We start from the raw sequence: 120,351 nt of genomic DNA on the forward strand, positions 1-120,351 counted from the left end.
AGTGCAGAGCTTTGACACACCGCTGAGGATTACAAAGTGAATGTGAGGTCATGTAAATGTGATTACTGCAGGGGCCGTAGCTGGATCTTCGCTGACCAGTGGTATCTCTTTAAAGGAGGGTGGGGGGGAGTATTGGGTGATGTCACCGCTACCTGTCTGACTGACTGAGTGATTAATCACCAGGGGGCTCAGAGTGGGAGGAGAGGGCGACAGGGATCGGATTGGAATGAGGGAGGGAGGGGCAGAAGACTGATCAATCACAATGATTGACAGGCTCTATCTGAGGATCATCATCCCTCGAGGATACGGGGAGGGGGGGGGGGGCTACATCTCTACAGTCACAGACACAGGCAGCACAGACACACGCACATTTTACGCATATGATGTACATTGAGTCACACGGATGGGAACAAATGAGCATCGGAACTGACATGCAGTTTGTGCACATACGCGCACAAAATGCACACAAACGCATCTTGACGAGTGCACACAAATTGCCATCACAGCACAACCGACACGTGGGTGCTGGTCCCCCCCCCCACCCACCCACCCTTTGAGTTATTGTGTCAGCATGGGAGAAATACACCCAGATACAGGTCTGATTATAATAACCTGAGTATGGAGGGATTTACTGCCGTGCTACACACACACACACACACACACACACACACACATAGAGTTTGTGATCATCACCATAAATTAATGTCAGCACTGCATTCCCATCATGATATCTTGCAAGGTGGGGGGTGGGGGTGGGGGTCATGGACAGAGATATACAGTGCAAGGGTAGATTTAATGCTACCACGTGTGGCGGTGTGCACAAATACCGAGAAGAGCAGTATACACATACGAAAAAGTTCAGCATCCTATCTTTCCAGGGAAACTAAATGAATATTCACAAACTCCACTCGCCCTCCCCCTCCTCTCTTTGTTCTTTGTTATTCCTCTCAAACCCCCCCTCTCCTCCTCTGTTACTGTATCATACACCTCAGGCTGATTAGTGGTAAATTATTGCTGTTTCAAAGAGAGAGAGACATCTGCCACTGGCCAGGGCCGACACATGGAAGCCCACCCAGGACCCCCGGGCAGCAGGCAGCCACTAGAGAAACCACAGCCCACCATCAGAGCTTCTCCCTGAGGTCTCATCAGTTTACCCCCCATCCAACAGTAGAAATTAGCTTGCTCTACATTCCAACTTGTTCCTTATATCTCATCATTTTTTTCCACTTCCGTTCTTCTTATAGACATTTAATTAACCTGGATTAAAGAGACGTTTGCATAAAAAAAATAAAAAAAATCTATATCCCTCCCATCCATCCCACATTTTACCCCTCATCCCCTCCCCCAAAGGTTGTAGCATTACAATAGGAGTAGTGTGTATCATTCAAAGAAGCTCTCCCTCCCCACAGTTAAGAGGTAACAAGATGCTCCTCATTGATATCTGCTCCTGATTACATCTGTGTGTCTGAGTGTGGTTTTGTGTGTGTGTGTGTGTGTGTGTGTGTGTGTGTGTGTGCATTGGGGGTATAATGGTATGCACCATTTGCAGGTCAATATATACCACAATATCTACACTATAGGGGAGGGGTCACGGTTTGGATCGTATTAAAGGAAAACAAAAGAAAACAATGTATTTTTGAAATTCTCACACAAACACTTACATATGTCAGTAAGAAGAGACAAGAACAAAAGGCACTAAAGGAACAAAAGGCAATGTGTCTCCAACTTCAGAACAAAACACATATTCATTACTGGGGAGCATTGTTGTGATGTGGTTTACAAAAGTACAGATATCACAGTGTACAAAGACCCGACGATGAAAGTCTTGTATTCATATTTGAATCCAGTATAAGAGAGGCATTATCAGCAAAATAAACTTTCATATATAAAAGGATCTCAGGGTTATATCTCCAAAGAACGACTGGATCATTATCACTGATGGATTAACATATAAACATAATTTTAACTGAGCGGCTTCAAGGTTTAATAACAATGTTTTATAAATGCTTTATGGATTTTAAATCAGAATCTCTATGTGATTGGTAACTCTTTTATGAGACTGTTGAATGACAGATTGGATTGTGTAAACAATGTGGTGGTGGAGCAGTAGAAGTATACAGAATAAATCCTCTCATCCTCTTTCACAAACGCACCAGCAGAGAATAGTCAGCATATTCTGCAGCTCCTCTTAGGTTTAATCCACACTGATCATTTTTAGTTTTAAAACACATCACTTTTGCTACATTTACCTCTGGAGTTTACTCTACTCTAGAGTTCTCACATCCCTAAAACAGAGACCTTTGAAAATGCTGCTGTTTAGTTTGAACTATATAAAAAAAAACTGTGTTGCATTGTATTGAGCTGAAACAGACTTCTTGAAATGTTTGTCTCCCAACTGGATGTTTTCACCTCGTTGAACCTAGCCTTAATATAGATAATAAATCACAAGTGTTGCCGACCTTGTTGTCTTTGCCAACAACTGTTGTGTAGATGAATGCAGCATTTTATAATGTTGTTTGAGTCTCACCACTTTCATTTGTGGTGTTTTCCAGACACAGCTGTTATAGTCAAATAGTACTTACTGCACAAAAATCAACAAACAGATGAACAATTAGTGATTAGCAGGTGAACAGACTGGGGCAGCTGAAGAACTGAAAACGATATTTCCCTCAGGAGCTGATGGGAAGGAAAACTACAACCAGAGAAGCAAATATTGGATTTGGAGTCATTACATGGACAGATCACAACTATTAACGAATGCCAATGTTGCTCGGTGTATGATGAGGGTTGAATTTTGCAAGCAGGTTTGTTGAATCAACTTTCTTTCTTACCAAATGTAGTTTAAACATAACTTAACACAATTTAACACAATATACCTCTTGCCGAGTGAAGGAATAAAGTTTCATGCTGAACTCACAACATTTTTCTTCTAGACTGGCACAGCTGTAATTACTTTAAGATGATAATAAATACACCAGTGTTGTCTTCACAACTTGTTGCTGCGGGTTAAAATATTTAGTTGCTGACTATAAATACACTGTGATGGGTTAAGAAGACTGCGGTTTTAAGGTTTGCAGATGAGTAGGAAACCAATTAACTCAATGACGAAGTAATTTGTGAATTAACTGTGTGTGTGTCTGCACTTTCATGCATGAGTGAATTACAACTGAGTTAAGCAGTGGGACAGAAATATTCCCAGAGTGGCTTAAATTCCTTGAGCCAGTGACCCTCTGCCTGCAGTGTCATAAGGCCATATGCTTCACAGACAATACGGAGAAGACACACACACACACACACACACACACACACACACACACACACACACACAAACAATTCACTGCCACAGTTTGGCAACATTTAAGGAGGAGCTCGAAGAGGTATTGTTAACGTTAACCATTGTGTCTTACTCTGAAGGGATGGTGAGAGACAATTGCTGTGTGTTCCTGTGGTGGTGGTGGTGGTGGTGGTGGTGGAGATGGGGAGGGGGAGATGGGGAGGGTGGGGGGCAGCAAAGTCTTTGTAGTGAAGTGAGGACCCATAGAGACCCCAATGAATATATGGTCTTAAGTAGCAGATTGTGTGTGGGCGCTTCAACATTTGCTCTGTGTCATTTGAAAGGCATCTAACGTCAACTGTCGGACAAAGAAAAGAAACACCCACAATTCTTTGGGCCATCACTGACAGTTCAGGGGTTTCCGTTAAGTGTGATGCAATGAAATTGTAGGTCAAATCTGTGCCCGTGCTCGTAATACTGAGTGTGGGAGCTTTATCTCATCAGACCACTGTTACTTTGTCTGAGAGATAAGGAGCAGATAAGTTTTCTCCTCTCAGTGTGAACCTGCCATTAGTTCAAGATATTTAATTGTTGAGTGGAGGGGATCTGTCAACCTCCACACTATGAGAACTGGAAGTGGATCCCCATCTTCACCTCATGATATTTCACTCGTATACTTGAGTCTTGCTGGCCTAGGGCTAGGGGAAGCACAGTCATAACTTATCTGTCTGACTTTTGGACCATGGGTAATGATGCAGCAAATGTAAACCATGTCCACGCTTACCGTGACACTGGTGAGGAGATGTAAAGTCCACTTCATGTTGGTTTTTACACATGCAGTCCAGTTTATGAGTCATTACAGTTCAGCCTGTGTGTGTTAGCTGTGTCCCAGTTCAGGAGTTGCATCCTTGGTCTGTGACAAAAAGACAAAAAAAAGAAAATACACATTTTAGCTTAAGGGGGATTTTCATTTTGCGTCCTGTTACCGGCTCCTGTTGCCTAGCAGCCCTGACAACACATCATTTTCTCTCGGTTTTAACAGTTGTAGCCTACCGTTAGCAGTTGAGCTGAGATGAAACACAACACTTACATTTTAAAGTCTAATCCTCAGGCTCTTTGTGCATTGTTTGCTTTCATTACCAGCTCGAAACGAATCCTGGGATAATTTGGGCTACAAAGGATTCAGCCGTTGGATTCAGGAAAAGAAGGAGCCATCAAAATGGGATAGCCAGCTGTACCGATGTGATGCAACCAGTCCTTTTGAAGAATGTGCTGCCCTGAACTGGGACACAGTCAATATCTTCTCTGGCTCCTTATGAAATGTATTAAAATAATCCTGATGAGTGATGATGTCACTATGGCATCATCAAGTTCAGGTCTCTACAACCTTTAGAGGGAAATACCTGTCTATAAGTGGTTAAAGCCAGATCTGTGGAAGATTTTTGGATCTGTTTGTTTTTTTGCTCTCCGGGTCCCCCTATAGTTACAGAGTGTAATTTCCTTTTACGGTATTGTCATAAATACAAGTGAAGAATAGAGTCCTGGAATAGAGTCCTATACTCATGGATGACAATACACATGTATTCGTTGACAAGCTGAAGTCTATGTGACCAGCAAAGGCGTTACTCACGAGTCCAGCAACAAGTCGTGAAGGACAAAGTTGTCTTTGCTTCCTGTCTTTTCTTTAAAGGGATACTTCACCCAAAATCGATAATTCACCAATTTTCTACTCATCGTCATGCCAAGGAAGGGTTTGAAGAACTTTCTGAGTCATCAAAACGCCTTTGGAGGTCCAGGGGGGGTCCGGCTGGCAACAGATTTTCATATACAGTAATGGTGGTGGATAGTGCTCACGTTTGAATCGTCTTCCATGTTTACATGATACATCCAATGGTTTATAACGACATTTGGGTCAGTACAGACAAGCAGTATGCAGGTATTTGGATGTTTCATAGTGTGTGTTTTGGACGATTCAAAAGTGAACACCATCCACCGCCATTATATGAAAATCCGTTGCCAGCCAAAAGCGTTTTGATAACTCCGAAAGTTCTCCAAACCCTTCCTTGGCATGACAGAGTAGAAAATTGGTGAATTATCGATTTTGGATGAAGTATCCCTAAGCTGTCACCAACAAGTATACAAGACAGTCCAAGATACCCTAATACAACGTGTTGGCAATGAGTGTTACATAGTGCACTACCAGGCCAGCCAGGGACTCTGTGTCCTGTTACAAGTCAAAATCATTTTGAAATATTATAAGGTACAGTAGTTACATAATGTTGCTTCAAATGCTTCACTTGTTCATTAGCTAGTTACTAACGTTCCTCTATAAAACCAAAACAATGAATTGGAAAAATGCTAAAATGATCACTCATCAATATGGGCACCAACTTTCACATACATCTTGCAATGTGAATTGCCACTAAATAATATTGATTATAGCAGATTTATGTATGTACCATGTTAGTGGTTGCTTATCTACTTGTCATTCCACTAAATAAATGGTCTCTAAATGTTGGGAGTAATGTACCAGTGGAGTGAAATAAATGAGGCAATGTATTATGGTACCCTGCTAGCTAGTGGGGTGATCTGTGCTGACAGCCTTGTTTTGTTTTGAGTCATCCTTGTATGGAGAATCACACCCACCGGGCCAACAGGAATTACCCTCACTCTACGGATCGCAAATTAATCTTAATTAGAAGTAATTATGAAGCGAGGTGGTCTCTTCCTCTTCCTTTTATCTCCACTTATCTTCCTCTGTTGCGTAAGAAACTCTCTTCATAGCGTGAACATTTCTGACAAGAGCCTTCTGACAGGAGAGAGAAAGCAGACATGGTTTTCCCATCTCATTTGCAGCAGCGGGGTCTGTTCATCTGAATATCAAATAGCATGTCGCCAAGTGGTGACAGACATTTCAGTCACAGACATGATGGGTTATATTGAATACTACAGACACACATACACACACACACACACGCACATACACACAAAAAAAACAGAGAACAGATTTTTTTAACAGAAGAGTTTTTGACAGTTATGTGTTTTAGTTCTGCTTAACAAGTTGGTCGTTACCAACTTTCGAGAACGTTCAGATGTTGTTTTGCATAAACTGCTGTGATGAAAATGTGGAAGATCTCTCCTTTCCCTCCCAGCTTCCTCTACTCTCCAACCAACACAGATGCCTCCATCTATCAGTCTTCACTGTCGACAAGCCAAAGCCACACTCCCTCCTTTGATCTCTCTGCAGGGTGCTTTGTGTGTGTGTGTGTGTGTGTGTGTGTGTGTGTGTGTGTGTGTGTGTGTGCCCCCATCTGTGTCTGGGTGCCCATCTGTAGGTTACCACACACCCCTGCCTCTCCTGCCTCCAGGCTATAAGACCAGCTCAGGACTAGTATTCAGCAGCCAGGAATCCCATTGAGCACCCCCATATCTGCTTTAAAGCTGCAAGAGGTGAGCTTTTATATTAAAATAAATCTACATAAATCCATAAATCCTCATAACCTGAATCAGTTAAGTAGAGCGGTTATGAAGAGCTATTAAGACACATCTTTTATTCCTCAAGATTGAGATGCCAGTGATTTGTCCACAGTGGTTTAGTTATCAGTATATTTTTTGTACGATACAGCTATTTAAAAAATGCAGCCTTTTCAAAAAACAAAAGCTGAGTCTTATTGTGCCCTCAGCTGCTTTAGTCATATTAGCCCTCAACCAATGACTCTGGTTATTTATCCCCCCCTGGGACATCACACACCTCTCACCATCTGGAGGAGCCACAATTCATTTACATTGTAGATTGAAAGAAAACTTTGTGGGGTGTTTTTCCTCATGTGTTTAGCCTCCGTAACATTATTTTCTATTTCTATTTTCTTTCAGTATACTGAATTTGCCCCCTCTCCCCCTTCCACATTGGTAAACAGCATCCCTATAAACGCCTTCTGTAGATCAATGTCATTTCTCTGTGGAGGCCAGCTTCAAACTGGCCTGATAAAAAAAAGAAAAGAAAAGCACAATTAACCAACTGGACGATGCTTTCGTCATGCCACTGCCAAGCACATAAACCAGAGTTTGTAATTCATGTGCTTGATATGTGTGGGTAGGTTATATGACAGTTACTGGGGTGATATTTAGAATTGTTAAGGAAGTTATGAGACCTTTCTATATCTGTCTGTTTAGATTTTTGCACAAAGCACTGAAGCAATTTGTACACCATACTGTGTTGAAATCTATACAATTTGGTGCGGAACTGGACAGTTATGGAAGAAAATGCACAAGCAGCATTTAGGGGTGCTTAGATCAGTATTTGCTTCAACATACAATTAATAATATTACACTATAACAATAGCTGTTGTTGCATGGTGATGAGAAAATTCTATAATTATGGAGCTGTAGGAATTATAATGCTGACTACTTCGCCTTTCTTTGTCTGTTATAAGAACATAACAGATGCGTATCTCTCTTTCTCATATGACCATTGTCACATTAAAGGCAGAGATCTGATTGATTTTATCCATAAAAGATATTGATTAGTGTAGTTTTAAATCTGCCAGCTGTACAGTTTTAGACTCGTCCTACCACTGCAGGAGGGATTTAAGTGGATTTTCTTAAACAGTCCATGCGGCATGGTGGAGACACTGTATTTCCCATAAATGTTAAGATGAATGACTGAGTTGTCTCTCTGGGTTTAGACTCCAGTCCACTGAAAAGCATCATGAGATGCTGCCTCCTCCATATGACCCTGATAAAGGCGAAATATCCTACAGAAAATGTTGACAGGGATTATTTTGAGGTTAAGTCAGTAACTCTGTAAAGTGATACCTAGGAAACACTCAGGTTCCATTTCCAGAGAAGTTCGTCCTCCAGTCATGTGCATTAGTCCTCACCACTAGATGTCTCACTATCGAACAATATGTCCCAATCTGATAAAGCCAGGACTCAGTGGATGAGGTATTCATGCAATGTAGCAAGAGTTATAGGGACACAGAGATGCTACATTTGGTCGTGACACCATCATTGATATTGGGATTATGGGTAAATAAGAACTCATATCCACATTTTAGTCAGTGGTTCAAAAGTAGCTAGCTATTATTACTACTTTGATGCAATCATTTTTTAAATTAGGCTAACATAGGAATAACAATGAGAAATTTGAAATGATTGAGACACACCAACAGAGAATTATCCCCTGCTTTCCTTTGCAACTTTAGTATCTTACAGCTCACTGTTTTCTAGAATCAAACAAAGAAGCTTTCATTCACATTAGCAAACAGCAGTTTTAAATAAAACATCTGTAAAAACCCAACATGTCTTCCTGCTCAGTCCAAAATAGCAAATAAATAGCCTAAGAGCAGAACAAGAAAATGTATCTGATGTGGAAGAAACTGGAGTTCTTCAAATGGCCTCTTCAGGCTGCCTCCAAATGCAACGCAAGCCAATTTATCAGCTGAAAGAACATGTTTACAGCTTTGTGCAAAAAACAATTTTGGTCTCTATAGCTAATTATTTCCTCTGTGACAACTAGATACAGGGTGTTAATTTTTACAACTGACCCATTTAAGTTTGAGTAGGGCCTGCCGTCACAGTTGGCTAGCTGCTCAGAATCTTGCAACGACGCTTCAATGTAACTTTTTTGAAGCGAGTGACATTTTGGTAGGGCCGGTTTTATATTAGCACTAATTAGCAGGTACCATAGGCTATCTGCTCACCATACCAGACATAGCTTATCAACCAATTAGTCAGCCTTCCCCTTGAGTAAACCTTCAAGATAGACAACCTGCCAACAATCAAACATTTGCTAAAGTTATTACTGTAATAGTAAAGGTGAATTTTAAAACTGCTCATTTGAAATGTCTGACATCATGCTATGTCAGCTATGTTTATCTTCATGCACAGAGACTATGGTTGCAGCTATTGTTTGGCAGTGTGGGGCATTTAGCGGCTAAAGAGCCAGATACAGTATTTCCCTCAGGCATTAATGGAGACCACTACAGAGCTGAAGGTTAGTGAATATTAGATTTATCAGGTCACCAGGGACATGACTCCCAATAAATGACTTAGTTGGTTTCTGTCTCTCGGATGGGTTGAAAGAGAAGTCAGCCGTTTGCTAACACAATAACCATATCAACTTCATTTTAATCTCTCAGTGTTGCACTCATGCTGCCCCCAAATAGCCAAAAAAGTGAGTTGATGATGCTTGGATGACTAAAAGATTAAGGGTGATCATGTTTATTGCTTTTTTTTTAAGGCTACAGAATGCAAACTCTTTATTTCCACCTCAAAAACACCCAGATTAATATCTTTTGCAGTGACACTTCTTCTTCTTTATCCACTTCGTGCCTTGGTGGCACATAGGGCCTCCACAGAGCGCTTCCACTTCTCCCGGTCGACAGACTTTTGCAGTGACACACACATATGAAAACATAGGCCTCATACAGTATGTATCCACACTCATATGTAGGCCTACATCTTAACTGACTCTTTACACAACAGGATGACCTGCTGGTATGGAGAAACTGTGAACACAAAAACAAAACTGTGATGGCCACTGGAGCCCCCCCCCCCCCACACACACACACACACTGATAATTTCCCTGACAACAGTTGTGTAATGTAAATGCACAACAGCAGGCTATTTATCAGTCAATGTGTTAGCTGACTATTAGTTTGTATACATATATAGGATTAACTGTACTCCTGTGTGTGTGAGTTTGTGTGTATTGGTCAGCATTTGTGTGTGTGTGTGTGTGTGTGTGTGTGTGTGTGTGTGTGTGTGTGTGAGAGAGAGAGAGAGAGAGAGAGAGAGAGAGAGAGAGAGAGAGAGAGAGAGAGAGAGAGAGAGAGCATGTGCAATGCCTCAAGAATGCTCAGGAAAGCTGCCTTGCCAAATATCAGCTATGTAATTGCATCATTTTCTTCAAGTCTCTTCCTGAACTACTATCTCGGCACCTCCCTAAATCTCTACTTTTTTCTTTTCCTCTCTTCCTCTCTCTCTTCCTCTTACTCCCATGATGTATGACACCCTTTCCCCACATCGTTCTCCTCATATTCATTATTTTTGCACTGCATCTTTTGTCCTCCATTCTCCCCTCTTCTTCTCTCTTTCTCCTGCAGACACTTGCTATTTCCTTGATTTCTGACACACCACATACTGTATACCCCTCTCTTTTTCACACTCACACCCTCTCCCTCTCTCTTTCTCTCTCTCTCTCCAGGGTACAATCTGTGCTGACAGCCTGTTCCTTCACAATTGATTTCTACCCAGAATGCAATAAAAGTCACTGAAGAGAGAAGAGGAGCAACAGAGTAACAACCGCTTGTTAATCAGTGTTGCTGATGGGTGTGTGTGCAATTTGGGATGAGCTCTTATGTTCACTCAAATATGCAAAGCATTAGGTCGATTTACCTGTTACAGTGGCAGTGTGTTTGTTACATGTGAAACCATGGCGGTTTACTCACTGGAGTTATGCAGTATTGAGTCTGATTGACATTTGAATTAATTTCCTGTCACCTTGATGCTTTTTCTAAAACTGCTAATCATTAGCTGTGCAGCTGTTTGATTAAAATCAATTGATTGGTTTGTTTTTGCGCACATGCCTATAGACAATTGGGGAAACATGATGGCTGCTCATTGGCCCAGGAACATATACAAAGGTTACATATTATACACTACTATAGGTTCAGAGGAAGTTGATGATTGTGATGGTATGCAGTTTTGATGTCCTTGTTACAGTAAGTGACAGTTAAACTGTCTCCAGTGCATTACTGGAAAACCTAATCTCTCTATGATAGTAAATATCCTTAATTTAATTAGCAACAGTCAATATCAAGACAGCTGTAAAGAAAGAGAGAAAACAACTTCAGGCATTATCTCTTGATCATGTCATAAACTATAGCCTATATTTTAAACTTTTCCTGTTTTATTTAAAGGGATAGTTCAACATTTTGGCAAATGCCTCATTGCCATAATCCCTATAGTTTTAGGAGTAGGTTTGTTACCTTTAATTGTCGGTGCAAGCTATATTTAGAATGGCGGAGCAGAGCCTCTATCTTCTCAGAGCTATGCTATGCAGGCTAATGGGATTTCTTGGTTTCCCTAATCAAATACACAATCCAACAACTCCAAAAGGCTCTGGTGGACAAGTTGTGACCTGCACATTCACCACGCTATGAGATGATAACGGAACATTACGAGACAGAGTTGTTTTCCAGGTAAATTCATGCAAAACAGCTGATGCGTGTTCCCATCGAGGGCAGTTTTTCAACAGCAGTCTCTGCATTTACCTCTAAAACTTGTAACGTTCCGTTATTATCTCATAGCGTGGTGAATGTGCAGGTCACAACTTGTCCACGAGAGCGTTTTGGAGTTGTTGGATTGTGTATTTGATGAGTTTGATGAATGTGTACATTTCTCTAGACTTACTTTAAAAACAAAAACAACATGAAAATCATACCATCTGGGACCTTTAACACAAAAACCTGATCAAACCTGTGTGTGTATGGTTTGATCAAATGTTATTGACAGGCAACACAAGCTGCCATCAGAACCACATGCTTCTAAACTCTGATTGGTGCATGCATGGCATAAGTGTGTCCCTGAACGACCCCTTCACTTATATTACAGTAAGAAGCAAACAGAGAAAATTGATTTTCACAGTTTTAAAGACTAAATTCACTAAATTCAAAATGTGATATTGCATACAAAAATGTGTTATTTTGTGCCAGATTTCTTTTTCAAGATCTCTATGGTGTTTGCCTTCACCTCCCAAAAAATGCCATTTCAATGGTGTAACACAAAGGAATTTACTTTCGCGTTTGTATAGGATGAGGCAAAATGAATGACAGGTAACAATACACAAAGAAACTAAAACTATCTCCATTACCAGACACCACGAGAGGGAAGTGAGAAAATGTGACTTTTGTATTTTTTGGGGAATTGACCCTTTGAAAACTCAGCATTGAATGAGGTGGAGGGTCAGACAAAGAAAATGAAACTGTATATGTGTATGTGTTGTGTGTGCAGCTCCATGTGCAGTGGCTTGATGTAATGAGCATCTGGACTGAAAGGCAATCCTCTCACTTACCGTGTGTGTGTGTGTGTGTGTGTGTGTGTGTGTGTGTCAGTAGGAGGTCAACACCATCCAGTGGGTAGCAGCTGTCACTTTTCCTCTCCAGCCTCCCAGATTACATCAAGTGAACCTGTGGCCACACCAGACACCGCAGACACTGTGATGGGTGGGTCCCAGACTAGGTGTTCATTGATCAGTCTGGAAGGTCAGAGTCGGTTTGGAGCGGAGGAGGGTGACCCAGGAAGGTGGTGAAGGAGGGGGTGCGGGGGTTGACACTTGTCATCTCCTTTCTCCCCCCACCCCCACCCCCCCGCCCGTGGCCATCCCCGCTCTCTTGCTCCATTATTTCTTTTTTTTTTGCTCCTTTACCTTAAACATATTGACCAACCACCTGTTTTGTTTTTATTAATATTCCTGTCATAAATGTATTGGTATATTAATGTAGTTACAATGAGACTCCATGCATTCTCTCTCTCACTAATCTGCAGGACATGGTGATTGTCAGCATTCACATCCTCATGTTCATCACATCTGAACATGTGTTATGAGTCCAAGTGTGTCTGATTGGTAAACATATGCATGCACTCACACCTACTATACTGCATTATACCTTTATCTGATCTTGGAATAAATGTGGTCTTTTTTTTCCTAATCTGCATTTTCTGTATGATAAATCCATATGCTGCACTTTGCTGCTGCCCCATGGGTATCATTACAGCTGCATTTAATCAGATCTAATCTAATGATTAGAAGCAACCACATTGTCAAAATGCAATGCTGTTAAAACACACATCATGTTATACCAAAGGCTGCTGGGGAAGAAAAGCAGCATAGGCTGAATAACAGTCTGTGATTTTAAAGAAAGAAAATATCAAACTCCTTTACTTCTGACAAACTGAGCTGCCCCACCTATGATACCCCTGAGATATCTAGGGATGAAAATGTGAGAAGAGAATGGATAGTTATATTTGGGAGCGGTGACAGAGGTTTAAACTGGACAGCGAGGTCATGGATGATGATGAGATGTTGTATCATTTCTGTAGTCTGTTAAAGAAATAGCTCCATATTTTGAGAAATGCACTGATGTGATACCTTGTTGATACATTCGGACCAGAGTCAGGCACTGGTGACACATGAAATGCAATCCACAGGGGCCAGCCGGTGTAAGACATCTGTGAATATGAAGGCTTCTCAGATACCAAGAAAAAAATATAATTATGATGCTGTGAGACTGCATATTACAACTCTGGAAGGTTCCCCACAGCATTTGTTTGATATTTTGACAATCATGGGATAAACAGAAGACAGAAAAAGTCCATGTTATGAATGATGGTGAGTTTGGGATGAAGCCAAAACAGTGGTGTTAGAGGTGTCATGTGGTGGTAAATGTGAAACTTTAACTCAAAGACTGGACTGTTTCTCCTACTGGACTATTTCTTAGTCAGGTGCACTGCTGGTTGCTACAAAGTTACAACCGTCTACTAAACTCACTGTACTGGGTCAAGAAATGCTCCAGCACATAACCTCGTGGGTTCAGCCTTTGAATAAAGAGCTTATTGAAAGGAGGCAGTGGGATGCTTCCTGGGCACCTTCCACTGAAAGGTCCTCCAGACATGTCCAACGGGTAGAAGGCCTCAGGGTAGACCCATAATATACTGGAGAGATTATATATCCCATCTGGCCTGGGAACGCTCTCTGGATCCCCAAGGCAGAGCCGGAAAATCTTGCTACTTGAGTAGGACGTCTGGAGAGGGGGGCTACTTTGCTTGACCTGCTGCCACTGTGACCTGACCTTGGATAAGCTGAGAAAAATGGATGGATGGATGGAAAACCACAACGTTTAGATGGTTCAATCTGTTAAATACTAAGCCTTTATGCTAGACTAAATTAAAGTGTCCATGAACCTACACTTTTTTTTGCTTTGCACAGTGCTTTTACATAAATGTAACGCAGATCAACACCATCATTTTCCATATAGTGTACTGCATGGGAACAAATATCACTTAATTGGAACCTCATGGGTGATAACATTTCTCTAATCCTATGAGACTGCCACTTGCATGTCTGTACCGTCAGGGTGTTTTTTTAAGGAGGAAAAAATAGCGGCAGATCAGAGCCACAGCTCACATCACAAGTTACACCTCCCATTTTCATGCAAACAAGGTTCACTAATCCATAGGGGAATTACTGTAAATGAGCTATTTCTCACATGCTCTCCACCACAACACATCCATGTGAGGATCTGCATAGATATAACATTTTCCATATCACTAAATTTACATTTAAATGTCAGTGAAATATTGCTATTTAATAGGAAAGTGCACATGTTTTGTCTGTGCAAATGACTGACAGCGTGGGGGGACTCCTTAAACTCACTTAATCCACTTATTTTATCTAAAAAGACAATTTTCTTTGTACATCTTAAGGAGCCGGGCCTCGCACCCATTCACTTTTGATGATTAATTCAAAGCAGGGCGGCAGATTAAGTATTTCAAAGTATGTAACCAGGCAGAAGACAGAGAGGAGTGAGATGAAAGCACAGAGAGAAAGAGAGATCCCGAACAGGACAAGCTGAGACAGAGAAAGTGATACAGATGGGGAAACTGAATGATTGCTTCTGTTTCTCCAGTCTGTTGGTTCTGTCTTTGTAGGCTATGGCTCCTGGGAAATGGTGGGTATAACCCTCTAAAGTCTCCCCGTTTCATGTAGGGTCGAGATCTTTTTGATCAGGGGTGACTGAGGATAAAAGCGCAAGAGGAAAGGGGGGTGTTGGGGGGAGTGGGAGAAAAGTAGGCAAGAGTTAAACTGAGGAGAGAAGAATAGAGGATGAGTGACAGAAGATAGGGATTAAGAGTATGAGGAGGGATAGGGGTGTGTGTGTGTGTGTGTGTGTGTGTCTGAGTTTGATGGGAAGATGAAGTGGACAGACAAGGATTTCACGGTGTCTGCTTCCCCGCCGCGCCGCAGGAGGAACTTCAGAGGAGCAGTTATAGGAAGGATGTTTCCCAATCATCATCCTCGAGAGTGTGAGCGTGTGCAAAAGTTTGTGCGACATGATTTCATGAGTCGAAAAAAGGCAGCGGGCGAAATGGTTTCATATGGCAGGAAAGACAAGTGTCAGCAGTTGTTGGTGTGCGTGCGTGTGTGTATGTGCAGCTGTTGAGGACACAGACATACACACACACACACACACATACATACTATGACATGGCAAACAGAGCTGCTTCTATATTAACTCTCTCAGAGGGGAGGGCTCTACATCACAGGCTTGATATTGATTACAGAGACTATGATGCATTGAAGACACCAGATACTGCAGCCATATGTCCATGAAATGACACCCCCACACCCCCCACGCACATCTCTCCTTATTGTGTGGATGATTTCCCTATTACAGCCTACATCCCTTTCCAGGCAGCATAACACACACAACCACGCACCAAAAACACACATGTTATTATTATGTTTGTAGAACGGTGTCATCTTATGAAATCAGTGTCATAACCTGCTGCTGCTCTCATAAGAGTCCCTCTGCAGAGCTGCGCGGTTTTTTTTTGAGTGCGCTGCGCCTTTAAACGGTGGGCGTGGCTCCGCTACTACGACCCGCCCCTTTATGCATAACAGCCAACCCTGCCTCTCCCGGATCATATAGTGCAGTAGTCTGCAAAGAAAAGTGACCACAGCCGAAAGCCCCACGCAGCCCTGCGAGCGGCGGGACTGCGACCAAACCGACTCACCATCCTCCGCGCTGACTGTTTAGTGTTTACCACCGGAAGGCGACACCGACACCGAGCAGCGGAGGGAAGCTCGCGTTTTTCCCAAACACATTTTCTCGTTGAGGGTGGACCTGTGTGGTTTGCTGCTTTTTTTGTTGTTGTTGTTGTTTTGTGGACACTTTAAATTGCGCACGGCGGATCTATGAGGACGCAGGCAGGTTTTTCACTCTCAGCACCAGGTAAAACTCTTATCAGTATCTCACTTTTTAAAAAAAAATAGGCCTTCGTTATTCCATGGAAACTTTCACCGCGTCGGGATGTTAGAAAAAAGAAAAGAAAAGAAAAGAAAAGAAAGAAACGCACGGGAACAGGGAGCGGATTTAAAGGGGGAGGAGGGTTCAGGTGACAAACGAATGCTCGGAGTTTGGAGTTTTTTGTTGTCGTTGCTTGCTTTAATTAACTGTTGGGCGCTTGTGGGTCGCAGCTGAATTTCTTTGAGCTTGATAAGGAGTTGGACCGAGGAGGAGCTAAAAGCGACTATAGGCTACTTTACATACAACTCCTCCGTGCTCGAACGGCTTCATTGGCGCAGGCAGGGCCGAGGTACCTGTCTCACCAATTAATCAATTTCAGTCTAATTTAATCACTCTTATTTTCTGCTGAGCAGTCATTTGCACCCACCCCACCGCTTGTAACCCCCCCTCTCCCCTCCCTCTCTCTGCCTGTCACAGTATACTACTAAAACAGTGTTATGTAATGAAACACTGTTGCGAAACTTGAACTTCTCAGCAGCAGCAGCAGCAGCAGCAGCAGCAGCAGCAGCAGCAGCACAACGGAGTAGTTTAACTTTAACTCTGCAGTATTTAGCCTAAGCATAAGATGGTTTGTGTTAATGTCCACTCTTGGGTGCGTTCAGTGACCTCATACCATGTCCTCACACGTGTTTTATTTAGCTGCCCCCTACTCACCTTTAAATTAGAGGGTGGTCTATTATGAATATCAGACACTATAATTATCCAGCATGGTGCAGCAGTATAGTAGGCTACATGGGCACTAAATAAGCCCTTCCCACTCCAGAGGGCATCATGTCCACGGACAGGGAGTGTGATTATTTTGATGAGAATAAGGCTCAGTTCTGATACAACTATTGGCTCTGTCCCCGTGCAGACCGAGGATACAGGGAGTGATTCACCCCCCGCGACCACCACCACCAGCCTGCAGCCCCCATGCCGGGCATAAGCTCCACCGCGCCTCGTTATGAAAACTGGGACATGGACCACCTCGATCATTACCAACATTATTTCTACGACGACCACGACGATGAGGATTTCTTCAAGTCCACGGCGCCCAGCGAGGACATATGGAAGAAATTCGAGCTGGTACCGACCCCGCCCATGTCCCCCATCCGAGCGGTGGAAGGGTCGGGCAGGGTCGGGCTGCTGTACCCGTCTCTAGGGGACAAGCTGGAGTGGGTCTCTCAGTTCTTGGGGCAGGAGGATGAGCAGCAGCAGCAGCAGCAGCAACAGCAGCAGGACCTGCCTTGCAAGCTGACCGCGACCAACGACTCCTTCGGGAACCTGAGCTCCATCATCATCCAGGACTGCATGTGGAGCGGCTTCTCCGCCGGCCAGCAGCTGGAGAGAGTTATAGGGGAGCGCTGCGCCTCCTGTCCCGGGACGGGGGCGGCTGCCGCGAAAGTCGCTGCCGGCTCTGCGGTTCCGTCCCCGGGGAGAGCGCAGTGTGCAGCCGCCGACACGCCAGCCCTCAGCGGCTTGGCGGCGGACTGCGTGGACCCCGCTGCGGTGCTCACTTTCCCGTTAACCGGTGGATGCAAGAAGCAAGTGTCGTCTGGTTCCGAGTCTCACACCGACTCATCAGGTCAGTAGCAGATGCAACACAGAACTTTTACTTTGAAAATCACAATTCTAGCTTTTCTTTTGCCCCAAGTTTTTAATCTTGAGTGATCAGTAGATTTATACTTTGTGCTTTCTCTCTGCTTATCCACATTTTATTCTAGTTGCCTATTTATTATTATTTTTTATTATTCTTAATTAATTTAATTTCCTTTGCATGCTCAACTATAGGTTTCTAAATGTAGGCTACGTTTGCGTCCCTCATTCAGTCAACGTATAGCTTTGATTATCCGTTATCTAGCAGTAAGGGGCTGGCATGGCACATGATGACTGCATTGCGTTACCTTGGTGCATGCAACACATGCTTGGAGCTCAGAGTGACACGCCCATTGAAACATCTGCTGCTTGGCAGGGCTCCAGCAGGCCAGCTGCTACCTCTCCCTGCTCCTCCAGTCTGACTTATGATAACAATATCTCTCCTCCGCACACTCCCCGGCTCGGATTTAACATGAATTGAGAAGAGAGTTGCACATTATTGGAACTTTATGTAACAAGGAGGGAAAGGAGGAGGTGGGGAGAGGAGGGGCAAATCAACCCTCTTGTTATTATGTCTGGCCCAAATTTTCCCCTTGACTCCAGAGCTCCTTTTTCTTTTTTTTTTTCTTCCATCCGTGAACCCATACTCTGTCGACTTTGGTATGTAGGCTGCCATGTGATGCTGAGCTTGGACCATGCATAATGGTGTGTGGAATGTCACAAAGGGAACTTGTTGCTGCATTCCTCCACTCAACAGGCTGCAGCGCCAATTGTGTCAGTGGGTGGATTTGGTCCCAGTCCTGCCTGCCAGCCAGCCTGGGCTGTGAATAGAGCGGGATTAGCCATTTAGGAGGTCGGCGAGGCCTGCACTATTCTTTGAACACAAGTTTTAAGGCAGTATTTCGCACCGTTTTGAGCGTTTTTAAAGTGAGAAATAAAGCTCCAAAGAAGAGCCAATATAAGAGCTTCTTGCGTGGTTTTGTTACCTGGCACCTGGTAACATGAGAATGTCATCTTTTTGTCATAGAAATGTTGTGTAATATTAGACAGGGAATGTTCCTCCCTCCGAAGCACCTGTCCACCCCCTCGTTACTGTGTTGTTCATGCAGAGATTACTACTATCTGAGCAGGGCGAATCCACAGAGGCGCAATTACTGAAAGTGTTTCAGTTCACAAGAGCATTGGGATGCTCCCCAAGAGCGGAGTCAGTTGGCGGGAATCAGCTCGATAACCCTTCCCTTAAGTTTAATACACCGCTTCCACTCGAGTAAATAGACCAGCAAATGGTCTTTAAAACCTGTGCGCCATTTGATATTAGCTGGCCTGTTTTAACAAGTTGAAGACTTGCTGATTTTTCACCTGAGTGCTCCTCAACGCAGCCTGTCTCTGCCCCTCATCCTCACCGTGTCCACATGAATGAAGAGGGAGAATTTCCACTCGGCGAGTTGACCTAATGTAGTGATGATTCACAGCGTTAGTGAGTGTGTGTATTTTTGTTGTGTGTGTGTGTGAGATCATGCAGGTGTTACGAGGTTGCGGGAAGAGTATTTTTACAGAAGCATTTAATTGGCTTAAGCAGTCAGAGGGACAGAGTTTTGGAGTGAGCTCCATCACTCTCTTGCAGTCTGAGCCACGTGTTTGTTTTTTTCAACAGCCAAGCTTTTTCTTTAATTTTTCTTTTGTGATCAAGTTTTTATTATTTAGTTTTCTTTTTTAACAATATACCCACATTAAATCATATACACAGCCACATAATTCACATATACATACAACCATACATCTCGTAAGCAGTGTAAAAAAGAGAAAAAATATAGTAAAAATGTGAGCTATTGTCCCACCCATAACTTTTTTTTTGTTTAATTGAATTGTTATCTTTTTTTCCTTTCAGATGATGAAGACGACAAAGACGACGATGAGGAGGAGATCGACGTGGTGACGGTGGAGCACAAGCAGCAGCAGCGTAAACCTCGTCGGCTGGTCAACACCCGCAAACCTGTGACCATCACGGTCCGGGCCGACCCCCTCGACCCCGGCATGAAGCGTTTCCACATCTCCATCCACCAACAGCAGCACAACTACGCTGCCCCCTCCCCGGACACTCTCCCCCCGCCGGCCGAACCGCCTCGCAAGAGGGTCCGGCAGGAGGCCTCCGCCCCGGCGGTCCAGCCCCACCAGAACTCTCACTACCACCAGCCGCGGCCGGGCCACGCCCCTCTGAACTTAGACAGCAGGAGGTCTCACGTGACCGTGGCCGGCGTCAGGTCGGAGTCGCCGAACCTCAGCGCCTCCTCTCCCACCTCCTCCACGTCGCCTTCATCCCCCCCTTCCTCCTCCTCCTCCTCCTCTTCTTCCTCCTCATCTCATTCCCAAAGCTCCCCGTCGAAGTCCCACTCCCTGTCCCACCTCTCCAGCCCCCAGTCCTCCGACTGCGAGGACACAGACAAACGCAAGGCGCACAATTTCCTGGAGCGCAAGCGGCGGAACGACCTGCGCTCCCGTTTCCTGTCGCTGCGGGACGAGATCCCGGGCTTGGCGGACTGTCCCAAGACGCCCAAGGTGGCGATCCTGACGCGAGCCACGGAGTACCTGCAGCAGCTGCACACCAGCGAGAGGCAGAAGGCTCAGGAGAGGAAGCAGCTGAAAGCCAAGCAGCTGCAGCTGCTGCAGAGGCTGGCACAGCTCAAACGATCCTGAGTGTCGAGGCGTGGGTCTGCCGCCACCACACACATACACTCACAGAACTAACTGGGACTACATGAAGGAGAAGAGACACTAATGTTCACTTTGATTTGGACACATTGTAGGTGGATTTTTTTTTTTTTCTGTTGTGTTTTTTTCTTCTGTTTTCTGTTTTTGTGGTTTGCACATTAGCTTCTGAGTGATTGACAAGGCCACAAGCCGGTCGGGACAGCAAGCTAGGGACTGATCTCATGAATCTAACGGGCAGACGAATATGTCCATGGTTACTCAATACAGATTTGTCAAACAGTTATGTTTCCCCCTGCTAAAAATATTCAAAACTGTTGCTTGCCACTGGGAGGGCTGCTGTGAAAGCAGCAGCCTCTAGTTGATAAACTGCTACAACTGTGCTGTTAACTGCTGCATGGTCTGGTCAGACGTCTCCTTGTGATAGATGTGCTTGCACAGCTGTGGTATCTCTGCTTTCTATCAGTCTGAAGAGCCCCCTAGAGTTTCTTTCCCCCCTTCTTTTTCAAAATTCTGCATTTTTATGCTGGCATACAACTTGGGTGTGTGCTTTTTTTTTCTTTTCCATTTCCATTTAGTTTTTTGCTCACTGTCTATAGCATTAACCTTCTTCCCTGTCGTTTCCTGTCCTCTTTTTTTTCTTCTTTTTCCCCCCTGTCAGCCTTCTAGCTTTATGCTTGCTGATAACGGAGATGCATGGGGCTGTTGGACTGGACTGAGCCATGCAACAGTGATGTTACAACTGGATGGACACATGTTCTGCACCTCGTAATAGCTCAGGTTAAGGTCAAACTTCTGTGCCTGCAGGTTTCCACCGGTAAACCTGTAGTTTTCTTCTTACATCCGAGATGTTTCGACTGCAGCACCGGTCACAGTAACAGCCATTTATTTTTTTTGTAGCATTTTATTTGGAGGAAAATGAGAAGATGTGTTGCCATGGCAGGCATTGTTTTTGAAATGTATCATATTTTGAAGCAACTATCTGCAAAAAAAAAACAAAACGGTATGAAGATTTTTACCAAGCGTTCACTCTTCTTATTATTGTTGTGCAATGGAGACCAGCCAAAAGGTGAATGTCGGCTTCAGTTAATTAACCAAAAGAAACTCTTAGCTTAAAAAATTGCTTAAATTGAATCTATATCTCAAAGATGCCAACTTCCGCTTGGAAATGAAGCCCACTAATGATTATATTTGTAAACTTTTTTTTTTTTTTTTTTTGCATTTCATGTAATGCCTATAGAAGCCTTTCAATGTATGTAGACTATCCTGTTGGATATTATGTATATAGTTCCCTTACTGTACAGCCCCTTCCAAACCAAAACCAGAGCTGTCTACTGTACTCATCCTAGTTCTTGTTGGGCCTTGCGTGCTAAACCAGGGCCGGGCTTGCTGGCTTTTCAAGGATAACTCAAAGCTTCTATTTTTGTTAATAAAATGATTATGAAAATGTCAAAATAAAACACTTACTGAACATTGATCACACTAGCCACTTTGTCACACCATGTTTTTGTTGTTTTTTTGTAATGCCTACTTGTTTTCATTACTTTTCTGTCTTTTGGGGTTTCTTTATTTGTACAAGTCAAGAGTTGACAAAAGTTTTATACTATATTTTCCTACCGAGTTGTGTTTCAGTGTGAGCTAATGACTATTTTTGTTAGGTAGCCGCCAGGGCTGTATTGGTGGTTATGTGCTGAAAATTGGTATGTGTGGTCTGCTTTCTCTCTCTGTCGGGAGTGGAAAAGCACCTGAAAGCGCTGGTGGTATTCAATCCAATCACTGTAGCTGTGGCATTCACTTAAATGTGGCATGGAGTGTGGGCGGTGGAGGGAGGGCTTAAGAAGATCTACCGGTTTAAACCTCTGGCTCTATAGTCCTAAATGTTACAGCTTTCTCTACCTTTTTTTTCTTCTTCTCAGAACCCGGTGCTCTCTATCATCCCAAAAGCCATGCAACAGAACACTGTAGCCCTGGATCTAGTACTGTAAATGACTTGGATCACAAGTAGCATCGCCTGCTTTCACCAGCACTCAGGAACCTCCCCCCACCCTCCCAAGTAGTCTGTGGGTCCTGTGATAGGCTCATCGACTCTGCTTGAAGGGGAAAACCCTGTAATTTAATATGCTGTATGTATAACATAACCTCATAAAGCACCCTCTGAGATGAAAAGGGAGGATTTAATTCATGATGGTTAAAGAAATAGGCTACTTACAAATATTGTTTCTCTTTATCCTCTGCCTTCTTTATACAAATCACCTGGTTTCAGCACAAACCACCAGTAGCCCTGATTTTCAGTTTGTTTTTCAATAAGGTGCAGCCACAGCAGTGGTTTGCCCCGTGTTTTTGTTTTGTTTAACTTGTATTGATCACTGGTGTCTGCGGTTGGCACAGTCATGGTAGCAGTGGACATTGCTTGCTTACTTTGGGAGTTCAATTATGGTGATTTTGGAGCCTTGTCTCAGCACTTTGTTTTTTTCTGTACCTCATAAGCCTCTATGTATGAAGAGTAAGTCATAAAATTAATAAATTTCATGGTTCGACATCATAAATGAGGTGTTTGTCTTCCCTGTTTCTCCCTTCCACATGCACAAGAACAATAATCATCATCCAACCATAGGCCTATATTACTGCAGCTGGCTAAAGCTACATTCAAATCCAGCATCGCCTTAAACTGAATCATGTTGTTATTGTATTACACTCATTTGTTACAAACCACCTGTATGAGTGAACACGCATCTCCCTCCCCCCCCGGCCACCATTTGTTCTGTGCTGTCTCCAAGGTAACTCATCCTGGCATCTTTGCCATGACAACAAGCATCTTTGCTCAACGTTGCAGAGCCCTGATAGTTTCCATAGAAACAATACCAACGATTCTTCCGCTCACCCTATAAATACATTTCATAGGCATTGTAAATGTTAACCATCAATCTGTTCACAAATGCAGCAACATGAAACAGTAAGCTGTGTGCTCAGACATTTCAATGGGTGAATCGTTTTTTATGAACATTTTAATCCAGTCAAAAACAGAAGGAACCAATCAGCGCGTGATCTGCATCAGGAAGGCTGAGATGTTACGAAAGAGCCACATTTATTAGTCTGAGAACGAAATCGGCCCCATCAATCAGTGTTGCCACAGTAACGGCTGCCTGTTGCTTGGTAACAGAGCCCACCTCTCGAGCCTACGCCGTATGCGCATGCGCGGCGACCGTCAGCTGGTCCCCGGAGCAGCAGCATCATGGCGGCGTCCACTCGTAGCGTGCAGCTCGCCTTGCGGAGAGCGATAGCCCCGTCGTTGGTGGTGATTTTAGGAGCTACCGGCACCGGGAAGTCCAAACTGGCGATAGAGATCGGGAAACGGCTTCGGGGAGAAATAATCAGCGCCGACTCCATGCAGGTAGGAGAAGTGTCACGACGGGGAAATGCGCTGGGAGACCTTGACGGAGCAGCCATAATGCTCTGGATGACGCTCAGATGATTGGAATAAATCGAGTAAAACAAGTTATTCTCGGTATTCTTTACCACGATTAACGAATGCAAACACACAGGCTGTCGTCTAACCTGCCGTTTCACCACGAGAGCCGAGCAGAAAGCTAAATTTAACTGCGCCAGAAAGCAGGCGTTAGCATAACTGCTAACATGACAGTAGTTTTACACCACAACCAGACCTAGCTAGCTTCCACCACGAACAGCCTAAGGTCTGCTCTGACTCCTCACCAGCATTTACCATCCCCTCAGACGTGTAGTGTGTGTCTGTGTGGGGCTTTGCAGGGACACTGCAGCTGGAGACAGTGAAGATACGCCACAAAAATGAGCTCATGAATCCGTGCAACAGGCTTTGTAGTTGTGCAGAGGTCACGGTAGATGAAGAAGAAGGATCAATAGGACTTTCTCAAGACAAGTACACACAAAAGAAAGATATTTGTCAGGATAAAACAGCACTTTATTGAGTCCTAGACTGTCTGTCCACCTCGTGTCCCTTTGTCCTGGTCTGGACCCCATGATATGAAAAGAGGAAAGGTCTTGATTTAGTCTATGATTTAGCCATTTTCATCTAATGATTGTGCATTATCAAGACGCTCCCTTTAGGACAGATGAGTGAAGCACAAACTGTTTATTAAACCAGTGAGGACGTGTAAACCTGTGAAAGAGCAATATTTGCAACTAATGGTGATGGCAGTGATGATAGGTTGTATTGAAAACTATGGGCCAAGTCAAGGGAATTGAAGTATGAACAGGGTAAAAGGAAGCCTAGAAGAAAACGTGAATTCTCTCAATATAATTATCAACTATTAAAGCACCAGAACCCAACAGTGAAAGTAGTTTGTGATACAATAAATAATCAATTCATACTGTATAAATGCTTTTTGAGGAATGATATCAAGTGGCTGATAGGGAGGTTGTAAAGCTTGATAATGTTAGAATCATGAACTAAAACTGAGAGATACGTGAGGTGCTAAATGGTCTTGGAAAATAAACTTGAAAATAAATAGTGCTTTGCTTACTGAGTAAAAATAGCATCTGACTTCATTTCAGTCATTTGTGTAAGAAGCACAGCAGCATGGCACTGAGCTAAATAAATAAAAGGATGAGTGAATGCTGATGAGTCATCGCTGAACTGATCGCTGAGATGTTGTTTATTCAGTTTTTTTTGTGGTTTTCTTCATAGCTAATCCGGTCACAGTTAATCTGGGACAATTTCTTAACATTACATTGAGTGGGAATAGTAGAAGCTGTATGTTAAACAGTATGTTTTCACTTCCCCGTGTGTGTGTGTGTTTGTGTCAGTGAGAGTGTATGTGTGTGTGTGTCGGTGAAGCAGCATTCAAAAACTCCCACGCTTGCGTCCCCCTTCACACTCACACTCCTTTCCCTCAGTCCCGCCCTCCCTTTTTTTGGGTTCCCAGGCTCCGTTGCCGCAGCAACCAGAGGGCGCGCACACAAAAGAAAAGATTGGGTACCAGTTTGAGTCCGGGTCATGCTAGAGCAACGCATGGACACACACACACACACACACACAGGAACACACTCTCACATACACGCACTCTCGCAAATATAGTTTATCCAAATTTCCCAGTGTGCAGCAGTGATTTCTCCGCCCGCAGGATTCAATCACTCATCACATCTTTCATCCTCTTTCTCCTGCTTCAGCACCACCTCGCCTCCCCACCCCACCCCACCCCGCCCCTCTCCTTCCCGCCACTTGGCGTGCGCATTGTCCTTGAGTGTGCGCGTCCCTGCGGAGAGCGACTCTTCCAGCAGTCACCTGGTACTGGGTAAACTGGGTTACGCTAATAACATTTCAGCCCAAAAATATCCCCACCACCACCAGCAGCAGCAGCAGCAGCAGCAGCAGCTGTGGTGGGGAAGAAGCTGGTGGCCTAGTTGCAGTGCGGCTCCACCATCCCTGGTCTGGTTGCTAGTACCCTCCTGTTGGTGTGTGTGACAGCGAGAGAAAGCGAGGGAGACACGCAGACACGGAGTGAGTGAGTGAGAGAGAGAGAGAGACTGCTTATGTGAGAATGAGGCTGTGTATAGGCTAGAACGGGCCTGTGTTGTCTTTGGGATAGGAAACAGTCTGGTCTTGTTTGGGAGAAAGCAGCATTGTGCTGAGCTGGTGCATATTCAGCGCCGCGCTACGCCAGCCCAGCAGCTGATAGTGAATGGGCATGCTGTGGCCACTGGGAAGTGCCTATTGTCCCAGGGAGAATTGGTTCCCACACTCCCTAACACTCCTATTGTGTTATCATCACCCACCCCTCCTGCCCCTGGCCCATGTGCCCCCCCATCCCAGCCCACAGTTCATTGGACATGCAGAGGGATATTATTCACTCGTTAAATGAACATGCTATCTATGGCACACACATACACACACACACAAGTGCTTTGCTGTGCTGCCTACCAGTGTAAACCCGTCGTTCCCAAAGTGCGGTCCAGGCAGGGAGCGGTGGGAGCCTTTAGAGGCTTCCAGCAAAAACTGTCACTGTTCTTTCACACCCTAAAAGCTGGAATTATGGGAAATGTGGGTGTGATTTAAGGTCCGCCAGCCCTCAGTGTTCCCATCAGCCCACCTATTTATGGCAGGATTATGTCACTGGTATCTGCTTGTCTTATAAGTCTTAAATTACCCATTAATTTCAAATCTTACACAGAGAATCAGAGGTTTCTTTGCACCATGTTCACTATTGGATGGATCCAGATCTGGGTTAGTAGTACAGCACTTCATAGGCTGTACTAAATTTAGCTAAACTCAATGCCCTTTTAGATTTAACTTTCTAAGGTTCCGTTTCTTCTGCTGTAAACTTAAAGGTTTTTAGTTTTTGAAATACTAGACTTCAATCTTTAGAAGCTTAAATTCAGCTATAAAATCAGCTGAAAATAAAAAAATCCTTAGAGAGCCGTATAACCCTGTACCTATGGGCTTTTTTGTAATATTAGATAGATGAGGTTCATCTTCATCAGAACATAGTCCAATAGGTTTAACATCAGTGAAAAGATGCATAACGTTTTGATATGTTAAGTTATTTTTATAGAAAGTGCCTTTTTATTTAAATTTATAAGGGAGAGAGAGAAAAGGGGGATGACTCGTAGCGGGCCGTGGGTCGGACCAGGACCCCTGTGGTTAGGACAAAGCCTTTGTGATATATGAGCTCATCAACTGATCCGCTGGGACCAGGGCTAAAGTTTGAATTAAAGTGAGAGCAGATTAAATGCGAGACTTCTATCTATCTATATTAGACCCAAACAATTCATTGAAATATGATCGAAATTATGAACAAATCCACATTGTAGGAGCAGCAGTTTTCATTCAAAAGTAAAAAGCGTGTCACAACAACATACCTGCAGTATCTACACGGCCTATAAATTATACTCTCCTTAAGGGGACAAGTTTTTTCCGTGACAGCGAAATGCAAAAATATCCCCTCCGACTGGAAATAAGCCAAAAATAATGGCAATATGATTTGCATATCATTCAGCCCCCGCGTATTTAATAGAAGAATAACAATCATAAGTTACTGTTGTGCTGATTGTTTGAAATTGCACAAGCTGTAGGATTTAATTGTCTGAATCAGGCTTTTGATGAGCTGACATCATTTGTCAGTCAAGTGCGACCTCAGGGGAGAGCGGGGCGATTCATCAGGCCGCCGTAGACTGACGACGCTCTGCGAGGCATTATTGGTAATAGGAAACAGCTGAAATAGACAGTGACAGCGAGGGGATGGAGTGAGTGCACTTCAGAGGTGATTCATGCGAGGAGTGCTCAGACTGAAACATTAGATCAGCGCACTTAAACCTGTGATCATCGCTCACACGTTGCTGCGGCGAGTTTCCCGTCTCACCCCCCCCCCCACTCCACTTCAAGAAAGCTGGCAGCAGCCGAGCTTTGCCATACTCTCCATGCTGTCATACGTCTGTCACTTCATCCTCGTCTATCACTTCTACAAATCTGCCTACCAACCTAAAGGATCTGAAAGTCCTGTAGCTGCTTTAACCTAAGCACGCTACAAACAAACTGCTGCTACTTTGCACTAGACCACAGTCCATTTCCCACGGTGCCGATTAAGTATGTATCGGGATTCTGTAAGATTTGTTTGTTGTGATATAGTTCAGGTATTACATTACAGATGCTTGATTTCTCGTGGGACACTTGAACGCACCAGCGAGGAGGAGTTTTAAAAGAACAGCCTCTGCTCGATACTTTAAAACTGAACTCTGACAACTTCGTGTTCACTGGATCTCTAGAAAGTTTCAAGCGTGTTTATATTACATGGTGAAATAACTGGATAGTAATTGCTGCTTTGAGGATGGGAAATGAATGTAAATTGCTAATTATTAATGCAAAGTCCATTCAATCATGTGATAATTGGCTAAATCATGCAAAAAAACCCCCACCAGCTCCATTCTGTTATTACTTTATTAAAAGATTAAAATCGTAAAACATTTTCCGCTCTCTAAACAAAGTTTGTGCTCACTGTGCTGTTTGCGCGTGAGCGGATTTCTCACGCTCGCTCACATTCAAGCGTTTAATGTGTTAACTAATAACACATTGTCACCACAAAATAAATTGTTTCAGTGCAGGCTGTTTAAAAAAAAAAGGCGGTGGGTGTGTGCATGGAAGTGATTCACTAAAGGGCCATCGGAGGTCCTTGGGGGCGAGGCAGTGTAACAGGTCATGCACATGAACGCACCATTACATTAGTTTTTAGGGACCATTGGAAGCATTTGGTGGCCGGTGACCCTTTTGCTTTGTGCGCGTACAAAAGACGGAGCTGCCGTGTCCTCTTAGCCGTGGAAGTGGAGACAAAGGAAGACAAATTGTCAGGCTTACTTATTTTCTGAGAAACGGGAGAGAGAGCGGGAGGAAAGCCGCCCTGCGCCGTCTCACCCCGAGGACCGGAGGAGAGGAGAGGGTTTGTCGGAAGTCAACCATTGGATGGTGATGTAGCCGCCGTGATGGTTCCTTATTGGCCAGAGGTTGTTACAGACAGACACACACACACACACCACCTGCTCTGCTTATCTACGCATCAAACACATCCTACACTCAGACTGTGCAGCTATGTGTTATATCCCTCTAATTCGCTCGCAGTCATCCCTCCTCCTCTTTCTCCCATCTCTCTCTGTTTCTGTGCATATCTCTCTATCTCTCTCTCTCTCTCTCTGCCCCCCCTCGTCCTCCTGTCTCTCTCTATCTGTCTGGTGTGGCTATGACCTGTCTGGGCTTTGACGTATGTGTTTGTATTGTAACTGAGGCGATGCTGCTGCCTCCCACATCCGATTTATGATGCATGCTTTTTAAGTAATCTAAGCCTGTGTAGGAGCCGGCCAAAAAACAGAGCTGATTAACTCTTATTTTTGTTGTGTGTGTGTGTATGTGTGTGCGTGTGTGTAGATTGCAGTCGGCGGGTGTGGTGATGCGGCCACTGCTACAGTAAAGCAAAGAGGGAGAGGAGGATGGCAGGATGGAGGAGGAGGAGGAGAAGGAGGTGGGGGGTGCAGGGGAGTGGTGGTGGTGGTGGTGGTGGTGGTGGTGGGGGGGGACAGCGCCATGAATGATTTATTAGTCTGGCATTACTGGGACATTCCCCACAGAGAGACGGGGAGAAGAAGGAAGGATGGAGGGATAAATTGTTGAAGGTTGGTGCCTTGAGGGAGAAGAAGAGAAGGGGTAAAGAAAAAAAAGGGGAAGGGGGGGGGGGGGGGGTGATGGGGGAGGCAGATAGGTGTTGAGTCGTGAGTATAACAGCAGTGGGTTCAGAGGGAGGGATAGAAATGTTGAGCCAGCGTACAGTGTGTCTACAGGGCCGGGGGTCAGAGCAAGGACGAATTACACTGCACCAGGGTCGACCCATTACAACCCAGCCTGCTGTTGTTTCAGACTGGAGCCTTTGACAGTTTGGCATTTTATGGCTGTGAGTATTAAAGGAAATGTAACAATTAAATGAATAAAAAAAGTCAAGGACATGTATTTTTAGAGATTTTTGTATTATGGTGTAATTAAGATCTTCATTCATCAAGATCTTCATCCACTCACTTAAGTTTAAACCACTAATGAAATTGTTAACACGTCGGATCTGATTTAGAAAACACACATTCATGTATTCAGTACCAGTAATCATTTTAAGGACAGTGATCCTAAGACTCACATTCAGGTTATTGGATGATGCAAAAACTCACAACACCGGTTATAGCAGCACGTTCATGTATTTGCAGGCAGATTCTGCAGTGCACGGCCATGTTGATGGCCACCGTACTATAAGGTTTATGGGATTGCACACAAGTCATAACGACAGACACACCCTCACCGTGAACCTGATCACACCAGTGTTTAGAATGATCGTGTTACTTTGCTCATGGCAGCAAATTTTTTCACCTCGACTCAATTGTGGTGAAATTGCAGAGCGACGGTAACCCTGGCAGCACGCTGCCTGCATGCGTTTTTTGTTTTGCTGAACTGCGGCATCTCGCACATGTGTGATCACACCATCTGTATGTCTTCTGTGTCACTTTTCCTGCCAGGAGCTCCTGCTGTTTCTCTACATAGAGTAGAGTTACTTGAATGATGGATTCATTTTCATTATAAAAGTATTGTTATTATTACTATTTATAGAAAATATCAGCTCCTAAAGTGGTTAAAAACTATATTAAAGCAGAAGTAAGCGATATTTTTGTGTTAATATAAGTCTTAAATAGTTATATCTTCCGACAGCAATCACTTACATAGAGTGTTTGGACCGAAACACGGGTCTCTCAGTCACTCTGCTCTGCTCTGAGCCGAGGAGAAAACTTTTCTCGTATCCTACAAGTTTTATCCAATGAGGAGAGAGAACGGCATGAAGGGCTGTGTGTGCAGCCAAGGGATGCGCCTGGATATGGTGACGTAGGGACGAGGACCAATAGATCCATGACGAGGGCGGGGGCTGCTAACTCCATCGGCTGACAAGAAGTTATGGTGCGTTCAAGGCAGCCCGTAACTCGTGTTTTTCCGACCTGTGAAGTCGTACCAGTTCGATCTGGTACGAGTTCACGGGTCGGAAGTTACGAGTGGCCGTTATAGTGCACTTTCACAGGTAAAACAGGTCGGAAAAACACGAGTGGGTTGCCTGGAACGCTACAAAGTCGTAAGTCGTGACTTGAAGCTGTAATTTACGGTTTCAAAAGCCTGCCTGGAACGCAGCATTAGCCCAAACGACCGGATCGCTTACTTCTGCTTTAAGATTTTTTGGGACAACCATTGGTGTCAGTGTGACTATCACCAGGACTTTGATACTTTAATTTGTTGTCTGGGTGCTGTGTTGCCTGTAGTGTAGTTTCACCCTTTCCTTAAGAAAAGTAAAAGAAGAATAGTGATGTTAAATGCTCATCCAAAAAATACAAACATTGTCCTTCCTGTGTGCAAACAGACACACTGACATCCCTCCACTCACAGTTAGATGGTAATAGTCTGAACTTTGCTAATATAAAAAAAACAACAACCAAAAAAGCCTGTGTTTGTTGCTGCAGTTTTAGATGACCCCATTTTCTACAGTGTATTTCAGAGCTACGCTAATGCTAATGTTGGCTATAGCCAAATCATTGGCAGGACTTTCCATTTCACAGTAAATGCCCTCCACTGCTTCCACATTTAAAATTCATTTTGCTGTGATGCCCATTCAGGATCGATGGGAGCTTCACCCATCACCAGCTCACCAACTGTATGTGGACCAGAAATGAAACAACGGATCCACTTCATTAGTGCTGAGAACCAGTCCAGTGGATCAGATGGGTGCACTCCTTCACAATGTTATACATATATTGTACCCATAGTTGTAATCAGAGTAACAGTTTAGATGAATGAAATACCAATACTCACAAACTGCTGGGCTTAAACTACACTGAAGGTCTGCTTCTTCTCCCTCCCCAACCCCCTGGAGTCTTGTTTTATGTCTCAATGGGTGTTTGTTCTCTCTATTTCTTTCTTTTTCTTCATTCCTCTATGTTTCTCTTGCCCTCTTTCTTTCTTTCTTTCTTTTGGTCTCGCCCCCCCCCTCCCCTCTCAATCCCTCGCTCCTCCTTATTTATATGGCAGAGGAACAGCTGTCTCGTGCAGGGCGTAAGGTTGGCCAGGCAGGCCGGCTGCAGGCTCCGCGGAGCTCGAACACTGAGCTCATTGTCTCGCTCACACACTCGCACACAGACACTCCTCTCTCACTCGCAGCACAGGCCACACCGTCACATCCATTCACATCCATTTGAAAAGCGAGACGGGAAAGAGTGGGCAGCTGAACCCACATTAACTGGGCCTCCATTGAAGTACATTAATGTGAATTATGACGTTTGCAATTATAATTAGTCTAATGTGATGAGCCAAATCGCTGAAACATTTCCGCAGTAATTTCCCAGAAAACACCCTTTACACGCCATTTGAGGCTTTTTGAATTTATTTAGTAAGAGTTGATACAAAAGATAACGCCTGGCCTTGTTTATCTGCTCAGTAGTTTGATCTCTTTGCAGTTTAAAGGTGGTTGTAAAGTGTTTGTCCACCTCCTGTAAATCTTGTGCATGCTGGCATTTCCACACACACACACACACACACTGCTCATTAATAGGGAGCTGCTAAGTGCATTTCCTTGTTTGGTCTACACATGGCATGAAATATGACCAACAGTATAGCTGCAACCAAACAACTTGCTCAGCACTAATTCTTCCTCCAGTTTTTTTGTCGTACTTTTACGTCTCTATCGCAATCCTGTCATGTCTTAATTCTTACTTCCAAAAAAAGCTTGACAGTTACTCTTCCTCCTTTTTTTTATTGTGACATCTTTGTTGAGTTTCCTCCAGAAGACATGTAAACAGGATTATGTTGATCTTAATCTTTGACGCCTTTATGTCTCTGAGCTGGATCATCGCTGCAATTTGTCGCTCATTTCCATCACCTTTACTGAAATTCTTCATTTTTTCTCATTTTGTCTGATTTGCTGCTTTCCCTCTAAGCATTTTTCTGTTGACATCTTCAAATTTCTTTTTATTCTTTCTTTTTAATTTAAATGGTAAATGGACTTGCACTTATGTAATGTTTTTCTAGTGCCTGGGACCACTCAAAACTCAAATATACATTCATACATTTTTTTTGTATGGTTACCATGTCTAACCATTGACACACACATTCACAAACTGATGATACATCGGGAGCAAGTGTGGGTTCAGTGTCTTGCACTGCAGTGCACTTGGACCTGCGGGCTGTATAGCCAGGAATCGAACCACCAACCTTCTGGTGGGTGGACGACCTGATCTAATTCCTGAACAACAGCCGCCCTGTCTTCTTCTGCGTGCTTTACTCGCAGGTTTTCTTGTTCTTGCTAAGGTGAAATCTGCGATTCTCTAACATGCAAACACGTAAATGTACATTAAGGAGCTGTTATGTAACAATTAGCTGTGCACTGTCAGCGGCAGGTCAGGATGAACGGAATGAAAGAGATCGTGAGGAAGAGGAGGAGGAGGACAGATGGGACTCAGGAACCAGAGGCTGTTAGTGAAACCATCAAGGTTAAGAAAGTAGAGTAAAAAAAAAAAGATTCGGGCATTATTTTTGTCGAAGCCACGTGTCTCAATATTGTCCTTGGAAGCAGCCGTTGTAGAGGAAAGTTCAGCATGGAGTTCAGTGGGCAGCTGTTCCAAAGCTTTAATCAACATTGCGTCACATCTTCCTTGCACGTGGAGTTGTGCTGAAATCAACACTTTGGAGGAGTCCTTAGATGTGCTCAGGAAAAATGGAAATTCAAACGTCTACATTTCCATGACAACGCCATCGTTTGATGAAGATCATATGATGTAATTGAAAGCTCCAAGACAGCCGCTAAATGGGCCATGCGGCGGGGAGCGTGTTCCGCCAACTTCCACAAAGTTGTGAGCGCATGTTATGAAGAGAGCGTTTGTCCCTTCACCATGCAGGGAACAAAAAGTGTGTTAATGTGGCAGGGGTGGGGCTCAGAATCAGAGACATGTGACCCTCAGTGTGTGTGTGTGTGTCTCTCTCTCTCACACACACACACACACACACACACACAGACAACATAATGCTGTTCTATCTCTTGGAGCATCTCTATCTGACTTTCTCTCTTTCTCACTTTTCTGCTGCTACCTATCATCCTGTGTGTGTGTGTGTGTGAGAGAGAGAGAGAGTGTGAGTGTGTGTGTGTGTGTGTGTGAGAGCAGTGAAGACAGGAGGGGTGGTGGTGGATAATGTGTGCAAATTTGTCGGGGAGCATCCTGTTCTCTGTAACAAGTACACAGTGCTCTTCTGTCTGTTTATCTCCTTTTCTCTGTCATCCTCTCCACTGTTGGTCTCTTGAAAAAAACCCTTTCAACCTTCACATTCATTCATTAATCTCCATCCATCCATCCATCCATCCATGAATCCATCCCTCCCTCGGCTGACAGCGGTGTCGTGCAGAGAAGCCGTGAATAATTTATCAGCCTGGGTTGTTCTGCCCTGCCCTGCTCCCCACTTTTGGCTTGCTGCGGTGCTCAAGAACATTTGGTGAATTGCACGCAAACCCACACGCGCTGTCACCAAGGATATGATCAATAACCTATGCACAGTTGTATTGATTATCTCATGCGCGCATGTGGCTTTAAACAGTCTGTGATATTGTCGCTTTGCAATGTGAGATTTTCGACTACAGGAAGATGCTGTTTAACAAAGTTACGGGGTATTCCAGAGGATGTGGGCACGCCTTGCACCACAAAATGCTTCTTAAGATGAAAAACAAAGCTGAGACAAAATAAGATCATGAGGTCTCATTCTCACTTGCATGTTCTCACTTGCATTAAACAAAAATAACACCAAAAGATCTAAAAAAAAAAAAAAAAAGTTGACTCACCCAAATTGATGTTTTGCCACTGTCTGACTTCAAATGAATTAAGTAAAACCGACGCTGCGACTACAAAAAATGTAAATACCACAACTAAACAACTAAACTCAATCAGAAAGAGCTTTGAAGTATGTAATTATTTGGTAACTTTAGAGTAAGAAAAGTAAGGCATAGGTTTAGGTTTTTATGGCTTAATTAGGTAATGTTGGCTCTATCAGTTTGTTGAAAACAGTGGCTCTTGTAAACTTTAGGTGTTTAAGAACTCTGAAAAGGGGCTTTAAATGTTTTGTTGATGGCTACGTATAGCCTACCTGACCTAGTGCTAAAAGACTGAGGCTAAAGCTACATGTGGTGCATGTCCCAGGCAGAGTAAATATTCTCACCACCTGATAATCCAGGTTCTTATTTTGAATTAAATCTATTTTATTTTTATTTTAACATTAGTGTACAGAAAAGAAAAAATAATTTTATTCCACCCTGATAGATGAGTTAATACACTAATTTTATGACCCAGACGATGTAGCCCAAACTTTGTGCAAAAATCTATTTTCGAGTAAATCATTCATTTCTGTTCATTTTATCAATTTATTCACATGACATTTTTGTTGACACTTTTGGCTTGGCCCAGATGTAATGTTCGGTCGGCTGTCGGTTAGTCATATGCTAGCCTAAAGTTGTAGTCCACCTTAGAGCAGAAACACATATTGTTTGATCAGTATTTCCCACTTTTTCTCTTTGATGCTTGATTTTTGAAGATAAAACCAGATCTTCTTTAAATGCCTCATCTTGCCTCACACTTAAGACATGTAGAGAAATCTAAGCTTTGACAGGCCTGCTGTGCCCAGTCACAATTTCTTATCACACTAATGACACTTCTAGGTTGCAGGTAGATATGGTGTTGTATTATAACCCTCTAATATTAGCATCTCTAAAAAGAACACTGTGTGTGTGTGTGTGTGTGTGTGTGTGTGTGTGTGTGTGTGTTTCGAACCCTGTACTTTCTCATCTTTCCACATCTACACCACATGTTCCAGCTGCACAAACCTCAAAGAGATTTCAGTCAGGAAAATGTCTGAGCCATAGAAGTAAAAAAAATCTAAACTTTCCTCAATGCATGGGAAAAATCAGCTCACGATTGAACTCGTGAGTGACTTTATTCATTCATCTCCTCATGCTGTAAAGGTGATACTCATGTTCATTTGGGATTATGATGCAGTCCCATAGCTGATTGCTCATGATTCCTACTCTAAATTATTGAACAATAAAGTGTTTCACCAAGATGGTTTTTCCCAAATCAAGGCTGAATCCAACCAGAAGCTTCAGTCCAAAGTGTTTGGGACTTTTTTTTTTTTTACTCAGAAGGGTTTCATAAAGTTTTCCTGGCAGCTTCGTGCTGATTCACTTTCTGAGCCACACACACACTTTAAATGGTTGATGGTAGACTACACACAGATGCTAAGCAGAAGACGGGGCAGTAGGAGTGTATTTGCATGATAAATAAGGGGAGATTTTTTATATTTTACCATCTGCAATTTCTTTAGGTCAAATTTTAACTTATGTTTTTCTGCAATTTGGATATTGTTGGTCTACCATGGCCTACATTTAATCTACACTACATTTACTAACTACTTTGGTGTCCTTTGAACCTACAGATGGACCAACGCTTGCTGCATTTTCATTTGTGTCGGCATCCTGTTGGCTCCCTATATGGAAAAAGGCAACATCCACACAATTACGTTATAGTTTTAAAGTTTAGTTTAAAGTGATACGCCAACAATTTTTTTTCATCTCTTGCCTCACTCCCGAGTCCATGACAAGCAGATAGACACCATCCTTTCGACTGTGCGTGCAGTAACAAGTGAGATAGAGCTGTATCGCCCGTAATTAACTTAGCTCAAATGCTGGAAGTGTATAGGTAGTGTTAGCTTGCCTCCTACTCAAGCCGAAATCAGCAGTCAGAAGCTGATTTCATTTTAGCTCTAAACTCTGTAAATATATCACTTTATCAACATTTCAAACATTTTTAGGCGAGAAAGTAGCTGTTTAGATCAGCAGTGTGTCCTTAATTTGTCTAAATACCAGCTGTTTACAATTTTGTTCGGACAAATTCGGCGCTACTCATGCTAGCCGTTGTCACCAACGCACTTCCGGTTACTTCCGGTTACTTCTGGTTACTTCCGGTTACTTCCGGTTACTTTCACAAAATAAAACACCTGTTGCCCTTTACATACAGAAGTGCTTTTACTTTGAAATAGGAAGCAGACCTACCCTCGATGTAGCTAGCTTGAACCAAAATAAACCTTGCTTGAACCCTCCGTCTTGACTGATCTCGTCCCGTTACCGCTCAAGACGCCTTACCGGAGAGTTTTGTCAGCTCTGAGACGAAGATCGGTCCATTTAGAGTTGCTGAAGAGTGTCTCTGATGACTTGGTGGAGGCAGGCTAACACTACCTATCAGAGGTGGCAAAAGTACTCATATTCTGTACTTAAGTAGAAGTACAGATACATGTGTAAAAAAAAATTCTCACACACAGGCATGCACGTGCGCGTACGTACACACAGACACGGGCACATGGACAGGTTGCGCTTTGCTGCTCGTAAATGGTAAATGCGCTATACTGCGCTGATTGTACGGTGCCCCCCCCCCCCCCCCGTCGGATAGTCCGACCACCATCGCTTCCTTCCTCCATGCTGCTGCCTCCATGTCGCTGCTACAGTACAAGTTGGTAACTTGGTTCTCTCTCTACCGTCCCCCCCCTCCCTCCTCCCTCCCTCTTGTTCTCCCTCTTTCCCTCTCTAGTTCGTCACGTCTTTTACCGGTGCTTTTACGTTGTGTAAAAAAAAAAAGTAACAAGCCTGTTTTTACAATGTAAGGAGTAGAAAGTACATATTTTTGCGTATAAATGTAGGGAGTAAAAGTAAAAAGTCACGTAAAGTACAGACACCTGAAAAATCTACTTAAGTACAGTAACGAAGTATTTGTACTTCGTTACTTGCCACCTCTGCTACCTATACACTTCCAGCGTTTGAGCTAAGCTAATTACGGGCGATACGGCTCTATCTCCCTCGTTACTGCACGCACAGTCGAAAGGATGGTGTCTATCTGCTTGTCATGGACTCGGGAGTGAGGCAAGGCACGAAAAAAATGTCGGCGTATCCCTTTAAAGATGTTAGCTACAAGTTTAATTCCTCCCGGCCAGTCGGTCACACTCGCCCGCTCTCACTCCAACCTGTCAAAATTTATAAAACAATAATTTCTATACTACAAAAAAAAAATCAGTAAAATTGATACTTTTATTCTGCACCCTAGACGTTCTGTGGATGTATTATTTTTAAAAAATTAATCGTTTTGATGGTAAAATGGTAAATGGACTTGCACTTTATAGTGCTTTTCTAGTCTATCAGACCACTCAAAGCACTTTACACTGTAGGTCACATTCACCGTTTCACACACACATTCATACAGCGCTAGGCAATCTAACCATTCACACACATTCGTACAACCAATGGACACATTGGGGGGCAAGTGTGGGTTCAGTGTCTTGCCCAAGGACACTTCGACATGCTGTTCTTTTTCAACAGCATTCTGTTGAACTGTGTGTGTGTGGTTGTGTGAGTGGGTGCGCATGTGTGAGTTTAAGTGTGTATGTGGTGAAGATATGATTGTTTACTTGCACTCTTCAATTGATTTTTAATTGATTTTTATATAACTATTTTTACTGTAACTATGTATACCTGTTGTGAAGCACATTGAGTCTGCCTTGTGCATGAAATGCGCTTTATAAAAGTTGAATTGAATTGAATTGTTGCCAGGAGGAGCCTGGAATCGAACCACTGACCTTCCGGTTAGTGGACAACCCACTCTACCTCCTGAGCCACAGCCGATCAAAAAGTATAATCTTTAAGTATCTCATTCTACAATGACATGCAACATCCACAATACTAGATTTTGTGCCCTTTATACAAAGGCTTTTAAAAACACTGCTGCCCCCATTTTATTTAAAAGAAAAAATTACTCGGGAAACTAGAATTAATGATGTAGACCCAGTTGCTTCCTGCTTCAGTCTTGCATATGACTGGTGAATGAATAAAGGGGGAACAACAATGTCCATCCATTCTGTTTGAATGTTTCATACAGCCTTGCAAGGTGGAATAAAGGCACAACAGTCCTGTCCTGAACAGAGTAAAAGAGCTTTTATGTAGCGTTCCTTTTACTTATTCTATCCCTTGCAATTAGTAAAACTGAACAACCAATGACACAGCATTGAAAAGTGGCTCAAAAACACAAACTGAAGAAAGTGTTAATAGCTGACCTCCAAGCTGCTTAAAATAAATACTGCAGCCCTGACAGCTCTGAAAAGAAGAGTAGAGAAAGAGTGGCACAAACTACAGTGACTTCTACATTATGCAGGAGCCTACAAATCTACTGAAGGCTAAATGTGGGGGAGTCACCTTTCTTTGCAGTCACTCCACATGTAGATCCAGTTATCGGCGCTCATCAGTGTCCCGTGTCTTCACAGTACGACCCCTCTACAGCGCACAAGACTCTGAAGCTCTGCACAGGAAGTGAACATAAACTCAGTGGACGCCTTCTCAAAGGAGGATTTTCAAAATAATCAAGGACAATGGAACAAATGTAAACAAGACACACGTTCAAAGGATGAAAAGGTCATGGGGAGAGAGAACTGAACACTGTACAGAGACACTGTACCCCAAAACATCCCTGTAACACTCTGGACTCTGTGTGATCTTGGTGTGCGTGCATGTGTATGAGAGAGTGAGAGTGAGTGTGTGAGAATAAAAATCACGACAGACTACTGTATGACACCCAGCTGACACATTTCACGTGGGAGCACCGCCACCGGGTGATGTAAAATGGACAGAGGAGGTGTGGATGATAATTTTCAGAAATGGTCAGGAGTCGCTTTGTGTGAATGACAGACATCGATCCTGTTTAACAGCCCTGCTTACAGTTTCTGACAATGGCAAATATTTGTTTTATAAAAGCAGCGTTGACCAGGATTTTATGCTTTATTATGCTGGACAGACCACATCTACGGATTCTTATTCTATGCCATTAGTTTTTATATTTATTTCCTGCAAATAATGACACCTGTCTGTAGAAAAGCGAGCATTTATTTGATCATCTCTTTTGTGTCCCCTCAGGTGTACCAGGGCCTCGACATCATCACCAACAAGGTGACGGCCGAGGAGCTCTCCCAGTGCAGACATCACATGATCGGCTTTGTGGACCCGCTAGTTAGCAGCTACACGGTGGTGGACTTCAGGAACAAAGCCCTGGCTCTAATATCCTTTTCCTCAAAACGTGTGAAAGCAGAAGAGCAATGTTTGTTATCTTTAACGCCTCTCCACACACTTTGCCATCACCCCATCACATTTTGGATCCCTTCTTAACAAGTGGTAAATGCTGGGGAAGAATTCACTCGATCCGACTCTTACTAATTGGTCTGTGTCTGTGTGTGTTTGTGTGTAGACGGTGTGCTCTGTCCTTGTTTTGTCAGTGTGTCTCACTGCAGATGTTGCACTGAAAATGAGAAGAGAGACTAGAGATATTTATAGGAGTCTGTGTCAGTGGTGCATCTACACACACACACACACACACACACACACACACACACAGACTACCTTCTTAAATGCTGGCCTTCCTATAATTGTCAGGGCCGCTCATTGGCATCATGCATTTTCTAAATTCCAATCAACCCCAACCTAAACCTCATACCAAGCCCAAACCCTGAAAAACCCTTTGATTCTCTAAGAACTGCCCAAAATGTCCTCACAAGACTGGAACAACCTCACAACCGTGGCTTCAAACAAAAAAATGTACACACACACACACACATACATGCATAGTTTGGGCAGTCACACCCTCCTGCAGACTCCGGCCGTCAAACAGATGTGGAGAGGGGAGGCGATAACTAGGGGCGGTATAAATAGATCAGGATGGCATGCACACACACACTCTCTCTCTCACTTCCACACACACACACACTCTCTCTCACTTCCACACACACACTCTTGCCGAGTGCAGCGAGACGGGATGCGGTAGCTCCAAGAATAGGCTCAGTGCAGCGTGAGGCTGCTGGTGGGAAGAGGGAGAAATGGAAAGAGATGAATACAGATTAAAGGGATAGAAGCAGTGTGGAGGATTTTAAACTGAAGCACGGAGGAGAGACGACGGAGAGGAAGAACGGGAGTGTGAGTGTGTGCGTGTGTGTGTGTGTGTGTGTGTGTAATACCAAGAGAGGGCTGACAAGCTTGAGAAGTTCAAAGACGCAGGAACCTAATGACACATCATCAGCTATCAGCCCCTCACTCAATCATATAATCTCCCTCCTGAAGCCCTCCCTTGTCTCTCCTTTATTGCTCTCAGTCTTCTGGCCCTCTGTCTGTTTTCCCTCCCTCAATTTTCCTCACCACTTGTCAGCGATCCTCACTCTCTTCCCGTCTCTTGTTTCTCCCTCCCTCAAACACAGTGATGCAGCCCTGTGTGTGTGTGTGTGCGTGTGAGAGGGAGAGTGAGAGAGAGAAAGGGGAGGTGAGTGACGATGGCTGAGTGGTTATTTAATTATCCCTGAGTGGAGAAGGTGGGCGACTGGAGGGAGGGAGGGAGGAAGAGAGAGAGAAGGAAAGGTGCAAGATGAGAGAAGATGCGACAGAAAAGGAAAGAGAGTGCAGAAAAGGTGTGGCAGTCAGGCTCTTGTCTGTGTGACCAGTAGGGTTTTTCCATTACTGAACTCCAATATTGATATTTTTGTGTTAATATTGTAGTTGAACCAAACTGTGGCTGAGAGAGAGTTTATAATTGGAAACAGTATTATTGACCCTTTGGTTACAGCTGTCAGTCTTTCTGATTATTGGTTAATCGGCCCATTACATTTCTCTGTGGAGGATAGAGGAACGTTTCCAGGTGGCACAAGCTGATGTGTTAAGCTGACGGATTCATACTGCAGTGACTCCCAGTGCCAGTCTCAGGACCTGTCTCATGAACCAGAAGATGATTAATAGGATTAATGCTTTGTGCTTCATGCTTTGGATGATTTTATGTCTTAGGTCTGGAATATTCATTTGAATCACACAACATGAGATGGTTAGAGGTGAGAAGTCTCATCTTAAAGACGTATGTAGAACAAATTTGAACCAGATTCACTTCAGAAATGCACGTTGCCCTCCACCGTTATTTTGCTAATATTGGTGGCAAAGCACATTGAAATGGTGGTTTAAAAAAAAAGAATGTAAAAGACATGATGACATTTATGTTGTTTTGTGTCTTCATTGGAGGGGTGAGGGACTCTTCAGGCTGAGATAAATAAGTCATTATCAATAGATTAAAGCAGAAGTAAGCGATCTGGTCGTTTTGGCTAACTTCTTGTCAGCTGAGAAGATATAACTATTTAAGACTTATATTAACACAAACATTTCGCTTACTTCTGCTTTAACTTTTCCACTGATTGTCAACATTTTTATTGCAATATTTGACCTTTCTTATGAATTACAACCATTTACTCTTTTTTTAAAAAATAAATATGTAAGTTGAATAAATACATGAAACGTACTGTATATACAGAAACATACCCAAGCAAATGAACAATGCTTTATTTTAAAGAGGAGAAAAAAAAAACACCAATCTTCCTGCCTCATACATATATTTATGTTCAACGATGGCTATAAGAGTGTATCATCATATCACCTGCACTGTACTCACTTATTGTAAACGCTGACAAGAACAAGAAATACAATATTCAGCTTAATACCGCTCTTGCCATCCTCTTTATAAGGTTTCAGTCCACACTGACTGTAAGAGGCATTGTTCTTGTTTATCAAGCGTTCTGCTGTGGCTTATGCTCTTATTAGCCACGCACTGTGTTGATGCCTGGAATCACTAACAGCTTCAGCATGTTGAGATTTGTTGCTGATTTTCTGCCTTTTCTTGTGTTTTATCCCACTGCAGCACATCTGTCATGAGATATTATTAAATTCAGTTTTTCAATGTAATTCTCTGAAACAAACAGCCATTGGCCAGCCAGGTTTTGGATTTTGGATTTTGTGTAGTGGTTTGTCTGTTTTTGCTATTACTTAAATGCAGAACTATGAGTAGAAAGACTCAGAGAGAAAGCTCAATTTACTCTCTCTTATCTGGATCCTCAGTTTTCTTGACTGTGCACATAATACGAGTCCATTAAACAAGTGCCTTAGAAAATGTACCGTTAACATGAATAACCTGAGTAGGTGTTATGTGATTTAGCAAAATGTGAGTTGCAGCCTCTCAGAGTGACTGATTAAATGAAACCTGCTGGAGCTTTTTCAGTGCCGTTATGGTTTAAATGCCACTTAAAGAAGCTCAATGGGTCATTTCAAAGGTGTTATAATTATTGTGCGGCCATCTACATAAAATGTGTGCAGATCAGTTCCCTCCTTAACATACTCAACATAGATGACATGCACAGCAGAAACAAACTGCCAATCATTGTTGGAGGAACAAATTATTACATTGAGTCTCTGCTGTGGAAAGTCCTGCTGGATACAGGGGTGAGTATCATAACGCTACGACACAAACACACTTCCCTCTGTCCTCTGTGTGTCTCTGCCAACACCTGCCATGCCTCCAGTATTTCAAGGTTATCTCCAGACAGTCTCCCACTCTGTTGTTTCTGCAAGGAAACTCATAATTTGCATAGCTCCTAACCTATGAATAATCATTATACGTAGTTCGATATGTATCATATGTCGTAAGTTGAAGCACACAGTCCACACACACACATACATATTTCGACCCATCTGTTACAACAACCTGGCAACTCACAACTGTGAGAATCTCCCATATTTTATCTATTCACTCTGTTGGCAGGTTACGCCACAGTTTATGTTGCTCTCAGTGCTCACTGATACTGTAATGAAAAAGTGTGACTATGATTTCATTACCCAGTTGCCAAGGTATGAAAAATAAGAAAATATATTGTATGTGTATATACAGTTTTTCTTATTTCTCTTTCTATGCATGTTATTTCTGGCCCAAAGCACATGACAATATTTATACAGCTTGAGTCAACTCTAAAACTTTAAATGAAATGTCTGTCGCAGCAGGAGAACGAAGAGTCGGCGGATGGAGGAGATGGGGCTCCAAGCAGAAAATTGGAGCTTGAAAAGCTAGGAGCATCTGAGCTACACAAACAACTGGTAGAAGTGGACCCCAAGATGGCTGCCATGTTACACCCCAATGACAAACGCAAGATTGCCAGGTGAGCATATCTTGCCTCTCACTGGATATTAGTGCTTAAATGGTTTAAATATCTCTTCATTTTACGCGTGTAGCTAAGGATAGGTAAATTAAACACATTTTTTTTCTAGCTTTTAGTATTTTTTTTCTTTAGTTAAGATTAGCTTTTAGTATTTTTTTATGGTTAAGTTGTTTTTGTTAGCAACTTAGTTAGTAGCAAAAGAAACACTGACAACATCAATAAATAACCAATCAAACGTTTGGACACACTTTCCCATTCATTGCTGTGGTGCCTAAACACAGCTAGCTAGCTGTGTGAGCACAGCTTCACAATTATGTTTGAATCTGGAAAAATTAAGAACAGTGATGGGAATAACGACGTTTCTAATGACAGTGCTTTTTTCATTGATCAAAAAAGTTGTTTCCCCTGTTATAACGCCGTTACCGATACTGACAATAAAATGTGCCGTTACTTGCCACTACTTGACTCAAGAAGTCCCGTCACAAAATAATACACCCGTTAAGGTGTACGTTATACAGCCTACATATTTTTTTTTCAGTTCATCAGCTACAGTAGTCGGGGAAAAAAGCTGTTTATCTGTATTGAATAGTGAGTTGGTTAGTTCCAGATAAAGAATACCGCTACCCCACCCTCCATGTGATGTAAGTACAAATGCCCAAAAACAAAACAAATCCTATTAATTTCACAAAAGTAAAATCTCCACATCAGCCATTTCATGTAAAATAGAGGTATACCCATTAATCGGCATTAATAGTACCTTTTATTATTTAATTATTTCAAACTACTTTTATTGGAAGAAGTATCAGCATGCAGTCAGGCTACATCATCTTATTGCACCATATCTAGAGAAGGTTATGGTAACACCATTAACTATCGTTATTGTTGTATTATATTGGCCATTAACAATCCATCAGTCAACCACTAATGTAAAACAATTTTGACTTTTAACTTTGTTCAAATTACATTATTTAAAAAAACCCAAGTAACTCACATTAATTTCAAAAACTGTAAACATTGGAATAATACTACATGTTTATGGAGGTGAGTTTATTTCAGCAGCAGAATTACAGCATTTTTATGAGTGCAATGGGAAACTGTTCTTTTCAACCTTGGGATAATGTGATGTGTAGTGTTTTTCGGTGTGTCATGCGATAACAACATTTTTGAGTTTTCTCATGTTTTGTGTGAGGTCTTGAAGGGCCAATGTTCTGTCTCAGGCTGACAGTCACAGTATACGACCTCCACCCAATCAGCGCTGACAGGACGAGTGTCCGTTGACACAAACACACATACATACACACATACAAAGCTTGATGAGCAGCAGTGAGTGCACTCTGGTCTGTTGTGTGAGCAGGTTAGGTTACCCTGTTCTTCTTGTTGACGGGAGAGGACAGGAATCTTTTTTATTTTAATCATCAACAAAAAAGAGCACAACCAGGCACAGCTAAAGAATCTGGTTTGGAATTAAATCTGACATTTTAAAATCTTGGCTGAAAAATAACTGGACTGGTGATTTCCTCTTTTTATTTTTACAGTTTAACATTTCTGGTGCAGGGATCACCTTTTCCTTTTTAAACTACTCTTGATTTGCTCCTCACAGGGGGAAGCTGAGGTTTTCATTTACAATGGATTATATGGATGAATGAATGATTAACTCAACTCAAGTACAGGAAGATCATAGGAAATTGTATTATTCTGAAAAACCTCTAAAAAATGATTAGTTTGGTTATGTCTGCACAATGTGCAATTTAGAGGTTTATTAAACCTTAACATCTTTGCTTGTATGTTGATCTGCAGGAGCCTGCAAATCCATGAGGAGACAGGCGTCCCTCACAGTCACTGGCTGGAGGAGCAGAGGGGCCAGGAGGGAGGTGATGAGCTTGGGGGGCCACTCAGGTACCCAGACCCCTGCATATTCTGGCTGCACGCAGACATGGAGGGTAAGGAGGGAACGATCGCATCCATTTCCTCGCATTTAAAGAACATAAATGTCGATATTCCTATGAGATCTTCAGTGCAGCATGAAATAAGATTTTTGGTGTGTCTGTCATATTTTTCTGGTACACTTGTTACATATTATTTCCTTTGTTCCCCTGCAGCTCTTGACGAGCGGTTGGATGCCCGTGTTGATGAGATGTTGTCTGCAGGACTGATAGAGGAGCTCAGAGACTTCCATGTCCGCTTTAATCAGCAGAAAGTCCAGGATGACAGGTAAGCAAATCAGCAACGAAACATATCCACTCTCTTGAATAAACACAGTCAACCAGACTCTGTTTTTTTTCAAATTCATCATCTTTTCTTTTATCTCTTGGAGAGCTCCTTAGCTTAGGGCAAAAAACGTTGGAACTGGGATTTTAGGATCGTGGGAATTGTTGCATATGGCTTCTGTTTCTAGCATTTCTGTTTTTTGTTTTTTCTTAGTAGTAATGTGCTACATTTACTTGAGTAACTTTTTGGATAAACTGTACTTGTAAGAGTAGTTATATTAATGCAGCATACGTTTTTTACTCTTACTTGAGACTTTGTATATTGTACTTTTACTCCTACTACTCCGTTACATCAAGGTACATTCCGCTCGCTACTAATTTTTATCGATCCAATGCACGATCTGTTCATTTTATTTTGACAGACATACTTCCAACAGAGGCTGCGTCTCACCAATCAAATGTAGCCATTACTAGCGACGTTTAACTCCGTTTCACCGATCAGACAGAGCCAGGCGGCAACATGACCGCACACAAAGAATTTATGGACAGCTCATAGACATCTGTATGCAAGTTATTGTGGCTGAATTTGCCTTACTTTATGTTACTTTGTAAAGATTTAATATATTGTCTTGGTTGTTAAGTGTTGTTCTTTGGCAACATCTGAATTTGTTCATTGCTATTTTATATTTTTGTGTATTTTATTACAATCATGCGCTGATTACAACAACTACTACAACGAATAAATCATAGGTTACTCAGCAGTTACTCTTGGGGTGATGATGATCCAGACGTTCAGTCTGAAGCCGGAGCTAACTCCTCTCGTCCATGTAACCAGGGCGATGAAGACGGCCAAGTAGCTATCCAGTTATTTATTTCTCCTTCCTGCTCTGACAGGTCACTCTGTTCTGTACCGACCAATTTAGATACAGCCCACACACGGTTGCGAGTTTAGATCAGGCGGGACTAATATTTCTTTTGGATGTCCAGTGATTATTAATAATTGCAGAGATAAAGCCTCTCTGTAGGACCTCAGCACTGCCCGGGGAGTCTGGTGATTGGTGCTTATTACCACAGGGCCTCAGGTAGTTCTCCACACATTTGATGGACATTGTTGTGGTCCTGGAAATAAAATACTCACACTACTATGGTGTCTGTTAAACTGCGGATTAGTTTAACATGATATAGATTGACATTTTGTCTCTCCTTAACAGTAACCACATGATCAGTAGTGAACTGGAGCTGTGTCACTCTCATCATATGGGTCCACTGTTTGCTCTCTTGTTGTATGGTGGTGTTTATGAGCTAGAGCTTCTTATTATATAAATAACTGAACTTACAGTTATGACATGGTGTCCCCACTTGTTTTAAATATGTTTTAAATTGAGCTAGACCCTCTACTGGCCACACACGGATGCATTTTTATGGTTGAAGGGTGTTAATTGGAATTTATTGTAATTCTGGAGGACATTTTTGACCAGTGGAAAAGTATTTTATAAAACACAGAAACCAAAATGTCAGACACAGTGTCAACAGAACATCTGTCAGTGTGTATTATTCGCTTTCTTGCTGTGTAACGTGCAAGTGTGAGTCACGACACACGCTGCACCAGAAGACAATTTGAGAGATAAGGAGTGTCGGTAATTGTCCATGAATTACAACTCACTGCCTTCTATGGAAGATATCATGATTGACATTTTCACTAACAAGCACGCGGGAATTGATTCTGCAAGCTTTTTTTTTTTTTTTACTTTCCAGCAACAAGCACTTTCTCTGGCAGGAACACATTCTCCAATTTAACTCTACCAAGGCATTTCTAGATTTAGCTGCAGCAGCTACCTACTCACCATATGGTGCAATACAGGAGCGTTATATGAGTGTGATTTTATCTTTTATTCACCTATGTGTTATTTTTTTTTCTTCTCATGTGTAAAAATGTATGAATATATGAATCCTGATATTATTGATACTGTGTCAGAATTTGGCATTGACAATGAAATGTTTAAGAGATTTGTGTGCAACATGAAATATGTATAAAGATGTACATGAGCTACACTAATAGCTGAAACAGATATGTGGAAACAGACTGCTGTGTGTGTGTGTGTGTGTGTGTGTGTGTGTGTGTGTGTGTGTGTGTGTGTGTGTGTGTGTGTGTGTGGCAGTAGATATCGATACTTGTATGTGTGTGTTGGGGTGTGGCTGCAGGGAGTTGATGCATTGATGGAACCATGCCCAGGAAGCTGCCAGTTCCCTTCCTTCGTCCCTCCTTTCTTTCATCACCCCATCACCCCATCCCACCTCATCAAACAGCCTCCTCCTCCTCTTTCTCTCTCTCTCTCTCTCTCTCTCCCTCCCTCCCTCCATCTCTGCCACTATTGCCCTCTCAGCAATCTGATCACCCAAGCACTTTACCCCCCTTACTTCTCTCTCTCTCTCTCTGTCTGTCTCTCCTTCACCCTCATGTCTCCATCCCCAGCTGGCTGCTGTGGCCAGACATCAAGGTCAGATCTCTCCCTCCCTCCCTGCCTTTCCCTGTCTTTCTTTTCCTCCCTCCATTGACTCTACATTTCCTGTGCTCAGTCGCTATTCTCAAATTTCTGTCTCTGCCCGTCTAGCCAGATTTATTTTTTGTTATTTCCTCTTCTTGTTTCTGTTAAATGTTACAAGTTATGGGCTAAACATAGTCATTATTATTATTATTGCAATGTTTGGTCTACCATGTGTTTAAAAAAAAAAGAATGAAGTTGCTATAGAAAAAGGCAAAAGAACAAAAAAATAACCTAAAGAAAATATAAAACCCATACAAAAGAAAGTCTATAAATCCAAAGAAATCTCATGTTCGGTGTAATGACCTGAACATTATCAGACAACAAGTCATCTGCAAAGATCATGTGTCTTCGATTTGTCTTTCCTGTTGGCTCCAAAGAAGGATTTTCTTGTTAACTTGGAATGAAATCAGACCATCTGAGAATTAACATAAACTGTGCAGGTCACAATGGTGAATTCAGTGATGTTATCTAAGGAAATGAAATTGTTTTGATCAGGCCGGCCAGAACATGGCAGCTGTAAAAATAAAACTGTGCTGTTTTATTTATTTGGGATGTAAATACAATACAATACAATATAATACAACATTTTTTGCAGTGATACCTGGCTCACTGATCTGTCAGCTGACACAATTTGCCACGAAAGCAGTACCACTGTCATACTGTCAATCATAACGCAGTCACATCAGAGCTATTTTGGTCTTACATGTTTCCTTCTTTATTTCCAATTTTTGTTACGGATAGAGAGTTTTTATTATTTGAGTAGCAATAAGTGCATTTTCCTTGCTACATAGAAATCCACGTGAACAGTGTAAAGAGCATAACAGAAGCAGAGCAGATGATTCTAACAGCATCCAATTCTTCTTCAGCTGTAGTATCAAACAGATCATTTTGTTTTAAAAAAGTGTTTCACATAACACAGACCACCACATATTGATTTTTTTTTTTTTTTTTTTTTTTTTAAACTTTTGGCTTATTTACACTTTCAAAAGAGTTGAACTTTTCACACTGAATTGACTTGCCCTCCGTACACGCATCAAATCAAATCAAATCTTTATTTATAAAGCACTTTTCATACATTAAAAATGTAGCACAAAGTGCTTTACATGTTTAAAAGCAGTCCCCAACCCTACCCCATCCTAGCACATACACATACTGTACACACAAATAAAGTAATCTTAGAAACGTGTGGCTGAATACAGAGGAGCCAGGTCAGGAGACACCATCAGCCGTCTGCGCTGGGTGCTGCAGAAACCACAGACCTGCCTGTCATAGTCTAACCAGACCAGTGGGTCATCCCCATGCGCCTGTCATTCAGGGTGTGCAGCATGCAGCATTCATGCTTTGTGTGTGTCTCCCATTTGTGAGCAATCTGAGTTTGTGGGTTAATATTTGTTTGAAGCGTGTAACATGAAGAAATTAGGCATTTTATACCCCCTCCCCTTAAAGCCCCCCTCCCAATCAAGTGTCACATTTAAGTATATATTTTTTCATGCCTTTATTTGATAGGACAGTTGAGAGAGACAGGAAATGGGAGGTAAAGAGAGGGGGAATGACACGCAGGATAGGGCCGCTAGACGCGGGATTCGAACTGGGGCCGCCTGCAGTGAGGACTGACACATGGGGCGGGTGCTCTACCAACATTGTAGACGGCGCATATAGCAGCTTGTATATCGCTAGCATTTACACAGCACCGTCCATGCCAGAGTGTAAACAGTCTGTATTCCTCAGTGCCATTGTTTCGCTGTTTCCATTTAACATTGATTTTTCGTTAGTGAGGTCAACTGTTATGATAGAATAAAACACACTTTCTTGCACCGGCAGAGAGAAAAATGATACCACAGCTAACCTCTGCTACTTTTGCAATCATTCCAAATTCAGAAAGGATTTGAGGTCATTGAACTTAACACACATTGCAATAGAGGGGCTATTACTACAATCACAGAGGTACAGCTTGGGCTTGAACAGACAGCATTGCTCAAATTGGGATGATATGGTTTGATATTGTTCTGTCTGCACCGTCTGCTGATGTAACCAGCGGCTCCTGCCCCAACCTGATGTCACCCCGGTCAGACTACTATAGTCTCGGCACCTGTGGGTCCTTCTGCCAGTGCCTTTCACTTTTTTTAATATTGTTCTGTCACTTTGTCCCCCGAAGGGCCTCACATCTGCTCAGACAGATATTCTTTGTTCAGGGAGGCAGAGGGAGATGGAGGGGGAGGTGGAGAAGGTGACATGAGTCACCACTGGGTGTCTAGAAATGTCAAGCTGGAGATGGAAACTTTTTGTATTGGTGGGTAACGTCTCTCCTCCTCTCCTCTCCTCTCCTCTCCTCTCCTCTCCTCTCCTCTCCTCTCCTCTCTGCTCCCCTCCTCTCCGCTCTCCTCTCCTCCTCTCCTCTCCTCTCCTCTCTCATCTCCTCTCCTCTCTCCTTTCCTCTCCTCTCCCCTCCTCTCCTCTCCTCTCCTCCCTCCCCTCCTCTCCCTCTCTCCTCTCCTCTCCTCTCCTGTTCTCCTCTCCTCTCCTCTCCTCTCCTCTCCTCTCCTCTCCTCTCTAGTCAGAGCTATCAACATGGGATTTTCCAGTCCATTGGTTTTAAGGAGTTCCATGAGTACCTGACTGCTCCTGAAAGCATCACCCAGCAGGAGAAGTGCACACTACGAGACAAAGGTCTGATCAAAGTCCCAGAGATGGACTTAGATTCACTGGTTGGTCGACTGATTTACAGATCAGCGAGGTGAATGTATTTTTAACAAAAATGTTTCGGCCTCTTCTTGATTCTGTCCAGGTATAGAAGCTGTGAAGATCGCTACAAAACGTTATGCCCGTAAACAGAACAAATGGGTCCGTAACCGCTTCCTTAAACGTGAGTACCTTTCACCCACCTCATCCAGTGTGTCTCTCCTCCACAGTCCACTTCCTTAGCAATCAGCACTCTCTTTAACAAGCTGAGATTCATGCGCTCCATTAGACACACAATAAGCCTCTGAGACACTGTGGTGTGGTGTAGGATTAAGGTTATGTCACAAAACAATCATCAGTTTTAAGTGCAGTTTAATTTGGACAAAATCTGAACTTGTTTTCCTCATAACTTTACTAATGAGACTATATAGTATAATATTTTTATACTTTTGAATCAGTTTTTTGACATTTTGAGAAATTGAATTCTTTATTCTTTATATTACACATTCTTTATATTACACAGGGCGGCTGTGGCTCAGGAGGTAGAGCGGGTCGTCCACTAACCGGAAGGTCGGTGGTTCGATTCCAGGCTCCTCCAGTCAACATGTCGAAGTGTCCTTGGGCAAGACACTGAACCCACACTTGCCCCTCGATGTGTCCATCGGGGTATGAATGTGTGTGAATGCTTAGTTTCCTGCACTATGCACAGTGCTGTATGAATGTGTGTGAAAGGGTGAATGTGACCATTACATTGTAAAGCGCTTTGAGTGGTCCAAGAGACTAGAAAAGCGCTATATAAGTGCAAGTCCATTTACCATTTACCATTTATTTTCATGCCAAGCGTTGGATGAGAAGTTTGATACCTAATAGTGCTGGATAACCTAAAGAAGGGACCAAAGCTCACTGTGTCTCAGTAAGAGAAACAAGAGGTGTATTTCTCTATGTTGTGTTTAAAATTGCATTGTGGTTTGGAATCACTTCCATTTTGCTTAGATGTATAAAGGGTCTGATTGTGTTATATGTATATTTTATGTGTGGACATCTGATTCATTTATTCACTGGCTGAGAATTGGATTTGATTCAACGCCGACTCTGTGATCTGCTGTGACGTTATCGAGCAGATAATGTTTCAAGTTCCATCCCTGGCGTACACCTGCAGCTGACCCTTTTTCAAATACCAAGTCCCCCTGTGGCACCAAATGCATAGAAATGAACTATAGTGGCTGGTTACCTGCCAGAGGGGCTGGCACAGGAGGATGGATTTAAAAATAAGCCAGCACTGCCAAAACCAGCTTGTGTTTGGCAGGTGCTGATTTCCCACCCTGGTTGCTGCCTGTGGAAGTCGGACGTGTTTTAAATGTATATAAAGACTGTGTGTGTTTCTCTGTTCCAAATGGAAACCTGGCCTCTCTGTCCCACCAGCAGCATGCCCTGCAGTAACCCAGCCTCCTAATCCTGTTAGGCCCAAATGGCTTAAGCCACGCCAGGCCCTAAACCTCAATACCCCTCTTTCTGAGTGCCCGCCTACCCGCTGCACACACCATATGGTCTTCATCACATGTGTGTGTGTATATCCGTGCTACTACCCTTTTACATATGCCGTAATCTGTCTGAAGTCGCCTCTGCCTCTGCGCATGTGCGCCAGGCAGTCGGTGTGTATGTGTGTGTGTGTGCTTCCTCACAAGTCTAGGCTCAGGATTTGCCAGACAGTTTTTTTTAGCAACAACAAGTGTAGCTGTTGAGGTGATGGCAAACTTTAAGTGTGAAAGTCTGAAACTTTGTGTCCCATAAAGTTTCTCTTGCCTATAAATGGGAATGAAAGTAGCTACTGATGCAACTCAGCAGTCACCAAAGGTACTGTGAAAATGCTCATGCAGTTTATTTGCGGTTGGTAGGATCTGCTAAAGTTTTAAAGTGTCAAATGTAAAATCTGATATTTTTTATTCTCTGAATTTTGCCTATTTCCTGGGTATTGTCATAATAGTACATTTCACACGCCAACTCAGCTCAAGATATTTGGGAAATGCAACGGCTGAGCCACCTACATCTCTTCAAAAGCTTTAGTCAAACAGAGATGATCCCAAACTCCTGTCTGCAAGTGCAGCCTGTGTAAACATAGAAGAAAGTCCCCTGAAAATCCCTGTAGCTATTGTAGTGCCTGAATGACATCAGGACTGACAGTAGAGCAGGCAGCAAATATGATCAGCACTAAATGTTAAGAGTCTGACACCGCCTCCCACGGACTCTGTAAAGACACCACTTCACTACTATAGAATCTGGTTGAAGCGCTACAGAGTTCTGACACTTGTCAACCAGGATCGTGTTGTTTGTTTTAGTGGAAAACAAACACAGCCAAGCATTTCTAATGATGTCTGATGGCAACATGTTGCAGCTGGTACCAATGAGACGATGAAGCATGTTGCAGAAGTGGTCATGTTGGAGCTGTAGATCCATGAGTCTGAAGGTGTCTTACAGTAGATGCCGTAACACAGCACAGTGGATTAAGATGTGAAGAGGGAAGAGTTTGATTCTCTGTTTTCACAGTGATCAGCACTTTATCTCTCTCTCAAATCTGATTTAAACTAGAAGAAGTGTTACAAAATACTGCACAAGAAATATGAACCTGACTAAATTCAATGGACTGTTCCTCAATGTGAAACATGCACTCCAGCGAGGAAGAGGAGATTATGAAGATCAAGCCCTGAAGAACTTTCCAAAAAGCTTCACTTTCACTAGATCTAGAGAATATGACCATGGTTGACAAATGCCTTTTAAAGGGATACTTCACCCAAAATCAATGACTACAGTTATTGTTGTTGTTTTTTTTAACCAATTTTCTACTCACCGTCATGCCAAGGAAGGGTTCTGAGAACTTTGTTTTGAGTCATCAAAACGCTTTTGGAGGTCCAGGGGGGTCTGGCTGGCAACAGATTTTCATATAATGGTGGATGGTGCTCACTTTTGAATCGTCACTAACACATACTATGAAAAATCCAAATACCTCCATACTGCTCTTCCGTACTGACCCAAGTGTCCTGAAGCCGCCACATGAAAAAGTTGTATGATGTAAACACGGAAGAACATCTTGCAGCAAATCTTGCGCATCTTGCACAGCCACTGGGAGCTACTACTACAACAAGGCTAAAAACAGAGATGAAATAAATGGGACACTTGGTTCAGTACAGATGAGCAGTATGGAGGTATTTGGATGTTTCATAGTGTGTGTTTTGGACAATTCAAAAGTGAACACTATCTGCCGCCATTGTATGAAAATCCGTTGCCAGCCGGACCCCCCCTGGACCTCCAAAGGCGTTTTGATGACTCTGAAAGTTCTCCAAACCCTTCCTTGGCATGACGGTGAGTAGATGATTGGTGAATTATTGATTTTGGGTGAAGTATCCCTTTAAGCAGGCTCAGAGCTCACCAGGATCACACTCCCATATCTATAGATGATTTCTCAGTGCCAGGTCTTCAACATATATTTGCCTAAAGGACGGGCTTTGTCGTCGCTGCCACCCCTGCTCCTTAACCCCGGCTATTCCCGCCTTTCTGTTCTGCGTCGTCTCCGTTCACCTCCCTCTCCCGCTGTGACTGCTGACCTCTTTTATGTTTCATCTGAGCCAACACACACACACACACACACACACACACTCACACAGATGCCAGGAGGCCTCAGCTGAGCAGGCTAATCTCTTGAAGCATTACAGAGCTCCCGGGAATTTGCCCCGACCACACAAACTCAGGCAGCAGGGTCACAGAGGGCTACGCGGACCAAACCAAGCATAGACGGACGGGTGGTTTCAAAGGCAGCGGCGGAAAGACTGGCGCTGGAGAGTTGCGTGTAAATGCACTGGTCCTAAAAAGTCAGTTAAGAGGTAGTGGTGTTGAGATCTCACTGTGTGTATATGGTGTCACCAGATGAGTAGGAGCCGGTTGAATCCAGTCAGGCCCTTTGCAGCCTGTATAGAAGCAGTGAAACCTCCGTTATGAAGCTTATAGAGCTCAGTTCCTATTAGACATTAGTTGTTGATTCAGGTGTTGTATAGTGTGTGTGGTGCTGATGAGCTGTAATGCCAATCCACAGACTTTATGTGGTAATATTAAGTTACATACATCACGTAGCTGCCACCTCTCATGGAATTAACAGCAGAATGAATCAGTGGAATAGATGCAGATGTATAAACATAACATAAACGCAAAAAGCAGCTGCAGGCAGTAAACTGACAAAAACGCTATACGTCGCTAAGCAACACAGTAGTTGTTGATGCTCTCTTGCCGTACTGCGGGTTTGCAACAATCTGTCATTTGTGGAACACACCTGCCCGAGAATCACTCCCCTGTGCAGCCGAGTCGTCCGCAATCTGCTCCAAACCACCAGACTCCTCTGCTCATTCCCCTCGCAGTGCAAAACAAAATCAGTCCGGTCTCTGATCTCGCAAGTTTTTCAAACGCCGAGCTGAACGAGCTGCAGGCACAGCAGCAGGTGGAAGGTGGTGTACGCCTCACTGACAGTAGAAGTGAATGCAGAAGTCGCAGCTGGAGCATCCACCGTCAGTGATTTTAGCATTTAGCAGAACCAGTGTGCACTTGTTGGTCTCACAAAGTGGAAGGTGTGTTTTGATTTGGAGCACTTTTTTTGCCTGGTGGTGCAATAAATCACTGATTGATTAGTTGAGGCAGATGCAAAGTTTTTTGACCGACACTAATCTGAACCTTTGCTCCGTGATCGTGACACCATCTTGAGGTCCATTGCGCAGCAGTGATCATATTGCATAGTTTGACCCACCAGAGGTCCAAATGCACCCGCTGACCCTCGCTCAGCGAATGTAAACATTTGGAGCATGTGAGCTGAGAGCGGATCCTGTCTGTACACAGAGTGGTGTCCTCCAGCAGCCACACACCAGGACACTGCAGCTGCTGCTGCTGCTGCTGCTGCTGCTGCTGCTGACGCACCAGCGGCTTCTCCTCCGCTGCAGCTGCTGTTGTGGCTCTTTCTATCTAAAGAATCATCACTTTATCCACCCCTGGTCAGAGATAAGAGATGAATGGAAACAAACAGGGAGCTTCACTGCTTCTGACACAGTGAAGTAGGTTACAGAAGCTAGGTTGACGACCTGGTTGTTGGCCGGCTCGTAAATACACAGAGTGAGGCGAAATCACACAGCTCAAAGGCACAAGTTTAACCTAGATTTCCAGTTTGTTGTTGAAGCGACAGCAACTGACAGCGAGGGAGCAGGTGGGTGTTGAGTGTCTTAAATACTTTTCAGCAGGTTACGTGCTTCTTGATGGACTCAACTGTGGGTTGCTGTGGGGATTGAATCACCAGGCAGCTCCAGTAAATCATAAGTGAAAAGGCCAGAAATTGAAAGAAACAACTACATGTAATAGAAAAAAATTATCTTTTTCATCATCTTAGTCATGTATGTACATGTACTACATGACCTTTACCACTTGCAGTTTAATTTGGACAAAATCTGAACTTGTTTTCCTCATAACTTTACTAATGAGACTATAGTATAATATTTTTATACTTTTGAATCCATTTTTTTAACATTTCGAAATATTTAACTCTTTGTTTTCATGCCAAGCGTTGGATGAGAAGTTTGATACCTAATATGCTAAGCTAAAGACAAGTGTTGGATAACCTAAAGAAAGGACCAAAGCTCACTGTGTATCAGTAAGAGAAACGAGAGGTGTATTTCTCAAGAACGTCTGTTGTGTTTTAAATTGCATTGTGGTTTGGAATCACTTCCATTTTGCTTAGATGTATAGGCTAAAGGGTCTGATCGTGTTGTGTATATTTCAGGCGTGGACATCTGATTCATTTGTTCACTGGCACCGAATTGAACAGCAGCAATTTGACAGAACAACAGTTGGACAGATGTTGTTGCGTTTTTCAATCCTGTTGCATCTCTGTGCTTAAATTCCTTGTTAGTTATCGACCGCCAAATCGACCAACGCTGACATATTTGCACTAAGTTTGCATCGGCTCTTGTGCAAACACGAAAAATATGGCAATATGGCTGAGAGCGGCTCTTCTCTGTACACAGACCAGGACGCTGCTGCTGCTGCTGCTGCTGTGGCTCTTTCTATCGGAAAAATCATCACGTCATCTGTTACTTCCACCCCTGGTCAGAGATGAAGATGAATGGAAACAACAGGGAGCTTCAGACACAGTGAAGTAGGTTACCGAAGCTAGAGAACGACCTGGTTGTTGGCCGCGCTCGTAAATACGCAGAATGAGGCGAAATCACAATCACACGGCTCAAAGGCACAAGTTTAACCTAGATTTCCAGTTTGTTGTTGAAGCGGCGGCAACTGACAGCGAGGGAGCAGGTGGGTGCTGAGTGTCTTAAATACTTTTCAGCAGGTTACGTGCTTCTTGATGGACTCAACTGCGGTTGCTGTGGGGAGTGAATCACCAGGTCAGTCAGCTCAAATTAAATCAAGATTAATTTCTCCTGCCTTAAAGTGCGCCTGCATGTGGGTGTACGCTTATAGGACGTGCGCTTGTGTGGTTATAAGGAAATGTTTAATTAGTGGATTTAATTACTCATAAAAAAATGTTAATATGAGGTTATATTCATTTTAATAAGTGCCACCTTTTATGCTGAGGATGCCAGCGCCCTCGGAGCTTTTAAGTCCCCAGAGACATGCACATGAGCACACGCGCTCTACCTGTAACCAGAATACGCAGGTGTAGTTTGACTGAGGCCCCGTGAGTGTTAAGTAACAGGGGTGTAGGTATCTTTTAGTCTCAGGGGTGGGTGAGTGAGTGAGGGATGGAGGGTGAGAGGGAGGGAGAAAGAGAGGAGAGGAGAGGGGAGGGGTAGGGGGGGTAGCACATGGGTAGCTGGGTGCATGGAGAGTGAACGTAATCTGATCCAGCTGAGGCAACAGGTGTGGGGCGAGTTTACACCCTTGTCTTCTAGCAAGTGCAAAGCTTTCATAGACACACATAGACACACAGATGCCACCTCCTCCCATGGAGCTAAAGGCAAGTCAGGGTTGTTGTTGTTGCCACGGAGACCTCCCCGTCACCTCCAGTTGCCGAGGAGGGGAAAGGCATGAGGGGACAGGAGCAGGACACGGAGGGTTAAACAGAGATGAGACAATATGCATTTCCAGTAAGTAATTAGTGAAAAGAGGAGAAATTGAAAGAAAAAGTCTAAATTTAATAGAAAAAAAAAAATCATCATCTTTGTCATGTATGTATTTTAAAAGAAGACAGGCCTCCACTGCAGCAGAAATCCCCATAAATAAAGAATAACAGCAGCAGCAGCAGCATGCAACCACACCACCCTTGGTTTGACTCCAGAGCACTCAGGGCTGCTCGTCTCCTACACCACACAAGTGAAAAGCCAAGAAGTATCACAGCTCTGAACTCTGGAGCTCCATACTATATGACCTTGTTGATGCTCGTGATCTTTATCAATATTTTAGAGTAAAAAGAATTCCAAAAATGTTGTTTTGGACAGATGTTGTTGCATTTTCAATCTTGTTGCATTTCTGTGCTTAAGTTCCTTGTTAGTTATCGACCAACAAATCCACCAATGCTGACATATTTACACTCGATTGTGCAAACACCAAAATTTGCTCAAATATGGCAAAAAAAACATTGTTTGGAAAGGAAAAGCTGTTAATAAAAGAGAAAGTTGTCTAAAGATCAATACAAGTTACGACTTAGTTATTATGTTATCTTCAGTTTTGAATATATTTGTATGAAAATACTCTGGAGTGCTGAGATTTGCATTTTATTTTCTTAAAATTTGCATAATGTGTTCTTTAGACAGTTGACTATTTCAGAGACAGTTGACGGGACAGATAGAGACAGGAAAGCAGAGACACACTGGGATTCCCCAGAACTTGCACAACATTGTGATCGGAGTGAAGAAGAACAGAGGCAAAAGAGACATCAACAACCAATGTGCCAAAAAACCATTTAATTACTTCAGCGCCAAGTTTTCTGAACTTCTGCGTGGCCACGTCTTTCAGGAAGCTCTCAGACCTCCGGGACTTTACCTGATCTAGAGACGTCGGACTTGAACGACGGATAACGAGAGAGGGAGAGAAAGTGGAAGTGGGACCGCAGGAAAGAGGAAGGAGGCTGTTGAGTGAGCCAGAGGCAGCTGTCGTGTTCCAGTGTGGAGCGCGGCCAAAGAAGCACAGCTGGGCTGAGGACGCCACACACACACACACACACACACACACACAGTGGTAGCTGAGTTTTTATAGCAAAGCACACACAAGCGCACACCCTCACTCAGCAAACATGAGACAGCAAGCGACTCGTTACAACAGGTGGACCACTGTTTCAACACAACACTGGCAGGCAGCTGCCCAGCGACAGGAGATGCTCTTTCTTGTTGGCAAAGCAAGAGGCAACACTCAAAGGGGGTGTGTGTGTGTGTGTCGTGTGTGTGTGTGTGTGTCGAGTCGAGTCGACCACCCTGCTCTTTGTCCCCTCAGCATTTCTTATCAACCCTCATTCACTGCGGAGTGGATTAGCAGAGTTAGATTTCACCAGATCCCAAACAAAAAGCGAGCGGAGCAGCTAGAGCAGGCTTGAGGGCTTGAGGTGGAGGAGGACGTTCCATCCAGCATCTGGCAACCCACCACACAGAATCTCCCTTTTATTTACCACCACTCCACTCTGCCCCGTAGGGAAGGGAAGGGAAGGGAGGGGAGGGGGAGAGCGCTGAAGGGAGTTGCGGGAGGGGCCGGCGGCGTTGAGATGAAAAGAACAAAGTGAGAGGAGAGACAGTGGCAACAGGAGGGCACCTACTCCAACGCTGCATCTGGTATGGGTATGCCAGGTGACGCTCGCCACCACCACCTGCCTGCTATTGTGCCACAAATACAAAAGACTTCCCCCCTCAAACACACACACATACACACTGTAACCACGGCGATGAAACCTGACGCTTTGATTAACAGTCACTACTGTTTTTTTTTAAAAAAAAAGAAAAACACTACCAGACAAATTGACCCGCTGTAACGACTGCATAAACACACATGCAGGGGAGGCTGGGGGATTATCAGCGCGCACAGAGAAAACACACGGCGGGAGGCTGAGTGTTGCCGGGCGCTCAGACGCCGCCGATGAGGATCTCTGTGTTTATTTTGCCTCTCACTCCCTCTCGTCAGTTATTCAGCTGACCTCCACGTGAAATAAATGAAAATACATCACGTGGTTAAAACGCGGCTAATTGTAAATTAAAGCCGGCAACACGCAAATTTAAAAACCGCAGGGAAAGAAATGTGGCTCATGCCAAAAAAAAACAAACAAAAAAAAAAACAGGTCAAACAAAACCTAAGTGTAGCTACAGCTTCCTGGGCGTGGCTCTGTGAAGACTCCCATTGTTCCCACACACTCAGTCCTCTGACAGAGGCAATGCTGTCGGCCGTGTAGAATGATGACCGGTCATACAGTAACCACTTTGTGTTCCTCAGTAATAATGAAGTCCCAGTAGAGGAACTGCAGTCTGTAGGGTGTCTGCTGCCCTCGTCTCCACAGTTCACACTGTGTATTTAAAGGATTAAGTCATAATTGAGTTGCCTAACTGTGCCTTACAGGTTAATGGGATTCATTTACCTGAGTGTATTTGCACCTGAATAGAGCGGGCAGGTTTGGTTTATGGGTATTGCACACTTTCACGGTTCCTGCTTAATGTATCCTAATGACTTCTTTAGCAGCTGCCCGTCCTCCCTCTATCTAGCGCCACCATGAGGTAGAATTTACTGCCTTTTAAATGAAACGTGTTTACAGCTTATGGACTGGTTTGAGTGAGATGATATATAGACAATCAATGTCTGTCTAAGCATCAGCATGCTGAGGGGGGAATTCCACAGATTTTACACATTAGAGTCTCGAGGAGTGCTGCTGCTGCACCGGGCCGGGGGCTCCGGGGAGGTTTGGGGGCTCCAGAGGGAGCTGCTGGTGTGAACCCTGACGGATCGCCTCAGGGGTCACTTATCCAGAAGACTTGGCAAGTCACTCGTTCAAATTCTCTTCTGAATTTCAGCTTGAAGAAATATTCTGTTTGCTACTCGACGTAAAGGTTTTTTTTTTAAACCCATTTCCCAAGTTGTGATTGCTTCCTGTCCTTGTAGCAGAGCAGATATCCTGGGCCGTGGGTTAAAAATCTTATTGCTAATAAATGAGATGCTAAAGCTTAAGACATCGGTTTAGTTTGTTTTCTTGAAAGTATTTAGCGTAATTTCACTTTATTTTCCACTCTTCCGTTGTATTTCTATATTTTCCGGTCATTTTTTTTCATCTGAGTAAAAAGACAAATCTCAAACTGCACTATAAATGTAATATTTATGTCAGGAGTCTGACTTTGTTTAGATTGCAGCTGTTTCTCTATAGTCTCCATGCATCTTCATTTCCTGTTTGCCTGTGGTGTCTTCAGTCAGTGCAGGGCAGTGGCTCTTGATGCAGACAGGCGCTCAGATAGACGGACAGATACGCCGACAGACTGCTGTTTAGTGCTGAGGCCTGGCCCGGAGACTGCTGACTGATGCAAAATAGAAACACGGGGGTGGAACAGTTAGAGACAGGGAGAGAGAAAGAGAGAGGGAGAGGGAGGGAGGGAGGAAGGGAGAGTGAATGAAAGCCGAAGCGAGACTGATGGCGAAAGAGAGAGGGAGAGATGGTGCACAAGAGAGAAGGGCGGGCGGGAGGAAGGAGGGAGAGACATTATCGAGCCAGTGTGAGTCAGCAGGTTGACAGAGCTTCAGGGTGCAGCTCCAGCACATCACAGCTACTGTAAATCTCCCAGTTTGTACTGGATTCATCCTGAAGTCGCCCCCCCCCCCCCCCGGCCCCCCTGTGAGCTGCAGTCACACACTCTGGGCCCATTTTTGTTTCTTATTAAAGTATAGAATCATTTGCAGGTCAGTAGTTAAACATCAAACACGGATATCAGTATCAGCCTCTTTGATACAAGTTCATCAGTGCTTTGGTTGTCTTGTCTGTGGTAAAAACTACACAGTAGAGCCATGTTGTCACAGATCAAGTTCAAAGTGGCGGTAAGATAGTGGTCGAAACGTTGTCAGAGGCTTTTCCACACGTCAATAAAAATGGATGTGGAAACACTGAATCAAAATATCAGCCTTGAAAAGACCTCGTTGCAATTATTGGCGGCCTGCGATGGCCTCGTAAAAAAAATGCATAATGTGTGCTAAGTGTGTGTTTGACCTGTGTGTGTGTGTCTGTGTGTGTGTAGGGCCCGGAGACAACGTGCCAGCGGTGTACGGCCTGGAAGTGACAGACGTGAGGAGGTGGGAGGAGACGGTGCTGGACCCTGCACTGCAGATACTGGACAGTCTGAGTAAGGTGGGGCCTCAGCCAGACATAAAGTCGCCGCTTCTTCTCCCCTTTTGTTCCTTTTCCCCTTCTTCGCCGCCACTCCCTCTTTAATTGCTTATTTCCATTTTGTTGTTTTCTCCCCCGCCGCGTTTCCCTCGCATCACTTTACTTGTCTCCTTCACCAACATTTGGTTCCTTCCCACGTCCTAATTAGTTCCTGTTTGTTTGCTTGATTTCTTTCTACTTTCCTTGTTCCCTTCCTTTTTTTCCCATCTCCTTTTCATCCCACCGTCACATTTTCCACAATTCTTCTCCATCCTACTTCTCCGTCTTCCCTCGTCTCATCTTCCTGTTTTTCCCTTGATTCGTCCTCTCTGCTTCCTCACTGTCCTTCCTTCATTTCTTTGCGTCTTTTGTCCAGTTCTACCTCATTAAACCCTCTTTTCATCTCCTTTCTTCCTTCCCTCCTCCTTCCTTAATGTGTTCCTGCTCCTTTTCTGTCTTATTTTCATTAATTTCTTTTCATAAGCCCTCATAATTCCTTTTCCCCCACTTAAAAGCTATTTTTGTCTTTATTTGTCATCCCCTCCTTCTTTCTCACCTGCCTCTAGTGTTGCTTCATGTTGCTTTTTGTCCTGCTCAGTGCTGTGCCCAGAATCACCCCCTATTGCCTACTTAGTGCACTATATTAGTCATCCACCATTTAATTTGATTGACTGTAATTGTAAACTGTGTTGCTCACTATGATGTAAACTAATGAAGGGAATAGTGAATGAGTGAACAAAGGAGTGATTTCAAACACAGCTGAATATTTCATCACACTCTACTAATGTTAAACTCTCTGGCTCAACCAATCAGGGTGAGGAGCCAAAGATTCCACCAATCAGAGTGCAGGAGGCGGGGCAGAAAAACAAACGGAGCCTCCACACCTGTGATCTGTGCGACAAAGTGATTATTGGTGACCTCGAGTGGACAGGTGAGGCCGTGAATATGAATATCTGGATTTCTGAAAGTAATTGCATGAGGTTGAATTTTATTTGACAACTACAGTAGCCTAGAAATCTAGACGCAGGGTCGGTCTAGAAACGAGCCATAGGAACTTTTTGAGTCTCGAGCACCGTTTGTGTTCACCAATCACAGCGCTCTATCTGTTTAGAGAGTCTTTGGGCGGGCTTAACGCGATGACGACATACTTGCGACGGTGAAAAACATGACAAGATGGGTTTGGCAAAGGAGCCGTTCGGTTTGAATCGGCGTTGGCATCAACTTTGAAAGAATCAAACTTGTCATTTTCTTTAAAAGTTGAGCAAGAAACTGCACTAAAGTCATTCATTTCGAAGAAGGATGTTTTTGGTGTTTTGCCGACGGGATATGGGAAAAGTTTAATCTACCAACGTCATCCTGCTCTTTGCTCTGATTGGTTGTAGCGCTACCCTATTGCGTGCAGAGGCAGTTTGAAAGACAGCCTTCATCCCGCCCCCTGGATTGAGCCGAGGTCTGCCGGTCGCTTGTCAGGCTACAACTACAGTACTATACTATAAAAATGTAGTTCAAACGAAACAAAATATCGTTTTGACAGAACTGTATAAATCTGGAACACGTCACCCAAACCTCATCCGTTACTCATTTTAGATCAAAATCTAAGTCCAGTCCTGTGCTCTTCTTTGCTCCACCTGCAGCTCACCTGAAGTCCAAGAAGCATCACTATCATGTGAGGAAGAAGAGGAAGTCTGATTTAACCTGTGTTAAGTCCCAACACACTGCTGCAGCGCCTGCTTCTACTGGTGAGACACTCTCAAAGGACACTAGTTGTGCTCCCGTTGCCCCGGGCTGCAGTGAAAACTCTCAGGACTCTTCCCAAGACACCAGGACAACACATAAGGAAGTACCGGTGACATTTTAGCCACTGCACTGACTCCAGCCTACATACCGGTACATTTATTCAGGTTTCCACCGTTGCTCTGCACTAACACAGTCCTTATAGAATCACAAATGCGTCCAAGTGTTTCTTCTGTTTTTATTTTTTTTTCCTGGGAGGGTCCCACTGGGAGAGTTTGAACTTGGGCTGTCGTCTTCCCATTGAGTTCCACTAATCCCTCCGAGCCATAATGTTGCAAAAACATACAAGCTCTTCCAGCCCTGAAAACTCACAACACGGATCTTCACAGAATGAGGATAGCAAAGAAAATATCTGAGACTGTTTTGTGTTTATGGGCTGGGAGTTGGTGGTGAGGACGATTCAACACGATGGATTCAGAAGGATCGACCAATTTTTTTTTGCCTGTGCAGCCAAAGAAACTTTCATCAAGGAATCCTTTGTCGATTTCTCGGTTAAAAACTTGGATTAAATTATTAGAATACGTTTTATTTTTCTATTTCTTGCTGAATGTGCCTTAACTAAAGTAGAGACCTTTCATATGGTTCTCGCTAAATGAAATCCATTAGCATTTCAGGATTAAAGCTTCTCCGTCTCATGCTAAGCCTCATCCCCATGCACTTTTAAAGTCATCCAGCTGGTTTTGAAAATGTTGAATAAACCAGAGGATCTTAAATTTTCTCAAACCAATGAAGCATATTGTGATTTTTTTTTTGTGTCACTAGAGTGGAAAAAAACAAAACCTGCGAAAATTGGATCGGCGAGGTTTTCACATGACATCAGCGCTGGCTTTACCTTTATCTCAGTGGGATACTTACACAGCACATACATTGTGCTTTGTTTGCCAGCTGCCACCTTGTTTTACTGTCATTGAACAGCCTCTTTGTGTGATGAGGACCAGACACATGATTTGTGTTGTAGCCTTTGGAGCTCGTTTCTGCTCTGACAGTGGCATAAACCACCGGCTCAGACACAGCGTGTTTTCCCAGCAGTGATTGCAGGTCTTTGTTTATGTAACAGTGTGTTGTACCCCATTTCAAACCAAACCAAGGTGTGCCGCCTGCCTACTGTAAAAGCACTTACACAATACCTGGCCTCTTTCCAAAAATCTCACTTGGAGCTCCCTTTTCCTCTCCTCACCTGCCACTCTTTCTTCTCTGCTCTGAATCAGAGCAGAATTGTTTGACCTCACAATCCATCATCTCTCTTTTCTTTAAGGTTTGATCCGAGACTCAGACGTATTCTTTCAGTGTGAGTTCAGTTCACAGGCTCCCGGCGTTTGACCTCATCCACATGACTAAAAATATTTCCAGCCATATAATAACTGGAAATGTGCGCGCGTGCAACTGTGTGTGTGTGTGCGCGCGTGTGTGTGTGTGTCCCACATTCCCTGATTCCAAACTGGGTCAGGCCTCAAGCTTACTGGGGACTTACCATACAGTGGGAGTCACACTGATAGTAAAGATCACTGTGCAACTGGTGCCTGGCTTTTACGTATAACCCTCTCTCTGTTGTTGTTCTTTCCTTCTGTTCAACCCCCCCCACTCTCATCTCATCATCTCTATAATTGGGGGTGAGGGACAAAAAAAAGCAAACGCAAGAGTGATCTCTGAATAGGAAACAAGATGGCTCATCAGCCATCTTTTCTTCCTGTGTGTTGTGCTCTCTCATCTCAGGTGCCCCAGTGAGTCCTGCCTGGCACCTCCAGGCACTGCTGAATCATTCCCCATTTAAAGCAGAAAGCTTGCGCAATACAATGACATAAGGCTTCAGCCCCTTGAACTGCACACACACACACACACACACAGTCGCAAGAAGTGAAGAAGTAGGGCATCGGCCACGGTCACAAGGCTAATTAGTGATTTACGCACGGCAATGCATTGGATCATCTACGGGCCCACACACTCACTCTCTCTCACACACACACACACACACACACACACAGTGACTGAACTCATTAGCCACAGACAGTGAGCACAAAGAATCAACACACCAAACCAGCTTTGAAATGAGAAACCTGGAACTACGGTCTCCCACACACACACACACACACACACACACACACACACACACAGAGATAGGTCCTCTTAGAGTTTTCTGCTTTCCTGGGTATTTTGATTTGATGACTGCTCCTTAGACCTCTCCTGTGTGTGTGTGTGTTTGTGTGTTTGTATGTATAGCTGCATCAGTCAACAAGCGTGCACAATAATTCACCCGGTTTCACTGCTCCATTTCTGTCTCTCCCTCTCTGTCAGCCCAGTCCTGCTCAGTAGCTGTATATGTTCACAGAGCACACACTGTCCTATACGTGAGGCCCGAGGTGGGGGAGCTGCAGGCTCACTTACGTAACACAGGCTGCAGCCTATAGACGCTTGTTGTCTGTGTCTGGCCTCTTTGCTGTGGTGTTTTGACCACTGGCTTAACTGCATGTTCTGCAGCCAGTGTGTGCATATTATTAAAACTCTTTATGATTGATATCATGTTAGGTTATACTGGGTTTGGTCTCTCAGTGAGACAGAACAAGCCCTCTTTTAGAGAGGTTTTAGTGGGGTTTAATATGTTATACACTGAGGATATTATAGTATTCTACTCACTATAAGTCAGTAACTAAGTTTATTTATATAGAACCTTTAAAGAGCATCAACGTCACAAAGCGCCTTACAGAGACATTGATGTCCTCCAACATGATAATTAACCTGTTACATATCAAATAATGTTAGCATTGTCATTGCTAGCAGGTTGACCAAACAATGTCAGCTTTCTGTTATATGTATTGAAAGAATTATTTGACATGAAAATAGTTTATATCTTGTAGTTTATAGGCTGTAGCTAGTAGCTAGAGCTAACCAACTACTATAGACAGCATGTTGTTAGCTTGTTTTAGCATGAAGACTGAAGGTGGTAATTAATAAAACAAGGTCATAGCTTTGTTTTATTAATCGTCAATTTGTGTAGTGTGTTTTACTCTATTTTTTTTCCTTTTCTTTCTTTTTTATTTATTTACAGTGTGTTAAAAAGTAAAAGAGAGAAAAAAGAAAGAAACACTGTTTCTTGGCAAGGATCAGTTCCAGATTTACTACTTGTCCCTGAAAAGAGCAAATAAATAGTCTAGACCAAAATCTACCAATGTCACTTTTACAGTCATTATTTTTGTTTGTATGACATAACCACCCTAATCAGGGTTCTTTAGAGGTGCTGTGTTTTATCACCTCGAAACAGAGCCACTCTTGATTTTACCCTTTGTTTTTGATGCTCTGCTAAATTAGCTTCATAATTAGCACACATAGGTATATATTTATTAGTATTTTCCACAATGTCAGCTGTTCAGTCTGTCTTTCTACATGACAAGTCAAACATGTAAAGAAAGCCAAACATGTTTATTTTTTCTTCCATCTTCTCAGTCTGTGTCCCACTGATGCTAAACACATCGTTGAACTTACAAGGCCTCTCCACCCACCCCACATCTCTGTTGTAGTAGTGTGTCATCCAGTGACTGTGCGTCTAGGTAATTTGAAGTCCACTTAATCCTAATCTCTAATCCCATTTGACTAAACATTCTCTGCCATCTGGCCCTGGCGAGACAAAAAAACACACTTGCACGCACCTAGAGACACACAGCGGCAGACATGCAAGCAGCTAATCAGCTAGAACAGCAGCTGCAGTCGGGGACGCCGTCGACTTGACTGCAAAGAAGAAGCTTTATTTTTCTTATACTATCTCCATTGCAAATGTGGAGCATGGTTATAAATAATACAGAAGGTCAAACATTAGGTTGTGGCAAAATGGTAGACACCACATGGTTTAGTGATCTTCCAACAGAACTCTGTGAAATGTGAAGGTCTAAGTAAAGAACGTTTTTGTTTGTCATTGTAAGCAAGACGGTGGCAAAAGGTCAACGATCAGGCTGCCAGCTGCTGTGTGTCGAGCTTCATCCTGACTGCACACTAGTATATCAGGTGTCCTTATTTGTGCCCTTTGACGTTATTGTCTCATTTGTGGTCTCTGAAAAGTTAAGGTGTGTGTGTGTGTGTTGAGCTTCCTCTGTTCAGGGTCAGTGTTTTGGTGTCTATCAGGAAGAGGACAGACTATTTAAAAACGTGTGTGTTGCGTAACCATGTGAGAAACACAACACTGTCAGGTGTGACTTGATCAGATAAAAGAGCATTGTTCGTGTGTGTGTGTGTGTGTGTGTGTGCACATGTGAGAGGTTTGCTTTTTGCATGTTCCACATTAGCAATATAATAAGAAACACACACACCACAACCGCTGCGTACGCTCTAGTGCTAGACGTATATGTGTGTGTGTGTGTTTGTGGTTCGCTAATAGCTGTGTGTTTGTACCTGTATGCATTATGGATTACACACACACACACATGGGCAGAGCTTCCCAATGAGGGATGAGTGTATTGCAGCCTAATCCAGCCCTAAGATGATGTTTTATAACGTTTCAATACGATGTGATGTATGCATGCAGGGCCAAGTGCAGACCATCATTTATTGATGTGTGTGTGTCTCTGTGTGTGTGTGTGTGTGTGTGTGTGTGTGAGAGAGAGAGAGAGAGGGGGTCTATAGGGATGAATGAGGTTCAATGAGTTCATGCAGCTCTCGCTCTCTTTTTGTCGCGCTGTCTGCCTCCTGTGGTGGCCGCCCTAAACCAGAGAGTGACAGAAGGACGAGGGGAGAAGAGATGTGATTAGATGTGAGAAGCCTTTAAGGAAAGTGGCATAGGTGCAGCCTATGCATGGCTTCCTATGGTCTCTCTCCCTCTCTCTCTATTTCTCTCTCTCTGCTGCATATTTCCTGCCTGGTTATGTAATGCGGGGGCCGCTCTGTACTTTTTTCTTTTTTCTTCTACCCTCCCCAATCCAGACCATGACATGCCTTCCTGTTTTTCCAACAACCCACTGAACTCTTTTCCCAGGGCAACGCTTAGGAGGGCATACACACACACACACACACACACACACACATACACGCAATACAGCACATACCCTATTGTCACGTATTGTAACTAATGTGCTTATTTTAGACAAAGCTGCTTACCCTTGATGTATTGTGTCTAGTGGGCTGCATAAATGTCATTGTCTCACTCCTCTCACTCTCTGGGTTCGTGTGGGTGTCAGTGTGTGTGTGTGTGTGTGTGTGTGTGTGTGTGTGTGTGTGTTAGCTGCCTTCACATCATAATAAAGCCTCTCCTCCTCCTCCGTCCTCTTTTTTCATATATCTGTCTATCTGTCTGCTCACTTGTTCTCACCTTTGCTCTCAACAGGAAATGGGTGTGCCAGCTCATAAAGGACCAACAAAGCAGTCTAACCGCCTGCTGTGTGTGTGTGTTCATATTTATTGCATATGTGTGCACAGGGAGAAATGTACTCCCTACAGTGTACTGTATGTGAGACAAAGAGGGTGTGTGTATGTGACTGCGTGTGTGTGTCTGGCTTTCACCATTGTCAGTGGCTTGAGCGCTGGAGCCGGCTTTTTCCCGCCAGTGCGGCGTTTTGTGGGAGGGGTTTGGCTGCCTTCAGCAGCAACAAAGAGCCACAGCTTCCCGCCCAATATGCAAATAGACTCCAAGTGGGCGGGGCAGGGACCCTCCCCTACTGCAGCACTTAACTATATCGCTGCCGAAGTGGAAGTGCAGGCAGGCTGTGTGTGTGTTTCTCATTGTGCTTCTCAAAACATAAGGTCAGAAAGATATGTAACAAGAGTTAAAGGGGTCTAAGAGTCTAAAGTTAGGTTTGTTGCGCAGAATAGCAGCAGTTAAACTATCCATGACTGCATTAACCTTCAGGGGAGCTCACATAATACTAAAATACTGATTAGATTAAATAAGTTCAGTCTTAATTGTTCCTCAGGGGCAGTTTGGTTTGCCACAGTTGCAATAGCACAGACAGTGCACATCATATAAAGTGATATACAATAATAAGAAATAATAAAATCATCTTAACATACAGTGGATATCATCATAGTAAATTACAATACAATGTTCACTTTACAACAAATAGAATCAGTAAATTGATGCATTTGAGAAGCTGTGGAGCAAGAGTTTTTTTTTTCTTCTTTTTTTTTGCATTTTCAATTGATTAATTGTTTACACACAAACAAGATTTGTGTGTCCCTGATTTGTCTTCTTTCCATTTTGTGTACATCAGTGTAAACACACAGCTCATGTGCTGTATCTCTGCTGTCTCTCCAAGCTGGTGTTCATGCAGCACACAACATATTCACTGTGCATCAAGTGCAGATAGACAACAAAGGGTTGGATAGAAATATCCAACTTTAAATTGCTTGTAAGTGTGACTGTGTATTGTTCATCTTTGTTGTGTGTGTCGGCCCTGTGACAGACTGGGGACCTGTCCAGGTGTACTGTCCCTTGCCCTGTGTCAGCTGGAAATGGCTCCACTTAAGTTTTGACTTTTTTATATCGTATTAGCTTTTGCTGTTTATCTAAAATTGAGCACTTTATGGCTTTTCGTCTCATTTCAGCCTCCATCCTCTCCCTCTCTTACCTTTTCTCTCTATCCACCACTTTAGCAGTTAAACTGCTGCATTAACCTTTAAGGGAGCTCACATACAGTGAACTAATTTAATCTAATCAGTATTTCAGTGTTAGTCTTTATTGTCCCTCAGGGGCAGTTTGGTTTGCAACAGTTGTCAACAACACAGACAGTGCAGGGCATATAAAGTAATTCAATAAAAAGTGGCATAAAATCATCTTAATATACAGTGGATATCATCATAGTAAATTATGATGAGCTACAGTATTCAGAAATAAATAAACACTATCGTAATCTGTCATTTTTTATATTAACAATAGATCAAATGACAATGTGTAAGAGGTCACATGTACTGTTTAACCCATACATAACTATCTCACAGCTCTGTGCTTCCTTTCACCTCCACGAGGCATTTTAGTGTCTTTCAGCTCATTGTTTTGGTTTTCCAACCCACAGCTTGAGTGTTTGGTTAAACATGAAGATGAGAAACTACAGTCGAGGTTCCACTGTGGAAAAATCACTGCCACTTTCACATTGTTGTTTTTCCCGAGATTTACATTTTGTTTCACTCGTCGAGATGTTTCCACAGCTGTTTCACCTCCGTCTACTCAGGTCTTCATTCTTCTCCAGCTGTGAACAGCTCCTCTGTTTCCGCTGTGCATAAGTATCAAAAATTAGTGGTTGTTTTTGTTTTTTTTCCCCGCTATTTTCTTTAACAAACACAGCTCCACTTTCGTTGAGACTGGTCTTTTTATTTTAAATAATGACAACAGTGAGATCGTATGTTTCCAAGTAGCTCTAAAGGTAAATGATAACACAACACATTAGCTTCAACTACATGCAATTTGCATTTGCATTGTTCACTGGAGGCTTCATAAACCAAAACAGCCTAACGGTGAACTCTTCAGTTTCATTGTGTTACTGATACTTCGACATGGTATTATACAACAGATGTGTTTTGTGTGTGCCCACTGTGTGTGTGTCTTACAGCACATGACTGACTCATGTTTTACATGCATTACACAGCGCGGACTAATATTAGACTAATAACAGCTGTTACATCCTCTTCAGCCCATTTCTAACAAAGGCCTTATTATATGAACAAGACGTGTGCTTCGACATGCTGAGCAGCAGCAGCAGGCAGGATGGAGGGACTCAACATGGTCCCTCACACCCCATACGCTGCCACATACTCACTGTGACTGGGCTCTCCACCTCTACATGTGTACCCACATGTTTGCCCGATGCCCGTTACAAACTGGATCGTGTTCATCTCAGGTCTGCTGCAGCATCGAGACCCTTCCTCAGCTCTGTGCACCAGAGACTTTAGAGTGATGCAGTATCCAGTGGTCTATCTGCACACATATAGGCTACACCATATGTGATATTTGATCCATAGCTGAAGTTATGTAACGTGCTCTATTGATTCTATAACAAGCATAGTTCTGCGCGTCTTGGCTTTATTATTCAGAAACTGACAGATGCATGCTTGTACATGTGACTGAGGGTGTTTAACTGAACTTACACATGTAATAAGTGAACACTCTTACAGATGATACCTGTTGTTCCTCTGCAATAGGTTCAGATTTTAAAGTAGGTGCATAAATGGTTTAAGGGTATTTTGCTCTATATCATCTTGAGATCCTGATTCGGAGACACGGTCATCACAATGCAAAATATATGATTCATATGCAGGCATTCTGCTGAGCTGCATTCACCCACCTCCGATCTACAGGGAGAGGAGGAAAAAGTCTGAAGGGATCAAAAACCTGTAGAATAAAGAACAGCTTTATAGCAGATGACCCCGCTGTGTGAGGCCGCAAACTAAAACCCCCGAGCTGCACAATAAAGTTGTTCTTCATACTTTAAGTGTTGGTGCCGTTCTGACTTCCTGTGCAGACATATGTTGCGAGTCTTGTGATTTTAGGCTGAAATGACATGAATGGAAACATTCTGTTGACTACATCTGTTCCCTTTAGCTAAAGCCACCGAACAGCCAATTTCCATAGAAAAAAAAAAAAGCAGCTCAGGGAAATTGAATTATCACTGAACTCTACAGTTCAGCATCACACGTACACACTCGGGCACACACAGACTTGTTAAAACACACACAGAAATGTTGCTCAGCATATTTGCGTGCTTCAGGTCTTGCAGAGCAGCAGTTGGTAACAACACCCTGGCTAATTTACATTGCAACAGGTAAAAAGGACAATGACCGTGCACTGATAGGAAGCACGTGGGGACTCATGTGTCCAGAGGTGTGTAAGCGGGAAACAAAGAGAGGGAAAAAGAGACTTGTGTGTGTGTGTGTGTGTGTGTGTGTGTGTGTGTGTGTGTGTGTGTGTGTGTGTGTGTGTGTGTGTGTGTGTGTGTGTGTGTGTGTGTGTGTGTGTGTGTGTGTGTGTGTGTGTGTGTGTGTGTGTGTGTGTGTGTGTGTGTGTGTGTGTGTGTGTGTGTGTGTGTGTGTGTGTGTGTGTGTGTGTGTGTGTGTGTGTGTGGTGGCTCAAAGTTAGATGAAAGGTGGGAGGGGAAGCCAGAGGAGGGAAAACTACTGTTGCATGTGTATCGCGCATGCAACAGTTTGGCTGATAAGGTGTTCCCACCTCAGGACAGTTAACGGGTTAATAGCTGATCCGTTTGGCTGAAGCTGAAGGAGTGAAGGCAACAATGAGGGGAGTTTTGCACAAAGATTTAAGGGGAATTTTGGATGGAATTTGAGCCACATTCAACTGTTTAAGTCATTTGACTTAAAAGAAAATTTCCCTAGTCACAACCTTGTTTGCTCTGCGGGTTTATTTTGTTGCTGAGATAAATTCACTTTCATACAATAAAACCGACTCCTACCTGACCCCTTAAAAACCTTTTTGTATACTTTGGTTCCTCATTTCATTATAAAAGTAGGTGTGAATTACTTCTTTATTGAAACTTAGTGTGTCCTAGACGATTGACAAGGTGTGGGTCAGGTGTTAACCCTTAAATGACTCCACAAGTCTGGTTTTTTAATGAGTTTTAATGCCCCGTGGTGGTCTGAATGCTGTCGCAGAGGCTTTGCCACCCTGACGAGAATCAAACTCAGCAGAAAACACTTACAACATGTAGTCTTTGGCACAAACGGGACAATTTGCAGTTCATTTCCTTCAAATTAAACCAAAAATATCCATCTGCATCACTTCTGTTCATTTTCTGTTGCTCCACAGAGCCACATGGTGTCACATGAGTCTGATTAAATTCTCTTGTTATTTTATATTTTGCATTGTCTATTGAAAAACGGTGAATAACTGACATTTGTTAGGATTAACACAGCTCTGAATTTGAGCGCGTGCCAGAAAGGAAGTAAAGTGAGACACTGGTTCCTTATTTATTACATTGTCAGTTAGGGCACAAAGCCAAACCCCAGACCTGTGGATACTGGTCCACACCCCTCACACTAACACACACACACACACACATACCAAAGTCACTCCCTTTACACACCATGAGATACCACATTTGCCTATTATCCTTTTCCCTTTTTACATCCAGATGACCGTTGTTCCAGGAGTGTCTGTGCTCTGGCTTCCAGCTGCTTCTGTCTCTCAGTCTAAGCTGTGGCTGCATTTTGCCCTATAAGACGCTACACTATCTGCCTGCTGCTCTCTTTTCCATATATATCTTGTGACAGGCTCTCCTGTGTGTCCCTGCCCTACTTTACACCTTACAGCAGTCGCCCCGCACAGAACACAGACCGACTTTACAGCCGAGTGGACTCACAACAGACACTATGACTGCCAGTAAAACTCTAGTTTAATGGTTAGACAACGCTGCTAGTTCAGAAGTTTAGATGATTTCCACAGCTAATGATTACCGTATATACTTTATGATCTCATTATATCATAACATCAGTAGGTCTTCTTGGTGAAAGTGTGCTGCTTCTGTTTTGATACATATTAAAACACATTACTCACACTTATGTCAGCGGTTTGTGCTGTAGCCTTTTGTAAAGTGAACTGCTGCTGCCACCTTGTGGTGAGAAGAGGCGTCATGGCTGATGTGTGTTTAGAGATGGGGGAACATACAGTATACAGTTACTGCAGTTGTTCCCAACCTTTTCTGGCTCGTGACCTCATTTTGACATCACAAATTTCTGGCGATCCTGTCAATCAAGATGAGCCAGCTCAGATATTTTAATATGCTGCATTTTATTCGAACTTGATTTAAATTTAAGAAAGTGAAAGTATATGTGTTTAGGATTGTGTGTGGTGTTTTTATCATAATTTTCAAAAGAACAATAATTAGTTAAAAAAAAAAAAAAAAAAAAAGATCAATTACTAGACATTTCAGGCGACCCCATTTGAATTCTAGGCGACCCCACCTGAGGTCCTGACCCCAAGGTTGAAAAACACTGGTATACTGTGTTAGAGTCAGTCAGTCAGTGTGTCAGCAGCAGCCTGTTGCTTTCAAGCTGCCATAGTAAATCATGTTAAAGTCAGTGTTGGTGATGTCAGGCAGGGTGGAAACTACAACTCACCCCAAATAATGCTGCTTCACGTTAAAAACAAAACATCACCGTGGTATCTCTGTATATCACGTAGGTTCATGTGTTCCTGAACGCATCACACAGACTTCTTGGTTTCGTGCATTTCAGGTCAGTGATGATAAGTGGACTTAGATTTTATTTCCCCACCTAGCTTTTTCCTACATTTTAATTTTTATATTTGTGTTCATTTATCTCCCTCCACACCACTGTCTCCTTACGTTTGTGTGTGTTTACAAGATCTTTTATCACAGGGTGCATGTTTATACACGGTTGCCCGTAAAGTTGGAATAATTTTGTTTTCAGACACATTCCTCCTTTTATTTACTGTTGTAAAGGTTGATTGTTGTAAAAATGTTCACAGTGACATGTTGGGAAGCGATTGATCAATAAAGTTTTGAGAAGATATACACTTTATCTATCAAGAATAAATCACAATGGCACAATCATTTCATGAGAAGAGGTACAAAATATATTTTATTCCAACTTTATGGGCAACCATGTAGTAAGAATGCTTTAAATTTTGTTTGTTTATAATATGTATAACAAACAAAATATATAATAATAGTTTTTTTGTTTTAACCGATTAGTTTTTATTTGCTTTCTCTTCCTTATTTATTTTAATTTATTGCACTGAGGAGTCGAGTTTTTTTACTACCTTCAGTTGTTCTTGATCTTATGTGGGGAATCACTGTTCCACATTTCACCACCCACTCAACTACACACACCATTGCCCTCATTTACTCCACATAACCTTTTGAAGTTGTAATACATGTAATACCACTACCTGCAGCAGTGGAGCTGGTCCACAGTCTGACAGCACTGGTCATGTGACTGAGTCAGAAACTATATGAATCTGTGTGCTGTGCATCATCATAGCTGCTTAATGGTGGACATAAAGGCTTCATCAATGGTAAAGAAATGTATCAACCCCTTTGTAACCATAACTACACTGGCTCCTGTAGTGGACAGAACATCAGCATCTACACAGACACACAACATCAGTTGTTAATGTAATAAATGACAAGTTTATTGTTGCACAAAATGTACAAAATAACAAGCAAATGGACAGCCCCTACCCCCCCGTAATGTCCCGCCCCTCCCTCTGGTTCATTCGCCATAATGAAGCTGAATTTCTGAAACCTATGACTACGGCAAGTCCGATGGTCCAAGCCAAACGCATGGTAATTCTGAGAGACAACACATACCCAATTTCAGCGTCACTGAACAATTAAAAATGAATAAAAACACCTTATTTACACATTTCTGTCAGAACTTTTACAACATGCCATCTATATATTTATACAGAATATGCTTGTGCACATACCCCTGTATAGAAAATATATTATAAGATCAAATTAAATTAGACTAAGGGCTATAGACATCCAAAGTACAGCACTTCTTTTTAAATCTCCTTTTGAATCTTTTTTGTTTTCATTTTTATTTCCCACTTATTGAACGACTTTATCAACCTCGTACTAAAAGAAAGAACTCTAGTTGTATGCAGATGTCGATGCTTGTTTGTATTTTTCCTGGAGGACCCAAGCTGACCATGTAGATGCCCGTTGAGAAAAGCCTCGCATATTTACACTGGACCACTCAGATATCTCTCTCTCTTTAAAATGCATGTGTGCAAATTTGACCACCGTCTCACTTCGCCCTCATGTCTCTAATCCTCATGTATCCTTAAAATGATGATCACATGACTACATGACTCCATCCCCATCAAACCCTCCCCCCTCCCCCTCCTCCTCCTCAAGCCTGGCTCCATGATGCAACAAGAGCGTAAACCAATCAGCTTTGGCACTGGGTGAAGAATTAAGTGTGCTGTGGTTTCCTAAAACGCCTTTCCTGGATCTTACCAAGTCATTAAAAATTGAATTCATCCCTGTTTGTGCACTAACGTGAGACCGCAGAGGAGCTGGAAGCAGATCTGCTGTTCCTCCACTATGAGGTTTAACATATTAGCACAAAAAATAGGGATGAAGAAGCCCTCTGTCACCCTGTCAATTGATATCTAACAAGCTATTACTGTGATATCTAAACCACATTAGCACCATGGAGAGAGAGAGAGAAAGAGAGAGAGTGAACGACATTGTTCAAGTAAAGCCAGACGACTCACAAGATGTTTTGTGCTGGAACATGTACAGCTTTAAGGGCACGTTCACTGTGCGGATGGATGTTTTTGTGCCAAGGGAGAAAAACAAAACACACAAATGCCATAAAATGGGTTGGGCGGGGGAAAGAGGCTGGAGGTGGGGAAGGTGGGGAGGGTCTGAGGGTGGTGGGGTGGGGTGGGGTGATGATCATTGAGGAAGAAATGGAGGCAACCTAAAAACAGTTTGCTTTCTTTCCTTCAGCTGCACTGATGGAGAAAAGAAATGAAACGGGTGGAAGCAAATCTCCGGAGTGTATCCATCATATTGCTCCTTCATCCCCCTGCGGGTGGAGATCAGTGCAGCTGAGGGAGACGCAGAGAGGCTGCGCCTTGTCACTACATCTGCTGAAAACCTCTCAGACTGAGTGTGTGTGTGTGTGTGTCCGTATGTATGTGTCTGTGTGTGTGTTTGTGTGTGTGAGGAGGGGGGGTGGGGGTTTGGACAGGGAAAGGAGATGGCGTTGTTTTTAAAGTGTGTGCAAAAATACTTGTCAGACTACTGCTGGAACTTGAACCCCTTTGTTTTTTTGTACATTTTCACTTTGCTTCAGTTCTGACCTTAAAATTTCCAATATAACTTCCTCTTTAATCCTACCTACTTTTCATCTGCAGCTTGTGTTTCACTTGTTTTAATATATATCTATAGTTTCTTTTCTGGCTTTTTTCTCTTTTCTTACTTTACAAAATGAGAGACAGAATGATGGACAGCTGACAATATATATAATTATTTTCCTCTTCTTATTATCATCAGGTTGCTCTTAACCTGGAGATGATTTTTCTTTGTTCATTGTAAACAAACAGGTTTATCAGCCACTGGTGTTTGTTTCCTCCACTTCTTTCTTTTCCTCCTCCTTCCAGTGCACTCCTTTTTTCCTCCCTCTCCTCTTTTTTAATTCATTGCAGGAGGGCCCTGATTTGTTTGGAGGTGCTGTCATCGTTTAGATGCCGTGTTGTATACCTGAAGGAGAAGGCGACAAAGATGGATGCGTTAAAAATCACAAAGTTTTTTTTTCTTCTCCTCTACAAATCCTTTTACGTCACATCTCTTTCTCTCCCTCTATCGCTGGCCCACACTTGTTCATACACACCTCAGTGCGTTCAGAAGTCCCTCCACGCTGTTGGACGGTTGCTCTTTCAGCACCTTGATGCAGCCCTTCATCTGCCCCACACAAAGACAACACAGGGCGTTAAAGAAAGGTCAGCAGCCTCAGATCCACCTCATCTCCTGCTGCTGCTGCCAAACACAAACTCCAAAACATGTGACTCACCTAATCTACCAGTGTAATGTTGAATATGTATCACACATAAGCAGACACACATAGTTAGGTCCAACCGTTTTTACGTGAGATCGTTTCAAAATCGAATCAGAGCGGTTTTTGATCCTCAGATAAAAAGAGCTGAAAGCAAAAATCTTCTCTGTGTTTCTCTCAAAAAAGCTTAAATTTGACAAAAAGAAGTTTTATTTTCTCTTTCTTAAAACATTTATGTGACCACTAGGTTGAACCAATGCAACATACAACGTATTAAATGCCTCATACAACATTGTAAGCCAATTTTAAAGGAGCTATTTGTTGTTTTACTATTGCTACAGTGACTTGGTATCTGAAAGTAACAAAAGGGGCTAAGCAGGCTAGGGCTAGCTGGTTAGCATACTAACTTCAGTAGAAGAAAATAAGTCATAGAAATAGAAGAGAAAAAAAAAGGTTGTTTTCCACCATTGAAAACATCTACTGGTGAAAAAAGAATGACGTTTCTCTTTCTCTTTTCTCTGTTAATGCAAACGTTGGCTGTGTAGCAATAACTATGTACCAGCATCTCCTTTAAAACTGATAGTTTGGCCGACTGTCTCTTTCTGCATCATTGTGCACAGAAGTAAACTTGGCTACTTCTTCTGATGTGATAGAATAAGTTGCTGCTACAGTTTGGACAAGAAACAAGATGTGTGTGTGTGCGTGTGTTTCGGACAGTTTGTGTGCACTCACATCAATTTTGGAGGTCTTGGCAAAAGCTCCAACGGGGTGAACGTGATCATAGAGAATAATGACGCCCACCATCACCCTCATACAGAACAGCATGGTGTCTGTGTTGGTGAACCGACAGCGGTACTCCCTGGAACGGACACATGTGAGAAGGGAAAATGAGATAACCCAAGAAACAAAGAGTAGCTAAAAATGATGAATGGAGATCAAGCTGGGGGCGAAATTGCCCGCATTATTTGAAGCACTTTGTGACTGGCAAGTTACTGATGACTTTTTAATTCACATAGACAAATCTGGTATAACAGATTTTAAATTTAGCGTGAAGGATGGGGTCCATCTCTTCATTCACTGAGTTAGTGAATCGCTCTATTGTGTCTCAAACTTTCCTCTTTTGTGTTCACTTTGAAAGGGCCCCTTAATTAAAACTTAGACCTCTGTGCTTTGAAGGGGAAGACAAGGAGGAAAGGACATGGAGGAGAGAAGGGTTGAAGGAAAGATGCGAACATGTGCAAAAGTACTCACGGAGTCTCCAGCATGACGCGACACACACAGGCCATGGTGCTCAGACAGTCTGTGGTGTCCTCTATGGGCAAGGTCTTATTCTGAAGGACAGGAAAAAAGAATCAATATACATATGAAGGATTTATATATTTAATCTTTCACTCCTTTCTTCAGTAATCACTAACACATTCCCCAGCATCTCTTCTAATTGTGCAGAAGGTTTGACCACCAGGAGGCGACAGAGCACATCTGCATAGTTCAATAAACTGTATGAGGACAGGAGAGCAGCTTTGCTAAAAGGCAATCATGACCAGCATGTCTCTCTAAATGTTGCATGAGTCTCAAAAGTATTTCTCAAATGTCTGTTCCATCAAAATGCACTGAGGTGTAAAGTCAGAGAAGGACTGCTGCCTCGACACTAAAATACTGTTATGACAGCAGGGGAGAGGAGTTTTCACGCAGCAGTCCAGCACGGGAACCTGAAGTGCGGACTCGAGTCTACCAGGGAACAAATGGACTGAACATTATATGGATTAAGTCATAATTCAGTTAAACTGTTTTTTTTCTTGCCTGCTTATACACCCCCTGTCATTTAACATGATGTCATGGGCCTGTGAAGAGAATAAACAAAGGGGCAGCTGAGGTGATCGGTGATCAATAGAAGCATATTATAATTGATCAATCCCTGAGAAATGTTTGATTTCACTGGTGTGTTTGCACCCTCGAGCAGGTTTCACAGATTAAAGGAACACCATCTGTGAAGTATAAACAGACCTATGACTGAACAGACTCTGTATTGATGAGTGATAGATTATTGGCTTTAGGAAGTGGTGGAATGTAACTCTTAATGATCTTAGTAGTATTTCTGTATTGTGCTACTTTACATTTCTACCTCACTACAGGAAATATTGCGCTGTTTACTGGGCTACATTTATTTGACAGCTCTTCAGTTGCTGCTTAGTTGACATAGTGGTTCTACATCTTACATTTTACAACGTATAAAACGTAGTGCACTGTAAATGTAAATGCCCTGCACCGGTCTGTAAAATGGTTCAGAGTAGCTCTGCCTTAACCAACTCAAACAGTAAATTCCTACATACGTTTTCAGTTTTGAGGAGCATTTTGCTGATACCACTCGACTCAATTAACTGAAGTAACACTCGATGGAGAGCTGCATTTTTGCTGCTACTTTTATCTGAGTAAATTATCCATATTTCTCCTCCACCACTGACCTAAAATGTCTACACCATCATCTTGAATTCTTCCCTGATTGATCTTTGAGATGACCTCAAAATCATGGCCTCTAAATTCTGCAGCTTACTCTACTGTGACAATCTGATCAGTGTTGCTTCACTCTGGTACAACTAAACCCTGACACAGTAAAAACTCGCATTGATCCGATTCTGGAAAAACACAAAAGCACTTTTACCTCTGACACAAACTTGGTGGTGGCGTTGCTCAGAGTCTTCAGCATTGGTGTGGCCTCGGCGTAGAACAGGGACATCCGATTGGCCATCTCGTTGTTGACCTCGTTCTCCGCTTCCAGCTGTGTGACAATACAACACAAGATAATTAGTGTCTTCAAATAAATAGTCATGTGTGTCGTCCAGGTAGGAACCTGATGGAGCTAATTTGCGTAAGCTGAATGGCAAATGAAATATTGATTGTACAACTCCACTTGAGTCATGAATGATTAAAAGAAAGAAAGTGAAGCCATGCTGCTTTGGCTGAACGCTCCATCATGTACGCAACAGGAAGAGCCTGAGCTCACCTGCTGGTTGTTCAGCCTGTTCCTGCTTATGGTCCTCCTGTAGTAGCTGAAGTCATTCTGAATGGCTGGGTTTGTCATCTGCACGGTGAGAGGAGAGGTGATTAGTGTTTTCGCGAGGGCTATTCAATACATATATGGATTTTTCAGTGCAGTAAAGGTCAGTCCGTGAGAGGCTGTAATTAGAACAAGAATCATTTCCTTCACCTTTAGTTCGTCAAAGCTGAGTGTGAAATGAAGGATCTCAGCAAACTGCTTGGCCAGAGCCTGCTCTCTCTCCAGATGCTGCATGGGCGCGTACGGCGGGCTCGTCAGCGCCTCCAGCAGGCTGCGCAGGGCGTTCTCTGCAAAAAATAAACATACGCACGTTTGGGACATTAAGAAATTCGTCTTCCCCAGCTGGAATCTGCATTCACTACTGTTACTGTACAGGCTTTTATCTGCCGGCTCCAGGCAGCTGTAATTCCCTCTGATCTGTCCTGGATCAGAAGTGTCTTTCATGTCAACAGCTTGAAAAAACAAAAGTGAAGCTGCAGCAGCAGGATTTTTTAAACTGTACAAACAGATTAAAATCACTTCGCTTCTGTCACCTCCTCAAAGGATGACACTCAAAACCTGTTGGGGTTTTTTAGTCACAGACCCACAGTCGTTGGATGCCCAAAGATTTAACCTTTAAGGCGGTAGCAGCGTGGTGCTAGTGCGGTTGGACTGATGGTTTGATCAGTTTACCACAGACTGGATTTACTTAACAACAATTGGACGGATATACAAAAAAGATCAAAAACAATGCAAGAGAACCAAGATCCAACCAATTTTTTTTTATTCTTTAGCTACATTCTTCCCTCTTGCTCCAACCAGCTGCTGTTTGGTTGGAGATTCTGGTGTGGTGTGCTAGTAGCAGTAAAGTAGCCCCAAGCAGGAGATGAGGAGTAGACTAGAGAGTCTGATACACTGACTTCTTTTAAACTACACACCCCCAGATTTTTTTTTCAGACTTACAGTCTCTGATGCCAACAAACTTTTAAGAGCTCCCTGCAGCCTCAAATGTCTTTCCAATTTTTTTATTTATTATCATTTTACCCCATACAGTAGTACTCCCCAATTCCTGTAAACAGACTTTGATCTGTTTCCCTTTAGTTATTTATTTCCCATCTTTATTGGGTCGAAATTTAAATTTGTCCAATGCTACGGTTTACGATCAAATGCCTGCAAAACGAAAGACATTCTGATTAGACTAAGCAGAAATTTGTTGTTTGGGCTAATTAGCAAGTCTTAGCACGTTAACATACTAAACTGTGATCAACATTATGCGATAAAAATGCTAATATGCATGTAGAGTAAGGTCAAAACTCTATACGCTAAAATAAACAACAACTCATGAGCATCGCTGCAGATTATTGCAAAACTATAATTACATATTGCAAAAACTACAATTTATTTAATATATTCTTTTTTTAATTTCTTGTTTATTCACTTCACTGCCTCACACATTACTTTACACAGTAGGCCTGCAGCCTCACAGAGGTGCTAGCATGGCAGTGAACTCCTCGTCTTGTTATGACTGCTCAGCCTGGAGACTTAGTTTGACCTGATCTAAGGTTCTGCAGTCAGTTCAGCGACTCATGGCTGCCACCATAGGCGTTACAATACATTTCACTCCTCTAGACAAACTGAATGAACACACACAGACAGCGGCTCTGGCTCTCCACAGAGATCACATTGCGGCTGATCATGCAGCCTGAGCATCCTTGTGGCCGCTGTATCAGTGACCATACGTATGTCCCCTGTGTCACGCATGCTACTGAACCAAAGCCTTTTTTCCCCCCATGCTGTGCTGCCTCTGACAAATCAGACACCAGATCTGGACCTCAGAGGCTGTATGTAGTAGTAATGCCTCAGAAGCAAAGTCTCCAGTGGCCCCATCCCTTCCTCTGCATTAAAAATGTATCAGGGCCTTCTATAAATACAGCGCTGAAGTGTTTCATCTAAAGGGCCTGGGCAGAAACCCCACTCTCCCCCCTGCTGTTCGCACTGAGCGCACCGTCCCTCCACCAAGCCACTGGTTCCTGAAGGTGTATACTGACAGTGTGGATGAAGAGATACTGCAGATGTTTGTTTACTGTACACAGGACCTTTAAACCTCTTATTTTCCTTTTGATTAAACACATAAATCAAAAAGAATCTGGTGCTTGCGGCAAAAAAACAGGAACAACGTTCTTGTGTGTGCTCTCCTACATATTAAGATTTGTTCCAGCTCTCTCCATAAGTAGGAGGGCGAGGCGACGTCTACAAGATATCTCTTGTACTGTATCTCACAGATACATTAGCGCTGATACATTATCATCAATTATTAGTCAGCCTTTGTTAGTATGGTAAGCTGAGAACACAATGTCCATGAGATCGAAGTATTATTGGAAGGCAGAGCAGAGGCGGCAGCCAAACTCTATTCCTCTGCACATACTTCTCTTTCTCTCTCTCTCTCTCTCTCTTTTTCTACTCTGTCCGTCTCTCTACGTGCTGGATAACCATGTACCACTGTTTCCGTAGCAACGGCTGCCTGGCTGCTGGGTCAGGATGCTGCAGAGATGGCTGAGAGGACATCATGGTGTATGTGTGAGTGAGCGTGTGTGTGTGTGTGTGTGTGTGTGTGTGTGTTAAGGAATGCTGCTGGACTGAAATTGCATGTAAATGCTTCTTGCTGCTGCTTGTAGAGATAAAAGAGGCTTTTTTATCACCTTAAAATGAACCTCTCTCTTTATTTAAGCCTCGGTGACACATATACAATGTCTCCGCTGAGCTGTGATTAAAATATCTTTCTCTTACTTGTATTTGTCAGAGTCACAATGTGTTAACAGTCCTGTCTGTCACATCCAGTCCGAGTCAACCATCTCACATCCTGAATAGCTGTCACACAGTCAAAACAGTAGCTAGTGTTGGCATGCAGTAGTAATCTGGGAGACCAGTGTTGTACATGTCAGAGACCCTTTAGAATATATAAACCAAAACACTCTTTCATAAATTATTCTGCTGCAAAAAGCAAAGATGTTTGTCAGAATGGAGGAAAATTTCATTAGAGCCTCATCAAAGAGACATGAATGTGAGTGATGCTCCTCTTTCTGTTTCTGCATCCTCATCTTATCTTCTACTCCTGTTGTATTTCTTCTAACCCTCCTCCTTTACACTGACTACACTGTTCCCATACAGCACTTTCACCTTAGATGAAATAATGCACCTTTCAGCAGCCATAAGTGAAGTCCCTGCGTCTTTGATAACCGTCCGGCTAACAGCAAATGCTCTTTCTAAATTTAGATCTAGTCTATGGCTGCTTGCGGCTATCATTTCAGCTCTGACTGGACCTTCAGTAGCCTATGCCCACAAGAGAGAGAGAGAGTTACATCAGCTGAAACTGCTGTATAGTCTGACTGTATACAATGACGGTCATGCTCACCCAGTCGGAGGGAGAACTCGTAGAACCTCTTCAGCTTGGCCACCAGGGGGCAGACTGCGTTCCAGGCCTTCTCCTGCAGAGCCAGGTCACCCGGGTTCTGGATGGCCTGTAGACCACGAGCGCAGGCAGAGACACACGTTACCCTCCAAAAAAAATTCTCCAAACAACCTTCCCCCTCACTGCCCTGAAGCAGTTTCTCACTGTACAGAAACACCTTTCACTTCATTTAGATGTAACTGTATTTCCACCTTAAAACCAATTTCACTTAAGCTTGATGTATCATATTAAATTTAATTTATCAGGAAAACTGCAAACTACATTTCTGATGCTCAAACAGTTACTGACATTTAACTTTATTTTTAATAAAAAATTATTATGGGTAATAAATATTACCCAACTATCATATTGGCACATGACAAAACATATTATGACTCCTCTAAAGATAGTGCTAATAATATTGTGTCATTTAAGTGGTTTCATTTCCCTTCTCAAGACTTCCCAAACCTCTATGTGTGACACTCAGGCAATGTCAAAAATATTTTGATCCAATATTAAAAAACCATTAGTAATTTCCTGAAACAGCTGAGCACTGTAGCCTACAGAGTGAATAAGACTCACTGGGCTTTGTCAACACAGCCAGAGCATGTTGGAAAATCACTTTTGGTTTTGGTCTTTTCATCAGAGTGTTTGACAAGAGAATGAATCATGTAAAATGTTACCAGATTAGTTCTTAAGTACAAAAGTGGTCTGAAGTATGCTCATACCTACGCAGAATTTTAATTTAACATAAAATGTTCCTTTATGTGAGCAGCGGCCTCGCAGCCCTGCGGCAGCTCAGGTTTAAAACACTGACTTTAGAAAATCTCCTGGAGGTGCGCACGCTAAAAGAAAAGGACAATCCAACCCTGTGAAATATAGCTAAGAGGATGAGGCTGCTGTTAAGAAACGCTTCCAAGTCCTCAAGGTTAGGAAGCGAGCAGGGGGAAACGATTCAGCACTATTTGTTAACAAGCAGAGCAACGCCAGGCGCTGAGCAATCTGCAGCGATCGTTCATGCTCAGGAGGGAACTGGTTTGCAGAAATGTGACGCCGAGGAAAAGCTGAACACACTGTACAGTAACCGGTGCTCATGGAGACCACCGACCGGACTGGCTTTCCATCGCACCGTGTTTATGCTTCCACCACAACACTGCCACTAAAAACAACACACTGCATGCACGATTGTGTGTTTGAGAAAATGTTTTCACACATTTCTGTCCGTGCCTGCAGTGCATGCAAGGTACGCTACATGTCAGAATATCACCCTGACAGGCCAAGTGTGAATCACACACGAGTGGTATTTTTCTGCGCCGTGCTACAGTATGTAGGCCTGTCGGTTTATTGATGTTCAGCACTTATTGACTGCTCGGTGCTCACTTCTCGTATCTCCTGGCCCGCGCCATTATAGGACTGCAGCTCGGCTAGGATCCCATGAGCCTCCTGCAGCACAGCGCTGACCTGGTTCCACACGGCTGTCTCTGCCTCCGTGGGCCGGGCATCTGGGAAGGGAAGGGAAGGAAAGTACAGAAGGAGGGAAAGAGGAAGAGACGAAGGGAGGAAGAAAGAAAGAGAGAGGGTCGAGAGGGAGAGGGAAGTGAAAGTGTGATGAAAACAGAGAGGGAAGGAAAGATGGAGGGGGATGACAGGGAGTGATGAAAGTGTGAGGAAGAAGGGGAGAAGATTTGAGGAGAGAAGGAGGTTAATGGTGAAGGAAGGAGCTGAAAAGATAACACACTAGAGGGCCAGATAAAAGCCTGTTTTGCTCACTACATGGCTGCAGTAACACAACATGTCCCTACGAGTGGAAATTACCGCTTTTTATCGTGTTAGTGGACACAGCAGCCGCTCTCATCTAAGGTCAGAATCTGGCCGGTTAAATGAATGGATCCAATTTATCCATGAGACCTGTGAGCTACACTCTGTCACACAGTGAGGTTTGATTGCAATGTGTGGTCAGCCAATAAGGACCAGTCAGTTTCACTTGAGGTAATCACTTGGATGAGGATGTAACAACCAACAGTTTAATATTTGGATGCTCTCCAGTTGGTGTTAAATTAAAGTGCCTGGATTTGACCACTCGGACAGCGCATCTCTCACTCCTGAACCGTAATCGTCTCCACTGTCCGTTCAGCTGATTCGGTGTAATTGTCCCTTCGGATTCATGTAATACAGTACAGTCTCATCTATCTCTTTTTTTCCTCACTTTCTACTTCTCTCTGCTGCACTTCTATGAATTTTTTTGTGCCCTTGAGGTTTAATTGTGAGAAATGTTAAGACAAACAAGCAGCAGGGAGGACAACCTCTGGGCATGCTCATTCTTTCACACATAGCAGCACGCACATACTGTAAACTCAGTGTTTTTGCCGCAGGACACCTCCCGGTCCCAGCTCTGCGTACTTCGCCCATGTGCTGTGCTGTGTGTGCATACGGGAGAGGTTTAATGTTTGAGGGACACAGTTTAGGTTGTGTCGTCTTGAGTGATCATTGTGTTTTGCTGTATCTCTCTCTCTGTTTCTTCGTGCGCTCCGGCTCGATGTGTGACTCAGGTATAAAGTGGAAGTGGGAGTGTGGGCATGCAGCTCTCTACATGAGGCAGCTCTGCTGATTATTTTTGCACCCTGAGGCATTGCCTCCCCGCAGAGAAATTGTTAATCATGGAGTATTTGCTATCCTACATGCACACCGACTGCCACAATAAGCACAGCAAGCGTTGCTATTTGAGTGTTCACTGAATGTGGTCCTGTATTCTTCCTGTAAACAACCACTTGGTAAAACTGCTACATATTTTGGGATAGGGATAGGTCAGGTGAGGTCAGAGAATTGATAACACAATTGCATCTACAGTAAATATGATGCTAAATATGAACCTGCAGACAGCAGTCATGGTTGGAGGCAGAGGGGAACAGCTACGGCTGTGGCTCTGTCTGTCCAAAGGTTGTTTTCTACATTTACGATGCCTGAAAGGTCTTAGAGGGGGATGCAAATGCTAAATTTTCTCTTGGATGATGGTGATGACTCCCTGCAGTTTCTGCTGGATGCCTCACAACCTCACAGACATGACTAGACTCCAGGAAGTCAGTGTGCCTCGCCAAGAAGCAGTTCTAGCTTTCACCTTACATAAACCAACCTAACAGTCTCATATAGTATCTCCAACTTTGTCGAAGAAAATATGTTTGATTCTGATCCTTAAGAAGTAATGTGATTATTTATATAACATTCACCCACAAATATGGAGTTTAAACCAAACTTTTTGCTGTGTGACAGAGGTGACTCTGGGTTGAGAGGGAGAGCTCACAGATGGCAACGGCACGTGTGTGTGTGTGCGTGTTTGCGCATGTGTGTGTGATGGTGGGGAGGGGGGGGTGGGGGTGTCTTAGTCACTGCACTTGCTTTTGAACTCAATTGAAGCACAGGCCTAATAAGTGAAGGGGAAATTCAAACTCTCTGACAGCTGATGTGTGTCGCCAGCAGTGAGCTCTCCCACTGTAACATACAGTCAGTAAAGGAGGAGGAGGAGGAGGAGGAGGAGGACGCCAGCTGTTTGAGAGGGAAAACGCTTGAGGAGGGGAAGAATATGTTGGGATATACACCGAAAAATATCTTCCTCTTAACAGTTCATTTAGTAATCTCATAATCACTTGCAAAATCATCAGTGGGACTGATTTATTTAATTATTAAATTATTGCTGAGGGTAAAAAAAATATTGCCTCCAGGCTCCAGCAATATAATATGTCCCTGCTAGCTCTGTGGTTAGTGCTAATTAGCAAACGTTAGCATGCTAGACTACGTTGGTGAGCATGTTAAACATGACGACAGATATGCAATCTGTCGTCCTTGCATGCAGATGTTAGCATTGCCCTCGTAGCACCGCTGTAGAGCCTCGCTGAGCTGCTAGCGCCACTCTTGTAAGGCAGTTTGGTAAATGACTTGTTAAGATGGACATTTTCACACTGCAAATGTTACACTTCACTGACTGGGAGAATGAGAAGAAGGAGATAGAGGTGGTTTTTTATTCACCAACCTCTTTCACATTCTTTCAGTTTCTCCTTATCAGTGTCACTCTCTCACACTCACATTATTTAACTCCACACACACACACATTCACAGATAGGTCAGACACACAATAGGTCACACAATAGAGGATGAGGAGATGAGGGGGTGGAAGGATGACGATAGACTTTTTGTTAGGCATCGTCATCCCCGAGCAACAGACACCCACACAGAACTGGCATCCGCTGTTTATTTCTCCACAGTTTTTGTAGCTTAGGAGACGAGATCAAAGCATTATTGTTGTCATTTTGCCACAGCGTCACCATGCCATTGTGCATGTGTCTGCGTCTAATAAGATGTGGCGTGTGTGAATAAGACTCTTTAGAAAGAAGCCAAATGACTTTCAAATGCCAGTCCCTGGAGCAGAAATCAAAAGATAAAGAAGAGAGTGAAGAGGAGAAGAACTGAGGAGGAGGGAGGGGAAATAAGGATGTAAAGGTGACACAATGGTCAGCTAAGATGGATGGAATGAGGAAGGAGAAAAAAAGCAAAGGCAACGTAGAGAAAGGGATAACTCAAAAAAATAAGCGGATGGTCTCACGTTCAAAGTCAAGGAAAACTATTTGGCAACGCTCAAGATCGGCGCAAGCCAGCACTCTCAGGAGGTTTCCCATGAGCCCCCTGGAACAGAGAGAGGGGAGAAGTCTGTGGGTGAGGATGAGGGGATGGGTGTCAGGGGGTTGTGCGCAATGTGTGCGTGTGAGTGAGTGTGTGAGCTGAGTGTGCGTGTGTGTGGTGTTTAAGAGGTGAAGGTGAGAGGGTGGGGACTGGATGAGAGGGGGCTGCTGGGATGGCATGATGGACGTATGTCCTGGGTGAAGCATGGCGACGTGGACACAGGGCTTCTCTAATCCCACTCTTGTGTTATTGTTAACAGATCTTTGATTTAGCTGAATTGATGGTAACGGTTCTTAAGTCTAAAGGTCAAATGTTTTAAGTAGTGTTTAAATAAAGATTAAAAGAGAATTCAAATAATGTGAGGAAGGTGAACGTACACAAGCATAATGTGCTTTGAGTGAACTGTGGGTAGGAGAGTAATGAGAGTTTAGATTTTGAGACACGTGAAACTTTAAAAGCAAATGAATCCAAAGATATAATGAATAAAATAATAAAATAAGCGCATAGTTTTGAAACTTGAGGTAATTTTTTCCTCAATTTTAATTTAATTTCTGTTCTGATTGTGAGGATATTTTTGCTTAAATGAACTGAAAATAAAAAAAAACAATTCAAAATGTAAATTAAAAAAATATACATGTACATGTATAAGGGGAAGTCCCAATGTATTGTATGAAATACAGAATATACATAAATCAGTTGTATCGTTCTTAAACTAATATAATTTGGGGACAGAATAGTTCTCTTCTCTGAGAATGTAAGTGGTTTTGATTCACTCGCTGTTATTACTTATACATATTCATCCAATCATATGATGTGTCTTCTAGCATCAGAGCATATGGAGAGTGGGACTAGAGAGCGACTGAGAATGACAAACCACACCCACAACAGCACCATCATCAGCTCACTCCAAATATACCTCCCCTGACCCACCCGGCGACCTCCCAGTGTACACCTCTGCTCCACACACACGTGCGCTCACATTTCAAACACACAGACACATGCACACAACCCGGTGCTCACTTACTTTCAAAGTCCAGGAAAAAATGTGGACAGTTCTCTAAATCCTTGCCAAGGACCTTAATGAGGTTCCCCATGGCTGGCGACCTGGACGGGAGGAAACAACAAAATGCATACAGTACACAGAACCTGGCAACCCACACAAAATGACACAACATGCACATGGAGAACACAGCAGGTTGTGACTGTTTTAGTTTTTTCTACCCGTCTGCACTGGTCTAATGATTCCCTTCCTCCTCTCCTCCTCCATCTGTCTGTCTAAGCAATATGTCCAGAGCGAAGTCAGACGTTCCAGTCATAAATGACACTGATCACAGTTTGTGTCCAATACGCAGCGTATGCTGTATTCAATTAGACGGGGGCCTGAATCCAGTAGTGGATCATTTAGCTCACTCATTGGGAGTTGCTAGACCTGAGCAGTGGTTTTAATCTATTTACATGACTATAGTAACCTAATAATGCCTGCTATGTACGGGCTGCTCTCCCCTAATGCTCTCGGTGCACAACAGTCTATAGATACTTTATGACAAGCTCTTTATACTTCATACCCAGAGGGCAGATGCCAGCACTTTATGAAACCAATGATCCGAGCTTCACTAGATTATCCTGCAGGTCGGACGGGCAAGGATATACGGGTCTGCATGCTCACATGTTGATGTGCAGCACCAGACAAAACAACGCACAGTAAGTCAGGAGGTTCAGGGTTTGAGACCAGATCAGTGGTTCCTGGTAAACTTCTTTAATCCCAATCAGGTCAGGCTGAGTGAACACAGGCCGTGAGGCATCATTCAAACTAGGGGCGGGCAAAACCACATGGTCTGGAGCCTTGACTGTAAATATTTCATTCAGTGTAAACATTATAAAGATTTAATAAAGGGCTGGAGCAAGCTGATACAGAAAATGGGCTATGTGATATTGCTGGACCATGTCTTGTTGAGAGTTGATGGTGGTGAGTGTTGTTTCAAATGAGCTTTGGTCATTGATGACAACATGCTACATCTTCAGGGCAGATAGCTCAGAGCGGCAATGAGTTGCTATCAGAAAGTGACGAGGCAGACTGGGGCCAGCGTGCTAACTTCAGCAGAGCAAAGGTCATGAAAGAGACGAGAGTTAACAATGGCTCTGCTCCACCACTGCAGTTGAGGAATGAAGCATGATTCTCTACTTGGTGAGCAACTAGCTGCAAAAGCTAACGCTGATACTAACAAATGGACAAAAAGCTCCTTTAATGCTAAAATGTTTAAAGAGGGAATTTAAGCAAAATGGCTGTTAAGGGATCAATTAGGGAGATTATTAGGAAGCCGTGTGTGTGTGTGTGTGTGTGTGTGTCTTACAGTAACACAAAAACCAAGTGAAACCCAATATTCGAAAATGACTCTCAGCTGTGCAAGTATGAAAGCCTCCCCCCTTAATCGCCCTCAATCGCCCACCCCCCTTCTCAATCATAGAGGCACTTTGGTAGCAGAAGGTAGACAGCTGCCAAGTTTCACTTCCTCTGCTGTACCCTCTGTGTTTATGTGCTATGTTAGCACACAGTGGAGACCTATCTGCTTCTCCCCGTGAGAATGATTTATGGCCAGAATTAGCATGTTTACGAGATGGCACCTTCCTGCTTAAAAAAAAAAAAACCTGGTCTTTTCACTGTTACTCAGCAAGAACGGTTGTTGCAATGCAGCACTGAGGTGCACATACGTAAGGAAGGAAGGGATGGACTTACACTGTCCAGTCGCTGACAGACAAGTACTGCATCTACTGTATTATTATGTCTCCTCTATCTACAAAATCTACTGGGAGGCTGAGAGAGAGAGAGAGCTGTGTGCTGAGTCACTGCTCTAACCTATGAGCATCAGTCCAAAGGTGTAAGTCTCCTCCTGACTTCTAGACCACCTGCTCCAAGATACACACTGAACGGACTCTATGAATATATGAATAACCGATTCATGTCTCCAGCCTGACAAGGTGATTGCAAAGGCAAAGTCAAAGATGGGATGTTGAGGTTCACATCAGAGCCTCGCGTGAAACAATGAAAGCTGTCTGACACATGAGTAGGTGTGTGTTAGCGGTAGCCGCACAGCGACCACACACACACACACACACACGCCAACACACATACATCGAGTCTGGAAGCAGCAGCATGCGGTCCATCCAGAGAGCAGAGCTCGGCTGATGGTTGCCAGGATACTGTTGGCCTGGCAATATCGTCTGCTCGTCTCAGCAGAAGACGTAAGGAGGGGTGGGAAGAAGAAAAAAAAAGGCATCCAGCTTGCACACACACACTCTGGGAGCTGATGTATCAATCTTTACTACTTGAACCCAAATCAGTTTAAGAAGACATGGTAAACACAAGCATGCCGTTCACAGAGAGACCGGCCAGCAGCCTCAGTCTCACACCTCTCTCCCCTTACCCTCTCTCATGAGTGCTTTACCTCTTCCTTTGTCCTCAGTTCCTTCTACCTGGTCTACTCTTCCTCCTCCAGTCCTCGTCTCGTCTCTCTGCTCTGTGAGATCGTTGCTGCGAGTAAATCCCAGGTTATCCCGGCTCAGAGCGATACCTGGAGTCCCACGGTGGCACCGGTTGCCACTCTCTGCTCTTCTTAGAAACTGATGTAAACTTCTGCTCTCACTCTTTCTCCCTTTGTCTCTCTCTCTCTCTCTGTGTATCTCCGTCCACTTCACACTTCTCTTTTTCAGTCATCTATTTTAAGGCCTGTGGTTTTCTCTATTTGCTCTGTGTGCTAGATGCTGCTCTTTTTGTTTTTCAACCTTGTTTTTTTTTTAGAAGGGTAGGCTATACCCCGCTCAGTGAGGAGGTTGGTATCATATTTTTTGATGTTGTCTACATTTCTGTCCTTGTCTTCTGGCTGTGTGGTGCTGATGTGTGTCCGTATCTCTCCGATTCATGTACAAACAGAGCAAACTCCGTCTCTCTTTTCGTGTCTGACGTCAGAATGGGTTCCTCAAAAATACCCCCTCCAGCTCTCCTCTCCGCCTCACTTCTCTATTTCACCACTCAGCAGCACTCTCCCGACTCCTCTGGCCTTGTCTTGTCACAGCACATTTCTGTTATGGTGCCATTCAGTCTCACTGGTGGCCCGGCTCTAAGTGGCAGAATGGGAAGGGGTGATCGGGCAGCGCAAACACATGCTCGCCTTTAGACTTAGATTGGGTCCATGATCTACATTACATAAAAGCCACCGGCTGGATAACAGACGGTGTGGTCATTAGGACATGGCATTCTGTGAATTAGGAAGTGCGTTTGGTGACCAGTGGTTGCAGTTTCTGTTACACGCAACCACACACACTGTTTGTAGTCAGTCAGCCAGCCAGCGTGAAAGTGGAGCAAAGTGCTGCTCTTATGCAACTGCTAAACAAGCGCACACAGCTCTCATCTGTAGTCTGGCAAGAGAAACCAAACCGACGGACTCCTCAAGTCTTAATAAAGACGCGGCTCGGCTCCCACATGGCGGCTGAAAAGCAAACCTGGTCCAGACTGGAAGCCATGCAAGCAGCAGAGCAAGGCCTCCCAGACTCCTTTCAGCTCTTAGTGAAAGATTCCTCCTGTTGCAGCCCAGGAGCTTCCTCGGTGTGGACTTAGTGAGGACAGAAAGAGCACTGCTCGTCTTTGCTCGGCCTAACCTCTATTAGCTCACCAATAATACCATCTGAACTCCCTTTCTCCATCTGTGTCTCTTTCTCTCTGCTACTAACCACAATGATATCCCTTTCTGCCACACACTGGCTGACTGGGTATTCACTCGCCTGTGAATCAAACCCATTCAGCAGCTCTACTGTATAGTTACATGGCATGCAGCGACTGCGTTCTCATCTTGCCTCTCTACCCATCACTGTTTCCTACTCCTAAATTGTCCATCCATCTTTCCTCTCCCCGGCTTGCCCATATGGTGTTTCTCTGCTGTGTCCTTATTTTTCAGCTGTTGTTCAATTTTATTTTCTTTCAGTTCAGTTTTTTTTTTTCCTCGCTCCTCATCTTTCATTCCTACCTTCGCTTGTGTTTATCCCTCTGGAACACTTCACTGCATCAACCAGGGCTTGTCAGCTCCACACGGTGGTTACAGCATCAGCACCCACCACCTGATGGACAGACAAACAGACAGACAGAGAGCAAAATTAACATAAAATTCAACTTTCTGTACAGTGTAGAGAAAAGTGTGTTGGTTTTAAGATGCACAGAGTCAGCAAGGGCAAAATAAATCATGCATGAACAACAAAAGGGCCACAAAGGGCAAATAAACATATGAGCTAAATATAGTGAAATGTAATTAGGCTAATGCATTTGCCTTGATTAGCCTCTGAGGTGAGGATGTGATTTTACTCAGCTAACCTTGCAGTCACTTGCAGTGAACTTAAACCACCCAGATTGAACTTGTTACTACATCTAATCATTTTCCAAGTGAGACAAACTGTGAGCACAGTTCTCAACATTATTAATTTGTTGTTTTTGTAGTGAACATGCTAACAAGCTAACATTCATTTGAAGCTCTGTTCCTGTTTTCCCTGTCTCTGGCTCTAAGATGCAAATTGCTCTTGCTAATCACGTTTGTCTGTTATTTTGTTCAAGGTAGTGTCCAGAGGAAATCAGCTGCTTGCAGGTAAACAGCACTAGAGCAATGAGTTTGAACCAAAAGTTGCAGACAATGACCCACCTGAAAGCAGCTAAAAAGATCATTAGAGCTATGGGGGACTTTAGATTTGGTGATAATTGTCTGTACGTGTCTTATTAAAATGACACATTTCAACTCTTTATTAGAGTGAGTTATGAGAACTGTGTGAGCCACTTCCATTCGTTATTTAAAGTTGAATGGTAACATTTGACCTCAATTATTATTAAATTATGTAGACTACACAATAGTCGTAAGATAACATAGATCATGATCAGAGACAAAGAAGTAGCTTCAGTCGAACATGATCACTATCACCCTTCCTATAGCTATAGCAGCTCAGTCTAATCTAAGAAGCAGGACTCTGCTTCTGTTGCTCCCATTTTAACGTTGTGATAATGGACAATGATCGTTAAGCTTATCAAATTTATTTTGCATCTATCACAACTCCAGCGTTGTCTTTCCCGCAGCCTGTTGTAACTATTAACACTGCTGCCGCTGCCCTTGCATCATCGAATCTCATCAGGAGAGAATGCAGACAGGAACGAGGCGGGGGCCTTTGAAGAACAGTTGCTAGGGAAACACAGCCTCCTATTCTCATGGCAACGTGTATAGTTGGGGTACTGTTCAGTGTTATCAATCACATGTGGATTGGATGGATGGATGAACTATACTTCCCTTAATCTCTTGAGTGTGTGGGACATTGCGGCATTGACTTTGTTGGGGGGGGAGGGGGGGGTCGTAAACTACATCATCCACTCGTAGAAATTGCATGTCCTCCACCTTACATAGCCAGTTTTGTTTTGACCACATGTTTCATTCAAGTAAATTGCCTAATGCTTATTGATTACTGCTCTCTGGGAGAGGGCAGAGGTCAAGCATTTCAACGGACGTAGTGAGGTCAAGAGGTGAAGACTTGAACTAAGACTTTTCATCTGAATTATGGTGAACTTCATCTTTTAAGTGAGATTGCTTCTATCCAAGTCTGAATTTATCTGCTGGGGTTTTCTGCTCTTTGACCTTTTGAACCAAAGGGGCACAGAACCTGTCATAAACACACATCACGGACATTTTCTCACATGCCAAGCCACAGTTGAAGTTGCTTAAAGTACAGCAAAACCATCAATAAAATCTATGCAGCTCTCTATGCAGCTGTTGCCATAACTATTAATGGTTTCACCAAATCAAATTGACAGCAGACATCTAAATTTACTCCAGCTTCAGGACCATGACGGGCCGGCACATTGCGATGGATTACCATTTTCAACTCTGCTGATCAGTTGAGTGCTTTAGTTTGCCATTTGAGCTCCATGCCACCTGTTTGCTCTCTCAGCACTGCTTAATCTGATCCATGCAAAAACTTCAATTCCCATATATGTACATACACAGCATCTGGGTATGAGATGCAACTCCGTACACATGGATCAGATTTAGGACATTCACATTTCCACTTTGATTCTACACGGTCAATATTAGAGGACAATCCGATCTGTGGCAGATTCATCTTTATCTTCATTATCAATTCATCTGCTGATTGTTTCCTAAATTCTAAATTCTGACTCTAAAATGTCAGAAATATTTGAAAGTCTATTACTACTTATTGAAATATAACATTGCAACATCCACAGATATTCACGTCACGGTCGCATAAGACAGAAAACTAAAACAATTACTCATTGATTTTCCCCTAATCGATTAATTAACAGGTCTACTCCGATGAAAATGTTGTCAATAGTAATAGCAGCAAGTGTGAAATTGACCCTTCTCATAAATGATCTGGTTAAATGCTCTATGATGCAACAGAAATGTAATTTCTTTTGAGGAAATGGGCACGATATAGAATATCAATCTCAGTTAGGAGGTGCCCCTGCGTGTTTGTTGTACAGTTCGCTCCTGCCATCACTGCTGTCTATCTTTATTCTGCAGCGCTCAAAGAGATTCATTAGGTTTGAGGGTTTATTCATCAGCTTGATGAAAATGTGTTGCTTACAGCTTGTTGCCATGTGTCCAAAGTCCCAGACTAAGGTGATATGGTAACAGCGAAGTCTGTGGCACTGTCTCACACTAGTGCTCCAAATTTTTCCATATTGTTGATTGTGATTGTGATATGGTAGATTTACGTAAAGGCCTTATCATTATGATTTACATCAATTTCATACTCATGAAACTGGCCTGTATGGAAACATCTGAACGGAGCTGAGTCTTGTTGTCTTGTCAGTGTGGATATTAAGTTTTTTATTTAAAGTCAGAAGTTATCAGTCTGATTCCAAGAAGACTTTGATCGACGCTTGCTGCTGTTTAATCATGAATGAGCGCCATGCTAATCAAAGTCTCGATAGTCTCCAGAGAGCAGACACTGTCAGAGCAGTCCGGTCGACTGAGGGGGACTGTCTTTAAAAGTACAGTGGCTGCTCTTTCAGCAACTTCAGAGCGGATGGTGAGAGTCAGAGGGTGTTTGAGGGGGGAGAAAGCCAGAGTTCACAAAGTCAGTGTGTGCAGACATCTGTCTTTTTTGTTGAGAGTCTGAGGTACTCAACTCATGTTAGTTCTGCTCACTGAACAGGTCCCTCTTTTTTTTTTAAAGAAGAGACCCACTGGTGATTATTCTCATTCTCCCTCTCTATCTCTTCACTCCTTCTCAACCTTTCACCCGCTCTCTCACCACACCCCTCTCTCCACCTCCTCTTCAGTCCGTTGTGCCTCTTTTATGCCGCCTTTCATTCACTCATCTTCTCACCGTACACCCTTTTGACCTCTTCCTCTGTTACTGTGTCTTTTATATGCTACCTCTACCCTTTCCCTCTCTTTGTTCCCAGGACATTCTCCCTAAAGATAGAGACGAGTGCAGGAAGCTGTCCTCCATCATGTTTTAAGAGAAAGAGGACGAAAAGAGGATGGATGTAGAGAGAACTAAACAGTCCAGTTACTCTTCCTTTTAGGAAGCAGGAGAGTTTTTTAAGCATTTGTCTATCAAAACTGCTGTAAGTGATGTTATGCTTATAGTGGTGGTGGGGTAGGAGGAAAATAGGTCATGATCATGCACAAGAACAGTTTTTTAGCAGGAGAGGAGAGGAGAAGGAAAGGAAAGGAAAGGAAAGGAAAGGAAAGGAAAGGAAAGGAAGGGAAAAGGAAGGAAAGGAAAGGCAGGGAAAGGAAAGGAAGGTAGGGAAAGGAAAGGAAAGGAAAGGAAAGGAAAGGAAAGGAAAGGAAAGGAAAGGAAAGGAAAGGAAAGGAAAGGAAAGGAAAGGAAAGGAAAGATGTGGGCTGACAAAGAGCCAGTTCAAGGAGTAAAATGGGAGGTGGCAGTGTCAGACTCAACTAGAGACCATTGCCAGAGATTGACCGCTGATGGAACACTACAGCCAATTTGCCTCAGGCTCACACACACACACACACACACACACACACACACACACACACAATTCATACACAATTATAGATACCGCCGTCCCTCGCTGAGGTGAGGAGGGAAGGAGAAGAAAAGGGGCGAGCGGCTGAGCGTGAGAGCGAAGGATGGAGTGGCAGAGAGCAAAAGAGAGAAAGAAAGAGAGAGAAATGGAAGGAGGAGGTTACGATTCTCCAGCATCACCCCTCCCCCCTCTTCTCCCTCCCTCTCTCTCTCTCTCTCTCTCTCTCTCACACACACACACACACACACACACACACACACACACACACACATATACACATGTACACACATGTACGCACAAGCTGGCTGAGTCTGAGTCCAGAGCAGCGCATGGTGCCTCATGAAAGGGCGATTGCAAATGAGCATTGTGATTCTGTGCTGCATGGCTGACAAAGAAATAGGGAGGACAGAGTGAGAGACAGAGAGAAAGATGGTATGGCATGTTTAAGCTGCACTCAAATCCATTTCTATTGTGTAACATGCTTCAGTGTGATCATTTTTCAAGTGAAATAAAAAAAAGAAACTGGGGCAGCAACTGAGGGATTTAATGGTTTATTTACTCACAGGTAAAGCCTGAGCTCTAATGTCTCTTAACTGTAACTGTGTGGATATTATAAAGGTTTATATGCATTAAACATTTAAATCTCTTATATACAATACCCTGTTTATCAAAGTATCTTAACATAATAAATTCTTGGTGAAATAATTAAGTTTCCACTGCTCTGTTTTCTTTATTTTTCTCTACTGCAGAGATTAATATATGCCTTTTTATTTAATATAGCCATTAATATTTGAAGACCACAGTTTGGCTCTGGGGCGTTTTGAACCTTGGAAAAGCAGAGTTGGAGAAATTAAAGCCTTGGATTTCAGCTGTAAGAGCAATTTCCTCTTTGTGCTTCAGCTGTCAGAGGATGGATGGCTGTAAAGCGAGCTCTTGTTATCTTTATTTGTGATGTGCGATGCCAATTAGCTACCATCAAAGGGAGCACTATGGGCTCTACATGTACTTACAGGGGCATTGTGATGTATTATGTGTAGATATTTTTGCAACCCCACTTTCCCTGTCCTTCCCTGACCCCCTGCTGTCTGTAAACAAAGGATGAAGCGATATACAGTACGCCTGGCCCTGTACACACAGTCGCTCTTTGTCCCACATAGAGTGCTTACACTCTGATTTTTATGCTTCGGGACTTGTGTGTGTGTGTGTGTGTGTGTGTGTGTGTGTGCATGTGTGTGTCTGTGTGTGCATTTGTCCAAGTGTACAAATTCATTTCAAAGAGATGAAAATAAAACTGAGTTGAAATGATGTTGATCGAGCTTGAATTATATCGTGTGCAACATTGAACTGAGTGAATCAGATTTACACTGAGTTGTTTTGACTTAGATTAACCAAACTAAACATACAGATTTTTTTTTTTTTTTTTTTACCTTTTTAAGAGAACAGTATTCTGCACTGGGACAACAGGGCAGCTGTAATGAGGCAAAACATTGTTTCTGAGGTTCTGAGGTCCGAGTTGAGGTTAGGATTGTGGGATTGAGTTGGGAGTTTGTGTTTGTCTGTTCACAATGAATGGAAGTCAGTACAATTCCCTAACAAGGATACCTGCGGAAACACTGTTGGTGTTTGTGCGTGTGCGTGTGTGGTGCGTGTGTGTAAAAGAGAGAGACAAGGACTATCATAAAACAGTACATAAAGGCAGTTTGACTTCCACTCGCTGGCGTCTCACTGTCTTCTCTATCCTTCAACTCTCCTTCACTCTTTCAGTCCATTTATTGTCCGCCTGTCTCTCTCTCTCTCTATCTTTCTCTCTCTGTGCGCTTCCCTGCCAACGTCTTTAAATGCATATACATCAGCCAATGTTCTCCTCTCTAAACCGAGCTTATCCTTTGTTTCACAGCTCATCCTCTGTCATTCAGTCTCTTCATGTCTGTACCTCTAAACTCCATACTCCAGGTTTTTTAACCTCTCACCACATCTATTGGAAAGTAGCTGGTAGTATTGATACAGAGAGAAAACAAGACATGAGAGAGACGAGTATGAAATGCATTGTGTCTGAAGCACGAACAAGCTGTGCATGTGTGGCACATTTTTTTCAGCCCACTGAATCATGGTCCACTTTTCTGTATTTTCAGCCAATACAGTGTGTCTGATGTTCTGCTGTTTTACTGGTTATAAAAAACCAAGCCATTGAGGCGGTGGTTAGCTCAGTTGGTAGAGCACCCGCCCCATGTGTTGAGGCTATAGTTCTCACTGCATGCGGCACTGGTTCGAATCCTGCGTTGAGCGGCCCTATCCTGCGTGCCATTCCCCCCTCTCTGCCTCCCATTTCCTGTCTCTCTCTCAACTGTCCTGTCCATTAAAGGCGAAAAAGCCCCCCAAAATATAAAAAACCAAGCCATTCAGAGTGCTTGTTTGGAGGGATTAAGAATGGCAACATAATGTATGTGTCAATGTCAGAGAATTATTGACAGAAATGGCATCATTACTGTAACGAAGAAGTTCAATACACCTGCACAAGTTATTGTAAGTTCCCCTCAGTTGCTCCGCAACCAATATCACAGCTTCATCAGCAGAAGTCAGATTGAAAGGGGGGGGGGGGGGGGGGGGGGTTCTGAGTCAGATTTCCATGCTCTAAAATAAATATTTTTGTTTATTCAACAGTAAAAACAGAATATTGTATTTGGTTTGTAGAACATACTGAATACCATTACAATCTGTAAAAATTGGGACATGGCATCTGTCTCAATCCCTCAGCCACAGCACATGACCACAGAGAATGAATGAATGGGCTGACCTCTGACCCCAGCGTGACCTAGAATCTATATTCAGCACTGTGCGTCAAAGTCGTCTACCCTCTACATACCAGGAAGAGCCGCATGTCCTTGAGGCAATGCTCCATCACACTGTGCTGCAGTGTGTCTCACATAGCAGAAGATGCGGTGTTACACTATTATCTGTCCCACAGGGAGGGGAAGGATAGCAGCAGCAGCTCTCAAGTAGGCTATAGGAAATTGGCTGCAATGTAAGGTATGGGCTCAAGCTGACACCGACAAAAAAAAATTAATTGATCGAACACAACAAGAATGAACTAAAAGAGAGTGCGTTTGGGAAGTGGTGATGGATCCCTCCTGTGAAAAGTTTGAAATCTTGGCTGTTATCGTGATTACTGTGATTTATTTCTGTCCAATGATTTATTTTTGAGTTACATGCCTACTCTACTCTTTCTTTGTTGTTTGATGGAAAAAAGAATTATATATATAAGGCAGATAACTCCTCACTGACTCGAGCAGAGCTAATTAGTGAGCATATGTGTGTGTGAATAGAGAACGGGGGAAAGATAGTGTATGGTCTCACAAGCCTGATCAAACACTGAGCACTAGCATGGTTGCCAGTATCCCAGTGTGCCTATGGCAGATCTGGCATACACACATGAGAGCAGACACACACACACACACACACACACACACACACACACACACACACACACACACACACACACACACACACACACACACACACAAACAGACAGTAACATACAAAGACATGATGAGAACTGCCCATTCACTAAACCCCCGTCCTCCCTAGTTACTGTTGCTAGGGTTGTTGCTAAGTTTTCGCGACTTATGAAATGATAGGCTTACTTGATTTACCACCTGAAACTTTTATCCTCACTTTTTTGAAAGAGTGAGTCTTCAATTTCACAGAGGCTGATAAAAGCTAACTTTTCCTGTTTAGCTGCAAACACCGACTTTGCCACCTTGCTTCACCCATTAGCACTGTAGCTATAAGTTAGTTGGCCGGACTTGCTAACAAGCCTTGTCAACTATGTGTTGAGGAAATGTAAAAAAAAAAAATCTTTAGGTCAAACTTGAGGTTCGTCTCATCCATCAAAGGCTGCATTTAAAGACCATCAGCCACGTGCCTTCAAATGCTGCAGAGAAATGTGTCCTGTCAAGAATCCAATTGGTAGATCCTTTGTAGACCAAACTAGCCCAAAAGAAATTACATAACAGTGATGAATCACTTTTAAAAAGAGAATATAGCACACTCTGCAAATGAAAGAGTAGGTAACCATTATCCTCCATAGTCCAGACTGCTACTCTGGTCATTCCAGTTTAGCTTCCGTGTGAACACAATCAGCAGCACGGACACACATACATACTTCCCTAACAAAATATCACTCTATCATTAATCTCTATCAGGAAAGGTGACTGTGAGTGTGTTTACCTTGAGCCTCAGTAACCAAACACCTGGTTATGTTATCCAGCAGAACTTATTAAGAGAGCTGCAGCTTCAATTGAGATAACATCGCTAAGTAGATAATTTGCCTCTTCACTTATTACACACTAATTGTAATACTGTCTCGTTTCCGCTCCTCTCCTCCTGCTCTGCTGTCTTTAGCCTTCTACTGGTCTAAATTGGTTTCACCTTCCCACTGAACTGGGTGTATTGATCGTAAATATGGACAGAGAGCGGCGGGCATTCAGACTATTTATTGATATTAGTGGGGAGCGATTGATCTGATCGAAAGACAAGACGCCATGGCACTGTTTGAAGTCCTCAGAGAGCAGATCCTATAGGTAATATGATTACATTCACAAATTACATTCAGAAATTCCTCATCCTCTTCTAGAAAGAGAGAGTTAGACAAGTCGAGTCATGTCTGGTTAGAAGAGGACGTAGAGGATTCGCTGAGGCCCGTCTCTGTGTCTCACTGGATGTAATATCACACATTTCAAAGTGTTTCAGCAGGACACCCATAACAAGGACGATAACAGAGTTTAATGGGACTTTTCAGTGGTTTCCACAAGTGCCATCTAACATTGAGAGTTAGGTAATATGATCGAAGAGTTATCTGATCTTGGCTTCCCTTGTCATGGAGAATTAAATCAAAATATCTTCTAAATCTATTTTCTCACTGACTCAGCTCGTTGCTTCAAAGATGTATTAAATTAGAGAATCCCACATTTCAAAACTTGTTAGTCAAGATTAATCCAAGTGTCCTTAAATTTCATTTCTTTTAAAACTAGTGGATTAGTGAATTAGAGGATTTCAATGTCTTTTTTTTCTTCTTCGTATTTTTTCTGAAACCAAGTGTTTTATTGCCAGCTGTAAGGGATCAGTATTCCTCTTTGTTTAAATATACTGTCTTTTTGAATAAGTTTTTGGTTAGATGACCAAACGGCCTGTGGTTAACACAAGCTCAATAGAATTTCATGTTTTTAGGTCTACAACGTAAAATACATTTGTACATTCCCTCCGTCATGATTCCTTTTTAAAGCTTTTAGTGAACTTTAGAGATACTGTAAGACCCAGTATCCGGTCTGTGTGCTAAACTGCTAGTTGGAGCTTTATATTTAAAGACAGACGTGGGTTTCATAATTAGACAACTGTTATGTTTACTTCCCAAAATATCAGGCACTGAATTCATGCACAGGCAGCAGCACCACTTTCAGTACAAGTTGTACATACTGAATATTCTAAGATATAGCTCTGTGTATCATATATCTGGACCTGTCTTCACTTCTCCGTGCCATTCATTACTTTCCCCAGTGTTCCTTTGACAGGATCATCTCTGCTCCGAAGGAGTAATCCCTAATTCCTCACAATAGGGGATTTAAAACCCTAAGATTACCAGGTAGAGACGGATCACATCTCAAATTCCTAAATGAATTAAGCCCCGCATACAATACTAGATCCAACCTCTCATCTCCAAAAGGAAAACAAAAAGAACATCAACAGCAAGCATGCAAGCTAAAGTGACAGATGTTTGAATGGCAGATGTTGCTGCTGGACAGATGGGTCGGCCAGTCAACAAGATTAGAATTGTTGAGATAAAACGGGGATTGCTGGGTGTTTCTGCAGAAAACCAGTCGGACCACATGCACAAACATATGGACGATGTTGTAGTCATCAAAGGATTGACTGAAACATGGTTGTCCATCCACTTATCTCTAGCTTCAAAATGAAGGCATATTGTGGGCTTATATACCATCCAAGTATGGCATGGTCAAGTTTGCAATTAGCTCTTCACACAGGCTGAAAAATGCTCTTTCAGGTTGTTGGATTAGCATCTTCAGCTTCAAAATGTTTTGACGAAACCCCTATTCAGGAATGAACCCACGACACTTTGGAGTTGGCCGCACTATATGCGTCACTCATCTGCCTTGTTCATAGTGTCAGTAGAGGTAATGCAGCAGCCTGAACAACGTCTTGTTCAGTGAGGGCTTGAGGAGATCATTACACATCATTACACCTGCTGGGTTGTGTTGACAGTGCCTCTCTCAAAGTGACAAATAGTGAGAGAAGCAGCAAACGAGACCAGCATTACCCATCTTTGCCTCCCCCCCCTCTCCCTCTGCTCCTCCTTTTCCCATACTTCAATCTTTATAAACCACCATCTTCTATTCCCAGTCCCTCAGCATGTAATAACTGACATGCTGGAGCCATAAGGTTACACACTTCTTGAGTGTGAAATGCATGTCATCATGTGGAATGAAGTGTAGCTGTGAACTTGGGGTAATTGCTGTGATAACATGGACACGTAGTCCTATTTGCCTGTACATGTTGCTGAGGAGAAAATGTTGGGGTACATAAGGTGATGTAGATGTTGCATTAAGAAAAATACACCCAACCCCCACTCCTGTCTTCTGCCTTGTCAAACTTGATAATCCTGACACATGTTAAGGGGCAGCCTAATAAGATTCTGCAACTCATATGGACGGAGGAAATGGGACAATGTGAGACACACAGAGCACACTAATCCTCTGCAAGACAGCAGGACAGAACGCTGGAAGACGCCGCCACATGCTATCAACACCATTTTGCGGTGAGCGTTTTGACTGGAGGAGGGAGAGCGAAGTGACAGAATGTACCAGGGTGATAAAGGCTGATTGGAGCGGCTCGGAAAGAGCGCAATCCTTGAGATCAGGGATGAATTAATGAACATTTGAGTTAATGATGGAGCGGGAGAGATGAATAGAGAGGATGGACGAGGAGAGGTACTGACAGACAGAAAGAGAGAGAGAGAGAAGGAGGGGGTGTGAGACAAAGACTGTCAGAGAAGGAACGAGGAGGAAATGCAGACGGGCATGTTTCTATGGGCGCGCAGGAAAGATTTGGGGTGAGGGAATCTTGCATCATCACAGCCGGCCAATGAAAAGGCTTGGTTAAAATGTTCAAAGGGAGTGTCCTAGCAACAGCAGAGTAAATACCATAGCAGCCACCATTCCATCTCAGACCGGAAAAAAGCCCCTACCACACACACACACACGCACACATGCACGGATAACATACACACACAACATACACACACATTGATTAACACAATCGTGAACTAGAGCACAAACATGTTGGCTGTGTCAGTGCACCTTCCTGTTTATTCATACATGTAAATGGGTTATAATCTACATATATTTATTCATGACCACATCGTGTGCAGCTGTATAGGAGCGTTTCAAAATCCATATATCACTCACTGTGTGTAAACATGTTTGATATGACAGTGATGTATTATAATAAGAATCCAAATGAATTTATCTCTCTCTGCCTATACAGTACTTACAGGCATTGTGATAAATGTGCAAGATACAATATTACATGTAATTCTACAGATGAAATACATAAGTAGCCTATGTATGAGGACATGTACACAAAGTACATTTATTTTGTATCATTATTTATGATGAAAATGATGCACATTTCATTATCTGCATTGACAAATGTAAATACAATACACTCATACACATGTATATACTGTATGTTTCTGCATTGTTTCTGTATATAGCCCATGTATAGCTATGTGTGAGACATACAACCACTGCGTGTGTGTGTCACAAAAGTCAACATGGCAGTAAATCATCAGTTAATCTACTCATATGGATTATAACCAGAGTCAGTAGATTACAGGGGGATAGACAGGGAACAGATCTTTCAATTACATACACCTCTCCTGTCCGTTTCCCCCTCCCTCCCTCCCTCCCTCCCACCTGCCCGTGCACACAGTGTACTTTGCCGTACTTTCTTTTTCTTCCTCTCCATTTGTCCATCTCTCCATCCTCAGCATCCCTCTCTCATTCCCTCTCCCTGTGCTCACACAAAGAAGACCTGCAGAGTCACATGGTAGCACAGAAGGTACAGCTTCACCCTTCCTGCTCTCTCTCTTAGTCTAACAACCCCATGGAGCCCCCTCTCCTCCATCACATCTTTTTTTTTTCCACATTTGAAAGAACTCCTGAAAAGCCTAGGACCTCATTCATTCATCCCTCCATTCAGCTTTTTCCTCCCTCCCTCCTTCCCTCATTCCCTCCTCCCTGTTTTCCACTCTAGTCGCATGCACCCACCCCTTCTGATCAGCGGTGTAATCTGGGGCTATTGTTTTTAGCAGGCTGTTTGCAGAGACAGCTTGCACTGGCACACACACACACCTCAAACACCTACTTCACTGTGTGACTGAACACCTTTTCTACTGTTGCTAGCCATTCCTGATGTAATATGTGTGCGTTAATGGAGCAGAAGAGGCGAGGGGGGATGCTTGACATGCAATTTATCCATATTGTCCACAGAACACTCCAATGCATCAATGTGATATATGATGCATGTGCTGTGATGGTTCTAGGTCACCTGTGTCCTGTGACCAAACCGTCATCCATCAGTGAAAATACACACACAGACACACACACACTTTAAAACACACATGAGCATTTGTGGACATTGAGTCCTGGTGGATTCCTGCCTATACACAGAGGAAGAATAGATCCTTGCTGAGGTGTGTGTGAACGTGTGTGTGTGTGTGTGACTGTGACTGTGACTGTGGCAGTGACCGTGCCGCTCTGTCTAAACACTGCAGTGAAAAAGAAACCAGCCCCAGTTGACCAGCCCCACAAGGGTTTCGATGTGGTTTGACCAAAAAATGCAACGCTCCCTCCCCACAGGCGAGACCCTGAGCCACGCTACTCCTCCACATCCACTCCATCCACCCACGGGCGACGGCACCGTGGCTCAGCCGAAATCACCCGTCACCCACCAGGCTCCATGCATACAGTCTAACCCACATCCATCCTCCATCCTCTCCTCCTCAGCCTCCGTCTCCAGCTCACAGCCTCTCCTTTTAGGTGCAGGGTGGGACTCCCTGGACTCTCCTTCCTGCTAAACGGATGGAGCGATTAAAGCGAGAGAGAAGAGAAAAAGAGCGTTGGCTCAGCTTACCGGCTGGGCGTGCAGGAGGGGAGGATGATGCCTCTGACTCTGCTCTTCCTTTCCTTCTCTCTGGACCGAGGTGAAGCAGAGATGGATGCAGAGGGAACAAAAGAGGAAGGACAAAGGGCAAAAAAAAAGGAGATAAAATGCAGACACTGGGAGCTGGTGAGCGACTGAGAGGCAGAGGATGCAAAAAAAATAAGAGGAAAAAGTCCCTGTGTTGCTTTTCTCTCTCTTCCTCCGTGAGGATCCTTTATTCTTGTGAGCCAGAGGGCTGTGGATTCACCTAAACACTGAGCACACGCACTGCCTCACGCCACACAGCCCTCCCTCTCTCTCTCTCTCTCTCTCTCTCTTGCTCTCTCTTGCTCTCTCTCTCTGCACTAAAGACAGCAGCTGTTGGTCTATGAGAAATAGAACACTATGTCCCCCCTCCCTCTCCCCCTCTCCCCTTCTCCTCCTACCTCGCTCGCTCACAAAGACCCCCACCACACACACACTCACATTTGCCATGTCCTCACAACACCCCCTCCCCCTTTGACTGACATCTCCCACTAGCCCGCTGGCAATAAGAGGAGGGGGCACTACCCTGTGTGTGTGTGTGTGTGTGTGTGTGTGTGTGTGTGTGTGTGTGTGCTGCTACTGCTGTGCATTTGTGTATGTGCTGCAGAGTTGTATTGTGTTTGACATTGTTTCAGCAGCACAGTGACTTTTTCTGTCCACACGGTGTGAAAATGAATCATGGTGAGTAAGGATGTGCATCAGGGTATTTTTGCAAACTGTGTGGGTGACTGTCGATTCGCTACTGTGCTGCAGAGAGGAAGGAAATTCACATTATTTGTGGTTGTTAGAAGCATGAAGGTGTTTATATTTACTGTAGAACAAACTTCACACACACTGCCTCAAAGCACAAATGAGCTGACATTTATGAGATGCTGAGTATGATGGACGTTTTTTTTTTGACGATAAAAGGTAAACTGTGTGTGTGTGTGTGTGTGTGTGTGTGTGTGTGTGTGTGTGTGTGTGTGTGTGTGTGTGTGTGTGTGTGTGCTGTATCTGTCTTTCTGTCAGAGAGAATTTGGGATGATGAAAACTCCATTTACTTACTTTAGGGTCGCAGCCAGGACATAAGGGCATGGTTAAATGAGCCATTGCTAAATTGTCACTTTGTGTGTGTGTGTGTGTGTGTAGGGGGTGGGTTTGGGGGGGAATGTGTGTATTGTACCCGGACCAGTACTATATGGCAGCCCACCCGGGGGGACAGGGAGACAGAAAAAGGGCTGAAGACCAGATGCTGCCATACCATAGACTGCTCCTCTATAGTGTGAGTTGGGGCCAAATTTAGGGCAGAGTCAGGTTATATGACCTGGTGCCCTTTAAATAATTGGGTTACATGTGTGTAGTTGGGGACAGAACAGAGGGGGTTAGTTGATGAACTCTGTCCTTTGCGGCCATTATAGGCCGACTGGTCAAATGAACACAAGAACACACATCTGAATAAGACAATGTTGATATCAGACTCTATAATGTGTACATTTAACTTCACCTCTCATTATTTCCGCTTGAAAACTAGACTGTCAATGCAGAGTTAACACGAGTTGAACTTTAGCACAGCCCATCAAAAGAAAAGTCACTTCTTGATGTCTGTCAAAAAAAAGGACAGAAAAAAACCCAGTACTACAGAGCATGAAAGAAAGTCTGTTGCCAACAATACACTGTATAAAATAAGCACAGACATGCTGCAATGTGACCTCAGTCGGTCACAAGGAAATACTAGGAAATACAACTGTCTGTGAAATCCACTGAATAGAAAATTAGCATGCTAGTGGTTGAAAACAGCCCTGAGCTAGCTGTGGAGGTTAGCTTTTAGCCACTTGAATTATATGTTATTATCACAAAAAATGTAACTTGTCAACAGATTAGGTTCATGTGTAGCAAAGCCAATTTGGCACATCAGTTACATGCTCTCTGTTGAAGCTAAATGGCAGAGGGGGCGTCAAATGACTAACAATAAATGTGGGCCTTCCTGTTTTTGTGGCTGTGTATGAGAAGTGGTCCTAACTGCAACTTTCACATCACCAAACACTGCCCAACATTACTAAACAGGCTAAAGACAGACCATTAACCATAGTTTCATTTTTACTTCAACTTCCCTGTGATACCACATTATTAACACTCTGCAGACAATTAAGGAATGTAAGTCACAGTAGAAAAGTGAGCAAAATGAATTAAACAGGGCCCAAACCACAGAGGTAGGCTACAATATACTGTATTGAGCACACATTCAAATAAAGTTTGAATTAAAGGGGAACTATGCAAGTATGGTCACTTTTCCGCTGTTTTGCTAACCCTCCTCCTGGCCATGTGCATATGTTTTCAACGTCGCCAGCGAGAATCAATCAGTATTGCGGTACATAACGTTATATATCTATACGATTTTACGACGTGTAGTCCTATCCATCGTAAACAAGAGATTAGCCTACTGGACCACGGGGCACGTTTGTGTTGTGGTGCTGCTGAGACGAGAGCTGGAAGGCAGAGAGCCTCCATTCTCCCCGTAACAAGTTACAAGTCATTTATTTAACCATCACAATTACTCTGAAACTGTTTAGTTAAGGTAAAAAAATCTTGTATAGTTCCTCTTTAAGGGTCTGAGTTGACTTCATATACCAGAATGCACCTGTCTTTTTTGTAGCCTATCCCAGAGGAAGGGGCGCACAGAAACAGAGTGGTGCTGCAAAGGTTGACACCACCCTGGAAAACTGAGTGCAGCAAAGATAGAGGGAGGGTAAAGAGGTGGTGACAAGATTTTAAACAAATGGAGAATTATTTTGTAGTGGCGAGGGAGTACTTTGGCTTTTTAGCACATTTACTGTAGCACACACTTGGACGAGTGTTTGCCTCCAGACAGACGTCAGATTAAGCAAAGGAATGGTGGAGAAGCTACGTCAGAGAGCTCTACATGAGTAGGAGGTTTATTATGAGGCGGGTGTGATGCTCATTTTAATGATGCACACCTCAGTCTGCCATGATCTTGTGTTCAGTATCCGGCTCCCCAAATGTGGAGTGAGCTTCCCGCCTCAGTCGGGTGATGCAGACAGAAAATCTCTTTCTAGTATCACCCCCCTGAAACCTCATTCCTCCTCGCTGAGTTATGGGTTTGATCTGTTTGTTTTCATCACTTTTGAAATGTAAAGTGCAACTGTTCAGCAAAAAAACTGTGGGTCTGCATGAGATGAATGGGTCTGTCCTGCTGCTGCAGTCTGCCAGGATATATTCAAAACTATGAGGTTTCAGCAACAGACAAATGGTCACATCTGATGTTTGTGGTGCTCAGCAGTTTAATCATAATGGCCCGTGGTCTCTGCAGGGCGTTTCAACCAGTCAGATCAGACACTCGTATGACTGTGTGACCCCCCACCATCTTACCAATGAGATCAGTGTCGCTGCTCTAATTTCTTCCCTTGGAAAAGACTCCAACATCGACTGAGATCATTTATTAATTCAGTGGATCAGAACCTGGAAGCTTTTCAAACAATGAAATACCCCAGTTTCACAGCTATAACAAGCATCACCACCCCTACTGACTCAAATATGCACAGACCAGATGTTCTCCTTGGAACAAGAGAGAGGGGGTTGGTGGTGGGGGGGAGTTTTGTCTGTTGTCTGTGAATAAACACTGTCTTTGATGTGAGGCCTTGTATTGAACCCTCCTGACCAACTGAACTCTGACTAAAAGATAAATTGTTCACATCTCACCACACCATGAAATTCAGTTCTGTACGCTGTTAGAGAGCAGACCCACACCAGTGTCCTGATGTGTGTGTGTGTGTGTGTGTGTGTCTGTATGTCTGTGTGTGTGCCAGATTGAACAACAGATACCGCAGACCCCAGCTGAGACACATGATCATCATCTGATCTGAGGGTGTTGCCCTGAAAGACGGCGGTTGTACAGCGAAGGCGACTGAAAATGAATAAATAACATGTATCCAAGGATACTGAAGGAGGATGGTGAGTAAGTCAATTTGCATAAGCTCCTTGTTAAAGTTTGCCTCCACAGAAACCTACTGTACACTGTCACTAAGCACATAAATATAAAATAATGATAGCTTAGTCTTTCATTAACTTGCACAGAGGTACCTGTCTCGTGCTCTTTATCTAAAACCACAAGACTCTTTAACATCACCTCAGCTGTGAAATTGAAAGCATTTTCAGTTAGATTTTTTTCTTATTGATAATAAGATAAAATAAGAGAAGAAACTGCCTTTTCAACACTCATCCTGCAACATGTGAAAGTGCAAGAGAGATATAGAGGTTTTTTATTTAAAATATTAATACCTGAGCATTATTGCCAACCAGGATAAGGTGGAGCACCTTGGATTATTCATACAGTGTCTATTATTTTTTAGGTCAATTGTCCCATCTTGCTTGCTATTGCATGAAAGGCAGACACTGAATATGGTGTGTGTGTGTGTGTGTGTGTGTGTGTGTGTGTGTGTGTGTGTGTGTGTGTGTGTGTGTGTGTGTGTGTGTGTGTGTGTGTGTGTGTGTGTGTGTGTGTGTGTGAGCTTGTCCTCAGGTGAGTTTAGGCTCCATAAAGGCTTCTTTTATGACTTATGAGGGGAAGTAAAGTGCAGTAGTACCATAAAGCTGAAACACCATGAAAGAGCAACATGGAGTGAGAAAATAAAAGCTGAGAAGACTGATTTTAGGAGGATTTTATACGGACATACAACGTTTTACAGAAGAAATATTTTGGTCTTGGTTTGAAGGAACAGGATTGTTAATTGATTTTATAATGAGACTACATGCTCAGAGGTGTCTAGCCATAGTGTTAGCATTCCCCAATAAATCAATTTTAAAAAATTGAACAAACAGAAATCCCAGGGTTTAATGAGTGATGTGAGTGTTTCATCCCACAAGACTTCAGGGGCTGCTGAGTGGATGTTTCAGCATAGCTTTTCCAACTGGTGATGACGGATTAAAGTACACTTTTCCAAAGGTACAGTAGCCTCACTGAAAGCCATAATGATTGTCCGGGTCCAGGTGGACCAGAGCATATTGGTAGGCTTGCATACTGGCCCTGCGTCACTTAGGTCTTGCTGCTTGGCTTCATGGGAGACACAGAGTTAGCAGGTCTCCTCTGAGCTGTACTAGAGGTGCAGGCTCTCAGGACTTAGGTATTGTACTGGACCCTGACAAGGAAGCTAAGCCTTGGCTCATCTTCCACTCGTCTGGCCAATCAACCATCACATATCTTATTTTTTATAGCTCTCCGTTCCAGTCGTAGCAGTTTAAGAGATCATAAGTTCTTAGGCGATGTTCTTCATCCAAAATCAGTCCTGTCTGGCTGCAGCAATCCATAAATCTCTTGGTATTTCAGTTGACTGGCCCATCTATCTGCATCACTTTCCACTTGTAGTCCATTGCAGACTTGGAATGGACAGGTCATGTTGTTCTCTCAGCTCAAACACAACCTTCAGCTTCTCCTGTTCACAGCACAAGCTAATTGATTTCAGTGAATTCAGATGTTGGTATAAGGTGAACTGCTAACAGCAGGCTTTGACGATCCCTGATAGGAAGCTTGAGTTGATATTGGTCTGAGAGCTGGGACAGTACAGAGACAGCCATGTATTTGTCAGACAGATTGGCCGTGTAAAGATGTTATCGTTCTGTCTCCTTTCCAGATTGACAGTCGGTAGGGCTTGGCTGGGTTTATTTTCATCCAGGCCCATGTTTGCAGCTCCTTGAGCCTTTTCATGAGTCTGGAGCTGCGTGAGATGGAACAGCCTACTGCTATCCCTTCATCCAGCTGATGTGAACCAGTTGATATCTCTTGGGTTTTTGCTGCAGACATGGAAGTAAGTTGCTAAAGAAAGTTTACCACCAAGCTGTGAATGCATGGGGGTGTATGGAAGAAGCTAGCGTGATAGGAGTCCAGACAGATTACAATGAAGATCAGATTTGCAGGGGTAATCTACTACTACTGAATTTTGTTTGCAGGTTTTGGAAAGCACTACTGCACATGTCAAAAAAGTTGTATAAAGTCTTTTGAGGCTCCAGGATGAGCTGCACAAAATTGGATGAAGTAATGTCTTTGTCTAACCCTAACCCCAACCCTTCAGTTTTGGTTGCAGACTGCTAGTTTGAAAGGAAGCAGCTCACCTGCAGCTCATCCTTACCTGAAACTACATTAGCCACAAACTAACATAACACTTCCATATCTGCAACAGTTTTGACAAGGAATTAGGAAACAGTTTCATAAAACTGCAATGGTGCTCTTGTAAGTAAGCTATTGCCTGAATCAATCAATTATGTTTTTATTGTCTATGTTCATCCATTCAGAGCATGTCTCCTTCCTCTCATCAAAGGACAGAACATCTGAAGCCCGGACCAGTCACGTTGCACTACAGACGTCCACGCTGAAGCCCACACTCTCCCTCCATGACTCTCACCAGCTAAATATTAGACTTCTACATCGGTGAGTATACAGTATGTGGGCAGCTGGTGAGCTGGCATCATGCGGAGTCTACTCGCGGCGTCAGAACTGTGAAAACAAGAGCTTTGGAGATGTATGTAATCAGTGTGGACCAACTTGGAGGGCAAATGTTGCCGGAGGTGCTCTGTCTCTTAGTAACCTCAAGCTGACATCTAGCGCAAGCATCCCCACTCTCAGATCTATTCACCTGCCTCTCCTCACCATCCTCCCTCGCCCCACCTCCTCCTCCCCTGTGCCTATTTCTGTCATCTTATTTGGAGTCATTGACAGAAGTGTGGTAGCTCGACACGCAGTCCACCCCACCCCACCCCCTCCCAACTCACACACACACACAACATCCACTCTCCATGCCCCTGCAACACCCCCGCCGTGCTCACACGGTTAGTACAGTCTGCCTGTGCTCTCTCCTTATAAGGGCAAAATACATTGACAGAGGCAGAGAGAGGGGGCTGTACCAGCGCAGGCAGACAGGTAGGGGGACAGTGGCTCTAACAGGAGGAGAGGGAGAGAGAGAGAGAGAGATGATGTAGAGGAGCAGAGATTAGGAAATATTGAACAAGGAGGAGGAGGGATGAAGATGGCCAGGGAGAGAGGGTGGTGTGGATTGTGTGATAAGAAGTGAGGCTTTTGGGCTTTTGACAGCAAATACCAACATTTTTCAACAGGAGGCCTGTAACTCATATTTTGCAGCAATCTGTGCCTTGTCAATTTCCAGTCCCATGCAACAGATATTTTGATATCTAGCTTCTCTCCCTGAATTTTATATCTTTGCAGTGTCAAAAACCACACTAAGAAATGCCCATAATAATGATATTCTACATGCATAATATCACGCTGATCAAAGCACACAGTACTTTAAGTTATTCAGCTCAGTAACTGTAGATGAACCATTCATAGAATGCAAAAAATAGGTGAATGCATGCTTCAGTCATGTTTATTAATATAGTCTATCTTAACTGTTAACATAACACACGCAGCTGTGCACAGGGGGTTTTGGCTACAGAACCTGCTCTCGACATTTCCCCCATAGCTTGTAATATATCTCTGAACTGAAAAAAAAAAATAGCCTCCCTGCAGAAGATATATCCAAAGGGCATGTCAGCAAGTCATGGAATATGAAACAGAAAAATGTGTCAGCTTGTGGCTCCAGCGCTCAGGAGCTCTCAGCATCAGTACGAATGCTACAGCCTGTGGCATCATTTTATCATCCTCATCCTTTCCTCCTCAATATGAGATCTTCACATATGGCCTAATTGTCATCATATCCACGTAACTATATTCCCAACTAACATGCCTGTGTTGAGTCAGATCACATATCTGCGAGTGAGTGAGTGAGCGCAGCCACACTCGGCCAATGGAATATCAATCTGCTGTGCAAAAAAATGTTCTCAAACAAAACGCTTCATAGGTTTTGAAATCAGAAATGGACAGTTATACATCATCATCAATATCCACCCTCTTTAAAAAATAAAAATAAGCAATAATGGTTGACTGTAAAAGTTTAGCGGTTGTGATTTTGCACTTAAAAGAATGGTCAACCCTGGTCTAGCTCCAAAAACATTACTGCATCTGCCTCGTTATGTCATCCAAACTCCACACCCCAGTTGATTTAGCAGTCTTTCTGTCACCAATTTGAAGTCCGATGACATCATCTGGGTTATTTTTCACACTTGTCGAAATGCCTCCAGAGCCACAAAGGACACAATACAACTGTCTCCACAGGAGGCTGAGTAGTTCCCCACACGGTGAGTAAACTGATCCTCTTGTCTAAAGTCAATGCAGTGGCCTTTTGACCTCACCATCGGCAACACATTCTCCTTCCTTGCAAAAACCTATAAACTACAATACGACTGCTGCTCACTCCTCACTGACAGTTCAGTCGGAGACATGTATAAACCTCAAGCAAAAATAAAGAGCAGGCTACAGAGGTCTGGTAAGGTCAACTTTTCTAACTCTCGCTGATTTTTTTCATCTTCGGTCTTTCACTTTACACTGCCGCCAATTTGTCAGATTTAACACATCTCCCTGGGCAAGCTAGAAGTATTCACACCGGGGTTTTTTTTCACATGTGGTCCTGCTCCCCCTCACCAGTAAACACACTTCTGTTAAGAGGTGTGTATGTGGGACAAATAAATAATGGGGTTTTTCTTATTTCAAGCCACTGTGTGTGTATGGCAGCGTTGTCCAACAGCATTGTGGGAACCAAAATCCTGGACCCCTCATGTTTAAATGTCTGTTTGAGGTTTTTAAGGTGAGGTTTAGGCTGTCAGCTGTGATGGTTGAGGTTAGGGTGAAGAGCTATGGAATGCATGGTGTCAATGACAGGACCCCATCACTATGGTAAAACATGTGTGTGTGTGTGTGCGTGCGTGTGTGTGTGTGTGTGTGTGTGTGTGTGTGTGTGTGTGTGTGTGTGTGTGTGCCGGTCCTGTTGGTTCAGCTGGAGCATTTCTCAGCGTCACACCTCCTGGGTAGCAGCAGGCCTGGTCTGCCTGCGAGGACCGGGCAGGTGCTAATTGGGCCTGCAGCTTCTGAATGGAGAGACGGCTGCCATGAATGGAGGCGAATGTGATCCATGTGTGTTTGCTCAGCGTGTGTACAGTACAGCACCAGCGTCAGCAGCAGAAGCCACAGACTGCATAAACACACCTCCTCTCTGTGTACTGGTATCTGTCGCAGTTAAGTCAAATAGACCCCTCATTTTGTCGCAGATGGAGGGATGACGCCCCGTTGGGAAAGATGCGAGAGAGAGAGAGAGGAAGAGATGCAAATCCATTTAGTCACAGGTCCCTGAGTGGCGTTCAAGGCAGAACCAAGAGGGGAAGAGAAAGGAATTAAACCAACATAACGCCGGCCTGCTAAGTGTGTCAGCATCTACGAAAGGAGGCAGGCGAGGGGGGGTTGGGTTGTTAAGTGGCAAAGGGTCTACGTGTGTTTGTTTCAGAACATTATCTATATGAAACATCTGTTCTTTTTAATCTCTACAAACCTGTAGGCAATAGTTCATTTATTCAGAGTGATATTATTCCCCCATGGGGCCGAAACCCAACCCACCCTGAAGCCCACACTGCTGAGTAGATCTCAGAAGAGGAAGAAACAGATCAGATGAATAGTGAGGATCTTGATTTAAAGGCAGTTTGGAGATAAGCCTTTCCATCTCTCCTCTCAGAATATAGTATAAGAGTGAACTACCTCCTGCTATCTCTTCGCCATGTCTCCCAGTCAGCATTCCCTTTGAAGGAATTAGGGAATGAAAACTGTCAGGAGGGAGATGAGTCTTGATAGCTCTCCCTGGTGTGCTGGTTATGTAAAGAGGCTGTGATATAACTCAAGAGGAGAGACGGAGTTTATGGGATGAAGGAGGTTGAAGGACATAGCCTATAAGAACCAGGTCACAGATTACCACTGTTGACTTCAGTGGACATGCTAAGAGACAGGAAATAAGATTTGCATTGCTTTCCACCACTGAAGAAAGAAGTTTGAAGACACAAAGTTTTTCCTAGACTGGTAAGTAAATAGATGTTACAGTAATGCTATAATGACTGTAGCAAAATGCACAAATACCCTGTTTAAGTGCCCAGAAATGACAGATCACAGAATATATTAAATATTAAGACCATAGAATATAGTGACAAAAACAGTGATATCCCCCTCCACCTCGTGCTTCCTTATATTGTAATGTGTTGATAAGGCTTCAGTGTTTCCAGTGTTTTTGCCTAAAATGAGGAGATTTTTCTTCATCCTCAGGCCTTTAAAAATATTTAAATGAAAGCTAAATATTTCACCAAAAGGCTACTATGCATCATGTAATATGTGTTGAGAGATCACAAAGACTGTTTTAGGTGAAACTGGGCACAGGTGAGTTTTTCTTTACCTTCCTGAGTGTCTTATTTGTGACTTTAAGACTGTCTTTCATTAGCCATTGGCTCCAGTAAAAGATGTGACGCACAGTCAAATGAGACACGTGAACCACAGTCACTGGGTAAATTGGGTAGCATGTTATTTATGTGTGTGTGTGTGTGTGTGTGTGTGTGTGTGTGTGTGTACGCTTATCAGTGCCAGCAGGGGAAGCTGCAGGGCTGGGGGCATGGGGTGTCCCAGAAATTGGCCGTTGCCCCTCCCCCCACCTTGGGCATCCACATGGACAGTGGCAGACGAGAAAAGGAGGTGGGAGGGAAGCAGGGAAGATGGAGGAATGCCAGCATGTCTTCCCCCTGGCTCCCTGATGATCCTCGCGGCCTGCCTACTCCACCCTCTTTGTACCGATCCATTTAAATGCTATCAGCTGAAAACAGATCTTGGATTAATACAGCTTTAGGGACGGAGGAGCATTTTCCCTGTATAGTCCATATAGGAAGAACAACTCCTCTTGTTCCCCTCTTACACTCAGACACACACTGTACTTCCCGCCATGCATCCATATGCGTCTAGACCGGAGTTTCCCAGTAACCCTTAGTCGTCCAGACCTCTCCTCTCCCCCCGAGGCTGAGCTGATTAACAGTAATAGGGAACAACAATGCATGATAATGTGAATTATAATGGACCAATGGATGCGGCCTTTGGCCCCGCGCTCCATATGAAGCCAGTGGCACCACAGTGTTGCTGTACATGGGCCCTACAGGGACAGGCCAGACAGAGACAATAGCACAGCAGACTGTAGGTTAATGTGAGTGGAAAGGACGTGGGGGGGCCTGGAGGGGATGTACACTATGTAGGTCCACACACACACACACAGACACACACACAAGGATGAAGAAATATGTTTATTTTGAACTGTAAATACACTCCCGCCTGCCATTGTACACACATCAGTGCAATGAGGTCACCCTTTAGCCCCAGATTTCATATGGTTATGCTTAAAAAATGAATGGCACTCTCGAAGAAAAACAGAATTTTTCTGGTTTTCCCGAAAAGTTGATTTTTTAGAGATTATGTGGGGTTTCTTTTGCTCCGGAGCAGCCAAGTGTGGTCAGAGCGTTTTGTTTTTGCAGCAGCCGCAGTAGTTCCTGGACACCTCTCCTCTCTTCTCCGTCGTTTCCTACAGACGGCCAGCTGTTGTGCTTCCAATCCCCCCGTCTCTGGCCAGTGCTCTGGGGCAGTTGGAGAGCCAGGTGGGTGGGGATGGGGGTGGGGGGGCAAAGAGCTCGGGGAGGGCATTTTAACA

The 120,351-nt window shown here is 43.4% G+C and overlaps 3 protein-coding genes and 1 long non-coding RNA gene across 8 annotated transcripts; 3 read left to right on the top strand and 1 right to left on the bottom strand.

The window, feature by feature from the left end:
- Positions 1 to 6,413: 6,413 nt before the first annotated feature.
- LOC146978868 (uncharacterized) lies at positions 6,414 to 10,735 on the top strand. Its single transcript, XR_015036977.1, has 3 exons — positions 6,414 to 6,724; positions 10,483 to 10,607; positions 10,683 to 10,735. It is a non-coding gene; the product is annotated as an uncharacterized LOC146978868 (long non-coding RNA).
- A 5,247-nt stretch (positions 10,736 to 15,982) lies between these two features.
- On the top strand, positions 15,983 to 23,193 carry myclb (MYCL proto-oncogene, bHLH transcription factor b). The gene is made up of 3 exons (XM_085791910.1): positions 15,983 to 16,291; positions 17,220 to 17,930; positions 19,830 to 23,193. Exons 2-3 carry the CDS (start codon positions 17,279 to 17,281, stop codon positions 20,633 to 20,635), a joined length of 1,458 nt encoding a protein of 485 aa, XP_085648036.1. The 5' UTR covers positions 15,983 to 16,291; positions 17,220 to 17,278; the 3' UTR covers positions 20,636 to 23,193.
- A 639-nt stretch (positions 23,194 to 23,832) lies between these two features.
- Positions 23,833 to 66,410, top strand: trit1 (tRNA isopentenyltransferase 1). Of its 2 annotated transcripts, none has more exons than XM_085791911.1 (11): positions 23,833 to 24,038; positions 40,162 to 40,297; positions 43,439 to 43,542; positions 44,095 to 44,252; positions 46,050 to 46,192; positions 46,352 to 46,463; positions 51,560 to 51,672; positions 51,791 to 51,868; positions 62,916 to 63,025; positions 63,857 to 63,974; positions 64,678 to 66,410. In XM_085791911.1, the coding sequence occupies exons 1-11, from the start codon at positions 23,880 to 23,882 to the stop codon at positions 64,899 to 64,901; spliced, it is 1,455 nt and encodes a 484-aa protein (XP_085648037.1). In that variant the 5' UTR covers positions 23,833 to 23,879; the 3' UTR covers positions 64,902 to 66,410. The 2 variants fall into 2 exon arrangements, with proteins under 2 accessions (XP_085648037.1, XP_085648038.1); XM_085791912.1 differs by having other exon boundaries at positions 44,098 to 44,252.
- A 12,145-nt stretch (positions 66,411 to 78,555) lies between these two features.
- fam49al (family with sequence similarity 49 member A, like) lies at positions 78,556 to 109,231 on the bottom strand. 4 transcript variants are annotated; one of them, XM_085791914.1, is made up of 13 exons: positions 108,698 to 109,001; positions 95,463 to 95,553; positions 91,469 to 91,548; positions 90,368 to 90,447; positions 87,154 to 87,275; positions 85,738 to 85,843; positions 82,497 to 82,633; positions 82,293 to 82,370; positions 81,951 to 82,067; positions 80,543 to 80,622; positions 80,024 to 80,150; positions 79,130 to 79,200; positions 78,556 to 78,999 (listed from the first exon to the last, which is right to left on the bottom strand). In XM_085791914.1, exons 4-13 carry the CDS (start codon positions 90,438 to 90,440, stop codon positions 78,936 to 78,938), a joined length of 975 nt encoding a protein of 324 aa, XP_085648040.1. In that variant the 5' UTR covers positions 90,441 to 90,447; positions 91,469 to 91,548; positions 95,463 to 95,553; positions 108,698 to 109,001; the 3' UTR covers positions 78,556 to 78,935. The 4 variants fall into 4 exon arrangements, with proteins under 4 accessions (XP_085648040.1, XP_085648043.1, XP_085648039.1 ...); XM_085791917.1 differs by lacking the exon at positions 90,368 to 90,447 and having other exon boundaries at positions 108,698 to 109,231; XM_085791913.1 differs by lacking the exon at positions 91,469 to 91,548 and having other exon boundaries at positions 108,698 to 109,068.
- Positions 109,232 to 120,351: the final 11,120 nt, after the last annotated feature.

Source organism: Trachurus japonicus, chromosome 11, assembly GCF_045865225.1.
Source record: "Trachurus japonicus isolate A0001 chromosome 11, Traja_1.0".
NCBI lineage: Eukaryota > Metazoa > Chordata > Actinopteri > Carangiformes > Carangidae > Trachurus > Trachurus japonicus.

What these genes read in the sequence shown, in the direction of transcription:
- myclb (XM_085791910.1), top strand. Translation starts at nt 17,279, where the DNA reads ATGCCGGGCATAAGCTCCACCGCGCCTCGTTATGAAAACTGGGACATG. An exon ending in GTCTCACACCGACTCATCAG is followed by an intron (nt 17,931 to 19,829) that starts GTCAGTAGCAGA and finishes TTTTCCTTTCAG; the next exon opens with ATGATGAAGACGACAAAGAC.
- fam49al (XM_085791913.1), bottom strand. Translation starts at nt 90,440, where the DNA reads ATGGGAAACCTCCTGAGAGTGCTGGCTTGCGCCGATCTTGAGCGTTGC. An exon ending in AGTTTTCCTTGACTTTGAAC is followed by an intron (nt 87,276 to 90,367) that starts GTGAGACCATCC and finishes TTCCCTTCCCAG; the next exon opens with ATGCCCGGCCCACGGAGGCA. An exon ending in GGACTTCTGAACGCACTGAG is followed by an intron (nt 79,000 to 79,129) that starts GTGTGTATGAAC and finishes CTTCTCCTTCAG; the next exon opens with GTATACAACACGGCATCTAA.
- trit1 (XM_085791911.1), top strand. Translation starts at nt 23,880, where the DNA reads ATGGCGGCGTCCACTCGTAGCGTGCAGCTCGCCTTGCGGAGAGCGATA. An exon ending in GTGCACACTACGAGACAAAG is followed by an intron (nt 51,673 to 51,790) that starts GTCTGATCAAAG and finishes GATTCTGTCCAG; the next exon opens with GTATAGAAGCTGTGAAGATC. An exon ending in TACTGGACAGTCTGAGTAAG is followed by an intron (nt 63,026 to 63,856) that starts GTGGGGCCTCAG and finishes TCAACCAATCAG; the next exon opens with GGTGAGGAGCCAAAGATTCC.